General features: G+C 37.5%; 1 protein-coding gene across 1 annotated transcript; it reads right to left on the reverse strand.

The window, feature by feature from the left end:
* Positions 1-8,029: 8,029 nt before the first annotated feature.
* Positions 8,030-94,462, reverse strand: LOC135701665 (hormone receptor 4-like). The gene is made up of 8 exons (XM_065222523.1): positions 92,389-94,462; positions 49,267-51,845; positions 31,893-32,045; positions 31,566-31,821; positions 30,793-31,496; positions 30,537-30,729; positions 30,345-30,460; positions 8,030-10,515 (listed from the first exon to the last, which is right to left on the reverse strand). Exons 1-8 carry the CDS (start codon positions 92,405-92,407, stop codon positions 10,435-10,437), a joined length of 4,101 nt encoding a protein of 1,366 aa, XP_065078595.1. The 5' UTR covers positions 92,408-94,462; the 3' UTR covers positions 8,030-10,434.
* Positions 94,463-144,179: the final 49,717 nt, after the last annotated feature.

A 144,179-nucleotide genomic window follows, 5' to 3' on the forward strand; every position in this document is an offset into this window, starting at 1 on the left:
CCCATTTCAAGATCGCATGCTTCCGAAGATTTTGCTTACAATAAGCCCCGCTCCGGTACAGTATCGATGCTGATAATGTACTGAAAAACTTTCTATAAAACAGTAGCGTAAAATTTGATTGACGCGTATTTAATGATTTAAAAAAATATTTACGATAGAATTACCACAAAAATTAAGGAACGAGCTCACCAAATTAGTATCCAGAAAAGAACGGCACGGCTTAACAGGGTTTAATCAATGGGAATCTTTTCTTTCCATGCTGATTTCACGGTCTAAATCACTAACACTGGCACAACACGGTTACTGAATACGTAAAAACTGAACTGGACTATACATTTGGAAATAATTCAAACGAAAATTCTTCCGGATGGCGTAGCGCCACCAGCCAAAACGCTGACAGAAGATTATCGCAAAAAATCCCGACAATAGCAAATTTAATATCTGTCAAATTTAAGTTAAAAAATCACCAAATGAAACACAACCACAGAGATTGAATCCAACATGCGTTCGATTTTGACGTTCTGGTTCTATGGGTATTTCAAGCAGAACTATACATATCGACGTATCTTATTTTGTAAACAATCACTTCAATCGACGAATTGTGGCAACTGCAAGCTCACTCACAGAAACTAACAACACCAGCTAGTAGGGGAAAGATTTATCTACCTGATGATGGTCTTTGTTTGCGTGGGTGAGTTAGCAGTTAAGAAAAATCGTCGATTGAAGAGATTGTTTACAAAAGCATTTTTCGTCGATTTGAATAGTTATGCTTTATTTGCCCGCTGCCATACTGAGAGCGAAGAGGCACGTGAAGCGTGAAGTCGAATGTAAGGAATGATATCAATAATAGGAATTATTTTGTATAACGCTAAGCTATAGCTATAGGCTGACTTGAAATCAGCACTCATACATTTAGTTTTCACTGAAAATCCTATGTATAAGTGCTCATTGCAAGACAGCCTATATTACATTATATAATACATAGTCTGTACGGGGTATTAGAGTCCTATGCTGAATCAATGGTAAAATTAACAGGTTGCTTAGATGTTCCATGTTGGTTTCAATCAGCGATGACATGTATACTGATTTTTGTACATGATAAAAGTTGGGATGGCTTTAAGACTGTAAAGCTGCATTTTTTTTATTCAAATCAGCTGGACTAGATCATTTCCAAGTATCAAACATGAATCGTGAAGGCTAGTTTGATGCATTTTTCAGAAGTACAAAGAGAAGATGAATTGAATTGATAACGACCACAAGTTGTGAACAATATCAATTGAACCTTCGCAAATCATGAATTTTGTGATAGCGCACATTTTATTAAAACGTTTGATAAAAACTCATTGTCCTCCAATGTTAAGAAAAGTAATCATTGTTCTCCTTAATCACCAAACGTCAAATGAAATGTCCTCCTTTTCAAGTTTTTGATATGGTAACCCTATACTTAGCCGACCACCCGCCGACAAAAGGATGCTACTGTGCCGATACGACTAAAGCAGCGACAACATTGATGGTACCGTGAGTTAATAAAACGCATGCAAATCTCCAAACACACACATGAGCTCGAAGACAAATAACAGGCTAGCAATCGCTAGAACTAGTTCAGAAAATCGCACACACGATTAGGGAGAGCTAGTGCTAGTGCTCAAATAAACAAACGAATGGGAAAGGAACAAGTAGGGTGGGTGAGCCAGTAGTGTAGGTACTAAGCCAATTTATTAATTAAACAATAAATATACGATGTAAACACAATTGTTGTACGTCAATCTATAGCTTTCAACCTCTATTTTGATAGAAAAATATTACACTGTTATAAAATTGCACACAATTTGAGAAAACTCATCCTCCATTAATAGGAACACTGTTCCAGTAGTTGTAGTACCTAGCTGCTAACTTTGGTTCCTATAATAGTGGAATGCGTTGGTTTCTTATGGGTTCCACTATTATAGGAACACTACCGCAACTATAGCTGCAAAGTAGTGAAAATCTTAAGGAAAATGAATGATTTTCCGTAATTTTTGGGCTAATTTTAAGTTTGAAATATGCAAACATGCTTTATTTTAGGACAGCTACCGATGAAAAATAATCTTATCCGGGTCCTCCTCACTATTCCGGCACAACCTCCATACCGCAATTATAGATACACCACTATTACTGGAACACCCACCCTACTATGAATAAAACTTAGGTAAAGAACACTAATAAATCATATAATGATTTCCGTTAATTGCCGTTTTTGTAAAAAAAAACAAAAGCTTTCCCCGAAATGCTAATTTTGGTTGGTTAGATTCTACACATTTCGGCGTCGTTCTATTTTGCGTTTATTTTTTATTATTTTTTTTTGTTTTAGTTGAATTTACTCCAGGTTGGACTGCCTGGGAAAACAGTCTCCGCACTCACGTGTCAGGATCGGTGGAGGAAATCAGAAAGGGAAAGTTCCTCCAGTTATGATAAATGTGAGTGGGGTTGTTGTGCGTCGGTAGAACGACTGTTAGCACCAACTTTCTCTTAGGACCGTTTGAAGCGGCCTCTGTTTGTGAGGATCTCAATCCCTAATGGGATTTCAGTCTGCTGAATCGTCCTCAAACTAAATTTTGATCTCTTCCATACATAAACCCTCCCTGAGGTTGGGTTTCTTGTCGGGAAAATCAAACCTTGACGAGTGATCCTCTTCGGAGGTGGCACTTAAGCAACTTGTTCTTGAGACAGGAAGCGTATTCAGTGGGGGAAATCTCGCAGGAAACCCGATAACGAACTTTTTCAAAGGATCAGGTAAGCTATAAGGAATATCAATATAAATACTTGCACTTATCATTATGTTGAGTTCCATGTGATTCGAGGTATCGCACGATGCATTCGGCGCATGTCAGAATCTGTCCACTTCCCGGAGGTACCCGGTACATCTGAAAGAAGCCATTGTGATCATTGGGTAGTAAAATTCAAATGTGATTTGAGGTCCTTGATTTGTTTTCCGTCGATCTTGTTTTCCGTGCTGAGCACCAACGCTACCGACGCCAAGGAGGCAGCTCCCACACCTGGACCCTACCTATCGACTCATCAAACTCATGAACCGGGGACCAACGGCTTTACTTCCCTTCCGAAGGAAGACGTGATCAGAGATGTGATGATGATGATGGTCCCACCTCTTACCCCTACAAAAGTTTGAGCTGGACGATTTATCTTTAAGATAATTGAATATGACATTTTAACCAGGTTGGCAAACAAAATCGAACTGGTTTCAGTTACAGATATAAATTCCCTCTAAAGTTTACAGTTGCTTCACAGCGATATAAATGTGGAAAAGCTCTTAGTTCGCCTTTTTGTCCACCTAAAATATTCATAAGTATTACAAGCAATCAAGAGTTAATGAACAATCAACAAAGCATCCTATTACACTAGCAACCCCGCAATCTGATGCTATCATAATTTTCAGCAATGTCAGGAATGCTCACGAACCCCCAACATTTGCCAGAAAACTTACTACTAACTCAAGGTATCTTTCAAATAAGCTTCAAAATTGCATTTTTTTTTTATCAAATGTTAAATTCAGTCCTCTATTTATATCCGTAATACGCGCGCGAGGCTCAAACCTACTTTTTTTTTTAATCTACTATAAAATCAAATATTAATCAAATATTAAAAATCCATCATCACCCTTGTGGCGAACAGAAATAGTTTTTGCAGTGCTACAATAATTATTAAAAAGTCGTTATGACAGCTATCCATATAAAATAATCCGTTAGAGATAACTTCGTCAAGATACATAATTTGTCAATTCATAAAAAAATCACTGGATAACTGTTCAAAAGACAGTTTTAACGTGTGAAATGCAATGTCTTTTACATTCTGTAAGTGTTGCTGAACGTTTGATATGTCTAGGCATCGAACTGAAAACATTTATTCCTTTATAATATAATGAATTTTGTGAAGCACAAGTCAAGAAATGTGGTGTTCTTATTTCAACCGCGTTTCTAGTATTATATCTATGAAAGTCACTTCCTCTTTCAATTCGATCACACAAATATCGAGGCAGTAAACCGTTAACTACTTTAAAAATGAACACCATAGTCAAATATACAATTCTTTGCTTCACCGACAACCATTGTAAGGCGTCTAGCATCAAAGTTGAGGAAGTGAATCTATTACATCTCAAAATCAAACGCATTATTATATTCTGCAAGCGCTGTAATCTCGATATTTGTGTTGCATTGGCCAGAAATAAAATGGAAGGGCAAAAGTCAAGATGAGGAGAGATGATTGATTTGTATAGCTGTATTTTACTGGCAATAGTTAAATCGTTTTTCAGTCGACATAGAATTCCATACTTCTTGGCATTGTCAATGTCAGAGTTGAACTTAAGTGTGTCATCAAAAATCACGCCAAGATATTTAATCTCCCGAACGCGATCAATAGTCTCATCATCAATTACAACAGAGACGTTCTCATTTACTCGATTCCACGAAATTACCATGAATTTAGTTTAACTTGTATTCAATTTTAACTGCTTATACTTCAACCATCTACTTAGAGAACGCAAATCTTCATTCAAGTGTAAAACGCCATCATCTAAATCCTTAGCAGCAATGAAAAACACAGTATCATTTGCAAAAAGATTAATGTCGCAAAATCGTAAAACACGTCGCAAGTCATTAATATACATAATAAATAACAGGGGCCCTAATACACTTCCCTGGGGCACTCCAAGGGTATTCCCCACGGGACTGGAAACAGAATCATTAAAAACAGTCCGTTGAGTTCTGTCAGACAAATAGCTTTCAAACCATTTATATGCAGTACTCGTAATTCCAAAGCGCTTGATTGATCTTAACAATAATGGCCTAGAAATTGTTTCAAAAGCGCGTTTAAGATCCAAAAAAAAACAGCAACAATCGTATCTTTACACTCCAAGTTATTTTTCCACTTCGCTAATACCAAATTCAACGCAGTTTCACAAGAATGACCTTCCCGATATCCCGATTGTTCTGGTATCAACAAACTATTACTATTTAAATACTCCAACAGCTTCGAGCATGCATTACAAGTATGTGTTAAAAAGTGCAAGTTGGTCGCTATGATTTACAAATATTTTCTGCTATTCCCCATATAACTGTTCGTATTGCTACTGCGAAGATAGAAAAATAATAATGATGTGTAAAAGTTGGCGAAATATATAAATAACCTCAACTCGAACAAAAACGTCCTGCAAAGGCTTGAGCATTGTCACGGGGTACCAGATCTTTATTGCCAAACCATAAATATAGTTACTATAGGTTCAAGGTGTGGATGGCAATCGATGCTCGGTAGAATACATAAATACTCAACTGCTCAAGTTTAAAATAGGGTTGTTTACCGTTAATTTAGCTACTGTTCGTATTTTTTATTTTAAAATCAAATCTTAAAAAGTCTTAAGCATCCAAATGTGCTATGTCAATTGGATCTGTTTTGCTTCGAAATTAAGAAGCCCACGAACCCATTGCCGACCTGATTATCGGCATTCTACATTTGATTTTGAAATGAAAATAAGAATTGTAGCGCAATTACCGGTAACAAGTCTAGTTAAAAACGACGGAAAATTCTTCCAAAATTGTTGAAGTCAAATTTAAACGTTCCGCCAAATGAAATTCCGTGTAATCCGTTATTTTTCGAGCAATAAATGTAGGTCGTTGCTCTTTTTGAAATATGTGTTCCTTGTTTGTCCCAAAAGAGGGCTGTTTTCAAAACGGAGTAGAGCTTTGTGGATCTCTTGAGGTGCATTTCTTTCCTTTCCAACAATAGAACTCGTAACACAGTAGATACATTTCTGATTCTGCGTTTTTTTATTTCATTCATTTTTTTTCTTTTACACAATTTCTAACGGTTTTTTCCTTACTGTGGTTGTATGTATACTCTTAATAATTAATTAGGTAATTATAGTTTATACTTTTTTCAATTACTTGTTTTTTTTTCTTCATTATCATTAGGTCTTACAAATTACATTAATCATTTTTCATCTCCTCGTCATTTTACCTCCTATTGTGTTGTAACCTTCGCGGAGCGCGTGGTTATTTACTTGAGAAACGGCAGTGTTGTTGTTATAATGGTTGTTTTGGGCTAAATTTACACATTTTTATATTTTCTAGATAACACGTTTTCGCACGCTGCGTAATGAAATGGTTTCGGTGAAAATATGTATGTGGTTGTGTACGTATGCGCGTGAACGATGGGAACGCGAATAAGTGAAAGTTAAAAACAAACAAGAAAAAAAAAACGATGACGATGATGATGGCAACAATATTGTTTCAATGAAGATGATTGATTTTCCCACGTGCCTCTTTTTTTATTTGACGAAGAAAAAAGGATGATGGGGAAAAATGTAACTCATATGTTGTGAATCAAAAACAAAACAATAGCAGTCAACAAACTTAGAACTAGTGTTCGCGTTGCGGTTGAATCTTTTTCGCTTTTTTTTTCTGAGTGCAAGTGGCAGTTTGCGTTTTATTTGGTTTGCTTTTGTTTCTGTTTGTAGTACGGTATGTTCACTAACTATCGCCTTATTGTATTGTTGTAGTAATAGGAATAATACAGTGTGAGTGTTGTGTACTGTGTAAGTCCTGCTCGTCGAATGAGCGTGTAACGAAATGGGTTTTGTCGGTAAAGGTTATGCAGTGTTGATTACATTAGTTTAAAGGTAGTTGTCTGGCAGTTTGTGTTATGAATTCGACCGGGGTGTGCTAGTGAACTGAATACAAGTCTTTACTCATATGTGAGGTTCATGAGTGACGGACAATTCTGTGGGAGACGGTGGAACGGTGATACATTGTTTGCCTGAATGACACTGAAATCCTTCTACTTGGTCGCTAATGAGGAATCTAGTTAAAAAATTCTCAATGGTTATTTTTATGATCTTCTGGTAACTTTGAACCACCTCTGCTTTAGTAATATATAAAACTACCTATACTTATGAGTGTATTAAATCGTAGATTAATCTTACAAAGAAATTTTTTCGAGCTTAAATTTAATAGCTAAGTATGAAATTTTGAGTGTATCACCGTTAGGTCCCATGGAAGTTGCTGTTAGTAGGAATAGATTCGAAAGAAACAGTTCAATCATTCAACCTAATCACACGCATCTCCCCTTTCCTGTCAGCTCGCGGGGGACTACAAAAAAAAAGTAGTTCAATTTATGACAAATCTAGCAACAAAAGTGTTTGTAGCTCATTGAAAATGAAAAAAAAAAACGGATAAATCTTTTGACTACTACGCAAGAGAAGTATGTGCTTCACTATTTCACTGACACTTGTTCTGTTTTGCGATTGTTTTAACAACTGGTATACAATTAACGGCTATTTCGTTTGCTGTTGTGTTTCTGTTTTCCATTTATTTTTTTTTATTTTTTGTTGTTGCAATATTACATATGAATGGTTTATTTTCTTTTAACATGTATTTCCTTCTGTTTATTTGCTTAGCATGTGGCAGTGTTCGGTATTTTATATTAGCATGTTTCTTGAGGGTAACTTTTATTGTATGTTTTCAGTGTGTACATGTTTGTTGTATACTTTAGTCTTTTGTATTAGCTGTTTTTCGCTTGCTCTGAGTGCCAGTTTTCTGTGTTTGTGTGAGTGTGTGTGTGTATGTGTGTTGTGTTGTATGATGAAAGTTTCATTTTACGTTCTATCTTGTATGAATGCATAGCGGTTTCTAATCTATTATTTAACCTTCCTGGTTTTCGCAGTTCGCAGTTCCTTCGTGCTTTACACAATAATTAATAAGTAATATGGTTTCACTGGTAACAATGGTTTCCGTAATAAGGGGATTTTACTTTGATTTTCGATTTCCATTTACGAAATATTAAACGTTCAGACACATTTACAAAGGTTATTTTGATTCGTCAAATACACGTGACTATTGAATTCTGGTTGTTTTGTTCGTAGATAGTACAAATATTTCGGCTTCTTTTAGGGGTCTGTTTGAAAAAAATGTGGGTTGCATAGATGCGAAAATGTGTTAAGTGGTGCATGATGCGTACGTATGTGAGAGTATGTGTGTTGTTTTTCCTGTGTATTAGTGTGTAGTTTTTTTTTTGCATTTATTACAGAGAGAACAGATGGCGGATGGTTTATGGTGCGAAAAAAAAAGTTCTTCATCGTCCTGACATTGAGATGATGAGAATTTTTTGTTAGTCAGTTTCATATACAAATATAATATTAGCTTTCCTAAATTTTTGGTTTCATATCGTTCCGTAAACGCACGTACAAGCTAAAAAAATGTAGCTTCTGGCATTGGAAAAAAATCCACGTCGAAAAACAAAACATACTTTTTGCATAAATACTTATTAGAAATTTTAAGTTACTTTAATAAAAAACGAGTCTCATAAACATTTCAAAATGAGTAAATTTCTCGTACTTTGTGTTAATTTTTACTTTCCTTTTTGTCTACGATAAAAACGGTTTGGATAAATAATTCGCCTAAAAATAAAGGATTTTTCTCGTCTCCTACTAAAATACGATAGCTTTAATTTAAAACAAAAAAAAGGAGGATCATTGTATCAGTTTTGGTCATTTTTATTTTTATTTCTAACCTAGTAAACGTTACCTTAGTCGAAATAAAAACAAGTGTTCCATTTGTGATGTGTCGGATAAAAAGTACTTTTCTTTATACCGTCATGCTCGTCTAAATAGTACGTGTACTTGCTCCAATGGAGGAAAAATGAAAGAAACTACCGTCCTTCGTTTAACTCGTCTGGCATTCAACTAAGCATTATTACAAACTATCCAAAACATGCTATCACCTAACGGGCGCGGTTTTACATGGGAAATTATGTCCATCCTGGACGATCTTTTACAATCTGTGAAAAACAGTTTAAAAGCATCCAGTTTCTTAGACAACTAAAATATTTGTAATATGAGAAGAAAAAGAAGAAGATAAAAGCATAGCTGAGAAACTCTGATATTTACAGTAAGAGGTTGAATATTTTTCAGTGCGTCCTCTCGATGCGCGCGACAGTAGGTACAGTCGCGAACTTTTTCCTTTTTACAATCAAAAGTGTCTTCTCACTTCCTTTTGTTTTCAAAGGACTGAATGGTAAAATACATTTATACGCGTTACACTTTTTCCGCTCATATCTACGTTTTCCACTTTTTTTCTTGTAAAATTAGCTAATAAAAATATTAATAAGAAGAACAACAATGAATCGATCAATTAAATGTATAAAAATATATATGTTATATACGTTTATTTTATGCACGACATTTTTCGGGTCAATTTTGTGTTGCTCAATACGAATATTTGTTGCGGTTGTTTTTCTTTTCAAATATAATTCTGAAATGGGAAATTCACTTACTTTTCCATTGTTTTACTCTTATGAATTACACCTATGATCGCTTGTTTTTTTTTCTCTATTTATAATATAGAAGGCATTTAATTTCAGACTTCCTAGTAGTGGAAAATAAAAATTTTCCTCGAATGTGAATCCATGCTATTGTGTGTTGTATTCGATTTGTTGTTTTGCAGCAATCATCGCGCAAGCATTTAGGCTCACGGCACCCGCAAGCAAATTCGAATTTAGAATAATCATTTTCTTTTTTTTTATCGCCAGGGCATCGATGCACAATGCATTCAGGTTTGGAGTGAAACTTTTTTGTTTATTACATAGGTATTTCCATTTACATATCAGTGACATAGATTTCTTCTGTGTATATGAGTGTGTGGGTGTATATGCAAAAATGTTCACTTTCTCTCTTTCTCTATTTACTTCAGCTTTGTATGTGTATATAATGCATTATAACTACTCTGTTAAAAATTGTTCACCTCTTTATTTTACGACACTTTCAACGCTCAACGAGAAATCGTAAAATAAGACAAAGAGTTAAGGGTAAAACAGTTCATATATAAAAAATGAAAACAAAACGAGAATCGACTCGATTTTGAAACAAATTAAAAACAAATAAAAATCTACTTTCATTATAAAAAAAAGGAAAAACAATCATTCCGATGCATCACTGGGGCTTATTAAAATAGTAGGCGGAAATCAGAATCACTCATCAGGTAACACTGTTTTGATGACGAAAATCGTCACAGAGCCACTGTTGCTGCGATTGGGAGAACTGGGCAGTGCATGCTGCGATTGCCGCGGTTGCAACTGAACAATTTGCTGTTGATGTTGTTGTTGTTGTTGCAAAGTCTGAATCGATTGTTGCGTTGCCATTGAAGACTGCGGCAACTGTTGCTGCGGGATGCGCCGCTGTTGTGCAGCAAACGGCGATGATAGCTGTACAACCTGCGTCAACGTTTGCTGCCGTTGCTGATTTGCGAAATCAATGTCGTGCTGCTGTTGCTGTTGTTGTTGTTGATGTTGTTGTTGTTCTTCTTCAGAAGTTAAATTCTGCTGCTGCTGCTGCTGCTGCTGCAGCTGTTGTTCGTACTGGAAAGGTTTGATCATCCCTTGCTCGATCATCTGCTACCTAATGTTGGCCGAGTTCAGAACAAACGGTACGTAGAACATTTTGCTTTCCAAAAGTAAGCTTGCAGCAGTTTGGATCTGGAAAAAGAGATTGAATTACATCATTTATTAGTCGACGTTATGATGGAGATGATTCGTTGAATGTGATGCTGATGGAAAACAGGTATCATGGAGCAAAATGCATACTCGGTCGTTTTGTTCATTAGTTGACCAATGATTTAACGTTCAGAATAAGAAGGGCTTAGCAGCGATGATTGATTCTCTTCATAGATTTTCTCTTTGCAGTATTACAGCTACTACAGCTTTTTTGGGTTTATATTACGTTCCCACTGGGACTTTAAGCAGGCTCTCAACTTAGCACTCTTTGAGCACTGCGAGCACTTGCTCAGTTGTTAATTGAGAGCTTTCTAAACCTGTACCATTTTTGCATTAGTATCCCAAGTAACATTTTAAGTTTTATGAAATACTACAAAGCAACTATAAAACAACATTAATAAAACTCTGGTCAAGGCTATTTTGTCATTAATGCATCCACCAAAACCTCATTAAGACTAGAATATGTCTAGTTGGTCCATCCTGGAGAAGGTTCTGAAGGGTGTATTCTCGAAGCTCTTCAAGATTGATTTACTGCAAAAAGTTGTATGACGAACGCATTGCGAACCATTTGAAAGCTACAACAAAAGCTATTTAGCAATAATAAAAACCCTTTCCAAGCCATTTCCCCTAGCTACTTGCTAAATCCACTAGTAAAGCATCAATCAAGATAGGAAAGGATTTATGAATCCGATCTTATCAAAATAATTAAAATAGAAACTGATGGTATAAAAATCTTGTTAAATATCCAACTTTATTACAACAGTTCTCATTAAGTGGCCTAGTTTTAAGTGCCTTATTAATTATGTTATGTGAAATCTACGTGAAAACATCGAAAAAAATAAGTCCGCCCTCGTAAAACGTTGATTTGACTAATTATTTTACATTAAAAAAAAGTTATTTTCAGATCGAGCTAGGCCGAGATTGTTTTTTTTTTATGATTTTCGCATTTAAATGTTTGCTTATTGTGAAAAAATTGTTTTGTTTTCAAAAAATCCTTAACAAATTCATAAGGTTTTAAAATGGCTTTTATGAAGAAAACTTGCAGGCTGAATTGTATTTATCTATAGCCATTTTGCTTGATCCTAACCCGTTCAGATTTATGGCAGCATTTATGGAGGCAAAGTTGCCTGCAAAAAGTTAAACGTCAAAGTTTGTTTATCTTTCGATATTTAGTTGCGCTGTGGGATCCAGTGTTCTTCCAGGCGGTTTTCTCCCGATGGATTGGGAGCAGTTACTCAGATTGTTTGTTTTGCAACATTTCGGATTTCGAACAGCTGGAAGCGCAATCGTTCCCGAAAAAGATCCCCTTCTTCCGGATGGTTACAGAAGTGCACCATCCAACGATGCAGGGATGTACGCTTGAATGCAATTTGCGAAGAGTTGATTCTTTCGCCGAATAAAATCGCTGCTATGGATCGGAAACCAGCTATTCTCCGGTAACTAACAGTTTCAGTGTTTTGCTGTCGGTTGTTATTTCGATTGTCATCTATACGCAAGATCTGGAGAAGACTTGTATATTTTTCAACTTTCGACAATGTTTTGTGAATTCGAGGGCCCGCTCACTTTACTCTTATCCGCCAGATGGTCAGTCGTTGATGGTGTGCTGGTTCTTCTAAAGAAGTAAATTTTGCTGAAATCGACTTGAATTATTCATCCTACTTCGTCTATCCTTCGAGATTTTCTTGTCATAAATTTGGCTTTTATTAACTATGAGGAACCATATTTTAAGCTCAAGTTGTAAACAAAGTTATTGGGAAGTTTATGATGCCCTTTAAAAAGCCTAAAAAGCAACAATAAATGCTTTTTGCTCTAATGCTAAACCTAATGATTCCTTTATAATGATAGAACACGTTTATAAACTATTTTATCAAGACACTAATAAACAATTGCTAATGACGTTTATGCAGAGCAGTTTGAAGGAGGAATTGAGAACTGCTTTAAATTTATTTTTAAAAAAGACAGTTTATGACTTTCTTGCCAGACTATAAAAGGTTTTTAAAACAGCAAAAAGCTGAATTACTATTCTGGAATGTTTTACACTTTGAAATGCTGTATTTATACTAAATGGATTGTTCATTGTCGTTATAAAACCATCATAAATCAGAGTGGATGCCAAATGGTTACTGAATTGTTACTCGGGATGTATTGTGTGGCAACTCAATTCTCATACTCTGTGCCCAGGTACGTCAAGAAACTTTGTAACCCGGAAAATTACTACAGTTAAGAGAACCAAAATTTCTCCCTGCCCTTTGGTTCAGTAAGGGTGTGGGCGCGTTCTGCCAATTTGGTCGAGGCAGATTTCAAGAATTTTCCGGTGACGAATGGTTGTTATGTGGAAACTCACTCTAAATGAATGATCTATACTTTGATCTTTTGTGTGAAAAGGTGCGTTCCATATTTCATCATATGGAAGTTCAAAAGCGCCTGAATGAAATATGACGCTTGCGCTGATCACTTGAAAATGTGGTATGACGGAACATTCTTACTGATAAAATGGTAATCAATGTTGTTCTTGATATTGGTTTTTGTAGAAAATGCGCGACAATTGCTCCTTGTCGCGTTAAATTGAGATTTTCCCTCATTCCACATCCGTTGAACCATACTGAATGGCCATTCCGTTGTGTTTTTATCACAATAAAGCTAACGGCGGAGTCATCGAAGAAAAGGCGCCAAGAAACAGTGCAGTAGCAAAATGGAACACATGCGATACGACAGTGGAGTGATCCTACAAAATTTATGGAAGATTGCTTCTGAAACGCTTGTCCGTCCAAGTCGGTCCTCTACCCGGTTACCAAATGGCTTTTCAGCAAAAAAGTGCTTCGGATCAAGTATTTGTGCTTCGTCGAATATTGGATGAACGATGGAGAAAAGGGAAGCAAACCATCCTGGTTTCACTTGATTTGAAACAGACATTTGATAAACTGAACATATCAAAAGCAGCCACCATTCTCGCCGAAATGGGTGTTTCAAAATCGTTAATCAACTAGATTATATCCGCATGCCTGCACGAGAAAACATCGCTCCAATGGTTTGGGTAGAGGACGGGTTCGATCAAAAAATGAGAGGGGCAAAGCAAGGATATCCTCTGAGCCCACAGCTGTTCATCCTGATGTTGCATCATGTCTTACAATCGGTCAACGAATTCATCCCGGAAATCAAATTTGCTCATGGATCGAGAATCGAATTACCGTGCATACTTGGATACGCGGATGATCTTATGTTCATTTGCGAAGAGGTTGAGGATGTGGAAAGGCTGATCGGTGTATTAGAGCCGCTATTGAATTCAATAGGACTGGAGATCAACACTGAGAAAACAAAGGTGTTATTCCGAGACCCCAGAGACACAAAAAACATAAGCCCAGAAACAACTGCCAAGTTCGGCAAGTATCAACTCCCGGTGGTTACTATTATGATATACTTGGGAGCATACTTGACCAGTAGTCTAACGAGAGGAGCTACATCTTCAGAACGTATAAAAAAGGCGTACAAAGCATATCATCATCTGTGTTCTTTCCTCAAGCAACACCCTCTTAAATGGAGCGTAGTAAGAAAACTTTGCCATTGTCTAATTACCCCAGTGGTGACGTACTACATGGAGGTTAGCACAATATTGAAGAGAAATCGTAACTCACTGCGGAGAATGGAACAAGAGATGCTACTGACTCTTCATAATTTGTGTCATGATGACACAGAAGTGCCTACGAGGAATGATACTGAGAATAAGCAGTCTAGCGATTCAGCAAACGACAACAATCATCATGAAGAGCGTCCACAAGAGAGTAGTAGAACTGTCCACATTGCCCCCGAGTGGCTGGGTGGATACACATAAACAACAAAATAAGAAAGCAAGGCTTAACTACTACGGGCATATCCTCAGGAGCGATCCAGGAGGAATTTCGAAAACGGCAATTAAGTACAGAATACCAGAACCCAAAAAATTGGAAAACCGCCATATACCTGGAAAACCTGTATTCGACAGGACGTGGAGAGGAGCGAAATTCCCATTGAAGTATGGCAGGATATCGCACAAGAAAGGAGCAAGTTCAAACAAACCACTAAAAACCTGTATAGTAGCATGGTGGAGTCGAAATTTGAGACAAGCAGCGACTCGGACTGGGAGAGTGATTCAGAAGACCTAGTTCCATCAGACTTCCTCGGATTTAGTGATGAGGACCCCATCATGAGAGGAACCGATTCTGATGACGAGGTCGGTCCGAGGCAACGACAATGACAACCCACGAAGCATCCCCAGTCAACAGATGATTCATCAATAACAACCCACGAAGCATCCCCAGTCGACCGATGATGATTCAGCAACACAAGTAAGCCCAGAATTCATAGGTAAGTTCACACAATCGTTATATTAACATGCTTTCCCAACATGTTCGAGTAGTGGCTTTATTGGATAGAGTAGTCTAAAAAAAAGTTAAGTGAACCAAAATTGGCAACTGGCAACTCTTACATTTTCTCATACAACCGGTATGAGACAGACACATGCCGCTCAAAGGTAAATGCTCCTATAGAATTGGATAGCAAAGATTCCATCCTCAGAAGAAAGGTTTGTGTATTTGCACATTTTTCTATGCGTTGCTTCCACCTTCACTCGAGCGCAGCGCTATGGTGTCTGTCACTTGGATTCAGGCAAAGTTTCGTGTCAGTCTGCTTGATATGTTGTCTTCGGTAAAAGCGAAGACATTACATCAAGATGACTGGCAACTTTGCCAGACTTCAAACGACAGACACAGTAGTGCTGCACTTGGGTGAAGGTGGAAACAACGCATAGAACATTAGCAAATACACAAACCTTTAATTTGAGGTTGTGATGTTTGATAACAAATTTGTTCAAAGCATTTACCTTTTAGCGAAATTTTGTTTTGCTGGATCTCAGTGAAAAACTTGCCGAGGTTCAGCTAACAAACGGGAATTTTGGCGATATCCCAGTAAAAATAAATGCCGAGCTGTTCGGCGGTGCCAATCTCGGCCACAATTGTAAGTGAAGTTTAACCCTAGCTGAATCAGGATATAGTCAGATCGAAAAAGAGTCTCTGGTGTACGCTGTCACCATGTTTCATCGGATGACCCTAATAAAAAATAACCATAAACGAACGATAACCCAAATCATTGAACTATTCCACAAATGGTTTAGATGATACCCAGAACACGTCGTTAAGCAAATTAAACATACAATTTTTATTAGGGGATCTATGAAAGAAATGTAGTAGCCTGACTCGATCTGAAGCGGTGTTACTGAAAACACCAGTTCATAGTATAGGTGGTAAAACAAGAAATACCGATTCGTTAAGATGAGAGAGGATGAGAGATTAAAGCGAGAGGGAACATGAGAAAAAAGGGAGATTAGAAGTGTAAAGCGAACAGGGAAATACATGACGAAACAGAATTGTTTGAAATACGAACCAACTAAGTCTATTTATTTGAGTCCTTGATAACGTCTAAAAAAGGTATATTACTAAGCTATTTCAGAAATTGCGTTCAACAAACCATAAGACTCTAATTGCAATGTTTGGTTCGAAACGAGGCATTCCCGCATACACGGCAAATCGGTTGTAAAGATGGGCTTTTGGCCATGCTCCTGTACGATTTCAAGATCGAACACACCGTAACAGTTTTGAGCACGCTGATATTGTGTAACCTACCTAATGCATTAGAAAAAAAAATTACACAGTGTTTACAGGCCAAAATTGACCCCAATGCACTAGGAAGGTTAATCAACTTCCATCTTAAGTGTAGTCCTCCGTTGTAGCGTCAATAGAACTCGAAATAGTAGTCTGCAACATCATTCATCAGTCGAATGGGCTACCGGCTACTTACAAGCTGACTGCTGTGAAGACCAAAAAGATAAACGTGCCCTGGTTAGGACGGCATCGCTCCTTATAGCATCGTTTATTCTTTTTAATATAGAATACGTTAAGTTCAATTCACATTTTTGTTAATATATTTAAAAATAGATAAATTTGGGACACTGCCCGAGCAAAGTCTGACATCAAATTGAAATTTAAATTTGATGTTGTGATTTCGCTGATAATGATAACTCAGGTTGCTGTCGTTTTGGTCGTTTTAACGCTTAAAATATCAAAATTGAGAGCAAAAAAATCTTCCTGTGACATCACATTGGAAACTATTTCTGCTATCAGTGAGAGCAAACTGAAAACTAAATTTGATATCCATTTTTCCTGTTGATAACAAAACAAGTATTCATTTTGATGTTATGCTAAGGCAATGAAAACAAATCCACAACAACATATTTCTGAAGAGCAAATGTACAGCAATATGATTCTAGTCAAAATTCTAGTACTACACTATGTTTGTTTTGATTCGCTATGAAAGTTTGACATATAAAATGAGGGGTTAGTGGATTTTCCTATGTTTCGAGGGGTGAATCGATTAGCTTGGGACCGAAGATAGTACCAGAGCTGAGCCAAAAAGTTGAGCACGTTTCTTTGGGACAAACTAGTCTTAAAGTTACCTCTATGGTATAACCAAAGAAGAATACCGTATAACCATAGAGGTAACTCTAAGACTAGAAGGTCCCAAAATAACGTGCTCAACTTTTTGGCTCATCTCTGGTACTCTCTTCGGTCCCAAGCTTATCGATTCACCCCTCGAAACATAGGAAAATCCACTAACCCCTCATTTTATCTGTCAAACTTTCATAGTGAATCAAAACAAACATTGCGTAGCACTAGAATTTCGACTAGAATGGGGTACGTTAATCGTTTGCTTGGGACCAATAGGCTAGTCAAGTAGTGAGCCAATTTAAAATCGTATGTTTCGTATTGATTGTTGGTATAACTGGCATAGTTGGACATCGATATGTCAAAATAAAATTTTCGTTATATCAGCACTGAGCGTTCATAAAGACCAATGTCGAATGGCTTATTTCGTAAATGTCTCGTGTCATATGTCAAAGTCGGATAGGAGGACTCTTTCTCTACACAATCATGTTGTTGGTTTTCTTGAGTGAGTTTTAATTTTCGTGAAATTCACGCAAAAAGTAATTGTTTACGTTTGCAGCATTGGCCCTTACGAAAGTAAGCATTGACGTTAAGGGCGACTCTGCAGCTCTTAACTCCTGGTAAAATCCCATAAGCATATGACAATATGTGCATGAAATCTAGCGGACTTTGTCTTATCTCTTCATTCCTTAAGCTAGCCGCCGTTTCTTCACGAAAAAATTGACAGAATCATATGGGATTATCATTGAGTGAAAGGGTAAGGAAATGGTCACTAAGTTTCACGAAGAGACTGATGTTTGCTTATTGGATTTTACCATAGGATTGAAGAGTTACAGAGGGACCGAAGAGGCGAACTCTCAATAGTCACGGTAATGCGTAATGATATGTAAACAGGTGAGGCCCAGATAATTGGTTGCCTCTTTTGTTCCTTCACTTTTTAAATGCTTGACGGAGTTTGACGTGTGGGCATTCTTTTTTCGACTAGCTCGACAGGGGGCTTTTTCAAAGGATGTTTTTAAACTAGTATTTTCAGAAGCCAAGCAAGAGCGTTCTTATTCAGTAATATCAACAATCAATACGAAACTAACGATTTTAAATTGGCTCACTACTTGACTAGCCTATTGGTCCCAAGCTAATCGATTAACATAGCCCATTCTAGTCGAAAGTCTAGTACTACACTATGTTTGTTTTAATTCGCTATGACAGTTTGACAGGGGGTTCGTGGATTTTCCTATGTTTCGAGGGGCGAATCAATTAGCTTGGGACCGAAGATAGTACCAGAGATGAGCCAAAAAGTTGAGCACGTTTATTCGGGACCTTCTAGTCTTAGAGTTACCTCTATGGTAATATTGCCTATTTACAGATGCAATATTTCTTCGTCTCTTCAATCTTATTAGTTTGCATTGGATTCATTACGGAAATTATGTTAATTGAATGTAATTTAATGCAAACAATTCGAAAATTTGTTGATTACGTTGATAACTATCATTTTGTCTGTGGTATGTTGAAATATTTTAACTGTGCTTTTAGTGAGTCAACTTATGATTACATCACGAACTATCCAGTTGATGCATATTAACGATAATTTTTTTTAGTAAATGGGGCTTAACTTTGATACAGCTAGCTGGGAGTCCCACCCTAGGACCTACACGGGAAAAAATCTGATCTCCGAAATGAGAAAAATTACTCATGATTTCATGAACACAGCGTATTTTCATGTTATGAAAATACACCATGAATAATATTCATGATATCATGATCAACTTTTGCGTAACGCAGCAAACATTCCCAAAATCATGAATTGTTGATCAGAGTTGAAATCATGAGCTAAATTCATGGGTTTAACTGTTAACAAAAAATGTAAAAAGGATAAAATAAAGCATCAAACTGGATTCGAACCAAGAACCTTGAGATCACTAAACCCATACTTTGACCACTAGACTATCAGTACTTGTATAAGATGGAAGGCAAAAAGCGTACAAGAGATACCTTTGTAGTGCGGTTTATGAACACGGTTTGCCAAGTACGTGTAACGTTTGTAGCGGCCTTGATTCCTCTGCATTATGAAATCATGAATTTCCATCCCGAAATCATGAATTATTGTTACGATTTCATGGGATAGCAAGTTTTTGGATATCATGATTTTTTATTCATGAAAATGCAATCGGATTTGTTTCCGTGTAGTCATAGTGGTAGAAAAAAAGTTTTTATGATTTTGTGTAGCTCCTCCTTTTATTTTGGAAAAACAAGGATCAAACTTACCACGTTTTTTGTTACAAAGTAATTGGAGTAGTTCTTTGTGTTGGGATTTTTGAAACAATTTTCAATTGACGGCAATTGAGAAACATAGGGAGGGTTGAAATCTTGGATATTGCAGGTAAGCGCTCGATTTCATTTATCGTCCTACTTGCAAAATTCTTGCGAATGGAACGATGCAAAGTCAGCTCAAAATACTGCATATTTTTCAAATGGTACTTCTGACTCTTGTTCCAAATTTTGCTGCTTCTTTTTGGACTTCAAAATGTAAGCACTTAATTCCAAATTTACGCGGTCGTGTTTTTCCTCCTACGAAACCTAATGCAATCAAAGTTTGATGCAATTGGTTCCAAAAAATTAGAAAATGTCCAAAGAAGGAAATGTCATACACATGTTTCTTCTAAGTTTAGCACAGTTTTGCTGTGTGAATCAAGGTGGTGAATTTGTTAAAGTTAGCTATATAATTATAAATAAAGCACATAAATGGTTAAGGAAATAGTCAGACATGAGTTCAGGAGTGCTAAGAACACATAGAATTATAAACCACGGTAGAATTATTTAAAAGAATTGACAAGCCCCGTGATCCCTTTTCTCATTTTACAGCTGGTATAATTAATTTGACAGATCGATGTCCTTCTATACCACTTGAAATCACTGAAATGGGGTCGATTTTTGATGATCGAGTTCCACATAAGTTATGTGCTACTATGCTCGATAGGTAGACGTTTGACAGTTCAATACGTAGATTTTGGTTTCAGTCTGCGTAACTCTTCTATTATCAACTGTGGGTAGCCACACTCCGTGCCAGGGTGCGCTCCCGGGTGGCTCTATGGTGCGAACATTATGAAGTTTTATTGAGAGAATACTAGCTTTAATATATCTACTTTAAGATGGATTAACTTAAAAGTCAATCGGGCTCAACGTTAGTTTTCTGTATCAAAAATAATGAACGCTGCGTCAAAGAGCGCCTGCATCCTGGCATCAAAATAACGCGATCATTGGACAGGAATTACGTCTAGTGGCCGGGTATAGATGAGCACATTAGCATGCTAGTCCGCAGTCCGCATCGTGCTCTCTTGCCGTGCGGATCTATTTGCTTTTTGCTTAAGGAAGTGTTACTACTACCTAAAGCTACAACAAATTTAAACAGCACTTTTCAGTGCTCAACCTGTAAAATTTTTTTCTACCTTGTTCAATTCTTATGCCTCTTCGATCCTTGTTCGGACCCTACCCCTGGTAATCCTTCTTGGATATCGATTTGGAAAATTCCTCTTCGATCCTTCAGATTCTTATAGTAATCTGCTAGGAAGTCGATTTGGATAAAAATTTTTACTGCCGCCATGGCGCCTAAACGCAAAAGAAAGGGGTAATCTCTTGATCCCCCTTCTGATGAAATTAATTTAAGTAATCAATTTGATTTGCTCACGGATGATGAGAATGATCCATCATCCAAGAAAAAATCTAGTAAACTTTCCCGGCTTAATGCCAAGAAGGAAAAGATTCCCCCTATTGTAATAACCACTTCCGATTTTCATGCTCTTCGCATGGAACTTTTGAACTTCGTGAAAGTTAAATTTTCACTACAAATTGGACGTCGGGGTGAATGCCGTGTATTGGCTGAAACCTTGGACGGATTTAAATGTCTTCTCAAGTATCTTACTGAGAAGCAGCACACATTTTTTACTTACGACACCAAAACTGAACGTGTGTTCAAGGTTGTCATGAAAGGCTTCCCAGTGGTGAATCCCTGGATCAGATCAAAGATGAACTGGCAAAATTACTTGGAGTTGTGCCACTCCAAGTAATCAAAATGAAAATGAAATCCCGTCCTGGCGATTCGCGCAACGGGATTTCTAATATATTTTTTTTTTTTTTTTAGTTCACTTCAAGTCGGTGAACTAAACAACCTTAAGGCCTTAGAAAAAGCTAGCCTTATGCTCCATGTCCGAGTGAAGTGGGAACACTTCAGGAAGACTGGAGGAAATTTCCAAACCCTCACCCAATGTCGTAAGTGCCAGGGATGGGGTCACGGAACTAAAAATTGCTACATGCCAGCTAAATGCATGAATTGTGGTGATTCCTCTCACGCAAAGGACGACTGTCCTGTGAAGGAAGATCCTAAGAAATTTAAATGTTCAAATTGTGGTGAAAACCACAAATACAATTTTTGGGAATGTAAGACTCGCAGAGCGATCCTACTATCTCGTTCTAAGCGACAGGTAGGAAACGCTTCACGTTTCCGTCCAGGTACAAATTACTCTGCTGTTAACAACGGTCAGTGAGGAACAAATTCTACATTCGTACCCGTAGGTACAAATATCATCCCTGCTTCAAATTTTTCATCTATACCTACTCCCCTCGCTGCTAACAATGTTCAGCGAGTTAATGGAGCTACCTATGCTGCTATTGCACCGGGTAGAAATCAAAATACTAACCAACGTAATTCTAACGGAACTTTTGAAAATTTTGACTTAGGAAGCATTACTGCCCCTAAAATGAAATTTTTACAGAAATCATTAATTGACATGATTTCTGATATGCTTAAATCTTACTCCATGCTTGATGCTATTCATTCAAATTAGCAAACAATATTGTCATGACTTTAAAATTCAGTAATGGATTTTAAATCATTAAATATTTTAAATTGGAATGCTCGATCTCTTAAAGATACTGAAGATGAGCTATTTAACTTTTTGAAAGTTCATAACGTACATATTGCCGTTATAACCGAAACGTTCCTTAAACCTGACCATAAGGTTAAGAAGGACGCACATTATTTCATTTATAGAAACGATCGTCTTGATGGACCCTGTGGTGGCGTTGCCATCATTGTTCATAGACGAATCAAACATAAAATTCTTTCTTCATTTGAAACCAAGATTTTTAAAACTTTGGGTGTTTCTGTTGAAACAAAATTTGGTCAACTTACGTTTATAGCTGCATATTTGCCATTCCAATGCGTAGGCCAACAAAAGAATTTCTCAAGGGTGATCTTCAGAAACTTACCCGTCATAGGTCTAAATTCTTCATTATTGGTGATTTTAATGCAAAACACCGCTCATGGAATAATGCTCAAAGCAATTCCAATGGTAATATTCTGTTTGATGATTGTTCTGCAGGTTATTACACTATTCAATATCCAAACAGTCCAACATGCTTTTCTTCTGCAAGAAATCCCTCAACTATTGATTTGGTCTTAACTGATTCATGTCAACTTTGTAGCCAATTGGTTACCCATGCTGACTTCGGTTCTGATCACCTTCCAGTAACTTTTGAAATATCTCAAGAAATAATTTCTAATCCCAACAGCTCTACTTTCAGTTACCATAGAGCTGATTGGGAGCAATATCGAACATATTTATCGATACAAACATTCTATTGCAAACCAAAGATGAAATTAATTATGCTCTTGAATCTCTGACTACTTCTATAGTTGAAGTAAGAGCTGCCTCAGTACCAAAATGCGAGGTTAAATTCGATTCAATTATAATAGAGAACAACCTTCAGCTCTTGATCCGTCTTAAAAATGTCCGTAGGAGACAATATCAAAGAACACGCGATCCTGCCATGAAAGTTATCTGGCGTGATTTGCAAAAACAAATTAAAAAGCGATTCTCTGCCCTGAGGAACAAAACTTTTGAAAATAATGTTTCGAAATTAGACCCGAGTTCCAAACCCTTTTGGAAACTCATAAAATTTTTGAAAAAACCTCAAAAGCCTATTCAAGCGCTTAAAGAAGGTGGTAAAATTTTGATCACAAATTTGGAAAAAGGTCAGAAACTTGCTAAGCAATTCGAGAGTTCCCATAATTTTAGTTTGGGTCTTACTAGTCCTACTGAGAATCAGGTTGCTCGGGATTATCTGAATATTTTCTCTCGGGAAAATATTTTTGATGATTCCTGGGGGACTGATTTGGACGAAGTAAGGTCTATAACTAAAAAGTTTCAAAATATGAAAGCTCCAGGTGATGATGGAATTTTCTATATCCTCATCAAAAAACTCCCAGAGGTAAAATTGTTTAACAGATGTTTCCATTTGGCATACTTTCCTGATAAATGGAAAAATGCAAAAGTTGTTCCAATTTTGAAGCCGGATGGAAATCCAGCTGAAGCTTCTAGCTACCGTCCAATAAGTTTGCTTTCTTCAATAAGTAAACTTTTTGAAAAGATAATTTTAAATATAATGATGCTTCACATCAATACGAACTAAATTTTTGCAGATGAGCAGTTTAGATTTCGCCATGGGCATTCAACTACTCATCAACTCTTAAGAGTTACCAATTTAATTCGTTCAAACAAATCGGAAGGCCACTCAACTGGAGTTGCTCTTCTAGACATAGAAAAAGCATTCGACAGTGTTTGGCATGAAGGTTTGATGGCTAAATTGAAAAAGTTTAATTTTCCACTTTATATTATGAAATTAGTTCAAAATTATTTAACTGACAAAACTCTGCAGGTAAATTATCAAAATTCCAAATCTAATCGACTACCTGTTAGAGCAGGAGTTCCTCAGGGTAGCATTCTTGGGCCTATATTGTATAACATTTTCACTTCGGACCTCCCTGATTTGCCTCAGGGTTGCAACAAATCTTTGTTCGCTGATGACACAGGCATTTCCGCTAAAGGAAGAAGTCTTCGTGTTATTTGCAGCAGACTGCAGAAAAGTTTAGATATTTTCTCTTCTTATTTACGAAAATGGAAGATATCTCCCAACGCTTCCAAAACTCAACTTATAATATTTCCACATAAGCCTAGAGCTTCGTTTTTGAAACCTAGTAGTAGTCACATAGTCACTATGAACGGAGTTCCAATTTCCTGGTCAAACCAAGTGAAATATCTTGGATTAATACTTGACCAAAAATTAACTTTTAAAGATCACATTGAGGGCATTCAAGCCAAATGTAACACATATATAAAATGTTTGTATCCTCTTATAAACAGGAAATCCAAACTTTGCCTGACGAATAAACTTCTAATATTTAAGCAAGTTTTTAGACCGGCCATGCTTTACGCTGTCCCAATATGGTCTAATTGTTGCACTAATATGAAAAAAGCACTTCAAAGGATTCCTTGGTACAGTACTACGAAAGTACATAGAATTTCGAATGTTGAGACTTTAGAACAAATGTCCAACAAAATAATTAATAATTTCAGGCAAAAATTAATTCCCTTTATACCTAGATAAGATTTAGTTTTAGTTTTTAGTTTTAAGATTTCAATTGGTATACTGACATGCACGTTTAAAAAAACCTGTTTAAAATACTGAATTGCCAAGGCAGGAACAATGTAAAAACACTTAGATATATATCATAACAATTAAGGATGGTAAGTTACTGTAGTAACTGGAGCACCTAGGTTAAAATGAAATGTAATTTATTTTGAATTTGGAACAAATAAAGAGTTTAAATAAAAGTAAATAAAAAAAGGTGGTGAATTTGTTAAAATTAGCTATATAATTATAAATAAAGCACATAAATGGTTAAGGAAATAGTCAGACATGAGTTCAGGAGTGCTAAGAACACATAGAATTATAAACCACGGTAGAATTATTTAAAAGAATTGACAAGCCCCTTGATCCCTTTTCTCATTTTACAGCTGGTATAATCAATTTGACAGATCGATGTCCTTCTATACTGCCGTTCTACGCATAACTGTCCCATGTTCTATGCCATCCTTATGCAACATGGGAATCTTATGCGTATAACGGCAGTATACCACTTGAAATCACTAAAATGGGGTCGATTTTTGATGATCGAGTTCCACATAAGTTATGTGCTACTATGCTCGATAGGTAGACGGTTTGACAGTTCAATACGTAGATTTTGGTTTCAGTCTGCGTAACTCTTCTATTATCAACTGTGGGTAGCGCCAGGGTGCACTCCCGGGTGCATCTTCTATGAAAACATGTGGCACCTTCAATGAAAACAGTGTGGCTCTATGGTGCGAACATTATGAAGTTTTATTGATATAATACTAGCTTTAATAGGGTAGAGAACTACTTCGGCCTAATCGCCCATTTTGGGCCTATCGAGCAGAAAACTTCAAATAAATCCATGATTTCAGAGTTAACAAGTCAATTATGCGTTTGGTACGATACTTTAGTTAATAAGCTACCGAATGAAGTCAATGAGAACGTGTGGTATGAAGGTTTGCACCCATTATTCCCAAAAACAAAAGAAGCGTTCCGACCGAATCATTTTTTATCTTCATTCGATAGGCCGAAGTGAATTCATTGGCGTTTCAATTGCGTTTCAATTCGTTAGGCCGAGTTTAAAATCCATAGCCCGAGTTTGGTGTTAAGAAGCAGTGTTGGACTTTTGACAATATTTCAACGATTGGTTTCTCGTTTTCAAATCTTACGGTACGTACGGAAAGGTTAATAAATTTGGAAGCCATCAGTAATAATAACATTCCGTTTGGTGCTAAACTGAACTAGATTAGGAAAGACTAAGTGCGGGTTATGCTTAATAGGCCGGAAATGGGGTAGTTAACCCTATATCTACTTTAAGATGGATTAACTTAAAAGTCAATCGGACTCAACGTTAGTTTTCTATATTAAAAAAAAATAGTGAACGCTGCATCAAAGAGCGCCTGCATCCTGGCATCAAAATAACGCGATCATTGGCCAGGAATTACGTCTAGTGGCCGGGTATACATGAGCACATTAGCATGCTAGTCCGTGCCTAACGGGAGTGTTCATGGTCGAGGTCGACGCACTCTTAAAGTGACCGGAAGTAATAGCTACGAAACGCAGCACAACGGTTGCGACTATAGAGATTCTTCGAATGATATTCTGTAGGTTTGGAATGCCAGAAGTATTAGTGTCAGATAACGGCACTCAATTTACTAGCGAACATTAGACTGATGCAAAATTTGAATTTTTCGTTCCACAGTGCTCAAACGGTTTCAAATCAGTTCCTGATTAGCCTTCCAAAATTTAAACTCATTTGGTAAGAAACTGACTTGGCACAAACTATTCGAAGTTTATATATATTTTTTATATTTTTTTCATTGGCTTCTACTCATTTTCCATATTAAAAAAAAATCTATAACTATTCTTACGGGAAATTTTCTAAGCTACAACTTTGCGCAATATAAATGTCAAATTAAAATGATATTAATTGTTTAAGAGATTGATAATCTTATGGCATGATTAAGCAGCTGTTCTGTGGGCAACACTGCATTCTGCAGTGTGACATAGTAGCCATGATATTTGTGCTCTATTCTTCGCACCAGAAACACCAATGTTGCCTGCTGAATTTACTACAATCACTGCTATCATTTTTAAAAGGATAGTGATGCGGTATATATAAACTTGAAATGGTTTGTGCCAAGTCAGTTTCTTACTAAAGTAGTTCAAATTTTTGGAGGCTAAGCAGGACCCAATTTGGAACCGTTTAAGCACTGTGGAGCGAAAATTTCAAATTTTGCATCAGTCTAGCGAACATGTTGCAGGAAGTTTCGAGAGTTCGGCTCTTTTACATCCTCAGAGCAATGGACAGGTTGAAATGATCGTCGAAAGAAGGGAGGAAATGGACTAAGTAATGGAAGGATCGTCGAGACGACGAGATGCCATAGCAACCAACTATGACACAATTTTGAAGACAATCCCGAGTAAGTATCAATAGACCTGCTCCTGGATACCTGGGGTTTAAATCCAGCTACGATGTCGGATGAGTTCGATGGTGTTCCTCCTGGACCTGATGATGAAAGACTCGCTGACCTGACGTGAGTTTCTATTTACGAAGCTCGCACTTCAAGCCTCAGCCCCATTCGGCAACGTTCGCAAGCCAAGAACAAAGGTAACATACAGACTCAACCACCTTTCCAATGGAGGCAAGTGTTGGGAAGCGATCCGACCCTATAGTTATGGACATTACAACCTGGAGGTATCTATCAACCAACAACAGTGCCAACCGTCACTGATAGTTGACGTCATAAACAGAGTGCGGCGGAGTAACTTTCAATTTGACCCCAAAAGCAAACCCCACTAGCGCCGCCTGGTGAGTGAATTATGTGCTGAACTTTTTATCTTAGGGTAGGTATTGTCCATCTGAACAACTTTGCCCAAGACGGATACCTTCTATCTAGTCCATATGTTAAGTTAGGGCAAACAGTTAAAAAATATTGTCACAGTAGCACATCCTGGTAAATTAATTATAAACTGAACTCTACAATAGATACAGACAACGTAAATATTTTAATAAAAGACTTCAAATAGGAGAAATGGATGTCGGACTAAATGCCCCTAATTTGGGCCCATACATAAATTCAGCAATTGACTAAATTTTCAATAGCGACCAAAAATATCCATTAGTACCGTCCCAATGACGCGTTCATCTACATAGCAGATTTTTAGCGATGGGCCCAATCTTAGATCCATAGGCCAATATTAGAGCCACTTCCCCTATGTTTTCAAGGTTTTTGGAGCAAATTTCATCTAATATGTATTACAGAACTCCGGTATATGCATGTCATGAAAGAATTAGTAAAATGCATCGACAAATAAATTGACCCCAAGGCACAGATACACACTAAGAAATAACTAATTTTACACGAGACGGAATTCGTCTTTGACATAAAAAATGAGACATAGTTGAAGATGCTAATTTCAAATAACAGACTGTAGTGGTAATTTTTATACGATAGATGGAGTAGATGACAGCATAGAGTTGATAGTTCCGTTAGAGTACGGCAGTGTGAAGATTGTATATAGATATTAGAATAGCGAACTAGGACAACTTTTAAGGAAGGTACAAATCGGTTTTTTCATCTCTCTTTACCAAACTCCCCCTTTGGAGAGGGATGGTGAGGGGTGTCCCCCCCCCCGCCACCACTGCCAAAAAGAGATGAAGACCGACCCGTTCAAGTACCAACTGTGTGTTTGAAACAGTTCTACCGATTTTTTCCGCACTTCAATTGTTATTTGAAGGAATTCCATCCAGTCGTAGGTTTGGAAATTGCAACTATTGTTTACCCCTACCACGATATGTGCTCCTGTCATCGTCGACTTGACGATCTCGAGGGGACACGGGTGGGGTAGGTGTTGCTACTGTACCTTTCGACCATTGACAGTAATTGATAAAAATGAGACGTAAACAAATATGTCATGTAATATTAAGTGCTTCGAGACTGAAAAGTTCGTTGCTTCACGAAAAGTACGTTTGATTGAGCTATATTTCAGTCTGTTATGACACAACTTTAGGTAAAAATTGACGCTCGTATATGCCACTCTCAGAGCACCTAAATTTATATGATTTTTTCTAAGTGTGTATCTCTTAAAAACCTGATCGAGATGGGAAAATATCTGTGTGAACATGCGCGTGAATGTTAGCAGAGGATTAGCCTGACTTGAGTACAAGATTTTTTTGTTAGATTGTCGTGATGAACTAGCCTTCGACTAAAAAACACATTAATAATGGAAACGTGATACAAAAAAAAAAAACTTGAACCAAATCGACTTCGATTAAACATGCGGACCTTAAAAGTTGTACATATACATAATCAAAAAAAGATATTGCGCTGTTTGCCTCCAATTTCACAGCAAAAAATTTTTTTAAACTTGCTTCGAAGTGGATGCACTATAACCACGTCGAAAATATTGTGCAATTTTCATTGTCACAAAAGTAAAAAAAAAATAAAAAAATACACAAACTGATCTCAAACATATCTGCCACAAATGTAACATTACCTTCTGTCTAGACGATACTTTGTAAAAAATTACCTGAAAAAAAGTCTGCTCAGGATTTCGAGAAACCAAGGAGGGATTTAAGCCTCCCCGAGGATCAAGTCTATTCAGCCTTTCCTATCGCTGAAATACCCTCTCAATGAAAACTGAAGGTCTTTCATTTGCATTGGCGTATCTAATGGGGGTGCCAAGGGGGCCAGGTCCCTCCCAGAACTTTTTTTTACTCGCCGGTATTTTGTCAAGCTTGTCAAGTTCGACGTTATTTAACAGCGATTAATAAAATTGAAACACAAATAACGATTATTTTAAGTCCTTTAACTTTTGCGTGCCTAATGTCTAAATGTCCATAGATTTCAGATTTTAATAAGCTCTAAAAACATAATTTCCCAATCTTTTTCTTTACAACAAGCTGCATTTTGTCGGGAATCTATTGAAGTTTTTGAATCCATCTGAAAACATTTGGATCAATACATGGTTCCAGAGTTATTCCGGTTCCCGCTGGGGTCACTTTTGGTCGGCATTCGGCTTTACGGTTCTATTATAAGTATACACACGATGAACATCATGTTTTTTTTTCTCGCAAATGATGTAATTGGACCAATGGCTATATAGCTATACCATCTAGAGCCATTGAAACATTAGAAAAAAAAAGTTTCTTGTGCCAATTCGTTCCTAAGAGTTAAGCCCTCATTTTGGTGTGCCTAAGAGTTGGTACTTTCTGGAGCCTGATGCTCGTATGCTTCCTTTAGTTTCTAAAGCAATAAGAAAGTTCTGTCGGAACTTTATTTGAGTTTTATGGCACTTGAAAGTGAGTTTTATCGTGACATACTGAGCTTTTGGTGGCTTGGGTCAGTAACTGAGCCAAATTTGACGCAACATTGCAGAAAGTGGGGTTACTCAGTGGATGAGTAAAATTTTTCTCGCTATTCCAGAAAAAATGCTTGAATATGAGGAAAATCGAGGAAAATTTTACTTACTCTTTGAGGAACCCCACATTTTGCAATTTTGAGTTATTTGCCGTAATATAGCCGGTAATGTAAACGGAGCATTGCTCGGTGTGTAACTGTATATTTATTAGAGCTGGTGAATTTTCAGTAGACAGGCGTTTTTTTTTAAATCATAAGGATCATATTTCCAACACATGGTTATGTTCTGGGTGCCCTTGTGGTGGGCAAAATCTGACAAAATATTACAATGGCCAACCGTGTCACAAGCTCGATGTTCGTGAAGGCGGATGCCAGCTATATCTACCCATAGGTCTAGCTTCCCTCTGGTGGCTGCGAACCAGAGAAGAAACTACCAGAAAGACACTTATCACCGATAGGTTAATTAATCTGTGTTTTTTTTTTAACTTGAACAGATACAAATAGACATAGATAAAGTAAATATACTAACCTCAGGTATATGGGATAACAGATCCGCCAATCGGTTTGGACTGTGCGGAACGGTATGCTGCAGATAAGTCCTAAGTACTTGAACATACCGTTCCTGTATGCTTTCCAGTTCGACTTCTAGAAAACAGAAAACAGTCATACGTTAATCAAGACCTTTACCTTTTGCCTAATCTAACTATTGGTCGCAACAAACCTTTGTTCAACAGAATGTAAACCTTAAGACAGACGTATTCCTCCATCTTGAGTTTACTTCGTCGAAACATTATCGTAATTTGGGTCATTTTCTCTACCATTTGACCGACGTCAATTTTTAGCTGCTCGATCGAAATCGGATGACCCATGAGGGTTGTTAGGCAGGATTGTAACGTGTGTAGATGGGCTGTAATCTGTGTGGAAAAGAAGGGATTTTTGTTTGTTAAAAATGGAATCGTATGCATTACTTTTTGTACCTCCTCGGCAAACTCCGGATCTTGTTTGTCTGGTGCGAGAACGGTCCCACCTCCAGGTCCATTTCCGGCGGTTGAAGATTGCAGCTGGTTGCTTATGCTTTTATTACCATGCAGCGCCTGATAGGCGGCGGTTGTCAGCACCAGTATCTCGTGCCACTTGTCTGTTAGCAGCTTCGTATGGATCTCCACTGGGATATCCATGTAGAAGGGTAACTTTCGAGTCCACGAAACGAGTTTATGGACAATCGAATCACCTATATTACAGAGTTTGTCGCCAATTTCCGACTTGTCGGCGAGGAATTCACTAAAATGCGGTAGGGTCGCTATGTCCTCCATAGCATCACAGTCTATAAGGGTATGTATCATGTTCAAGGCTTGCTCGTACGAGATCGACCGATCCTTGGACGAGCTGACGGCGTTGTCCAGTCTATGGCGTAAATGCACGATTTCGCTTGGATTGGTCAGGGCGGTTTTCAAAATTGTTCCGTTGACCAGGTGCGATGGCAGGCTAATACTTTCTGACTTGATCGGCGGCGTCGTCGACGACGTCAAGTACATCGACTTTGGATTGTCACCGGGCAAGCCGAGTTTTTGGTGGTTGTTTCCTTTCTGGTTGTTTTTCTTGTGTTTCTTATATTTTACTTTGTACAGGTTGTAAACTGCGCCACTATTTCGCCCACCAGGCATACGATCTTCTCGAACAGCTGGGAATTGCACAATAGTGGCTTAATGATAACAGAAAAAAAAAATGAATATTAGAAGAAAAAACCTACCTTGAAGCACCATGCCTTGCTCGATACACTTCTTAAACCTACAATACTGGCAGCGGTTGCGTTGGGCTTTAGTAATTTCACAGGTACCGTCCGCGACGCACGTGTAAACCCTCCGGTTTTGCACGGTTCGCTTGAAGAAGCCCTTGCAACCTTCGCAAGTGATGATACCATAGTGCAGTCCGGTAGCTTTGTCCTCACAAATCATGCAAACTAAAGGTTGTTCGTCCTCATCTGGAGGCATGTCGTCAAGCAATTCCTTCACAAAGATGAAGAGTGTTTCAATATAGAGAGCTGAGGGTTGTACTTTGCTTTGAGCGATTGAATTACCTTTTTTGGACCCGGTGGCATATTCCACGGCTGTTGCGAGGTGAGATTGAGTGCATGCATTTGATGTCCGGTGGGGAACTGACTGTAATCGCCTGCCCACAACCGTTCCATGTTCAATGGTAACCCGGTCCGGTTGGGAGTCCATGGTTGAGCCTCGAGGAATAAAGAGAAAAAAGATTAAAGTGATATTAAGAGAGCTATTAGGGTATGCATTTGTGGATAGAGTCAAACCTGTATTTGCCAAGTTAGATTTAACTGTGTCAACTTCATTCTAAATTAGCTAATTATTGTATAAGTGAATAAATAAAGCTACTTTACAAATACCATCATATATGTATGAAAACGTCCCAAAAGATCATTAAAAATTTGAAACACTAAACGAATGGACACTTGCTCGCAGTTAGCAATTCCAAATAGCAATTTATAAGGGTTCTGTAAACCATGATTTAGACTCGCAATGTTGCTTGTGATTATATTAAGCTTGTACGATCAGTAAAATAGATTTTGTTGCCAAATTGTACTATTCGAATATATGATAGAATTAAATACGAAAACAAATCACATTAACGTATTTATTGTTAAATTCAAAATATTGTGAATTTGCTTTGTAAGCAAATGCCTTTAATATAAAAAATGAAACGGAAAATGTACGTCATTGACCATATCTACAACGATTTTCATTTTTAGTTTGTGGGGAATCATATATTTTGGAAAACAAATTTAAGCTACGTAGACTTTGTCGAAGCCCCCTCCCTCTCCCACCTCGTAGACTAGCTTAGACTAGAAGATGGCAGGAGGTTAGATGGCGAATGAACCACGAAATGCACGAGCTGCTACCCATCGTCCACATCGCAACAATAGGGCAACTATACAGTGAGGTGGGAACGTCGAGTTGGACAACATCCCGTTGATAATGGTTCTCGAATACGATCCGACTGGAACTAGACGAAAAGACGCACAGCACGTAAGGTAGATTGACCTTTGGAGCCTCCGTAGACAGCGTGGCATGCAACCATGGATTGAGTGGTATGGAAACGACTTCTACGGCCGCGGCGTAGTGGTTAACATCCATACCTCGCACGCCAAAGTGGCGAGTTTAATTTTAACCCCAGACAAGTCACGAAGGACCCAAGAGTGCCTATAATAAAAAAAATATGCTGGTACGGTAAGTATGTGATTACAACAAAGCCTGACGTGGTGTGGATCATCAACGATGTCTCTCTCTTCTATGGCTTTATTACATCCCTACTGGAACTTTACGCCAGCTCTCAACATTATGTTATTTGAGCACTTCTTCAGTTTCTATTTGAGAGCTTTTTATTCCACACATGTAACCAAGAAATTTAATTTTTAATTTTAGTATGTCATCGGCAGCAAATGCTACTTAAAACCCACTTTTGGCTAAATATACAGCTGCTTTACTGCTAGACCACACATGGACCTACTGTTAGAAATTTGACAACCATTGGTAGAACTGTATGCTGACTATACGGCATTATTATTATTATTATTAATAAAATTAATTATACCAGCATGCAAAGTATAATTAATTTTATTAATAATAATTAAAAAACAAACAGTTAATGTTATTATAACATAAGTTTATGTTATTATCTCGATATTATCGAAGCATTGGCAATGCTGATTTGCGACTATTGTGCATTTTAATTGCTAATTTACAACAGATATGCACTTAAAATGCTTATATACAGCAAGAAGCATTTCCAATGCAAATATGAGGTTGATATATGTACTGCAAATTCTAATGCCTAATGGTTACCTGGGCAGTACCATTTTTGCATTAGTATTATTGTGTGGCAAGTACAATAATACTCTTTGCGCATGGAAGTCGAGAAATTCTTCGACCCGAAAAGTTCCTAGTCCGAACCGAGAATCGAACCCAGCCATCTCCAGCAAAACTCATTGAAGGCGGTGTTACTCATAAGGCGGTGTTAGGAGATGCAGCACGTCGTTTGTGGGTGTCGAATTCCATTCCACATGGGTTCCCCCATAGGCCATTCATAAAAAAATTACATCAATACAATCATGCTACCTGTTCGCCATTATATGATTTGTACAGACATACCGAGTAGTACCATTGATCTCATTTAATGTAGTACCCTAACCGACATACTAGATTAAATTAGTACAACAGTACTACTCGGTATGTCTGTTAAAATATATATATTTACCAATGATTTTACCAATTTAAAAGAGACCAAGGATTATTTTTTTAAAGAACATATGAACAAAGTTTCAAACGTTAATTTTCCAAAACTCTTAACCTACGCAAGCTTACACCACCATCAGGTAAGGTGAAGTTCCCCATTTTAATTTGCGTGGACGAGCTTAGAGTTTAAAGAAATTGACGGTTGAATCTTTTTTTTTTATTTTTCATCCTTAAGATTTTCTTAAACTCAGGGGCCGATTTTTTCACACACGCAAAAAAAATAGCATGAACATAAAACGTACGTGGGGAATTCTTACACTCTCTGGACATAATCACAACTACACAATTCAAAGAATTTGAGCATGTGTGGGCGAAAGTGCAAGTTGCAGGCGAAACAAATAATCTTTGTTTCGGTGTACCTTCCGCCAAACAATGCCTGTGAACACATATATGTGATGAGTTAGCCGAAGATATTATGTCTAGTTCGCCCCCTGAAGTACAAAAATTTATAGCGGAAATAGATGTGATGTCGGCCTAACTGCCCCTAATTTGAGCCCATAAATAAATTCAGCAATCGACTAAATTTTCAATAGCAACCAAAAATATCCATTAGAACCGTCCCAATGCCGCGTTCATTAGATGAAATTGATAGAGCCATTTCCTCGATTTGGAGACTTAGACCTTTTTCACTTCAGATAATAAAGCATCATTGGGGAAAATGAAACACTGCATTTCATATTTGACAAAATTGCACATTTATGATAAATTAAGCATTTCACACAGCAATCGTATATTCTCTGTTAAAACATGATTATGAAATGGCCGTTAACTGTTAATTTGAAGAAATTCTTGATTATCAGCTAATTTTTGTGACATCAGAAATAAACACAACAAATTATTAATTGCCAAACAGTGATGAGGAATAAGGGAAATGTTGAAAGTGCAACTGATGAATATTGCAATATATTATTTAAAATAATACGCGAAGAAGTAACAGTAAAAGACGAAGACATTCAAAATATTCAGTTTGGTTTAGCAGCCAAATAAAAACCTGAAACATCGTTAGTATAAAGCAGATAAAGTTTACAAGAAGCAAAATAGTCCCGAATATATGGAAACTATTTAAATATTTACGATCAACTTAATTTGGCTAGAAATATCGCATTTGACCAGCTCCAAGCCAAATAGGATAAAAAATAAATATATGACTCGACCTTTTCCGATTTGCATGAATCTTTGCATAATTATGTGTTATGGACAATCATTCACATTTTTGCAAAAATTCAGCCATTTTGGATCTTGGCGTCTTTGACATTTTTAAATAAATTGAAGCACTAAAACGTCACTTCTGATATAAATGACGTCTGAGACAAAGTTATTTAGAACAGTAAAGCAATTCTGGGAAAGACGTACACGCTAATTTTGTTTTAGTAATTTTGAGTAAAAGTCCAAAAAAGTGTTAGCTACTCAAAAGAATATCTTCAATATTTAGGCATTTTTTAATAAAGCTCATGATAAATGCAAACTTTAGGATTATTCAAAACCATGGACACTTGAAAATTGACAAATATCGCAGAACATCATGTTTTGGTCATATTTTCAAACTTCTTGTTAATTTTTTTTTATTATAGTCACCACTTTAACACTCTTGGGTCATTCGTGACTTGTCCGGGGGTGAGATTTGAACTCGTGACTTTGGCGTGAGAGGTAAGGATGTTAACCACTACGCCGGGGTCGCCCCCTTCTTGTTAATTAGCTTTTTTAGGTAATTTTTGAACTGATAACGATTTTGAATGTCTCAAATAATGTTTCCTGTGCAGAAGATACATAAAAAAGTGCACGGTCTTAAGTATTTCAAAAGATTGAATTTTTATGAGCACTTTTTAAACATACTTTTTTAGATATTTGAATTTTACGAGAGACGTATTCATGCTAAAATTTATGGAAAAATTACTAAGAGGCCATTTTGAAAATAAAATACAACGTATGAACAATGGCCGATTTTTTTAAAACGTGAACACACAATTATACATTTTTTTTTCTGTAGTATTGGATTTGAGTAAGTAAAAACAAGAAGCATAGGGTAAGTGTAACAACCAGTGATACATTTTAAGCATTTTGAGCCAATTTGTGCTTGGTGGAGATAAACAAAGTGATATAGAAAGGTAAGATGACGAAGGCATCCTGAGGTGACCATACCATATCAACTTGAGCTGTGAGGGACCATACCAGGTGGCTTATTGCATAGATGAAAGTTAGATTTGAACTGTTGCATAGTTGAAGGCTCTCGCTGAAGAAACATCTGGTGTTAATTTGTTTAAAAAAAAAAATATGGTTTACAAAAAATGCACAAATTATATCGCAAAATAATTTAAAAAAATACGCCTAAATGTAGGCAATTAATATAAATTGTCACATATAGTCATTTTTATGCTTCTAAATCGTTCACGACGAATTCTGATTTCAGATTCGGATTCAGTGACCTAAAATTAAGTGAAATCAATAATTTCACCGAACACAGCACCATAATAAATGCTGATGATGATCGGATTTTGTGCGTCAGTGGTGTAGTGGTAAGCGTGATTGCCTCTCACCCCAGCAGGCCTGGGGTCAATCCCAGTCGGCGCCGCCGGCATTTTATGAGGCACGCCTGTTTCTTGTGAGATTTTTTGCGCTTCAGTAAAAATACTAAATCCTCTCCTTCACATGGTAGCATAGGTGATCCACAACTTTTGGATCATCATTGTCAACTATATTTATTTTTGAGAATTCAACTGAGCAACTATTGAAAAACAAATAGAATATTATTGATTTTGATAAAAAAATATGGATTCGATAATTTTAGACTGTATAGAACATCTTTTATTTTAGCACTTTTTTTTCAAAAACACATTTTAACATTTCAAAACAACGAAAAACCTTCTGGACAGGAAAGGGTTAAAGTCTGAGAGATGCCGCAAATTAAAAAAAATCTCAGGATTTCTTAGAATTGCTGGAGTTTCAGAAGATCCCAGAGTTCTGGGAGCTCTAGAAATTCTTAATTTTCCTAAAGTCGTAGCCATTTTTAAATCGTTCCATGTATCGAAATTTAAGAAGTCACTGGTGTCCTGAGAATTGAGTTCCTAATTTTCCGAGAGTTCTGTTGCATGAGGTTCGGAAATCTTGTAGTATCAGAATTTGTTTAAGGAGCTCAAAAGTTTGTTAGAGTTGCAGAGATCTCAGGAGTTCTATAGTTTGTATAGTAGTAGAGTACCGTAAAACGGGTGAAGTTGAAGTTTTCCACCGTTCAATTTTCGTTTCTCAAAAATCCTTTTTCATAATATTGCTAAGAGACATTTTTTTTTTTTTTTAATTCTTTATTTAAGAGATTTTTAGCCTTAGGCTAGTTCATCTCTAAACGCTTAGAGACAGGATTTCATTGAGAATTTTTAAATAGTACTTTTCTCTAATATACGATACATTCTATCGCTCGAAATGTACAATTTTGTGGAAGTGTTAAAATACGCAACTTTTAACTATTTCTCAAAATCCGATCATTTTTGTTTCTTTGATTTGTTTTCCGTCGATCCTGTTTTCCGTACTAAGTACCAATGCTACCTACGCCAGGAAGGCAGCTCCCACACCTGGACCCTACCTATCGACCCATCAACTCATGAACCGGGGACCAACGGCTTTACTTCCCTTCCGAAGAAAGGCGTGATCAGAGATGTTATGCCTCAGAACATCCCGGCGGCGCCGACTTAGATTGAACCCAGGCCTTTTGGGATGAGAGGCAATTACGCTTACCACTATACCACCAGCGCCGAGATCGTGGAAAAAAATATTTCTTAACATATTTTCTACGCTCAAGATTTTCAAATTTATCGATGTTCCAGAGTCTTAACATTCTTATAATTGTAACTAAGTTTGGAATATTTTTTATGATCTTCAAAAAATTTTAAAGCCGTAGAACGATAAGAATATTTTTAAGCCCCAACATATGCAATCAAGGGTCAGATTCTTGAAAAATTATTTTTTTTCTGCAAAGTCCCTTTTCTTGAGACTTGAAACATAATCAATAAAAACAGTCCGTTGAGTTCTGTCAGATAAATAGCTTTCAAACCATTTATATGCAGTATTCGTAATTCCAAAGCGCTTGATTGTACTTAACAATAAGGGTCTAAAAATTGTTTCAAAAGCGCATTTCAAATTTAAAAAACAGTAACAGTCGTATCTTTACGCTCTAAGTTGTGATTCCACTGCTACCAGCGCAGTTTCACAAGAATGAGCATCCCGATATTCTGATTGTTCTTCAATAAGTTCTAAAATTTTCCCTAATGTTGACGGGACGAAACTCTTCGGCTTTAATCGTTCCAGCAACTTTTTGAATAGGAACCACTAAGGATTCCTTCCAAATTGGTGGCACATTTCCAGTCTGCAATGATTCATTAATAACGGCCAATAAGATGTGGTCAATGAAATGAAAGCTATCTTGAATAACTCTAGCATTAACATTGTCTACTCCAGCCGATTTTCCCAATGAAAAACAAATAACTCTAAATTCATCTAGTGTAATTGGGTGAAAACCTTCAAATCTAAAACTACTATTAACTGGCTGCTTTATTTCGTCAGGTTCATCGACCAATTCAAACCGCGGTGTGCAATTATTAGGTTTTAATAAAGATTTAAAACATTTAATAACTCTTTGCTGTTATTTTGATGCTGATAAATCTTCCTCTGGACATATTCACAACGAGTTTTTTTTTATCGATTGTTAATATTTATTACGAGCGATTGTGTACCTATTTCAATGATTGTCACTAATTGATCTACAAAACTTGTTTCCATTTGTCCCTTTTCCGTTGACGCATAAGATCCTAATTGTATCAGCTGTTCGAGTTTTCCAAAGAAACAACATTTTGCTCAACTAATTGATTGGTACACGTTTTCAAAACGTTAGTAATTAACAGCTGTGGATTCATCCAAATTACCGGTTGCGAATGGAAAATTAAGCTTTTCTCAACAAGATTTGAAACAGCCTGTTTCGAATATTTCCTCCAGCACTTCAATTTTACTAAATCATTGTTATTATTGATTATATTTAATACATTAATCACTAAGGTCTCATGATCGGTTATTTTCAAATCAGTTTCCATAACTGAACAAATGGAATCAAAATTGGAATAAACGTGGTCAATTAAAGTTCTACTGTGCCTTGGAAATACACGGATATTCATCTACCGTTTGTTTTAAATTAAAAAAAAAATCAGCTTATCACTTCAAATGATTCGAATTATAGTTGTAACGCCTATTAATATTACAATCACCAGCTTATATATTTAATTTACTAGGATCACACTGTAATGCCCAAGAACCAGTAACCATCAATAACTCCGTTGATACGAAGGTCGAATTGAATTGATTCTTTGACATAAATAGCAACACCGCCAGTAGGTCTAGAATGAGATAAACAAGCAGCTACAATATATCCTGGAATACTAGGGGAAATGGCTCTAATGTTGGCCTATGGATCTAAGATTGAGCCCATCGATAAAATTCTGCTATTTATCAATTTCATCTACTATAGATGAATGCGTCATTGGGACGGTACTAATGGATATTTTTGGTCCCTATTAAAAATTTAGTCGATTGCTGAATTTATGCATGGGCCCAAATTAAGGGCATTTAGGCCGACATTACATCCATTACATCAAAAGCTTCACTTTCTACAATATGAGTTTAAGCTAATAAAACTAAAAGTGGGCGTTTTTCCTCAACAATCTGACGTAATGCTACGAAATTGATGAACATTCCTGGAACTTGGCTGTTATTTATTGAAACGCAAACTGCTTTTATTCTGTTCAAAAAGTCTTGTGTGGCAAGTAAATACAATCAAGCTATCTGCCCTCAGAAGTCGAGACATTTTCAACCCGAAACATCCTAGTCTAGGCCGAGAATTGATTCCAGTCGCCTTCAGCATGGTATTGCTTTATAGCTGCGCCTTTACCGACTGAGCTAAGGGAGGCACCCAAATTGGCAAATTAGCTTAAAATTGCGCAAATAGCAAAAACAATGGTACAACACGAAAAGAATATTCTTAAAATTAAAATCCAATGTATCAAATGTATCGCAGATCTTAGAACGCCAACATGAGCATAACAAAATCTTCAAATTACTTTGAAAACACCTTAATGATCTCAAAAAGGCTGAGGTAAATTCTGTTTTAATTTATGTCACTCACCACGCTTCAAAAATTACAAATTTAACCTCGTTTTTCGCTCTGCGCTTTATCTTAAAACTAAAGAAATATTTTTTTTTATTTATTTATTTAACCCTTGTTATTTATTTGTTGCCTTGACCTAATTGAGTGATGTCGGACATCAAATGAAAAAAAAATATTTTCATCAGCGAGATAAAAAAAAATGACTTAGAATCGCCAAAAATTACCTATAATCGTCAAAATGAATTCAAAACGCGAAGAAATGGCCTAAAATATCATAAAATCACTCAAATTTAAAGAAGCCAAAAATGGTCTTACAAACTTTAAAATGGATTAGCATGGTTGATTTTAGCAACAATTTCGAATGCAGAAAACCGCAAAATCTTGATTTTCACAAAATTAGAACCTTCTTCGAATAAAATATTTGGTAAACTTACAAGCTAAATGGCCTACCAAATATTTTTTTAATGTTTTCACTTGTAAAATGGACATTTTTGCAAAAAATTGAAATCTTCACAATTTTTTAATATTTTTCCCCGCATAGAAAGGTGGCGCCATGCTGTCAGTAGTTGTGAGATAAAAACTGACAGCTTACGGTAATCCACTACCTAAGAGCACCAAAACTGATGAGAAACAACAAACTATCATTGAAAACGTGAATATTGTTCAATATAAAAAATAATGCAACAAACACCAAACATGGCTTTAGAAACAGACAGAATAGACAGAATAGTTTTGAATATAACAAACTGATCTTGAAAAAATGGTCTAATAAACGTTACAAGACCACAACCACCAAAATGTTTCTATAGTGCCAAAAATGGCATTAGAAAATCTGAAATGACCTAGACATCGAAGATGGATTTAAAAACGGAAAAATTACCATAAAATTACCAAAATGTTAAAAAATTACAGGAATGGCTCTTAAAAATTCAAAAATAGCTGTACCACTAATTGATAACATAGTCTTAAAAAAAAAAGAATCTTAGAAACAGCAAAACAGGCTGAGAATCGCAGAAAATTCCATTACAATTCTGAACATATTTTGAAACTCTAAATATTCAGAGGAAATAATAATAAATTTCTGAACAACCACCAAACGCCTTTCAAGATATAATGCATGTTTTATCGAGGTTTTAAAGCATTCTACAAGTGTAAATCATGGTCTACAGGACCCTCATAAACCAGCAATGTTACTTGGGCTGCGGATAGCCCGTGACCCATCCATAGATATAAAAACGCTGCCATACACCATTCGGGTAGGATTTTATATAATTCTGAAGCATTATGGGGGTTATGAAAAGTATTCAAAAATGCTGAAAAAAAGAATTAGGAATTCTGAGCAAAAGTCTTATAAATCTAAAAAGATTTCAAAGGAAATCCCTAGGGGTGAGACAGCTTTTGATAATGAGTAATATTGGAGTAAATTTTGAGTAACTCTGAGTAACTCGAGTTGCTCAATATTCAATGCACGGTTACATAGCAACCTGTTAGTTTTGACTGCATTCCACGATTGTCAAGCAAAGACGTTTGACGAGGAAAATCTACGTTCATCATTCAACAACATTACATACCGGATTGCCATCCACAAAATCTGTGTATGCTTATAATTGATTTACGATGATAATAATGGGATTTTCAAGTGAATATGGAGTTGACATAATTTAAAGTACAGGCCGGACTCGATTATCCGGAGGCTCGATTAACCGGAGGCTCGATTATCCGGGGCTCGATTATCCGGAGAAAATGGCTCGATTATCCGGAGTCATATTTTTTTTACCTATCTTGCAAATTATTTTGCATAAACCGCTTGGAAAACCGACTTTCGATCCGAGGACGAGTAACGTACATCGTTCGACTCAGTCTGACAAGATCGGGAAATGACTATATTTAAGTGTTTGTTTGCCTTTGTTACAAAATCCGGCGTTAAGGGGTTTTGGATTAACTTTGACCTGAAAGGAATCAAACATATCATGTGCCACAACAACATACAAAAACTGAATCCCATGATGGTCCGTTCCCTAATTACGTCAAATTTCAGAGGGATGGGCGGGGAATGGCAACTGAACAAAATTTTTGAAGATTCGTAAAAAAAATGTACCAAGGGGCCTTTAACCCTCCGTTGCTCGCGCTGTTGTACTTTGTACAACACACATGAGTTTTTCATTGCGATTTTGTTGCTGAGTTACCAATCGATCTGAAACCAACGAGTATTCCCCAAAAAACTTATTTTGATCTAAACAAGCTAAACTTTGATTACAGTAAACACCTACAAAATGCGGATAATAGGGAAAATGTAAATGAAAACCGCGAAAACTGTGACCATACTACGTGGGATTTGACTTAATTGATTACAACATGGAATATATCAAGATTCTGACAAGATAGAAAGTTACTGTCTCTGACAAAGTTGTTCAGGAGATCATAGCCTTGTCACTGGCGGACAGTAGTTCAAAATTTTCTCACTACGTAGTGCTAGTATACATGTGAAATTCTCGCATGTGATATATCTTGAGATCCTCGCATTTTTGTGGGTTAACTGTGATAAAATTTTAGCTTGCTTAGTTAAAAACAAGTTTTTTAATGAATACCCGTTGGTTTCATATCGATTGGTAGCTCGGCTGCAAAATGGCAATGGTAAACTAACACTGTTGTACAAAGTACAACGCGCGAGTACTCGTGTTATAAAAGTTGGCGCGAGTAACGGAGGGTTAAAGGGGGGTTTCATGAGAATTGGTCTTTTGGTGGCTTCATACCTGATAATTTATATCAATTTTCTTATCTTATTTTGTAGTTCAATTCATTTATTCATCATTTCAGTAAAAACAGTAGTTCATCAATAAAGTGATTCAGTAAAAACAAAGAGAATTGCAAATTTGATCATAAATCAATCCTTATTGACTATTTTATCAAGAATATTTCCCCTGATTTCACGAAGTAAAAACTGCCGTTCCAACGGCAATTGGTTTTCCTCAGCCCATGTGATGATAGTGTCAATACTGTTCAGCGCTGATTGATCTGGAACTGGTTCGTACTCCTCATCTTGGTTGTCATCTGCTGTAGAAATGTTTGCAGTTTCATCCAGAGTGGTGTTCGTCACGCTTTCTCCTTCATAAAAATGTGAATCATGGTTAAGAACAGCATTGACTATGTCAACATCGAATTCCGCATTCTCGTCTTCATTTTCGCCTGCAGCCGCTTTATCAGCAACCATCATTTGAATTGTTACACTATCATCCCTAGAGCACCGGAACTCATATTTGCAATGTTAATATTTCAAAAATATTAATGGAAAATGGTCGAAATTGATCGAGTACGTCAAGTTAGGAACCTCGTCAAATATGGTGCCTTCACGGTAGCCGTGATTTTTAGTCAAGCTTAACTTTGTCTCTACACACTCGTGAGAGTCGCGAGACTACGATTTTTCTCAAGTTGAGGGGTCCCATGGGCTACACGTTCGCTTCTCAAGCGGATGGTCCATGGGTTCAATTCCATTGATCTTCTTATCGAATTTTGATGTATTTTAATGTGCCTCATGATAGGTTATTATCCAAGTTCGATTCTGGTCACTTTTCCGGGGCACTTGGAACTTGTCCGGAAGTGACAAATGGTCCAAGGTACTTATTTTTTTCCACCATTGATCTGGTTATCGAATTTTGATATAATCTGATGTGTCGCATGATAGGTTATTATTCAAGTCTGGTTCTGGCCACTTTTCCGGAGGCATCCGGAACTTGCCCAGAAGTGGCCAATATGGTCCAAGGTACTTAATTTTTTCCACCATTGATCTGGTTATCGAATTTTGATATAATCTGATGTGTCGCTTAATGGGTTTTGTTCCTTGTCAAATTTAGCCTCATGGCCCATAAACGCCGGAACTTGTTCCGGCCATATCTACAAAACCAGAGGTCCGATTCCATAATCCTTCAATAGCGTTCAATGGGACCACTAAAAACATTAAATGAGACCACATAAGACAAAAAAATTTTTTTTTTGATGACTCGATTATCCGGAGGGCTCGATTATCCGGAGTGAAATTTTTTTCAAGACTCCGGATAATCGAGTCCGCCCTGTATTGATGATGCACATTTTGGCAGAGGTTTCAAAGACTACGGCTTTATGATTCCAGGACTGTATTGCTCACGAATGAAAACTGAAGTTTTTGATGGTAGTTTTTCTCTTCCTTTGCATCGCGTTTCACTTGCGACTTTGGAGAGAAATAATCATTGAGAAGTTACAGTTTTCACAAAGTTTAAACCGAGATCATTGACTAGTCAAATATATAAATTTACTGCTCTATCAGAACAATTCAAACTAGAATTCGCAACTCGTGTCAACTTATTTATATAAGATGCTGAAATTAAATCATACATTTGAAGCGGTTAAGATTCTAATCCTCACCGATTTTGCTTGATTGGTCAAATCTAGAACAGACTTAAAACTAAAAATAGGTCTAATCAGCACTTTCCAATGCATGATAATTATAAGAGTCAATGCCAAAACTGCTAATAGAATGCTAAATTAACCATCGAAAGAACACACCCTTGGCAATTCGTAATAAAGCACGCCAAATAACGAGTTCATTTCTCCGGATCATATCGGAAATATCTTTTCCTGATTTGTCAACTTTATTGCCCACGATAGTAGAGACCACGCATATAAGAGTAATTCATACTGAAAAGAAGAACACACGGATTAATGAGTATTTGATGCAAGAATACAAAAAATAAAATACGGATAGGATTACCCTGACACTCTGACAGATGATGAATGTTTATACTGATTTAATTTTTAATTTCTTGACGAATGTGAGACTACTTTGATCACTTTTGAGTAAATATGAGTTACTCAAATTTGCTCACTGTGAAAATATTAACTCTGAGTACAGCCGTCTTGCCCCTAGGGAAATCCTGTCGATAGTTTCAAAAGTTGGTAGAGCAGTTCAAGGCTATTATTAGAGAATACTTAGGAAATGCTGAGGAGAACTCTAGAGTGAAATTTCAAGCGGATTCTGGGATGAATTCGGTGGGGGCATACTTAAATGGCGTAGCAAATGTTTGACCAATTTTTCACTCTACCCTTGCAAAGTCCCTTGCGCTGAACTGGTCGGTTGGACGTATTGCAAGGACTCAGTATGGGATCCTACTTGTCGAGACCTGAAGCTAAGAGCTAGTTCCACAGTGACAATATCACACCATTTATTGTATTAACTCATTCATTAATTGACAGCATGATTTAAAAATGGGTTGGGTAGTACTCAAATGAATATCATTAAAATTTAACTTGAACTTATATATTTTTCAAAAACTTATTCTAAATTTCGGGGCAGCAAGGTTCACTAGTCTAGATATCGACATAAGGTTCGTTTAGCAACATATAAGCATGCATGAGCACTATTGCCCGTTCGACTGAAGTCCGATGCAAAGTTTTGGCTGGAAACGCTTTTTATCTTACTTTCCAAGTGTAATCGCGCATCGGAGCACACTCGCGATTTCGGATTGGTGGTGCAAGGGAAATGCTTAAAAATAAATGTTAAAAAAAAAAGTTTGGGCAAAACTTGGCAATGCACTTCATATTCAATGAAATTTTATTGGAAATTTAAGGAAAAATAGTTCATCAGTTCACTGAGAATTCAAACAACGTAAACAAACAAACTCGTTACGTAGATAACGATAAAGTTACGCACATAGCTGGAACATTTTGCCCCGCGGCAAGTGTTGGCAGTTAAACAAAACAAATCACGTTGCCAAATCTACAGATAATATTTCCGCGTGTGTGTAGGATTAGTTGTTTCTACCTACACTAATTGCTGTAGCGCAGCCGGTGGTGTAGTGGTAAGCGTGATTACCTCTCACCCCAGCAGGCCTGGGTTCAATCCCAGTCGGCGCCGCCGGGATGTTCTGAGGCAGGCATAACATCTCTGATCACGCCATTCGGAAGGGAAGTAAAGCCGTTGGTCCCCGGTCCCCGGTCCCCGCTCCAGGAGTGGGAGCTGCCTCCCTGGCGTCCTTAGCATTGGTGCTCAGCACGGAAAACAAGATCGCCGGAAAACAAATCAAGGAAAAAAACACTAATTGCTATATCAATGTACGTATTTCGATTCGAACATCCATTATGGTATGATGATGATGTAGTGGTATGATTGATGACATCCCATTAGTCATCAATACGTTAGCCACACGGACGTTTTCCATACGGATAAGTACCAGAATGGACGTTAGCCATACTGCTATTTTCGTATTTTGACGTTGGCCATAGTGTACGATAACCATAAGGGACATTTGCCATAATTCTTATAATCGAATTTACTAACATAATTCAAATACATGTTTGCTGTTGGATGTATGGTTGCCATAATTAATTGTTAATTCACATTTTATAATTGGTGATTGTGAAAAATGAAATATTAAAAAAAAAACTATATTAAAGAAATTCTGCAGGATGAAACAAACTTGATAAACCGTTGTTTTTCGCAACATATTTGACTTTTGGGTGTAGAAAGCGTCAATTCCAAGTGAGAGGAGTGGTTCTAGAGTATTTTAGAAAAATCTCAATAGTATTGATCAGTCAAAGAACAGTTCATGATATATAGAAGGAATAAACTCCAAGAGAAAAATAATTTGTGAATATGTTTCAAATTGAATGTTTCATAAAAAACAGCTTATGCTGTAAAGAAGCAGTCAACTCCAAGAGAGATGTTACTTTTGAGCATTTTCAATTGGAGTTTTCAAACTATTTTCGCTGTCAAAGAACAGCTCATGCTGCAAAGAAGGAGTCAACTCCAAGAGAAAAATAATTTGTAATTATTTCAAAAGAATTTTTAAAACTAATTTATTTAAAAACTGCTCATCGTATAAAGAAGAAGTCAACTTAAAGAAGAAAAAATAATTTGCGTATATTTTAATTGAATTTTCTATACAAGAAAAATTTCAATTAACAGGTCATGCAGTAAAAAAGTAGTCAACTCGAAAAAAAAATTGTGAATATTTCAATTGAATTTTTTTAAACTATTTTATTTTTCCAAAGAACTGTTCATCATATTAAGAAGGAATCAACTTGCTTAATTTGTGAATATTTTAATTGAATTTTTCATAAATAAAAATTGCCAAAAAATAGCTCATGCTGAAAGAAGAAGACAAATCCAAGAAAAATGTTACTTTTGAGAATTTCCAGTAGTAGAAAGAAGGAGTCAACTCAAAGCAAGAAATGATTTGTGCATTTCCATTGCATTTTTCTAAAAAGAAAAATTATTTTTGAGTACAGTATCCGTTCGACTTTGGTATGGTTCGCTTTTGGCAACAAAACTACAAAGACGTTCAATTTTGGGACGGTGTTCTGTTAAACGGATTTTGAAGATTATGTATTTCCACTCCATGCGATCACAATTTTTAATAAAATTAAAATTATTAAAATCATCGGAACCATAAAAGAAATTTTAAAAATAAAATCGTTTGGTTTTGGCAACACTACATTTTGGGGCCTGTTAACAGATTATAAAGTAATTGATAGGAAGTCCGCTATACTCGTTTAAAACAAATTTCCGGAGCGCAATCGAATCATAGTTTTAAGGCACAAAATTAAAATTACATTCAGGATTGCAATTGCTCATTACAGCTAAAATGCTATTTTTCGGTATTATGAAACAATGGGATATTATAATGATAGTTTTTATTTGTAAGATGCAAGAAGAGGTGGTTAAGTTTGTATATGACACATAAAATTTGTCAATTTTGCTTTCAGAAGGTCACATTTGCAAGCTTGATTACATTATTGTGGAACGACTTTCGTTTTCGGAAGAAGAAACACATGTAAAACTGTAAAATTATCTCTAGAAAACTAAAGTGTTACTGTTACGTAGAATAAAGCAATACACAATGTATAAATGACAATTAAAAGACGAATTTTATATTATAGCATGAATTTTCTTTGTTTAATTTTAATTGTTTGCTGCACATATTGTCAGAAATCTTTAACTAACTTCCAATTAAAATAAGAACGAATCGGAAATCGAACCTACCGCCTCCGGCTTGGTAATACATATCATAACTTTGCTGACAAGGCTAGAAGATAAACTACTTTCATGCTAAAAAGAGTAATTATGTCTTAGGTAATTTTTAATTAATAAAAACGCATGAAAGTTCAGACTTGATATGTTCAAAAAATATATCTTTAAAATGACAGAAGAAAGAAAACGCCTTTTTGAATTTTTGATATGTTATGTAAAAAAGTATGAGCATAAAAAATATATATATATATAAAACACTGGAATTACTTTGGTCTCGGTACTGTGGAATCCATAACAATAAAAAAAATGGTTTAGTATATTAAAACTAATATTAGACTGATGCAAAATTTGAAATTTTCGCTCCACAGTGCTTAAACGGTTCCAACTTGGGTCCTGCTTAGCCTCCCAAAATTTGAACTTCTTTAGTAAGAAACTGACTTGGCACAAACCATTTCAAGTTTATATGGGAATCGCATATCAGTCCCATATGGATAGGAAATCAAGCAAAGATGGGACTGATATGCGATTATGGGTAGTATATATATATATATGCAAAAGTGTCAATTTTTTGGACCACGTTAAGGGCGAAATAACAAAATACGGGTCTAAAATTTGTCAATAAGTAACAAATATACAAGGTTTGAGCGAAATCGGAGCAAATTATTTTTTTCGGTGGTACTTTTTTCATGGAATTGCTGATAACAATCACTTTAAAACGTCAATGGACATTTGTCACTTGTTCAGGATTAGATTTTGTGAGCTTCAGCGTGAGAGACATGAATGCTAATCACTACGCCAGATCAGAATTTTTTTTTGATAACCTTCATTACCAGGCGGGTTCTTCCTCGTTATTGGTCTTAGCTTCAAACTAGTTAAAGCCTCTATCTAATTTAAGGCCCTTTTCCGGAGCACTTAAAAGAAATAGTATCAAGTTTATCCGACCCATCCAAAAATATTATTTATTAGTGCCCAGTGTCCCCAACCCATCGAAAAAGTTTACCTCGTTTTGCCTTACGGTTTGTCCTAAGCTTAGAAGTAGATGCGCCGCTTCCTCGTTGTTGTTCGTACTACTACTACTGCTGCTGCTGTTGCTGTTTTGGTGATGGTGGTTACCAGGTGAAGGAGGAATGGCACCCATCCCGAGCGAAGATCCTGGACCAAGTTGGCCCTGCGATGCAACCGCCAACGCGCTTGCCGACGAGAGCTGTGGAATTGGTGGTGTGGTGGTTTGTACTTGCGGTGGAGAGTCATAGCTCCAGACCATAGTCCTTACACCGCACGACTCGCCCATGATGACCGTCGGAGTGTTACGAGGTGGCGTTTGCGAGGCGATAGGACTGGGACTTTGATGATGCTGCGGGGACTGCTGTGGTGACATTTGGCTTCGTAGTGGTGGTAGAGGACCACCGATCACTTCTGGCTTAACTCCGTTGATACGCTGTTGACCGCCAGGCCAAACGGAAATCCTATGCCCCATACCGGGGGGTTGCTGTTGCATGAGATTTGGTACTTGTGCTTCATTTTTTACTCGAAATAATATGGCAGCGTCCCTCATGGGATGACGTATCTGCATAGCAGGATTCTGCGGAGATGTGGTAGGACTGACTTGAATAGGACTTGGTAACCGTTGGTTGTTTGGTGATAGTTGCATAGCTTGATTGGCCATGGTTTGACTGGGTTGTTGGCGTTCACGTTTGATGATGATGTGCGGAGATTGGCCCATATTCGTGGAACCCACATGAACTGGACTTTGCTGTCTGTTTTGATGCTGTTGACTTGGAGACATTGGTGGTTGCATCGGTGACGTGCTATTACAGACTTGAACAGGACTGGTGGGTGGTTGCCTTTGGTGATTAGCGGGGCCAGCCATCGAAACTGGTGGCATGTTAACAATTGTGTGACTCTGACCAGGTAGCGGTCGCTCACGTTTCACATATAGCTGTTGTTGCGGGTTAGGAATCATATGAATGTTTTGTTGCCGTAATTGACCACCCGGTAATAGTGACATGTTGGCATTTTGATTCACTATCGTGTATTGGGGCATGCGTTCCTTTTTTATTCGGATTTGCTGCTGCATAGCTTGTAGCATCTGCTGCTGAGCGAGATGTTGCTGCTGCTGGTGGATGTTTGAATTGTTTGATGAAGATTGACTAGATGAAAATTTGGACATGCCACCCGACGGAGGCTGTTGAAACATCTGAAGTTGAACGGGATGCTGGTTTGCTTGACTTGGCGATGCACTTGATATTGATGACGAATTCGACGATGAAGTTGAATATGACGACGATGATGAAGGTGACGACGACGTTGAACTCTGCGGTGTCGATGTAAGTCTATTAGGCTCTTCGTTCTTATTACTACTGTTACAGTTATTATTACTATTCGTGCTACTACTGTTGGTGTTGCTGCTGCTGTTGTTGTTGGTATTTGCTAGATTAATTGACGGTGGAGCTTGTTTTCGCATCCCTAGCGTTACCAACGTCGTCGGATGATCTGGTTTCATTCGAGATGGGGTGACTAGTACAGTCACATGCTGCTGCTGCTGTTGCTGCTGCTGTTGTTGCTGCTGCTGTTGCTGCTGTTGCTGCAGCTGCTGCTGTTGCTGCTGCTGCTGCTGTTGTTGTTGTTGTTGTTGTTGTTGCTGCTGTTGCTGTTGTTGTTGCTGTTGCTGCTGTTGCTGCTGTTGCTGTTGTTGTTGTTGTTGTTGTTGTTGTTGTTGTTGTTGATGTTGTTGTTGTTGTTGTTGTTGTTGTGGTTGTTGTTGTTGTTGTTGTTGTTGTTGTTGTTGTTGATGTTGTTGATGATGATGCTGATGATGGCCTGCTCCACTATGGCCACCTCCGATGGAACTGCCACTAGTGCTGCTGGTCGCACTGTAGTGTTGCTGCAGCAGTTGAATGGAATTCATTAGCGCTAAGTTATGGCTGTTTGGCGGACTTGAAGACCGGGGACGCTCATCCGCCACCGAACGTATCACACTAGCGCCCCCACCGCAATTGGAGGAATTGGGAAGCATACCCGGCGTACTACCGCCGGGATCCGAAGGTTTCAGTCTCGAAGGTGGACGTTCATCAATCAGCAAACCTGGCGAATCAGGTGATGCCCTTTCACTGTCGCCATCATCGTCCTTCAGCACGCTACCATCGTGCACTAACTTTGGTGACGTCAAACAGTCATTATTGTTATTATTGTTGCTTGTTAACGTGTTGTTGTTTTCCACATTATTGCTAAGGTGATGGTGATGATGATGATGATGCTGGTGCTGTTGCTGATGGTGGTGGTGGCTTGAAGGATGCTGGAGATGGTGGTGGTGATGATTTGCAGCAGCCGTCGGAGCTGGTGAGGCATCCTCTAGTTCGGCGTGGTCCTCCAGCTCCAGCTGGCCGGCCGACTGCTGCTGATCGCACATCTTGGGAGACAGGGGCTGCAAAAGGTCAGGTGATGAAGTGCTGGTGTCCGCTATAGACTCCCCATCGCTGCTACATCTTGAGTCAACTTTTCTTCGTTTCAGCTTCAAATCTTGGAAAAGGCTCATTTTATCGAGCTCGCTGTAGGGTCCACGGCTCAGTGTCATAATTCCTGAAAATGAAAAGAGAGAAAAGAACCCTGTTAGCTACGTGGTTTCAATGAAAAATTAACTTATAAATCGTTAAATGAACGATACCTTCCGTCAAGAAAAGCGGAAGTTCAATACTCGACAGAACGTTTCTCGTTAATTGACATTTGATAAGACGTGAGCGATTATCCTCAATGCCAAGCATAGTTTAAGTTTACCCGCGCAATGCAACGTTTTGCATTGTTATTTACAGTACATATTGCGATTAGTGGGGCCCATGCGATAGATTACAAGTCCGTTGAATGTGCGCAATGTGCAAGCGTTGATGGGTTAATCTGTGCCGACTGTCTATATGGTGTGAACACAACCATTAATGAATACCGTCACCAGTTAGTAAGCTAAACTTTGTGCTCGAGGGGATTCCGGTTACTACCGGTACTTGGACATGAGTGGTGCAATTTAGGGTACATCATCGGGTTGACAGTGGACCTGTTCAGGGATTCAGTGACACTTTAAGTGGGTGTATTCCTTTTATTGCTCGAGTGATCTTGGACAGCTCAAGCATCACCCGTAGGTTTATTGCTACAACCCACTAAGGTAAGGGTTGAGTATTATACTGGGAATCTGTAGATATTGGTTCATATTCACCGTTTCAAATGAACTTATCTAGCAGAACAGTGCTTTTTTCATATCGATCAGCGAGTTGTTTCATTATTAGGGGACGATTGAGGCACGCTTGGAAATCACGGGTTCATTGAGGAAAACATTGGATAATGTTGAATGAAATAATAGTAGGTATTACTTCCGATGAATCAGTTTTTGTAAACAATGCATTTGATTGTCGGTTTGGCGTAATTGGTAGCTCGCTCACGCATACTAACGCCACTATCAGGTAGGGGAAAATTTCCCCTATCTGACGGTAGTGTTAGCATGCGTGGGCAAGCTACCAGTTACACCAAAACGACGATCAAATGCATTGTTTACAAAAACTGATACGTCCCTTCGAAAAAGTAATAACTCCGAGAATTGATGAATGCATTTTCTTGGTTCAAATGTGGTGGGCGAATACAATCTATAACGCAACGCATTAAACGCACTGACCGTATTACATTTTCCAAGGATTCAATACTTTTCCAAGCCCTATTCCGGATTTTCGCCCATAATCCCTTGCATATTTATCGTAAGCCCAGATTTGTTATAACAGTGTTGCTCGATAGCAGCGCATGCCGAAGTTGACCATCTGGTAACTTGGACTTGTTGTCACTTTGTTCTCTTATGATCAATTGAGCTGAAATCTTCGCAACAGATCTACAAATATGTCAATTTTACGCCTATCAAATACCAAATATTTTGAAGCACCTGTCGGAAAGTGACAAGGTAAAGTTGATCGAAATGATAGCAGTTTCAAAAATTTAAATTTCAGATCAATTTTGGGTTATGACCCCATAGTTACATAATGACATAGTAAAACTGCTATAAGTTTAGATAATGTTATCTATCTTCAAAATTTCCGGCAGGTGGTTCAAAACAAGGTTGCAAATACTCATTTCAGCTAAAATAATGTTTTTCGGAATAATAAAACCAAAAGATGGTATGATGACATGTTTTACTTGTAACTTACAAGAAGAGGTTACAAAGTATGCGTTTGAAACATAAAACCTTTAAATTTTGCTTTCTATGAGTCACAATCAGCGATTTGTTGATCGCTGAGTGAGTGAGTAAGTGAGTGAGTGAGTGCGTGAAAAATCGCTGATTGTGACTCTCATGAAGTGAAATAAATAGGTTTAATATGTCAAACACATTCTTTGCAACCTCTTCCTGGATCTTACCAATTCAAAATATGATCATAGCATCTAATTATTTCATAAGTAAAAAAAAACCTTGTTTTAGCTGAAATTGAGTATTTGATAATCATTCTAAATACGTATATATTGAAGATTCCTCTTAAAATCTTTAATATTCCTTCAAGCTCTTTCTTCTTTCGGAATTTCTTACTTACAGGATACGAAAAATTAAGCTTGATTTCTAAACAAAAATTAACAATGTCTCAGAGTCTAGAATTTTGATTTTTTCTAATAATTTTAGAACCTTAAAAACTTAACACGTTATCAAATTTTAATATTTCTCTATTTCTGGGATGTTGAACGTCTAGAGAGGCTTTTTCTCACATACCTTTCTGTTAATTCTTATCTGAGAATTCTAGCACCAAAATTATGGACAGTTTTCTTAGATCAGAATATTGAATTTTGTTCTCACTCGAAATCACAGAATCTTAAGAACTCTTGTTATTCCTGGATGTTGTATTTATTTAAATTTCATAAATTGTTGCTTAGGAATTAATCTTTGGAAATATTTGCAAATTATTCTTGGATTTGCTTAGGACCGATCCAGCCTTCAGAGATACTTTTAATTTCAGGATTTGCCTGATTTATTCCTATAAGTTTTCTAGATACTGTTTGCAGAACTCTTCCTCACAGAAAATTCTTAAAATTCACTTTTAATTCACTGTCGTATTCTTCATAATTCTCGCACGAATTTGTTCAACTGATATAATACCGAACCTACAATATGTGTGTTGAGCTGTGACACAACACGCCTGTCCCGTTACCGAGCAGCGAACTTCATCGCAGCATCCGCACGCATTTTGCAGGTTTGATATTATGCCTGTTAATTTCTCTCCGTAATTTTCATTGGATTTCGATCGGAATATTGGTATGCCATTTAGAATTGAGAAATGTATTCTCTCAAAATTTCCTTGCAGTTCACCTAATGTTATGACCTTTAGAAGCACATGAAAATTTCTAATGAACTATCAAATTCTCTTGTAGAAATATTCATAGTTTCTTTGGAAATATGCTCAATATTTCTTGCCAAATCCATCCGAAAACTCCTTGAAATTCTCTAAAAATTCTTATAAATTCTCTTGAAATTATGTTCAAACTAGCCTGAAATTCTGAAGGGAATTTTTGATATATTTTAAGAATAAGATTTCTCTTTGATGGATTGATTAATCACCATTTAAGAGATTTTGATTCATAGGTGATCATTGGGTGTAGCTTTAGGATTGTAGTAATTAAGTTAAGTTTGGGTTAACTCACTTTGAAGGAAAGTTGACTCTGAATTACCTTATTTATTTATTCATTTATGACTAAACATCAATGACGCCGTCATTGGCCCCAATGATGTAACCTAAACTAAAAATGAAAAGTACTAAAACTAAACATCAATAAGAACATAGATAGATAGCGGCACCGATGGTGTAGTGGTAAGCGTGATAGCCTCTCACGCCATTAGGCCTGGGTTCAATCCCAGTCGGCACCGCCGGTATGTTCTGAGGCATAACATCTCTCATCAAGGGAAGTAAAGCCGTTGGTCCCCGGTTCATGAGTTGTGATGGGTCGATAAGTAGGGTCCAGGTGTGGGAGCTGCCTCCATGGCGTCGGTAGCATTGGTGCTTGGCACGGAAAACAAAATCAACGGAAAACAAATCAAGGGAAAAAAAACTACATAGATAGTCATCTCGTAAAAAAGGAACATAACTAGACAAACTAAACTTATTTTCAAAAATTTCGAACTGAACCTCCGGCGAAGCAGCTGGTGAGTCAGGTCAAAGTCAAACAGTGCGGAGACCCTATTGAAAAGTCTCTGTAAACCATCGATGCTATAATAAGTTTGCTCTATGGGCAGACGCAGCATTGAATTATTCCGCAGGGCTTGGGGTTGAACATTGATGTCAACTTGCTCAAGAAGAACAGGGCAATCGGTGCGTCCTTGCAAAATAACCGCAATCAGCAATGCCCTTGCTGTATCTCTTCGAACCGACACTGGCTCCAGATGGATCAGTTGCAAACGACTTTCGTAGCTAGGCAATCGGAAGAGTCCGTCCACGGCAGTTTACGTAGCGCGTATCTCACCAACCGTCGCTGAACAGACTCAACTCTTTCGCCATCGTTGTTGTAGTGAGGAGTCCAGACAAGCAGTATTCTAATAGGGAGCGAGACAAGGAGCAGTACAACGATTTAAGGCAGTAGAGATCCGTGAAGTCTTTGGCAATCCTGAAGATAAACCCTAGAATTATGGAAGCTTTGTCGACGGCATACGAGTTGTGCTGCTTGAAAGAGAGTTGTGTATCCAGAATCACACCTCCCAAGTAACATTTAACGTTTTATGAAGTACTACAAGGCTTCTATAAAACAACATTCATAAAACCCTGGTCAAGATAGCTTTGCCTTTATTACATCTACCAAAACCTAATTAAGACTAGAATCTGTCTAGTTGGTCCACCCTGAAGAAGGTTCTAAAGAGTGCATTATCGAGACATTTCAAGAATGACTTGCTGTTAAACGGTCATTTGACGAATGCATTGAGAATCATTTGAAATCCTTATAAAAGGCATTTAGCACCAATACTTTGCCATTTGCCTTTGACACTTGCTAAGCGCACTGAAAATAAAGCAATCAAGATAAAAAGGGATACATAAATATCGTCCGATCTTGCCAAATTCATTGTTCAAAAATGCATCTGTCAAAAATCCTAATAAATTTCCTCATCATTAAAGTGAAAGAATTACTAAAATTATCGAAACTTACATTGTGGTCTATTTTTAGGTGACAGATTAAATCTAATGTGAAATATGCTTCGGAAAATCGAAAAAAATTAGCCCACCTTAGGACTTATTATTTTTAATTTAGGAAAAAAAATAAAGTTATATGTTAAGTTAATCATTGCTCACAGCCGAGACAATTCGATGATTTTCGTAATTTCTATTACTGCGCATTGATGAATTGATGAGAATAAAGTTATTTAAACGAAAAACCTCTTGAAAAACGAAGATTGTAAAAAAGCAAATGGAATAATAACAATATGGCGATGGCATAAACATTAATTTTCCATAAGCCATTTCTGAAAAAGCTGTTTTGCTTTCATGAAATCGCTAACAAATGCAAGACATTTTAATGCGGCTTTTATGAAGATAATTTGCAGACTGGATTGTTTTTATCTGAAGCCATTTGGCTTGATCCTATTCCGTTTAGTTTTATGAGGGCATTAATGGTGGCAAAGTTGCCTGAAAAAAGTTAAACGTCAAAAATTTGTTTATCTTTCGATAGTTTTGTTGTGCGATCATTGCAACGATGTTCTACTCCAGCGTTGGATCAACAAGTTGCGTGACATCCTTAATAAGGGCAATTCATCTATTGGAAGCAGCTACTCAGGAAGTGAGTCTACGTAAGTTGGAACAGGTGGAAGCTCAATCGTTTCCGTAAAGTTTTTCTTCTTCCGGATGAGTTTCCTGTCAGCAGTTTTCCGCAGTCCCAGTTTGGCACTGATGCTATTCGGATCATTATAGCAACGTTATTTCTGGAGAAGGCTGCCATTGACAATATACTGTGTATTCCCATCAATTTTAAGCGTCTAATTTGACGGCTTCCAGTGCTTCGTAAACCGTATTCACTTCGCTCCTCTCAGTCGGCTGCTCTGTTGTTGTTGACCGAATTTGTCGGAGCTGCCCTCCCAGAAAGTTCTGGAATTGGATTCCTTTTCTCTTTCATCGACAGCATTGCTTGAATCATTACTCGATAATCCTTTGGCATTTCCTTGTGACTCTGCGTTTGAAAGCCCCACTCGATTATGTTTTTCTCTGTCTCTAGGCGGATCCATCTTTTTAGTTTTATTTGTAAACAGTAGGAGGTTTTGTGATACACTTCATTGACACCAAAACGCATCAATGTATGCTTTTTGATCCCGTTTGAACCCGAACGGTTTCATAATTACTTTTATGATGATAAAACATCCTTATGAAGAATTTTGTCGTGACATCAATAAAATAAATACAACTTGATTTACTGAACAGTTTTATAAAGAGATAGAGTGCTGTATTAAATTTATTTTTAAAAACCGAAACTTTTTGATTTTCTCGTCAGACTTTAAAAGGTTTTTAAAACAGCATACAGTTGAACTACTAATCAAGAATGTTTTGCACTGTTAAATGCTGTATTTAAACTAAAAAGATTGCTTATTGCCGTTATAAAACCACAATAAATCAGAGTGAAAACCAAAAGGCTGTTAAATTGTTACTTGGGCTAGGTCCTTAATTTGGCTGACACGCTCAATTTCAGTGCCTAACAAAACATACTTGAACATAATAGTCTCTTTCTTGCTCAAAAAAGAGATAACCGAGCATTTGGATGGGTTAACCTCCATACGATTCAGAATACACCAATCAGCAAAAGCATTCAGTTTACGTTGAAGGAAGCAACAGTCTTTAATTGAGTGAATTCGAAGGAAGAGTTTAAGGTCATCTGCGTAAGGTAATCGTGGTCCCTCAATTACCAGATTCACGTCGTTGAAGTAAATCAAGAAAATCAACGGTCCCAGGTATGCCGGACGTGGCAGCGAACATACGGGACTGGTGATCACCAATGACAACAGTTAGATAGCGATCGATGACTGAACGACTGAAACCAGACTGCTTTCTGAAATTCCTTTCGACTTGCTCTACAGTTTCCTAGAATTATAAAGTCTGGAACGCGCAAAAATTGGTCAACTTCAAATTGGTGTATTTCTATTAAAAATGCATAAAAAAAAACCTGAAATGCTGCATTTGGAAGTTGAGTGTATATACAATGGTTGCTATTATGAGTTTTTACCGTTTGCTCTATAGTTTTCAAAATGACGTCCAAGCAAGAGGAGCAGCGTGTCAAAATATGCAGCAAGAGAATCCGTCGTTCTCACATGAAACTTATGTGAAGGCGAATTTCAAGCAGCTTCCGGGACAGGAGTTTTATACCGCATCAGGAAAATGGAAGGTGGCTGAAATTTTTAAAAACCATCAAACTATCGAAGTTCCCGAAAAAATATCTCGTTTGGCAGGCCATATGCACGTGTGGTCTAAAAAGCGGCATTTTCATTACTACGGGAACCATCAATCAAGAGATCTACATCCAGGAGTGCCTGGAAAAGCGGCTGCTACCATTCCTATAGCAACATAATAGACCTGTGCTGTTTTGGCCGGACTTGGCGAGCTGCCACTATGGGAAGGCAATCGAGTGGAACGGTGCGAACAACGTGGTTGTGGTACCCAAAGATCACAACCCTCCCAACAGCCCAGAACTCCGCCCTATCGAACGGTATTGGGCCTTGGTCAAACGGAATCTCAAAAACAAAACTTATAAATCCATGGAAAACGAGTAGCAGTTTAAATCTAACTGGCGTTCGGCGGCGAATAAGGTCGATGAGACCACTATGTAAAATTTAATGGAAGGGGTTAAGCGGAAGGCACGGCACTTCGGGTTTGGCAAACCAAAAGAATAACCGAACATTTTTTACTTTAAATATATGAATTGAACTACCAAAAGAAAAATAAGAACATTTTTGTGATATGAATTTTGACTAAAAGAAACGATTTTTTGTGGACCAATTTTTACGCGATCCAGTCTGTAATCATAATCCTCATAATTACAATTTTCATAAGATTATTCTCAAAATTTCCTGAAATTTTCCTGAAGTTAAATTGGAATTATCCCCAGATTTGCCGTATAAAAATCCCTAGATTTCCTCTACAACTATCCTCAAAACTAATTAAACATTCTCAGCATAATAATTTCAATGTGCCTAGTTAATTTATAACAAGGTAGGTCTATTGTACAGGCACAGAACAGAAGGGGAAGTGCAAACAAATCGGTGAATCAAAAAGTGGTTCGTTTCTCTGTTCATCAAGCAATGCGTTGTGGTAGCGTTCCACACGGACTTCTATGCGCATTCGCACAATCATAGCATGCTGCCTATCTTAATGGTAGTGTTCTAAGATAAATATGGAAAAACTAATCGAATATCATGTTGAATACCTTTATGTTCTATTATTGCAATTATTCTATTGAAATTCTTTACGACAATTCGGTATCACTCTGTATGAACACAACAGTTCTAGATAGAGCTGGAATAAGGGCGAATGTCACAAACGTAAACAAACGTAATGCATCACTTTATACTACTATTAAAATACTACCAAACGATATTATACAAAATTGGAAAAATAATGTACATCCTTCAAAAAACGCAAAAAACAACATAAGGGCGAAACCAACTTTTTGTTTACAAATTGATTTGTCTCTTGCGCCTGCCTACTCACGTAAATGGGTCAATATTCCTTACAATGACCGGTTGGTAATCAAAAGAAAACATTGTTAACCTGATCGAAATGCATGAAAAAGAAGCGAAAATACCTCAATCCATGAATTTATCGGGAATCCAACAAACTGCATAAGGTCGATAATAAAAAAAAACCGTCCGGGAATGAACGTAAACGTTGAGCCGAAACAGACAATATCAAAAATAAGCTTCTGTGAACGCAGCCGGGCGAATAACCTCAGGACGATACAAGATGCTATACATCAAAAGGGCGCATGAAACATTTTAATCTTTTGACGTAGAACTACGTCTTCGATTTCTATATGGGGGTACACTTTGTGAAAACCGAAAATGGAGCATGTAACAAATTATGAAAGATTTTGAACGTTAATAACTCAACTGCCCCTGGTTCAATTTCAATAATTGTATCACCAACCGATCAGAAATATGGCTACGCATCGATAACAATGCTTCCGAATGTTGATTTTCAACAAGAAACTATTGAAAAACTGGTAAAAATCCAGCATTGTACAAAAGCGTCGAATTAACTAACAAATCCACCAATTACCTACATGCATATGCTGCTTCCCCAGCACAGTCGTCAGAGAGTAGTAAGTAGACGAAACAAGTCGAAGTGGCATTCGCCTCCGATCCTCAGGCGCGTGCGAATAGGGAGGATGGAATTGGGTAATATTTTGCACACTCATCGCCATACTCAGAAACACACGCTCCCAACGACCACACCACTGTGTAGTGGTGTTGGGTCGTCGAAATTAGTAGCAGCAGTAGCAGTGCTTTCGGCGTGTGGCGTTGAAAATTGTTCTCCAGTAACAACGAAAGGCTGCCTGCAAGCAGCGAGCTGCAGAGCCCACATAAGAAACCATCAAAGGAGGAAGAAGCTGCACCGCTATGCTATGGATCGGAATCAGTAGCTCTTCGTGAGTCGCTGCGGGTCAGTCATCTATGCCAAGTGTGTCACCCTCGCTCTAAACGACATACAGCTCGACAGCCTCATCCGTGTTGAACACCCATCTCAGAATTACTCAACCATCACTACAAAACGGTCCTTTTCAGGGCCACCAAAAATTTGTTAAAGAGTATTATTTAGACGTTGGTCAAGGTCATCAGTTCCCGCAAGCAGCTAGCTATCAAGGCTCAACCTGTCTATAGAAGGTGTGGAATTGTAGGCCTGAATATATTGGTGCAATTAGTTTTTCTTCGGCTTTCATTCCGCACGATTCGTTTCTTTCGTTTAATCAATCACCCTTGTAGTGACGTCGAAAAGATTGTTTCAATCGGGGCTCACATTAGAAATTTAATGTGGATTATAGAATTTTTTGTATGTTACCAAAATTTATGAATGGTTTGCCACTAAATGTTGTGATAATTTATTGATTATTGAATTATCACACTGTATACCATGAAAAAGCAGCCTGTTTGTGAGTTTTTGCCTGTTTTCAAGTAAGGAGTTATCATAAAAAACAAATCGCCAGCTGGTATTTCCTGGCGACTTTACAAATAAATAAAATCAAACAAAATCATCATACAGAATTAGCTAGGATTTGTTTTACTTCATATTTCACAAAATTGCTTTCGAGTGTTAAGACATCGTCTCCCGCAAAGTTTACATTTTTCCCTCTACCAACACATACATCAGGGCTAGATAGATCTCCACAGGATCTATAGAATCCACGCAATTTCAAAAAACCAAAATGCACAGCATTACGAAAAGGTTTCGACCAATAGCAGATAGATTTTAATTCTAAACAAGCCAAACGATTGGAAAATTATCTACCAATCTGCTAAAATGAACACTTAGTTAATTTTCAATAGGTCACTATTGAAAAATACCAAATGTCCAACTGTTGCAATGGTGATCAAAATTATCACCGAATGTCTGAAAACAGCGCATTCTCTAACAACATTCAATCACCGTAAGTGGTGGTGTCCAGTCCAGCAGCAGCAGCAGCAGCAGCAGCAGCAGCAGCAGGAGTGCTTTCAACAACAACAACAACAACGAAAGGCTGCCTGCAAGCAGCGAGCTGCAGAGCTCATATGAGCAACCATAGAGAAGAAGGAAGAAGTCCCACCGCTAGGCTAGAATCGGAATCAGTAGCTCGTCGTGCTCAGCTCAGCATTACTCAACCATCACTACGAAACGGTCCTTTTCAGGACCACTATAAATTTGTTAAAAGTATTATTTGGACATTTGTCAAGATCATCAGTTCCCGCAAGCAGCTAGCTATCAAGGCTCAACCTGGTCTCTATATAAGGTGTGGAATTGTAGGCCCGAATGTATTGGTGAGATTAATCATCGTCCGACCATTTTCCAGAACACGCTGGTAGGAAGTGTTAAAAATCCATATAGAATTTGAGAAAAGTGGGAATAATTCGCTTAGGGTGTACATATATTCAGTCCCCAGAAAGCTAATAAAATCAAATTTGTGAGAAAATTAGCTCTCACGAGTTCAATCTCTCGAAGTCCCTCCTTTTTTACATATTTTGCACAAACGATACTTTCCGCCCCGCCCCATTCATATAATTCGGAATTGAATACACTTTAATACTAAAATGCACAAAACTTAAAAATTCATAAATAACAAAAAAATCAAAATACACCTTTTAAAGTCGGGTAGATGAATCGAAAATACTCAAGTTGACAGTCCCTTGGATTCTCTTCATCAACTTTCTCTTTGAAATAAATACTACAAATTTGATACGCTTACAAATAAAAAAACGGAAAGAGTTAAGATAATTGATGATTGATCAATAAAAGAACTAAATGTTCACATTTGTTCGGTCCACTAGCGGTTCTACGTCAAGTTTCCGTTCGTGCCCCTAGGCACAGACCCTTCTACTTTTTCGAGCTGTAAATAAAAATAATAGTATCTTTTTTTATTTCAAAATAATGATAACCAATAATTTAATAATTAAAAATATTCCAGTTTTTTAAATGGCTCAATAGATTATTTTATATATGAAAATTTCAGGTTATTTTTGCTTAGTTTAAGCCCATTGCGACATTGACCCTTTTTCCAGCTCTATCTAGGTTGATCTGCTCTGACAGCTTGACTTGACAATTTGATGGCTCGCAATTCGTGTTACAGCGAAAGAGTAAGGGACAGTCTGCATTTTTTTCACGCATATAATGACGATTGCTTACAGGATTTTCTATAGGAGTAAAGAGCAGTAGTAACACCGTGAGTAACAATAATTTTGACAGCTCATTGCTAGGATTTTGCTTCTTGCTTGCAAACGGTCTGCAAAGTTCTTGAAATTCGCGTTTCGTCAAACATTTGCAATATAAAGAAAAGTTAGAAGATAGGTACTGAGAAGCAAAGCACACATGATCGGAAGGACACATAGGTATGAGAAAATTTACGAAAAAAGTCTACGGCAACCGCTGGTAGGTTGAACCCACAATTCTCATTCAGTGCATTGGTGCACTTCCAACAGGCTTTTTGGATCTCGTGATGAAATTTGTTCAACTCGTTCCTTTTAGTATTATGTCGCTCTCATGATCATACTATATGATCTACATATGTGCTCATAGTCATTATCGCATAAAATTTGTTTTCCTGCAATAAAGGGTGTCCACGATGAAATTGCCACACTATGAAATTGCTCTAACTTTTTAACCGTTGGGTAGAATTTAATGAAAATTTGGGTGGATTTAGTTCATAGTGCATTATTTACATCCTGCAAGTTTTATAGTCCTGTGATCAAAACTCGCGGAAATGGAGTCGAAAGAACAGCTCGTGCGTGATAAAATCTTGCGCATTCATCACGAGAACAAGGATCTCATCTCTCGCATCGTTCCATCGCTAAAACGTTGGGAATCGCGAATTCCACGGTGTCGCGAGTGATTAAGCGGTTCGAGGAACGGTTGACCACCGATCGGAAGCCCAGAAGTGAAGGAAAAAGTATTCCGTACAACACCAAAAATCACAACCGCGTAGTTGGGACCTTCAACCGAAATCCGAACGCCTCCGTTAGGGATGTGGCTAAGAAGCTGCACCTAAGCCGAAGTTTTGTCCAGAAGGCCAAAACTAAGGCTGGGCTTCGAACGTTCAAGGTACAAAAGGCCCCTAATCGCGACGAGAAGCAGAACAAGTCCACCAAAACCCGTGCCAGGAAGTTGTACCTCAACATGCTGACGAAAGTTGAATGCTGCATCATGGACGACGAAACATATGTGAAGGCCGACTTCAAACAAATCCCCGGCAACCTGTTTTTCACGGCCAAGGATAAGTTCAGCGTTCCGGAGCATGTCCGCACTCAGAAGATGTCCAAATTTGCGAAGAAATTCCTGGTTTGGCAAGCCATCTGCACGTGCGGGAAGCGGAGTGCACCTTTCGTGACCCAGGACACGATGAACGGACAGGTGTACATAAAAGAGTGCCTCCAGAAGCGGCTGCTTCCTCTCCTGAAGGCCCACAACGTCCCAACAATCTTCTGGCCGGATTTGGCCTCATGCCACTACTCCAAGGACGTGCTGAAGTGGTATGCGGACAATAAGGTCAATTTCTTGCCGAAAATGTTCAACCCTCCCAACACTCCGGAGCTCCGCCCCATCGAGAAGTACTGGGCGATTATGAAGCAGCACCTTCTTAAACGACCTAAGGTAGTGAAGACAGTCGAGGAACTGAAGAAAGTATGGGTTTACATGCAAAAAACGGTTGATTCACCGGTTGTGCAGAATCTTATGGCCGGGGTTAAGGCCAAGGTGCGGGCATTTGCGTATGGACTGTAAATAAAATACGAGTAAAATGGTAAAATGAAGTTTAATAGTCATTTCTCAATCCCTGAAAATTTGATGGCAATCGGATGAAAACTCGAATTTTGCGAATCAATTTTGTGTGTGGCAATTTCATCGTGGACACCCTTTATATTTATCATCTTTTGATATGATGCTTCTCGTTATCAATATTAAGATCAAACTCATTGAAATTGTCAGCTTTTTTAAAGTCCATTAGTGTCTAATTAATCACCTAAATTTCAACGTTAGAAAATATTAGAAACATCAAATTTTCAGCATTGATATATTTTAATCGCCAGATTATGTTACTAGGGGTCCCAAACTTTGATAGTACGGAATAAAATTTTAGGTACATTTACATTTAAAAAAAAATCTCCTTTAAACATAGCGTGCGTCAGTCAGTTAGTAGCTGCTTCTGGCCTACGACCGATGAAAAACACTGCAAGCTTTGAAGACTGATAACACCCAATCCTACCCCAACAAGAATTTCTCGCACAACCGGGAGAAGGTCATGCAAATGGGATTTGCTTCGCAAACACTACCGAGACGAGTGCAGCTGATAGGCGAGGTGCGTTGTGTTGTAATACATTTTGTACTACTAGGTTGCCGCGTATCGGTTAGAAGTAGGTAGCTACACTGTATGTGTAAGTATTTGCACTTCTGTCTGCGGACTAGCGGTTTCCTTTCTCAGCGCTGACTTTTTTTTGTGCACTACATGTGCGATAGTAGCCGAGCAGTTTTAAACGATCTGTTTGCTCAAAATTACTAACCTACCACAAAATTCAACCTATATAGACATAAGTGTGTCTGGTGTTTGTTTATAGCCCGTCGGGAAAAAGAGAGACGTCTACGTTGCTGCTCTGTGGTCGAGAATGTGTTTATTTTTAAATTTTTGCACTCTTTGCACTGACTGGCTGCCGTTGTTGAACGTGGTGCACACTGACAGTGTGCGAAATGAATGGCTCGATGGTAGTGATGATGTTTTCGTTCTGACGCGTGGATTACGTGTTTCAAGTGTACTGGCGCGATACACAAATTACGAAAAGTAAAAATCCGGATTTTGGACCCCCTTCTCTCCTTCTTCAATAGTAACGCTTGATAAGACATCCCCTAAAATTAAGTAACGCTAACTCACTTTCCTCTCAACCCGTTTTACAATAGTTGTTTCATTTACACACAGTTCATTTACAAATACTACAAACATCAATGACGCTTGAGGGCGCGTGGAGAGCAGCAAATCATTTTTTTTTACTTTGGTCATTCTGTTACGTAGCATTCCCCATTAACATCCCTCCCTCCTATGTAACAAAAAGCTACGCAATACCTCCCCCTTCTCCATGCATTACGTAATTTGTGCACGAATCCCTATAGTAAATGCAAACAAGAATGAACCAGGAAGATTGTGATAGGTACACATGGCAGAAAATTAATTTCTACACCCAACCGGGAAAAGTAAGGTTTTTTTTAACAAAATCTTAAATGAGACATCGCATTGTGTACATAGGGGAATTTACGTATTCTCGGCAACCTAAGCAGCGACCTTCTTTCTATAGCCTTTTTCTCTATGGAACGCACACATATGCAGTATTGGTTTGTTTACAATCTTTTGCTGCCAGCTGCTCTAACAATTTCAGTCGAAAGAATTATCAAAAACTGTTTTGAAACGCTTTTACAAAGCTCCAATCTTCTCTAGTGAGAGCGAGTATTGTCGGCAACCAGTTTTTCTTCGGCAACCGTTCCATTTGAACTGCATGTAAATCTGTTGTTCTATTATCGGCAACTCGAAATCAGCTACAATTTGTAGAGCGTGTGTTTCATTTCAAGAAAACCCTGCTAGATTGCTTTTTCTCAGTGGTAAAAATATAGTCAAATTGAAGCTGAAAGCATTTCGTAAGAAAATCCAGTGAAAATAGTGTTTCAATTTGGGTTGCCGAAAATAGTCTGTCATGCCGAAGCCGTCATTTCCCCTATATGTAAACTGGTCGTCGGAAGAGTTTTCAAAGAAATTTATAAAATTTGTTGTAGCTCATTTTATGAATTAAGGTGATGTTCACCAATCCATTGAACACACAAATATTTTTGTTTGTAGGAAAACATAGATTCTGAAAAAAAAAAGTTGCTTGCTCCATGTCGTCCAAGAGACACATGCATAGAACGTAAGAACCGCCTAATTACGTTTGATGTATTTGTCGCTCGGTTTGCGCGTAGTAGTTGTACAACCCTTATTGAGTTTGTTGATGACCACGATGATGATGATAGCTCGCCACTTATGATAGAGCTGTTTGTTTTGCTAAACCGTAACTAACACATACAGTTCAAACAATTGCTGCCCGGCGAGGGGGTTAGTTTTACTGAGCTAAAATTGAGGTTGGTCATTACCGGAAGGTTGAAATTTGATCGCGTCTCGACAGCGCTTTTCCTGCATATTTTATGAGTAGCGTGGTGTGGTCATATGTATATTTAGTTGCTTGGTCTTTCTCTAGTTTTGGCTGAGAGACTGATAGGAGGATGGAATTTGGATGGCGAGCAACTGTTATTTCTACCGTTGTCGGTAGAGAGAAACTGCTTTTGTTGTATCTTATTGGATTTTTTTTTTTACTTAAATTGTGGGGGGATTCGAATGTGATGGGTTATGTTCTTGGGCTCTGCGGTCTTATGTAGTGAAAATAAATCACCAATATGTTTTCTCTATCCTTATTGGACCTTTTTCAAAAACACAAGCGCCAAGAACATTTGTATTCAATCTATAATTTTGCATTTTCACCATTAAATTAATACTTGAAATGCAACAATATCTCACAATCAACTTTCAGAAAAAGGAAACTATTTTCAGACTCATTGGGATGAGAAAGCAGTCCCGCTTACCATTCAACCACCTCAAATCTTCTATTAGTCAATAAAAAAGCTTTCTTTTAAATTACTTCATTTTTACAAACCACCCCAGATAGGAATCCTGGCTGCGCTACTGTCGCCTATTGATTTTAATATCATAAGTTTGTCAAATTTCTGTTATGTAAGAATTAATTTCCATATTTACGTTTTATGTGATCAATTGCCCCCCGAAGTACGCTATTCTATTTAGAGTTACAGTGTATTCTCTTTGCTTTAATGCTACACAAAATCAATACAAATCAGTAAAAATAATTGGCAACATGCTCAATGCTTCATAATCAATCTTCATAAAAAAATTACTTTCGATGTTCAGCAAACAAAACGAAATCAGTCATCCATCAGTTACCGATGTCCTCAATGGTCTTAATGTGCAATTAATCAAAGCTAATTTGCTAAAAGATCTTTTATCTTTTAGCGAATGAAAATTAAATCAGAACTTTAGAACATCAGAACTAAATGTTATAGTTGAACGTAAAATTATTTGCTTTAGCAGATAAAATAACTAATATTTGCTCAGCTTTCACGAGGCAATTTCCCTCCATTGCCCCCTTAAATCCGGCCCTGGGTACATAAGCCATTTTTGTATTTTTTTTTTAAAATCAGATTGCAAGGAATTATTAGAATAATAACAAAAATTTTAAATTGGGTAACTTAAACACTATTTAATATTTGGTATATATCACAATGGTCATTTCGTTGCGAGATAAATATGTGTATGTGCCATTCTAATAATTCAAAACACTACAATATGAAGGTTATAAATCGATGTTCGAAGTTTTGTTTGATTTCACATTAATTCGAAATTCATTCATCATGCGGCTACTAACACACTTGAACTTCCTGTATAAGCTATAACCTGAACTTCCTGACCACCTAGAAAGTTATTGACGTCGGGAAAGTTGTTGAGGTGACCAAGTCCTTCCCGAAAGTGAAATTAGTTCAGAGCTCACTCAGTACGCGGCGCTAGTGTGTATGTGGAGTTCCTTTTAAAGCTATATCTTCATATTCTGAGCACCTAGTAAGTTCCCGAGCAGGAACGATTATCTCGATACCATAAATTGGTATGGATGAGCCTGACATAAGAGGTAAAATACCAAAAAATAATACCAAAAAAATGTTCCCAAAATACAATTCCAATACCAAATTATGATAATGAAATACCAAAACAATACCACACAGGTATTATTTTGGTATCCAAATATCAATTTTTTTTATTTACAAAATATTTTGCATGTAATTGTTTGGTATTTTGCCTCTTATGTCATGCTGGTCAATACCAAATTTTGGTATAAGGTCAGAATGAGGTATTCGTTAGTTATTTTCTCCTGCTCGGGTTACTGTATTTTTAAAAGTTTTATATGTGACCAAAGCCATCCCGATGGTGAGCTGATTAGTTTAGAATTCTTTCACTAAGCGGTGTCAGTGTTCATACGAATTTTCTGTATGTGCTATTCCATGTGCTGGCCATCTAGGAAGATGCTGTCTTGGGAAAAGTTCTTCAGGAAGTCAATATGGGTATTTCCGGAATGGATGCTTTTGGAAGAGGAACCACGTGAAAGAATCAGAAAAATATGGCTGACGTCCTTTTGAAGTTCAAGATGGCGACTTCCTGTTTTAAAATAAGTATATTTTCCGAACGAAGAAGTCGTGTAGAGGCTTACAATAGATTTCTGGCGCTATTTTGGAATCCAAGATATGGCGATTTCCGATTTGTGAATAACGCATAACACCTTACAATATATATTTGGAATTATGGCAACTTGTAGAAGGTTTACGAAATAACGTTATGTAACTTACAATATGGGTATTTTCAGAATGGAGTAAACGCTAGAAGCCAGACATTAATATACAGGTACTTTCAATGAAATACGGCTACTTTCGGAAGGTGACCATAAATGAATATCTGACGCCATTTTGGCATGGATATTGTGACTTTCGGTCAGAGGCTGCTATTTTCAAAACCAAGAAGGCATTATGCTATTTTGAACTACAATATGCTTCCGGTTTGAGGAAAAACGCATAACCTTACAATATTGGAATTTTTTTAATGAGGTCTATGTGTAGAAGCCAGAAATTCATGCGAAATAACATTATAAACCTTACAATATGGGTACTTTTGGAAGAGGGACGACGTGTGTTGATCACAAATAGATATTTATACCGCCATCACAAATAGATCTATGAATAGCTTCCGGTTTGCAAGATAACAATCAGAGATTAGAGGCTATCTGCAAAACGAAAAAGGCATGTAGAGGGTTACCCGAGCAAAGTCGGTTAACAAAATGAAAGCAAATCGATATTGAAGTGTGCAGTTCCTATCATAATGAAAACTCATTTTGATTTCAGATGTTGCGACATAAGTCTGATATCATATTGTGCTTTCATTATGCAGTCAAGACTTTTTAAATGAAAGCAACTTAACTTGAAGTTTTGCTGTTTACGTCTTGTTTAAAATTTAATTGAAATTCATCTGACGTTGAACTAATGATTATTGTTTATTTGATTTGTTTAACACATATTAGGTCATTCGTGACTTGCCCGGGATGAGATTGGAGCCCAAGTCTTTCAGCTTGAGAAACATGAATGGTAACCATTTACTCCAGGCCCGTATTCAGTTAAACATTATTAATGCAAAATCAGTAATCAAATTGATTTCATTGAAAGCAGGATTAGTTTTCCGTTTGCTTCAACAGTGTAAAATTTTGCTCTCATTTTTGCTGTGTTAACCGTTTAGTCAACCAAAATGAGATCAACTGGAGTATTCAAAATAAGTTACATCATAACAGCAAATTTTGATTTCAATTTGATCTTCAGCTTTGCTCGGGTAGGCTTACATGCAGGCGCTTTAACTGTAGGAGAATATATGGCGTTTAAAAAAACACACTGTAAAAAAACGGTTCAAAACTTAAATAGAAATTTTCTTTTCAAACTTATTTTGTAGAAAAAAAAATTAAAAAATCCGTTTAAAACTGCAACAGAAAACCGTAAGTGGGGGTGACATTATGCAAAAAAATCAATAGAATTTCGTTCCCTACCGTATAACATTCACATTTTAGCAAGGTAAACAATTTAATGCATCTGAATATATTGATCAATAATATATTTACGACTGGAAATTGTTGGTTGAAATTGAGATATAATTTTACTAAAATAAAATAACAAACAGACGAATGTAAAACCTTAGGGGGGTGACATTGGGCCAAAACATAAATTTGATTAAAATATCTTAAAATATGTATGGCTAAAGATCGCGTGTAGCCCACGTCTATCTTCACACAAGTGTGTTTAAACTTTTGTTGGCCTGTGCGATTTTTTTAAAAACGTGTTTTTGCTACTATTTATGATACTTAACTTTACAGCACTATTCAAATAAAACGACTGGTTAATGTTGTCTACACTTAACTTCAACAGTTCAAGAAACATATTCTAGTCACCATGTTCTGTATATTCAAGATATTTGCATCAATAAACATTTTTTTTAATTTTGACCCAATGTCAGCCCGTCTTACGGCATTTGAAAGCTTATCAAAAATGCTAACTTCTGTGATATTGGACACAATGAACATTTTCAAAATGACAAAAGTCGTAGAAAATCAACTTTTAGTAATATGTTTGAACTTTTTTCGCACATAGTTTTTTTTGCACAAAAAAAAACAATTGTTCAAAACATATTTTTCCATGCACAAATTAAAAAATCTTCCTGCGAAAAAAAAAATATTGTTTTAAATAAAATTCGCCATGTTTTAAGGTCTCTGATCTTTTTTCAAATGCCGTGAGGCGCCATCTTGTACTCCAAAATGGTGTCAAACATCTATTTCTTCCTTAAATACCCGTACTGACATTCTGAAGCACTTTCGTGAAGACAGCAACTTCCTAGATGGCCAGAACTTGGTCACCTGAACAATTTTCCCGAAAAGAGTAACTTTCTAGGTGGTTAGGATTTCGAGTTATAGCTTATACAATAAATTTAAATGCATGTGAACTTGTCTGTTCATCATTCGGTAGGCCTTGATCATCTGAGCAACTTTGTCTAACATTGAAAACTGAATTGCCAGGATCTTAAGATATAGCACATACTGGATGTTTAGATGTACACTAGCGCCGTGAAGTGAGTGAATTCTGAACTTATCTGTCAACCATCCGGAAAGTCTTGATCAGTCTAATAACATGGTTAAAGACGGCAAGTTCCTAGGCAAGATCAGGCTTTACTTATCAAAAGTAAATACGCACAGTAGCGCCGTATAATGAGATGGTTCAGAACTAAATAGTCTAGCACTTGAAAGGCCTTGGTCACCTGAACCACTTTTCCGAAGAAACTTCTTTAACGGTCAGGATATAAATATATTGCATATACACGAAGTTCATATCGACACTAGCGATGCGTACACACTAAGATTATTTTACAGATTTCTGTAAAATTTTACCGAAATCTCAACAGCTGAACGTTCGGTAAACCATTTTACAGTTTTCCTGTAATTATTTACAGATATCTGTGAAAAATTCACAGATATTTGTGAAAAAAAACAGGAAATTTGCGAAACTGTTTACCGAACGTTCAGCTGTTGAGATTTCGGTAAAATTTTACAGATTTCTGTAAAAATTTCTAAGTGTGTAGTGAGATAATGATGATCTAATTTGTCCAACATCTGCAAGGCCTTGGTCACCTGAATAATAGGGTGCTTCATTTTGAAAAAAAAAAAATTAAATTTCTTTTAGGCCATCTCCAGTTCGATTCCTAATCCCAAAGTATGAGCCTGTGCGAAAATAGTAAAGATTGATGAAGGTTTAGATGTCACGCAAAAGGTTTGAAGTTTGTATGGGAATTACTATGGAAGAATATTAAAAATCACTTATATCGCCCTAACTTTGGAAAGGGTCCAAATGTTGAACAAAAAATAATATGTTGTTGCTATGACAATGATCAAAATGTTTTTGTTACGATCAGTTTTACATTATATCAAGAAATATAGGAATGCGAAAAAATGACGAAATAGAATATATTGATAAACGAAAATGTGCAAAACAATAACATAAATTTCATGAATCATAATTGTCATGAAAAACACACATCAAATTTTTTCATCGTTTGGACATCTACAACCAAAGTTACAGCAAAGTAAGGGAAACTCGATTTCCTATAGTAATTCACTGAAATTTCCATACATACTTAAATCCATTGGCGCTACCTCTAAACCTTCATCAGTCATAGTTTGCATAGATTCATATTTTGGGGTATTGAATGGAACTAGAACGTGGCCTATAAGAAATTTATCACTTTTTCAAAATAAAGCACCTTCCTGAACAACTTTGCCGAAGGTGGTAAGCATCTATATGGCCAGGCTCACGAGATATCCCGTGCTGGAAGTATCGTAAAAATATACCACCTTAACTTTCAGCGCACACTACCATTTTTTTACAGTATGCTCATCAGGTATACTAAATTTCGAGTTTCTCTAAGGAAATTTAATTATTTTTTGAGCAATCACAGTTAATCACCTTCCTTGCTTTGGTGATTTGGAAATTTGGTGAACAGAATTAATTATTCAAGTATTTCGAAGAATAGAGTCTTCTGTAAAATTTACTCAAGTATATAAGTACCACTGTATCGCGCAACGGTTCATATATGTAGTGGGAAGACATATTTATATCCATGTACATATACATTTCTAGTCAGAATACTTTGTTTGGCACGAAATTTCGATTTCACTATCACTAAAAAAGTGTCATCTGTTGTAATATAACACTTTGGCTCATGTCCTATTGGAGGCGGTTGGGTGGAATAATGTCCTAATGTGAAATCAATGACAGTTACTCCGAATCACCTTGTACTTTCTCAAAAGTTCGTTTTTTTTTCTAAAGGATGTCTAAAAATGCATTTAATAAAAAATTGGGGTAAACTTTATCCTCGTTAACGACATGCATTATTCAGTTACTTTTGAGTTATTTTTCAGGTAATTTTTTTTGAATTCGCTAGAGCTTCTGACATGATATAAACATTCCGAAGAGGAGGTTTTTTTTCTGAAATTCGTCTGGAATAACAGTTTTGAGAATTAGTTGGCCGAATGAGTAAAAAGTCTTGTGTCGTTTTCGTTTTTGCGGTGTAGCACTGGTGTAGTGTAAGCAGGAATAAGTGCGAGTCTTTGACAGCTCAACATCATTTGTTTGTAAACAAAGGTGCATCTGATATCTACACCCTAAAATATTTCGGCGTACGGCAGTGTAGCACCGGTGTAGCTACACCGCAAAAACGAAAACGACATTAGTGATCAGGTTTCCCGAAGCAGATTTTGATTTTTTTTCACTCTCATATCTAGTGTGTTTACCGGCGCCGGTGGTGTAGTGGTAAGCATGATTGCCTCTCACCCCAGCAGGCTTGGGTTCAATCCCAGTCAGCGCCGCCGGGATGTTCTGAGGCATAAAATCTCTGATCACGCCTTCCAGGGAAGTAAAGCCGTTGGTCCCCGGTTCATGAGTTGATGGGTCGATAGGTAGGGCCCAGGTGTGGGAGCTGCCTCCCTGGCGTCTGTAGCATTGGTGTTCAGCAAGAAAAACAAGATCAACGGAAAACAAATCAAGAAAAAAAAAAATCTAGTGTGTCTAATCCTAGGGGGATCAAGTCACTTCTCAACGAGTTTTCAACTTCAAATCAAAATGAACAAAACATCAACACAAACAGCACCAATTTAAAAATTATAAATAATTCTACCTATTCAAAACTTTCAGCCGCAAAAAAATTGGAACGTTTTGATTACATACCCAACAAGTTATTAAGAGTTCTCTTGATAAAAATAACAACTGTTTTCAAAAACATGCACGTTCCAAAATCTGACGCAAATGTCACCATACACAGCAAAAAATTAATTTTAATATCACATCAATCGTGACAAAAATATGGTGTAATATTACTTGCCAAAAAGGACAAAATTATCATGAATACAGTGCATGAACTGACATTACGTTGCTTTTACTGCTTTTGTTTATTTGTGAGGCCATAAAAATTACATGAGATTTTCGACATGATTGAAGTGCATCCTCTTGGATGTAATATTAAAATTTATTTTTTGCTGTGTAACATTACATTCCGTCTAGACGAAACTTTGTGAAAACTTACCTGATTAATTTTTTTTATTGATTTCGATAAGGATAAGGGGAGGATCAAGTGTGTCCAGGTTCCCCTACAACTTACAAAAAATATGCTATGGTTCTAGTAGGATCGTTATATGCGAGATGATCCTCCAAGGATGATTTGTTTGCCTAAAAGGTACTGCGTTTTTTTTTAAAGCTGTAACATCTCTTGCTCTGATCTGTAGTCTACACGAGTCTTGATTCAAGCAATATTGGTTGGGGAGCTATTCATTGCCGATTCTATTCTCATACAGTGCGGTGGGAATATTGATGATTTTTTAAGGCGACTGATGCCCGTAGGGTAGCACATTGTGCCGTTGTTATGACGGCGGCGACGCTGTGTAGTAATACTAATAAAAACTTATACCCACTTAACTATTTCAAGGCAACTGTCGATTGGGAAATAGATGCGGTGCATATGAATGCACCAACACCGCTCACTGTGAGAGGAGTTTGAACGACGACACTCGTGGAACGTGAATACACTCACTTTTAGGCCGATTTAGATGTTTTACCCTTTTTGTTTCGTGTGTACATAGTGTTCGCCGGATTAATTCGGATTGGTGACGGATGTGCCGTGATTATGAATTTATCGTGCTGAGACTAGACGTGGATATTTACTTTTTTTTCGGTGTCTTTATTCGATAATAGTTTTGCATGAAAACTTCATCACTAATCCTTTGGTGCTGTGAAATCGCTTTGTTCCAGCTGCACAGCGTTTCAATTCTCTTTGTGAAAAAATGACTCCAGTTGACAATCTTAGATTTATGAGCCTCTGTAAGCCCGAATTATACTCGTAGTTCAAAGTCAATGACCCATTCAGTGTTGGATGTAATTCTAAATTATCTACGGCGTCAGTGCAGCAGCTTAACTGAATAGCCGCACGCCACGAAAAAAAAAAAAACAAACGCCAAACAGAAATCATCTCGGTCATTGACTTCGGTGCGAATCGGTTACATCACCGTGAGGAGCCCCGCTTAAATTCAACCATAAACTTCGCAAAACACGGCCGCGATTTCACCTTTTTCGGTTACGTAACGCTTACATTCACCTCACGCCAGAAACCAACCACCAGGCAGACATTTTGCCAGTTTCACACGTTTTTCCACACCCCGCTCGCTATTCAAGCCAGAGCTGAAGTAGTAGAGTCGATGGACGGGGCTGCAGCAGCATGGCGTCAATTGAATGCACGCGAGAGGATGTGTGGAAAAAGTTTTCCATAAACAGACATGCACACCACACACATAAGCGATAGAAAAGTCTGCTGGTTTACGAAAAAATCCTCCCACTACATTTTTCCGAACTTCAAATTCGATGCTTTGATGTTTTCAGTTCGATCGCTACCACCACCTTGGCCACCCAGCGATCTTTCTACTGGCTACAGAAATGCTGCACACTGAGTTGTTGTGGTTGAAACTAGGAAATGCTCATATGGAAAGCGATTGCCCCACTCTACTGAGCAGCGGCTGTGTATATTGGATCGAATGCAAGCAAGCGGCGTTCAACTACTTCCTGATTTGAGCAATGAGTTAGTTGTGTGGTACACTAAAGCTGGTATACGAGAAAGAGCAACTTTCCGTGCTATTCTCCATCAATTGGCAACAAAGTTAAATTTGCGATAATAGGAGGATTGTGTTTGGAGACAGTGCTTAAAGCTGAGGAGAATCCCGGAGGAACTTCACTAGAAGTTCCAGGTAGTTCTGAGAAGTATTTAAAAAAAGGAGAACTAAAGGAAAATTATAAAGAAGTTCTTCAAAGACTATTGGGATTATGACTAGAATTCCTGGGAATTATGTAGTCAATCGGAAGGAACTTGAGAGGATCAATTAAAATGTAGAAGTAATTTTTAGATGATATACACACTAATCGAGTCAGTACGGTTTTACTGAGTTTTTGAATTGCGGAACTGTTCGGTAAAAGTTTAAAAATCTGTGGAAAATTTATTAATGAGAAAATTTGTTCTGAACTTGTACATACTTAGTTCTGTTAACCCCATTTAATGATAGAAAATAAAATTGGTCGATTTCATTGATTCCTTACGGATAACGGTCATTTGAATTTTTACCGACTTTTTCAGTAATTCGAAAACCCAGTAAAAAAATACTGACTCCTGCAAAAAAATCTTAGTGTGTAGCATCGTGACACTATCCCTAATGATCACCTACGACTGAAATGTTAAATAATCAACCAAGGAGAATTCCGAAAAGGAGCTCCAAACAGATATACAGAATAATTATAAGGGAATATAATTCTGAATTGTAATAAAAAGCCATGTTGCACACAATTCTTTGCATAACTTTAAGCTATTGAGCAATTCCATACGTATTCGCAAATCGGGTTATTTTTGTATTTTTTGATTTGGTTGAAAATTTGCAGAAACGTTCCTTATGACCGACAATGCCATTTTGCATCTTCATATATTTTTTCTATATGCCCTTTTCAAAAATAAGGCTGGATTCAAAGCAGGGCATATAGAAAAATATCAAGCTTATCTTCAGATAATTTTTACTCGAAAACTGTTTGTCCAATCGGTTTGGTGTCTTGGGAAATACTGCAGGTAATAGATTAGACTATTTGAAAAAAAATTTGGAAAAATTTACCCAACTTTTTTTTTTAAATTTCAAATAAAGTCTTTAAAACAATTTTTCTCAAAAAAGGATTTTTTGTATTTTTTATTTGTTGATATGTTTTAGGGAACAAAAATCTATTGCACTATAGTTCAAAATGGAGAAATGATGGACAAAAAAGTTATGATTAAAAAAAAAACTCACCAAATTTACAATAAAAAGTTCTCAAGTAAATTTTTGCTAAGTCGCAGCACCGTCTCGAAATGTAGCGATTTGAAAGCAGATATTTTAAAAATGTTGGTAGGTTTTATCCAATTTTTAAATATATTTCTCTGTTTTCCAGTTCCGAAAATATTTTTTTCGGTAAGATCAGAAAATTTTACAATGAAAATGCTCTTGGTGGCTCATAGATATGATTATCCGGGATGTGTATGTTTTAAAACAATTTATTTTCTTGCAAATACATATTTCGCTCGTTAGCATATGCAAGGAACTTATAATTGCGATTTTTCAAGAATGATTTAATTTATTTTTACGTTGTTAGATTGATATACCTAGTTGTAATAGAAATCCACACTTAAATTCTTAGTAATATCAACAATTTTCAAAGTGTCTAACTTCTATTTGTCTTTCAGCTCGTGCTCATTATTCGTTGAGCTCGTGATTATGAGTTTCATATTCTTCAGTACTTGCATACCAAAAGAAAATTTGAGTCAGCTGATCGTTTCGCTTCTGAGCACAATCGTATAGTTCCCTTGCATTTTTATCGGATGTTCACGTTCTCTATTTTTTTTCAAAACTGTTGAACCAAATATTTACATTTTGTATTGAAAAATATTGATTTAATTTGTTTTTTTTATGGTTTTCATGGTTTGTATACAGAAGGCGCAATACGTTTTTATATTTTCCCACATGGAAATTGTCTTCTCAATGATAAAATAAAAAAATACGGGTATAATATTTAGCAATAAGGAACAAAACTACCAATTTTTACGAAATTCTGAGAACCACTATAAAGGGTGTCCACGATGAAATTGCCACACTATGAAATTGCCACACTATGAAATTGCTCTAACTTTTTAACCGTTGGGTAGAATTTAATGAAAATTTGGGTGGATTTAGTTCATAGTGCATTATTTACATCCTGCAAGTTTTAAAGTCCTGTGAAAACTCACGGAAATGGAGTCGAAAGAACAGCTCGTGCGTGATAAAATCTTGCGCATTCATCACGAGAACAAGGATCTCTCGCATCGTTCCATCGCTAAAACGTTGGGAATCGCGAATTCCACGGTGTCGCGAGTGATTAAGCGGTTCGAGGAACGGTTGACCACCGATCGGAAGCCCAGAAGTGAAGGAAAAAGTATTCCGTACAACACCAAAAATCACAACCGCGTAGTTGGGACCTTCAACCGAAATCCGAACGCCTCCGTTAGGGATGTGGCTAAGAAGCTGCACCTAAGCCGAAGTTTTGTCCAGAAGGCCAAAACTAAGGCTGGGCTTCGAACGTTCAAGGTACAAAAGGCCCCTAATCGCGACGAGAAGCAGAACAAGTCCACCAAAACCCGTGCCAGGAAGTTGTACCTCAACATGCTGACGAAAGTTGAATGCTGCATCATGGACGACGAAACATATGTGAAGGCCGACTTCAAACAAATCCCCGGCAACCTGTTTTTCACGGCCAAGGATAAGTTCAGCGTTCCGGAGCATGTCCGCACTCAGAAGATGTCCAAATTTGCGAAGAAATTCCTGGTTTGGCAAGCCATCTGCACGTGCGGGAAGCGGAGTGCACCTTTCGTGACCCAGGACACGATGAACGGACAGGTGTACATAAAAGAGTGCCTCCAGAAGCGGCTGCTTCCTCTCCTGAAGGCCCACAACGTCCCAACAATCTTCTGGCCGGATTTGGCCTCATGCCACTACTCCAAGGACGTGCTGAAGTGGTATGCGGACAATAAGGTCAATTTCGTGCCGAAAATGTTCAACCCTCCCAACACTCCGGAGCTCCGCCCCATCGAGAAGTACTGGGCGATTATGAAGCAGCACCTTCTTAAACGACCTAAGGTAGTGAAGACAGTCGAGGAACTGAAGAAAGTATGGGTTTACATGCAAAAAACGGTTGATTCACCGGTTGTGCAGAATCTTATGGCCGGGGTTAAGGCCAAGGTGCGGGCATTTGCGTATGGACTGTAAATAAAATACGAGTAAAATGGTAAAATGAAGTTTAATAGTTATTTCTAAATCCCTGAAAATTTGATGGCAATCGGATGAAAACTCGAATTTTGCGAATCAATTTTGTGTGTGGCAATTTCATCGTGGACACCCTTTATCATTTTGCTATGGAATGGCTGACCACATAAATTTTTTTCAGCGTTTGGACTGCTAGAACCACACTTAGAGCGATATAAGTGAAATTTAAAATTTAAGTCTTTTAAGTAGTAATTCCCATACAAATTTCGCGCAACCTCTATACCTTCATTTTTGCATAGACTCATATTTTGGGGATATGAGTTAAACTGGAGGGTGTCCTATAAGAAGTCTAACACTTTTTTTTCAAAATGAAGCAGCCTAGGCGGTGGCCATAAATTTCGTAACGCTTATAGGGGGAGCAGGGAATTGTTACATAGGAGAAAGGGAATAAATCTTTGTGTTACGTAACAAATAAAAAAAAAAAAAAAAAAAAAAAAAACGATTTTTTTGTTCGTTACGCAAAGTTTGAAAATACAGGTAAAAAATGTCATCCATAATCTTGTTGGTAAAATGGATGTGTTTAAATTTACTATCTTGATTTTCTTGCTTTTGGTAAACTTTTGGAAAGCAGGTACTCGATGATCTTTTGTTTATGTTTTCAATATGTTTAATTTCCTTGAAATAAATAAGTTATAAACAAATCAAAAATTTATTGGAAAATCTGAATTTCATGAAATGAGAAGGGGGTGCTTTAAGAGCGTAAAAAATAATGTTATAAATATAGGAGGTTACTTTCCGCGTTACTTTTTGTTTCAAAGGGGAGAAAGGGGTCAAACATTTCGATTTTTAGCGTTATGTAATTAAGGGACGCTGTCCTGTTCCACATTCACATGGAATTTTAACCATATTTTCATTGAATTTCCAAGCAGCGTTTTAAGAAATGTTGAAGAAATTTCCCCGAGAATGCAAAGAAGAGTTTCAAGAGACTTCCAAAGAGAATTCCAATTAGAACCCCAAGATATTTTCTTAAGGGCATATTCAGAAGAATTTCAGGGGAATTCCCATGAAAGAAAAGAGAATTTCGGGAGAATATTTTCTGAATTTTAAAGGGCAATGCAAAAGATGTATGAGAAATATTCCAAGCGAATTTTAAAGCAAATTATAAAGACAGATTGAAGCACCACGTCTTCAATATTTTGAGACTTCGATTGTGATCAAATTTCATGGTCCTGGTCGAAGAAAACGTTTCAAGATTAAGGGACTAGAAATATAATAATAAGAAAATATCCCAGATATGGAGAAATGTTTCTAGATTCTGTTTTATAAAAAGTTTTCGTGGTTCTAAAATTTACAAAAATGCTAATTTATTCAAAATGAACATCGGACATCGGCCATCGAACAACTTTTGAGAATGTGAAGTTAACATAAAATATGTGTCGGAGGCTCGGATTTTCGAAACAATTAGGAAAATTGTTATTATCTTGGACTTGGAAAATTTGCGAAACTCTGAGACACTGGAAAGTTAAGAGTTCCGTACTAAGGAAAAGTTAAGAATTCTAAGTTTGTAGAAATATTCAGGATAAAGGAATATAGGCATGGGTACTGAAGTTCGTGAGCTCCTGGATTCTAAGCAAAATAGATCCAATTGCAATGTGATACTATATTTATCACTCTCACACACTTTAAATAACATTTGAATACTTTAACTTTTTTTTTTGTATTACTTCTGCGTGAAGTGAACGATTTAACACAGTTGAAGATGCTAAGTTTCAAATAACAGACTTAAAGTGGTAATTTTATACGATAGATGAGGAGATGAAAGTATAGTGTTGATAGTTCCGTTGAAGTACGGCAGTGTGAAAATCGTATATAGAGAGTAGAAAGCGTACAAGGACAATTTTGAGGAAGGTACGAATCGGGTTGATAATCTATCTTTACCAAACTCCCCAGCACCATCCCTCTCTAAGCGGCGCCGGTGGTGTAGTGGTAAGCGTGATTATCTCTCACCCCAGCAGGCTTGGGTTCAATCCCAGTCGGCGCCGCCGGGATGTTCTGAGGCATAACATCTCTGAAGGGAAGTAAAGCCGTTGGTCCCCGGTTCAGGAGTTGATGGGTCGATAGGTAGGGTCTAGGTGTGGGAGCTGCCTTCCTGGCGTCGGTAGCATTGGTGCTCAACAGGGAAACCAAGATCGATGGAAAACAAATCGAAGAAAAAAAAAAACATCTCTCTCCAACTGGGGAGTTTGGTAAAGCCGAAAAGTTGACGTTTGAAGTATTGTTTAAAAGCAGTTTCGGCTATTGATAATAAATCTATTCTTAAAATAATTTGTCTTCAAGTTGCAAACTCATTTTCCTAATTATACATTCCCTATCACCCGGAAATGCTCTAGATACTCTTGGGGAATTGATATTGAGAGTCTAACATTGAAAACATTAATTCATGCTCCAGATGCCCCTGTGATGGGCACCATAATGAAATGAAGTAAAAATCTTGCCTTGTTCAGATGAGAGAGTTATAACATGTAGCCTTATAACATGTTTCATCTGTTCAGTCATAGCAAAATATTACACGAGAAAGGCACTTATAGGTGGGGGGGCGACCCCGGCGTAGTGGTTAACATCCCTACCTCTCACGCCAAAGTCACGAGTTCAAATCTCACCCCCGGACAAGTCACGAATGACCCAAGAGTGTTAAAGTGACTATAATTAAAAAAAAAAAAAACTTATAGGTGGTATTAATCAGGTTTTATACAGTTCTCTTTTGAAAGAAATTTGATTGAGACTAAATATGATTAAATCAATTTAGTATTGAAAAATAATTGGCTTTTTTTTTCAAATCGTAGTCCACATTTTTTTTTCAAAAAAGAGCACCGAATACCAGATAGTATTTTTATCCTGACATTTAATTTATAATTCAAAATTACATCCACTTGGCTAACTAATAATTATGTTCGATGATCATGGTTGACACTATTGGACCATCATAAAATTTTACGTGGTACATGGATCATATTACATCTTGATAAACAACTTTTAAAAGTGTCCGCATTACGATACGCAAAGTTGCTTAAGCAGATAAAATATTTTCATCCACTAAGTTTCATTTGAATCTGAGAGGGTACTGACAACCCTATACCAGCTTTGACATAAAATACGTCTTCCTTACAGCTAAAAAGGCCTACGCTTTGGAAACTCGAAAATGCTACAAATGGCATCAAAACATCTACATTGAATTTATTAAAGATTGTGCTTGAAACAATGCAACATTTTCATTTGCGTATATTTTTTTTTGATGAAATTTTGAGTAAAACTAGTTTAGAATGTAATGATAACATGTGCAAAATCTCGTCACAATCAATCTCGATAACCAGATGGCTTCCAAGCAAGAAGTGCTTCGACAAAAAAATATGGGAGCTGTCGTGGAAAATCCCGGCCAGTCCCACACGTGGATCGCAAAACAGTTTGGAATCGACAATTCGACCGTTCCCATGTGGTAAAATCGTTCAAGGAGACCCAGACGACCCAGAGGCGACCTGGCAGCGGAAGAAAAGCGAATACCTTTCAATTCAGAACGTGGCCAAGAAGGTTAATTCTTCCGTCTAGTTCGCCCAGCAGACAATGAAGCGGATTGGACTTCATGTATTCAAGGTAAGGAAGACGCCTAACCGAACCGATAAACAGAATACGGTGGTCAGATCCCACGCCAGGAAGCTGTACCACGAGTGGTTGGTGCAGTCGAAATGCATTGTAATGGACGACGAGACGTACATTAAAGCGGACGGTGTTCAGATCCCCAGCCTGGAGTTTTTCGTCGGCAAGTCCCGCCTGGATGTTCCCGAAGAAGAAGGTTGACACATTTGCCAAGAAGTACTTAGTGGGGGTACGGCAAATTCAGGAAGCTGTGCATAACGACGGATACTATCAACGGTCAATATATATAAAGAGGAATGCCTCCAGAAGCGCCTGCTGTCCTTCCTCTGGTCCCACGAAGGTGACGCTCTGTTTTGGCTGGATCTGGCATCGCGAAACCGGTGATAGAGTGGCACGAAGCCAACGATTTTGTTTTTGTGCAGAAGGAGGCAAATCCGCCAAACTCACCAGAACTTCGTCCAATAGAAAAATTTTGGGCGATTATGAAAGGCAAGCTTCGGAAACCGCGAAGGTTTTCAAAAACGACAAGAAAGAATAAATCAGAGTGTGTAAGAAAGATGGTGCAAGTGTTGCACAAGATTTGATGGGTGGCGTTAAGTCCAAGGTGCGAGAATTTAGCCTAGGAGAGGAGATTGAATAAACCAACGTTGCAAAAACATAGCTAATATGTCTTTATTTATTCCCTGAGAGTTTAAAAAATATCCGACTTTAAATGAATTGTTGGTGATCATTTTTGTCTGTTGCATTTTTTCCGAGTACAGCCTTTACTCTTATATCGCCTAAAAACAACGAAACAGGATAAAATAACACTAAATTTCCGCCAAGAAGACCTCAAAAACGAAAATAGCACATTCAGATCACAAAACGCCCTGAAAATCGCTATAATCGCCTTAAACACTAAAATCGATCTGAAAATTTTAAAACGGATTAAAAAAAAATGCCTAAACGGGCAGCGATTTTTTTAGATAGGGAAGTGAAAATCAAGTAACTGAGGTTTCAGTTAGTTTTAGAATTCTCACTGGAATCATTTAGAACAAATTTCAAGATCTTGTAAATACTAAGATTATGAAAACTATTAAAAATTGCAAACTTTTTTAGATCTCAGACTATTGTGCCTCGTTGAGAATCTGGAGTCTCTGGAGTTTCAAATTCTTAATAATCGTACAGAGATGAACTAGCCTACGGCTAAAAATCTCCTAAATAAAGCAAAAAAAAAAAAAATCTTAATAATCGAAGCGACATGTATTATAGCTGTCAGCTTACCTCATTTTATTTAGGTGCTATTTGCTGGGACGGACAAGTTTATATTTAGTTATTTTGGAACATTTTGAGAAACCTCCAAAACAAGTTTGTGGCACAAATCTCCCATCTGTAGGAGAATGTGCCACCTAAGCAAACGATCTGATAGGCCAACCACAAACAATAAATTGTCAACTGCAACAACTTTTAAGAAATCTCTTAGGATAGAAGCCTTTCAAGTTATCAGGAAGCTAAGATGAAAAAATTCATGAACAATCTAAGATTTTCATTTATGTTCCGATTTTTTTAGGCTGGTTACGAATCATTTCAATGGTTTATAAGACTTTGTTAAAGCACTGGGAACTTGAAATGCTCTGAAAATTAATTTGATGATTTCATCAACACTTTGCCAGTTTTGATTCCTTTCCGTAATTCAGAATAGATTGGAAGCTCAAGCATATTGCATTTTGTTTTCCAGATATCTTGAAAGTTTGGCAGAATGCTTAAAAGGTGTTTTGATTTATGTTTAAATTTTGTTTCTATATCCCTTGCTTTTTTTCCGTTGAACTTGTTTTCCGTACTGAGTACCAATGCTACCGACGCCAGGGAGGCAGTTCCCACACCTGGACCCTACCTATCGACCTATCTACTTATGGACCGGGGACCAACGGCTTAATTTTTTACCTCAGAAAATCCCAACGGCGCTGACTGGGATTGAACCCAGGCCTTATGGAGTGAAAGGCAGTCATGCTTACCACTACTCCACCGGCGCCGCTATTTATATTTTGTTCATCCATTTATTTTATGTTTGAAATCTCGGATCATTATTTGTATCCCAAAAGATTTTTTGTTTTACTAATTCTCGTCTACTCTGGTTGGACTTGTGCTTTAGTAAAACATAGAAAATATACTAATTCAGAACATCAGTGGTCTAGAATTCAGAAGAAAATAAATTTTGTTAGAAGCGTTTAGGATAATTCACAAGTCCTTTGATCATACCGAACACTGTTGAGCAAAACGTTCCAATTGTAATATGCTATAAAACTTCTAATATTTTCAGTTTAGACAAAGTTTTCAATTGTTTGTGGATGTTGTTCAAGGAAATAAGCGAGAATAGTTGAAAATTTACTTTGTCATAAAACTTGTTCCTAGAGATCTTCAAAGTGCCAAACAAAAGGACGACTGTGATATGTTATTGTATTGCTATATGTTATATAAATAATTTCCCATCGGCTGTTGGAATCGGCATTGATACAAAAAGGTTACAGAAAAATAATCAAAAATATACAAGTGTAATCGTTACTAAGTTATACAAGTTCAATCATCAGCAAGTCTCAACAAGTGCCGAAAATAACGAACAATAAAAACATGGAGTGCAATGACCAAGTTCACTCCACTTGATTATGCAATCGATGCCCAGCCGCTGTGTTTCGTCGTCGTTTGGTGCAATCTTCTTTCCAGTAGGTACTTCATGTTCCCACCGTTTGCTCGTTTGCACACATTCATCATCGACTCCTCTACATCGGCTTGCGAGGCTCATTCCAACCCCCGGGCCGGAGTAGACTCTTCCGCACAACTTTTATTTATGTGGCATCGTGCTTTTCTCATTCACAGACAATTTTCAACCCCCTCATTCGAAGCTGCCCATATTGTGCTGGTGTGAGAGCAATGGTGAATAGCAATAGCGACAGAAAAGCTTGAATGGAGGAACCGAGTCAGTTGCGACGACGACGACGACGACGACAATGATTACGACAACAGACGAACGATCGAACGTACAGAGCTAGCTATCCGAGAGTTCAATGAACTCTAATGCTGTCAAGTTTCAACTCACGTGCTTTTGGGGGTGGGGGTTGATGTAAATAAAGAGCATAAAAGCTTCGGCAATGCCACCGACGACGGCACTACTGCCGAGCAGCTGATTTGACATGCGGCGGCGCCTTACAGCGAGGGAATGCGAGAGAGAGAGCGCGAGAGAAAATGCGAGTGCGAGCCGAATAGTGATCGTGGCAGCTTCGTGGTAGCGAAGCTTGGAAATACGAATCGGAGGAAACGAACGCGAAGGAGTGAAAGCTTTTCTCGTTCGTTCATTTGTTGAATGGTTGTCTTCGTCTCGCGGGAGAGGTGCACATCATTGTGCAATCAACAAGATAATTGAGATGGGGCAATTTTGAACCGGAAAAAGGATGACATTTTGCATGAGTTGAGATTCCTATTTTTTCATTTGATATGCTTCTGTAAGTGCACATTGAGCTAAAGAGATAAGGTTAATGATGTTTTCCGGGATTTTTCGATTGCATGTGTTTTGGGATATAAGTACATCAAATGAAAGTAGTGTAAAATGGAGTAAGATCTTTCCGGAGCAAAATGACTTGTTGGTGTTTTAAATACCTCTTTCGTGCGAATCTTTTAAGGAGCATTACTAGTTTAACGTCTGTATACGAAAATATATTGAAAATATATTCATATATTGCCCAGGGCAAAATGCAACCCTATCTTACCCTGCAGGTTTCTAACAGACTGATTTTATAGGTTTTCAGTCAAAAAGATGCATCTTATTCACCTAGAAGATTTTCATAATTTTTACAGAAAATTGTAAGTTTCTTGGCGGGATCGACTGTTACGAACTATGCTGGAGGTTATGTGGCTTTCAGTCTTTTGATGCTCAAAAACGGGGTTTTATGTTTTCATCTGATGTTTCGGTCACATTTATTGTGCCTTTTTCAAAGAATTAACTAAATTCCGTTTTAGTGTTAAGAGCTCACAGCATAGGCACAATTGTCACGATGTTCGATATCGTATGTTGACCACTCCAGTTTTGCGGTAGTGGCGGGAAATTCAAAATGAACCAGCTAGCAGGACTTGGGTGCAGTTTCTCGTTCCGTTAAAATGGCGCCAAAACGAGAAACAACAATCAAAGATGTAGAAATCGTAAATTTATACTAAGGATTTATTTCGAATTAATAATATCGGATCAATATCAAGGTTGTCAATTACAAAAAAAAACTAGTTGCAATCTTAATAATAGAGTATTTTGCATTAAAATATCTGACTACTTTTCGAGACTATGGCGTGTTATGTGTTATGTGATTTTTTTTATGGCTTTCTCAGTCTAGGGTAATCCAAACGGACCGTTTGGATTACCCTTGACTGAGAAAGCCATAACAAGTATAATCATGACATCAAAACAACGTTATAGAGGCTTAAACGAACTCTTAGGAGAAAAAAACACTGAGACAAAAAGTTACTACAAATCCATGTTAAAAAATAAATAAAAGTTGATTTTTTAGCAGAACATACACTTCGATTTATTTTTTTTATTTTCTGGCCAAATTGGATGCAACACCCACCAAATGAAAGGTACCATGACCCTATAGAATATTTTTGGAATCGGTCCTCTTGTTCCAGAGATAGGACCGTAAAATGTTCCGGTGTATATGGATCGTGAGTATAATCGGCCTGACTCATGTTAAACCCATCATGTGATATCAAATCAAGGTAAAATTCAAAAAGAAGACCAATGAGCGGGTAGGACTGAATTGGACACATCTGGACATGTTCCATATACCCCAGGGGAAGGGTCAATTTCTGACTTGGGCCGAAATTCATCATTCGACACCTCAAATCACATGAGAATCAGGAAACAAGTACAATGGTGGTTATATCAAGTGCCCAGCATCACACTAGACAGAAGGGATCAGGTTCAGGTTTTATGTTTTATCGAGACATTTTAAGATAGTTAAAATTATTTTAAAATTGTCTCAAAAATTACTGCCTTTGCAATGTTTATCACATTGAGAATTTTGTATCTCATTTGTGATGAATTCACTTAGAAATGATATGCAATTTTTATTTTACATGTAAGTGTAGATAGATTAATGGTCGTTTCAGCAAGGTTGTAGAAACAATCACTACAAGCTACTTTGCAGAACACATCATTTTTACAAGATATAGGACGTTTGTTGTGAAACGACACCCTAAAATCAGCTTGCCTTTTACAATTTTGGCTGGTTATTTTTGGAAATTTTTCGATATTGTAAAAAGTTACTAACTTTAATAAAATACATCATTCCTTCCAAGACGACAAAATAAATTTCCGAAGTTATTTGAGATTTTGTAATACGAATTTTATATTTTCCTTTGATTATTTTGTATTGTATATGTATTTTTCTAACCAATCCTAATGGATTCCCAAAAACTTCTTCTTAGACACTACTTTAATACACCCAACTGTAACGATTTTCTTTATCACTTCTTTTACCTATTAATCACCCAAGAAACAATTTTGGTTTTATCATAGTCTTGAAGACCACGATTTGGTCTTGAAGAATGCTTTGAAACCTTGATAAAACTTGCAACGTTACTTGGGTAGTAAACCCAGGTCAGTCAGTTTTGCGTGTTAACCAAACGAAGCATGGTATTTTTCCAATCAAACTAACTGGAAAAAGTCTTTAAAAAAGCCAGAATTGATTAAAAATTGCATTCTAAAAGTTTAGGTCAACAATGACGCTGTACTTTAAATTACCTTTTCAAAGCTCACAACGATGTTAGTGCAAATTTGGCTGCTTTTGCATCGTACAAGTACGCTCTGAGTGATCGTTTTGCTTTTGTTTTCGTTACTCTGTTTGGTGTTGGGATATTTACAGCACTTAGCAGAAAATGGATAGCTATTAAGCCATTGATTCTACGTGATATTTGCAGCTTGTCAAAATACGTTATGTAAGTGTTTTTGCAACTATCATTTCATGATAAGAAAGTTGACTGATTTAGTGTGATTTGACGATTCCTTTTATATATAATCAATGGCAATCAATCCCAAGTATCAATTGTGGATTTATGAGGGTAGACCATGATTTACAGTTGTAGAATGCTTTAAAACCTCTATAAAACTTACTATGTTACTTGGAATGTGTAAAGAAGATTATAGCGAGTAAATCAGTTGCGTAGAAAGTGAATCAGATTGAAGCTAAAACACTAAGAATGGCTGTTCTTATGATTTTATGGCCTTACCACTTCGAAATTTTGATCGACAAAAACTATTAAGAATTCGTTTGCGAAATCATAATCACACTTTTGCTACACGTCAGCATACGTGTGATTACAATTTCCTCTACAAAATAGTTATAGTGTCTAAGATTCGTGCCATCAAAAATTAGAAGTGGCGATGCAAATCTGCCATTATAACGGCCATTTGTGAATTCTATAAACCTTCACCATGTTGTGGGGCAAAAATTCAGTAAAATTTTATGTATTATTTTTTTTTTTGCCGGAATTAGTTATCAGCTGCGAAAGCCGTCATTTACCCCAATTAAAATTATCGCATCTTTATTAACTCTTAGTTTGGATACTAACAGGATACAATTGAAATTCGATCAATATTTGGAATACAGCCGGTTGGGAGATGCTTGAATGTTTGTTTGTACCAATAAACAACAAGCTCAAAAGTCAATGTCTTCATAGTTACACTGAAAAAGATAAGCTTTAATCGTCGGCCATTGCCTAACATCTTTTTTGTACAATCTTGGCCTAAACTACCGTTGTATCCATAAGAATTACATAGCACATGGGATAGTTATGCGTACAGCGGCAGAAACATTACTTGCTTGATTTATGCTTAACCCAATCTTGAAATATAAAACTATTTTACAGACCTGTGATTTGAAATAAATTACTGCATGTAGAGAATGAAAACAATTTATTCTTTCCCTTGATTTGTTTTCCGTACTGAGTACCAATGCTACTGAAAACAGGAAGGCAGCTCCCACACCTGGACCCTACCTATGGATCCATCAACTCATAGACCGGGGACCAACGGCTTTACTTCCCGTGATCAGAGATGTTATGCCTCAGAAAATCCCTACAGCGCCGACTGGGATTGAGCCTTCTTTGTTAAATTACTTCTGGTTGTCTGATTATTATGCGTACTGCGATACGAATCCGGCATAAGCGCCCATTTCCGTTATATCGAACAGGAACATTAAATATATCAATTATTTCGATCAATCATGCTTCGATACGGTAGTTTAGTTCCAAAGCTACATAGCAAAGTCTTTAAAAATACATATTATGAATATGTACAGTAATGTCCTGAAATAATTTCACATAACCGGAATTCCAAATCTTCATCTTCATCTTCAAGATGGATGTTCAAGGTATGCTTGAATGCAACAAGATCACTGAAAATGCGGATGGAGTTCGTAGAACATTACAAGATATTTTCAAAAAGGGAGCTGACAAAATCGGGGCATTACTGTATTTACATCGATCCTTCTCTAAAACAAAAGAAGTGCCCCTTGCGTATCAATTTTTCTCTCCCTTCATTCGTATGCCGAAATGAATTCAATGGCATTTCACTGTGTTGTGATGGATTTGGAGTCTAGAAGCGGTGTTAGATTTTTATTAATATCCCAACAGTTTGTTACTCTTTATCAAAGCTAACGGTATGCATGGAAAGGTTAATAAATGTTGAAGTCATCTTTGATAGAAACATATCATTATTTGTTCAAACTCGATCGTAAGATAAAGGTGTAAAGTGGGGGTTGTGCTTAGTATGAAGGAAATCAGATCTTAACCCTGCAAGAAAATTAGTTTTCTGATCGTTAGGATTTTTTGGAATTCATCTCCACGGACGATGAGACCGACTCAATTTAGCAAAAAGATAATTTGCTCACAAAGTGAGTAAAGTTTTCCTCGGTTTTCAGAAAAAAAAACTTCTCGGATATAGAGAGATGTCACTCAGCCTATTACGTCAGGATCCTGTGTCGTTTAATATGCTAAACATCATGTCAACATCACCCCATCTGCCATAATTTTAAACGTGCGCGGTGATCAAAAAAAAAAAAATTAGTTGTTTACTGATATCACTTTTTACCGGATATTACTTTATACCGGATTATTTAAGCGATATTTTGATTTTAATCTGAATAACCGAGACATACAATACCATTTTCAAACATGTTTGATCATTACGGATAGAATTTTTATTTCTCTGGTGTAATTTTATGTTAATTTTTTACTCTATGCAATTTTTTTTAAAACATTAATTTGACATAAAAATCGAATCGAAAAATATAATCAATATATATTATTTGTAACCATGTGAGAGCACTTGCAAAAATCAAACAGATTCCAAGCGTAAAGTTTCATCAACGTGACATGGTGATGTTAGTTTTCGTGGGCGAGCTATAAGTTTCGAAAAATTGACGTTTGCATCATTCTTCAGAAAACCATTTAAAGCTATTCGACAATTTGTTCCAGAATTTAATAAAAAAGTTGGAACACCCTGATTGAATTTTTCATTATCTTTTTGGAGGTCATAAATTTTTCAGTGATCTGTATTTTTGATAAAGATAACATGTTTTAATTTATAATTTCCATAACAGTGTTCCTAGTTTATTTTCTAATAAATCAAATAGAATTTTCGTAAAATGTTCGTTGATATTTAAAGCAGATGTAACTAAATGATAAGTAATGATAGATATTTTCATATATTTTTCCGTTAAAAGCGTTAGTAGAATTGGATTGAAATAGAGCTCCAAGCAACCTACTTATCCAACAGATGTCTACTATAACACAATAATCACTCGATTACAATCCTATTCTCACTTATACGATATATTAGAATAATCATAATAATATAAATTACCACTTACATGTTAGCCCTTCTGTGCACTCAACTAGTTTCTACCCGTACGTTTAACATATTCGTAGCTAATAAACTTGGACTCGTTTAAACTTCCAACTTAGTTCGTTTTCCGTCCAAACTATTATTAGTACGAGTCCAAAACAATGATTATTATTACAAGTTTTTTTTTGTGAGAAAACCAGACCCATCAACCGGAATTAATCATAACACAAAGAATAACAAAAAATATAATGAAAATTTGAAGAGAAGAAAGAAGCTATGCCAAAAGAGTAGAAGCCAATTAGAAATACAGAAATAATTCTATGTACAGAAAAATAAAGGAGCAACATAGGAATGTAAACGAAAGGAAAGGAAAATTTGAAATTTGGTGTTACCTAGAGACGTCATTTTCATAAGGAGTTCTGGATTTCTAACGCGATTCGGAACAAAGAATAAACGTGTTACACTGGCCGATCGAACGTACGTTCGACGTGTTCTGCGGAATTGCTCCGCTTGTTCCTGGTTGAGAGTTGAGAGGTCTGCTTCTTGACTTTTATCTTAATGCACCGTTCAAACAGGTCACACACTCGTTAATACATTGTTCTCCGTAGTTTTATCAGGTTCAAACAGTTGCTGTTGCGATAACGTCATTTTTACGATCATATCAAGAGCACAAAGAGTAAGCGGTATTATACTGTAGCACTGTACCGCCCCGTGACAGGTTGGTTGTTGTAAATCTATGTAGGCAGAATGGATGTACTCCACTCGGTCGTTGGGCCACCTTCAATTGATTCATTCACATTTCTCTGCTCCGAGTAAGGTTAATTGGCTCTTCTCGTTACATTTTCTCTTCTGTATCAGGAAGCAGATTTTCCTCGCATTCGCAGTCACTTTGTAAATATTTTGATAAACTTGAAAGTGGAATCACTTATCGCGGATGCATTCTCACCCGAGTTCTATCACTTTTTATTCTTCCCAGGGCACACAATTGATACTGCGATGGAAAGGTCACTCTCTCTAATAAATACTACTATGCTGGAACATGGACAGTTTGATTACTACACTATTATATGTACTGCGGTATACTAGCTACGTTGCATCTCGCTGCTCCTTTCAAGGTTCAACAACTGATAAAAATACATCTGTGAGCTGCACACTATCTTCGAACACTTTTTCTTCTTCTTGTGGCGAAGAAATCTAAGTAGTTGATGAATCACTTTCTGTGGTATCCTTAGTAAGAAAAATGCATAACATAAGAGCTAGCGAATCCCTTGAGCTCTCGTTGAAGATCCGCTGCAGTCGGGGTTTTATACGAAGATGATATTTGCGCTGGCAGTGTTGATTACTAAAAATGAACGACGGACGGTTCTTCAGGACAAGAACAAGACACTTTGATTTTCTTTTGTTTTACTTTGATCACATTGGATAGCTGGCAGTGATTGTAACTATTTAATATTATATGAGTTTGATGCACTTTTGACTCCGTATCACAACAGGATTCAGTCTTCTTGGTGAGATCTGTTAGACTTTCGTTCGGCTTTACATTGTAACGGTGATGTTGATCTGCTCACGACGGTCGCCAGCAAAACACTGGTCGACGACAAGTTTCCGGCATCGTGTTTAATTTTCCCACTTGCTACACGTTAATCCATATTTTGATTTTTTTTTCCGTCAGCCGAACTGGCACTTTAACGATCCACCTTCACTTGCGTGACACTTTTATTCGATGCCGTACATCACATCTTGTTTTCCTCTCTTCCAAGGATAGTCCTTTGATGCACTCAACTGTACACTCACGGTAAATAATGTTGTTTTTGTAAACTCACTCTTTATAAAGGGAAGAATATTTTTCTGTTTACATCCCACACTTGCGAATATACTACGAAGCACAATAACACTAAATACGAGACTGATGGTTTAAGGTCAATGCCGATCAAAACCACGAAGATGAGTCGCTTGAAGATACGATGGTTCTTCAAGGATAACTGCTTTCTGCAACAAGTTTCCCGTTATTAGCATATTTGCTGATACTTCCGGCTCGCCTCTTGCGACATTAGACAGCATACTTTAGATTGAATTCCTGTTCAATCTCACTCATATATCACTCCCATGTAACCAAGTCGTTGAACCTCGAGTTCATTAATCCATCACTTAAAAACATATTGCTTAACACTATCGTGAATATATATAGGAAGCACGGAAACTAGGATACGAAACGATGAAGATAGAGAACAACGAAAAGTTTGTGTTTTCATCTCGTGGGATTAAATCGAATCCAGGGACCGAGTGATCCCGGAAGGAACACCGCGAGTATCCACACGGGTTGGGAACAAGAAAAAGTGCGCGCGGAATTGCAAAGTTCGTAGCGGGTCGGAAAAAACGTGTACTAATCGAAGCAAAGTAGGTTACCAACTGAACGAAGCTGAGTCAACCGGGGCCCGAACGAGGGTCCAATAACAACATTCGCCGATCGTGTCTGAAAGCGTTGTGTAGACGAAGCGCTATGCTTCTATGCTCGTCGCTGTCCCTATCGTCGTCATCGTCGACGTCGTCGTCTCTGTTGGTCGTGGCTTGGTTTGTTGACGTCGCGCGAGAAAGAGAGTGCAATCGGTGAGAGCGTGAGCTTTCGAGAGAGTTTTTCCCGTAGTGAGGAAATTTCTTCACCCACTAGTGGCTTGAAGCACATGATGCAGCCACCCAGGTATGTATGCTGCTGCACGTGTGCCTGTGTTGGTGCATGAGAGGAGCCGGCCTGGGTTAGCTCGAGAGTGAGGAAAATCAGGAAGCGAAATTGGATGGGAAAGAGAGAAATGTTCTATATATCGAGTGCTTTCTTCTTTTTCCTCTTGTTTAGAGCGATGCGAATGAATTCAGTGAGTTTGTGTTGTCACGATGAGGCGACGTTGGTTCGTCAGGAAAAGTGGGAAAGCTTGCATACCACCTTGGTGGGAGTTGAAATGGAAATCAAGCAAAAACACATGTTATCGAAATAGGCAAAATTGGGACGGGATTGGAATTTTCCTTTGTTTGCTATAGAAATGTTATTGAATTTTTCTTAAAGAATAAGGTGCTAACGCAACTTATTGATAGTTTTTTTTATCAATATTCTATAACCAACATTTCATACTTTCACATTTGCAACAAATGTCTCAAATCAGGCAAAATTTTCATTGCCTCGAAAAAAGACCCTGTGCAAAATTTAGACTCAATCGGATATGATTTAAAAGTGGAACAATATCGACAAAATTTGATTTTTTTTTGAAATATTCGGAAAATCATCCAATGAAATTTAGGTTTTTAAATTTTATTTGTTTATGTAAAATTACTTAAAAATGCATGAAACGTCCAGATCTGATGTTTCCATTAGATACTTTATGTGCATTTATCACTAGAATAAATGGGGCTTCCCTTAGCTCAGACGGTAAAGGCGCAGCTACAAAGTAAGACCATGCTGGAGGTGGCTGAGTTCGATTCCCGGTTCGGTCTAGGAATTTTTCGGGTTCGAAAATATATCAACTTCAGTATGATTGTATTTGCCAAACACTTATACGAAAGCAAAAATGGTACAGGCATTGAAAGCTCTCAATTATAATAACTGTAGAACTGCATCTAGAACACTAAGCAAATATGCGATATGCAATAAGCTTGAAATGCGTGGAAGAAGATGAAGAAGTAAATCGAGTGAAGGTTAGTTGCCTCTTAAGATAAGGTTATCTCCAGGACGCTAGAAAAAAGCAGAAGAAAAAAAGAAATCATATGATTGATCGCGAATATCTCGCGATTGGAAAATTTTAGCAAAAAATTAGATCTTCTTACTACCAGATGGAATTCGATTTTGAAATCTGTGTTAGGGTAAGCGCTTTTTGGCATTTGTGTAATTTTCAAAAGTGACCCATTGAAAATTGATAAAGTGATCTTTTAGCATTTTTTTTGGTAGAAAAATTTCCAATCGACTGGCTTTCTTAGAATTGAAATCCATCTGCTATAGGCAGTGGTTATAAGTGGTCAAAACCTGAACACTTTTCGTAACGCGGAGATTAGTAACAAGAATAGTTTTCATTATAATGTATAATGTATAACATAAATCAAAATACACTGTAGAAGGTGTTTCCGCGGTTTTCCCCACTTTTTACGCGGTAAGTTTTTAACGATTTCTCGAGAACGGTATAACTTAACGGCTTAATTCCAATAATATGATTACGTTTTAAGCCAAAAGTTATCAAATGACGGGTTCAAAAAAAAAAAAATCAAATCCGTGATAAAAAAATATATCAGGAAACAATCTAAAATATCGACCTTTGATCAATTGTATAGATCTTGGACTTCATATAATGTTTTAAGATGCCAAATTTCGAAAAAAAAATAATAATAATAAGATATTTAATATAAGGGAGAATGGAGCGAAATTAGTGCCAAACGCTTACTTACAGTAGCGTGCACAAGTGGAATCGATTTTTTGAGATTTAAAAAAAAAACATATATTTCATACATAACATATTTGGGATTACAGCGGCAGCCAATTTTAATTCTTTCTGTTCCTAAAATTCCCACTGTCTCTGAACGCAGGTTCTTCCGAATTTCTCCAGAAGTTTCCTTTGATCTAACTCAGGTGGTTTCTTCCAATTTCCGCTTTCTTCTGGAAACTTTTCAAACTTCCACAGTATGTTTCTTTCGACCTCTCCCAGACTTTTTACCGACTTCTTCTGGACTCCTCCAGACTAATGCTACAAGTTTTTGCAAACATCTGATATAGGGGAAATGGCTCTAATGTTAGCCTATGGATCTAAGATTGGGCCCATCGCTAAAAATCTGCTATTTATCAATTTTATTTAGATGAACGCGTCATTGGGACGGTACTAATGGATATTTTTGTCGCTATTGAAAATTTAGTCGATTGCTGATTTTATGAATGGACCCAAATTAGGGATATTTAGGCCGACATTACATCCATTTCCCCTACATGTAAATAGATCGCAAATGATGCACATAGAGTCAATGAATATGAACCGTAGCTATCATCATCATCATCATCATCATATGGTTAGACATGTGTCGTTACTTGGGACACTTTCAATTTGTGGTTGATTTAGTAGACCATCTGATCTAAACTCCAGAACGATCTAGGGAACATAGAAAACCTGATATAAATGGAGATAGATCGAAAATGTTGCGCATAGATTCTTGTAATATGTTTGGACATGTTGTCTCAAATATGTTTGGACATGTTGTTTGTTATTATTGTCATAGTTGATTTATTAGATCATTTCGTCTAAACGATTTCTTTTATTTGTTGAAAGCATTAGGGTGGCCCTGAAAATAATTGATATTAATAGACTAACTTTTAAATTTTTAACGTTTTTTTTATTTTATTGAAGCGTTTATTTAAGCCGAAAGCAAGTTCATCACAAAAATATATGTATGTTGTTCAGTTAATTTGTGGCTGAGTTATTTGCATACAACTTTGTTGAAGAAACATTACAGATGATGTTTTATATTTGAAAAATATGCGTCATAAAAGCATAAAAAGTCTGACATTCTCTAGAAATTTGAAATACAAAAGTGAGTACTCAAAAACTTTTTTTTTCAGGAACACCCTGATTAAATTCATTTACTCTAAGATTAAATTATTTAAGAGAGTTGATTTTTGAATATCAACTAGTTTGTGGACCACTCTATTGTTTACTACCACCCAAAGAAGGGACTTTTTAAGCACAACAACTTTACCGAAGACATCAAATGTCTAAATACTATAACAGACAATTGACCAGAGGTGTACAGACTGAACACTTAACACTTAATTGAAAGGGCGTATTTTATAAAGAAAATGCTATGAAACTTATGCGCTTTTCCAGTATTCTTTTGCATCAAAGCATACTTTAAATATCCATCTTAATGGTAAATGAGAAAGATTTGATGTGAAATTATGGAAAGTAAGAGTGGCTGAAAAATTCGGGGCATTACTGTTTATCAATTTACTATATTCGGGAAAAATGCGTATTTTAACAAGTCCTAAACTTTCTTGCAGAGAACTTTCACGATAAATTAGAAAAAAAAAGATTTCAAGCTAAAACTCAACTTTACAGGTAAACTCTAATTAAATTCTGAAAAATTGCTCTAATTGTTGATTTTACGATTCGTGAGCGCTCACTCTGAGTGAAAGTGAAATTGACAGGTTTTATGTTACAAAAACATACTTTACAGCTTCTTCATGTAACTTACAAGTACAACGTATCATTTTAACGTCTAATGATTTCATAATTCTGAAAAACAATGTTTTAAAGCAAGTGATTGGAAGCAACCCTGCGCTACTATATCTAATGATCCTGAACATATGTAAGGTTCCCGTCTTCGTCAAAGTTGCACAGTGGAGTGAACCCTATCAACACACTTTAGAATCGGTGTCTTGTTTTATCATTTACCATCACACGTAATGACTAGTGCTTTGACAGATGTAGATGAACTGCGTTCGCTTTGAAAATCTTCGCTGTCAGGTACAAGTGAAATTAACAAATAATTTCATTACCCATCGACGAATACGCGTTTGTTGATATTCATCAACGATTATGACAACATTGTCAAAATAAAAAGTGATCCGCAAAAAAAAAAACAAATTAATTTTTGAAGAGCTTTGAGTGGGTTGGTTTATTTCCTCTAAATTCCGTTATAATTGCTTATCTTTTGACAGATACGGGTATTTCGTCTACTTCTTGCAGACTTCATCAGTACCAAGTACTCAACACCACTCCAAATTAATTTTGGAAAAAAAATATGACTTTTTTTTTCCTTGATTTGTTTTCCGTCGATCTTGTTTTCCGTACTGAGCACTAATGCTACCGACGCCAGGAAGGCAGCTCTCACACCTGAACCCTACCTATCGACCCGTCAACTCATGAACCAGGGACCAACGCTTAGAGAAAAAAAAATTAAAAAAAGAAAATATATTACTTTGAATATTATCGCCTAAAACCTCAATACAATAATTCGGCAGTAGGCAATAATTTTCCATTAATCCGAGTGTGTAAAGCGACATCACACGTTCTATAACGTCATATTTGTGTAAAATGAAAAATATATATATATATTTTGTATTTGATACTCAAAATACTGTCCTGACTATTAATTATTATTGATATGACAACAATACAGGCGATAATGAACATGCATGCACGAATGAACAAAAACAAATGTTGACTTCGAAACTCAGCGGTTGCCTTTATCGGGAGAATGTTGTTATGTTAACATTCAAAAAATGCATGCAGGTAGTTGGTTTACATTTTAGGTTGCCTCGATTTTCAGCTAATTTGAGTGTAGAATATGTTATTTTTATCAGCACTGGGGTCTCCCTTAGCTCAGTCGGTAAAGGCGCAGCTACAAAGCAAGACCATGCTGGAGGTGGCTGGGTTCGATTCCCGGGCCAGTCTAGGAATTTTTCGGGTTGGAAAATTCCTCGACTTCCCTGGGCATAAAGTATGATTGTACTTGCCACACAATTATACTAATGTAAAAATGGTACAGCCATCGAAAGCTCTCAATTAATAACTGTGGAAGTGCATCTAGAACACTAAGTTGAGGGCACGCAATAAGCTAATATGCGATAAGCAATTAGCTTGAAATGCGAGGAAGAAGAAGAAGACTACTATAGTCCAAATGGGCTGTAGAAAAAATGTTTTTCTTAGACTTCTGGATAGTTGTCTGGTTTCGATGTGAATTTGTTGAAAGCTAAGACAAAAGCGAACGCTACTATATTTGATTTCTCATATTTAAATATTTTATAGGAAAACATACAAATACAACTAATAACTATGAATTAATCATCGAAAGTAACCAACCTAGGCAAAGGTCACATCATCATCATCATGAGTTGCAAGCCCTGGAGTCACATTTCTATGTTATGACTCCATTTTCGCTTACACTGTGATGCGGAAGTGTGATTTTGTTTCACTCAGTCGAGAGTTCCACTTCGTCAACTTCCTGCTTGAACGCGCGCCAACAGCAAACACTTTGCAGGCAATCCTCAAGCAAAGAGCGAAACAAAATGGTTTAAACACAAATGATAATAACAATAATATTAACAATGAAAAAATGCACTGCCCGAGAAAGAAAGTCGACTACCACTGCGACGCATATGAGTAATGTTGACTTGCGCACTCGGAAAATTCCACACTTGGTGGCAGCGAGCGGAGGGTTGGTCATGCGCGAATTCGGAATGACGATGATGATGATCATATAAAAATCGCACAAATCGTCAAAAATGCGGAACGGCACTCGGGTGATCAATCTCACAGTCACCGAAGTAATGTCCATCGACCGAGCACCGAGCAGTACGGTGGTAGATCACCTACGAACAGTCGTTGGTGCTGAATTTATGATTACCGAAAATTGGAAACCATTGACCTTACTCTCTTTTTCATTTTCATGAACTTCACCAAAAAACCAAAGACAATGCGAGTAAAAGTGATGCTCGGAAGTGTGTGGTCATAAATCCGAGCGCGTTGTTTCCACCCATGTGTACATAGGTACGAGGTAAACAGAGGTAACAAAAGCTGGTGCTTAAAAAAAAGGAAAAATAAACAATGAATTAGTGAAAATTTATGCATAAGTGAAATTTTGGTGAATGTTTTGCTTTTGCTTCGTTGAGTGATAGTATTGAATGAGAGGGAGGAATTTGCAGTTTGGCTAAATGGAATTATAATTCAGCTGATTGAAAGTTGATATTTTCGAACTTTTGAAGGGCAATGAACTCATGACGAATCAATTTAATTAAATATTAAATATTCAACATTAATTAGATTTTTCTAAAAAAGCCACATACATACGCTTTATTATGGAAAACAAAGATGAACTTCGATTAAAAAAAATAGATTGACTAATTTCCAAAGGAAATGCTAATGATTTCCATTCAGTACTGATGATTTTCTTAACACATTTTCTAGTTGTCCCATTCACACGTTTTAGCCAGCACAACTTCATTTATTTATGGAAGAAAACGGAACAGTTTATGGTGCTCTACTTTAACGCTAACAACAACAGCTATCACCCCTCAGCCCTTCTTCATCCGAAGCCTTGCCCTTAGTGATCTACACATATCTAACACACGTACCTCCTGCCATTTGCTACGCCGAGAATGTGTACATGGAAGTGCATATACCACCATCTTCATTCTGCATACCGTACACTCCTACAACAGTCCAACGTTAAAATTCTCTCGTTCAGTCAGGATTTGTACTAGGTATATGTACTCTGTCTAGTCGCACAGATCGGGCAGCCAACGACGGGCGGGTGTGGGTGGTAGCAATAGGACAAAAGCGAAAAAAGAAATACACACGCATATTCATCGAAATAAACAGACCCGGGCCTTTTCTGGGTCACCACGAACGAACGAAAACGAAAACGCATCAGGCGTGTGCTCGTCGTCATCATCGTTAACCATCATCGAACATGTGCTAACGAATGGCAAAAGCTACAGCGATCGTGTGGTGTGCTGGCAGACGATGAAACCGCCAGCCAGGAAAACAATATACTGTTCTGATTCTTCTACCGAATAGTTTCAGATTTTAGACGGTGAATTTTGAACAATATGGATTTCTTTATATAAACTCCTTATCACCCTAACTTATGGAGCTCGAATAAGAACGCTTAAAGCCAATAAACAACAACACAAATTTTTATGCCTGTCTTCCATTTGGTGTTCCTCGAGTTAATCCACAGTAAGCTTGTGTTGTTGCTGCTCTCGTATTTGATGTGGAAGGCTGTGGTGTTGGATCATAATTTACCGACTCTGACTCCTGTGCTTTGAAAATAGCCGACTCCAAATCCACCTTTTTGCCTCCGACTCTGATTAAATCATTGTAATTTAAAAATTTACTTTGATGAACTAAATTTTATTAAATGTAATATACTATAACAAGCATTAATTGATTTCATACATGTTAAAATAATAACATATCTCTATTTTGTTGATAGTTTATAGAATAATATACGTGCAAATACCGTCAAAAGATATTTTTTATGTTGCATGTTTTTTTAAAGATAAATATCAATAACTCTTGAACGGCAAAGGACAAGTTCTGCACGGAAAAAATTGCGTTTTCAAAAGTTCTAAAAGCTATCTGAAGATAACTTTTCTGACAAATTTGATAAAAAAGTAGAGCAAAAAAACTGTTTTTTTCTTCAGAGAAAAACTACGACAATTCAATAAAATTGCTCTAAATCGGTCAATTGAAAATATACAGGAAAGATTTTTATTCAAAGGTGCTTGAAATAATCTGAGCTACAAGTTTGCTGTGAAATTTTTACCTTTATTTCTGCAAATAATAAAGTTAAATTTTTGTTTTCAATGAAAATAAGAACCGCCCTACTATTAATTGACACCAAAATGAGTGCTTACTACTCTACTTTGTAGAAGACACTTTCTTCTGACGTTTAAATTTCAGGCTCTAAATGTATCTTTCCTGCTAAATTCCCATACTGGACCACTGTGTAATGGTTCCAAAGCAGAATTTATAAAGACAAACATGTTTGTGTCTAAACCGTCAGCTATTTTTATACAATTTTTAGCTAGTAATTTGATGTGAGTGAAATTAGAGTGGTCCCTATGGTTAGTGAGATCTACATATTTTTTGTTGTCGTCACAGTGTTCTACAAAGATGTAGATCAATTTATTTGAAGTATCTCTGTCAATTTTCTATCTCAAATGTTTTAAGGTTTATACTTGTTTTTACCAAGTAAATTATGGTGGCCCTTAAAATTCCCAGTTTTGAAATACTTGTCCAAAATCACAAAAAAATAAATTGAAGTGTTAATAACTCTAATTATCATAGTCTTATCAATTTCTCTTAAAGAAAACTTCAAAACAGTAAAATTTAAAGTTGTGGTTTCAAATATGATGGAAAATGATTGTGTTCCTGAATAAGCCATGTTGTTTAATCCGATTTCGTTAAAGAAATCTAATTTTTTGTAACGTAAATGTGATGTCACGTTAGAGCTTAGTCCGTCTCCCCCATATGTCACAAATTGTCACGTTTCTTTGAATTCCCTCCCCCACAAAATGCATGACGTAATTAATCGATGACCTCATAGAGAACTTCGAGGTCAAACATAAAAATAAATTGCGATTCTTCCTTTCCCTTTTTCCTTTTCCTTGGACGAAACTCTGCAAAATTGTTTGTTATGGGCAATTATTAACATTTGTGCTAAATTTCGGCTATTTTGGTTTTTTTAATTGGCGTATTTGGCTTCTTATAATAAATTGTGGCTTAAAACGTCACTTCTATCGAAATGACGTCTGAAACAAAGTTGTAGAGAAAAATAAAGTTTTTCTTGGAAAAATATGCACGGTAGCTTTTTCAGTAATTTTTAGTAAACATTCATAAAAAGTTATAGAATAAAAATCATTTAATGGTGTATATTTTTCCTCGAAAGACTTTATGTTTCCCTACAACTTTGTCTTAGACTTCATTTCGATTAGAAGTGGCATTTATGGAAGAATTTGAAATACGTTATTTTGAGAAAAAGTACAAGATTAATCTGAATAATTGCCCATAGCAAACAATCATGCAAATCGGAGAAGGTCGAGTTTTATCGATTCGTCATTTGGCGTGGAACGGTTCAATACACACATTGAAGCATTGGTTGGCATAGAAAGCTATATGACTGGGGGTGCATCAGAGAAAACTAAGTTTAGAACAGCCGAAAGCTCGAGTAAGAACATCAATTCCAGAAAGTAGAAAAAGATGGTATCCAGCCTTCGAAGTAAAGGGACTTTATAATATTTTGAATGGTTGTTAGGTAATTAAGTCAAATACCACTAGGTTGAATGCGATAACGTCGAATGGGTTGCTAGGTCATCAAGCCGATACTTTGACAATTTTTCATCACACGATAACAATATTGTTCTCATAAAAATAATAAAGCACAGTAGGGATAGTGGACAAACTTGATCCCCTGCTTTACCTGATGCGGTTTTTGCACAGGCTCACAGGGAAATATCTTATGTAAGTTTATGAATACTCGAATACGAATTTTGAAGAATTAGGGAAGACTTCATCCCCCTTTGCCTTTTTTTAGGGAAACTCGACTCAGGGACCTTTCATATGATTTGTTTAATACTCTTGAGCCTCTGACATGATAAATACATTCCTAAAAGTATCTTTGTTCTGAAATTTTCCAGGAAACGCAGTTGTAAAAATTTTCAATGGCCCTGAGTTTATCTTACTTGTTTTCTTTTCCAAATGTTGGAATCGTAAAATACAATTAATCGTTCACTTATTTTTTTCTTTTTCTTAAAAAATTATCAAAGTCTTTTCATGTCCCATAACTTTAAATTTTATTATTTATTTTGTATGTAATCTTCATCTGACTAACAGTCTTGTAATACCCCGTAACGTGGGTAAATCACCTTTTCGTGGTACGTTACGGGGTGTAAGATCTACCACCGATTCCTAGTCCTGACTACTTCAAACTAGGGGAACAGGATGTAATCCAAGGAACACATCTTAGTCTTGTTTACTTTTTATGCCTTATTAATAGTGATAAGACTCGGCTTTGTGCACCGAGCATGATCTTGAAACAAGGAAAAAATGAGTTAGTTAGTCTTTATCTATGTGATTCCTAATCTTCTATTCGTTGTTCCATAGTTTGAAGTGGTTAAGACTATGGTTCTGATGCATGGTCATTATCGGTGTCACTCCTTAATTTTGTTGCTAAGGAATCCAATTTTGTCTGACAAAGGGGCACGCCTTTGGAGGGTGTTTCAACACTCCGAAGGGTATAAATAGCGGGACCTTTCTATTAGAATCGATTCCTTGTGATGAAGGCAAGAATGACAACTGTATCAAAACCGAATACTTCATCATTTCTCAATAGTGCAACATGCTCTAAACTAAGGACACGGGATATACTACAATAGATCAAATTACTGGTCGCAGTGGTGTTAGGTCCCGAACAGAGGAAAAAACAGTCTTAATGAAGTTGGAGATGGGGAAAAGGCTGTTAACATATTTTGACCACACGCATAAGTCCCATAACATTTCACATAAATGGTATATAAATGGATATAAAGCGAAGCATACAAAAAACAAAACTCCCAAGGAAGTGAAAAAAATTTCTTTTAAATTAAAATTCAGCAAACAATATTTTTATTTCAATAATTTGTTTGCAAACCTAATAACCGGTGGTAATAGCCTACTTTGATCATAACCTACTTTGATACCACGCTTGTCATTGCGTTGAACCGATTTGTGCAGTTTATCAGACTTGATAAAAAAACACATAATTTGTCGGTAGTGATTTCGTAAAAGTTTATTAAAATTTCCGTTTAGACCTAAAAGCGACTAAATTTGATGCATTTTATTGTAATTTAAGGAAAATTTCCAAAATTCTTATCTGTTCAATTTTATCGATCTGAAATATGGTGAAAAAGCCTTCAAACATTTTTAATTTTGTTTTTGGATGTAATGTACCTACAGTTAAAAATAAAATAAAAGCAATAATTGAATCTTTAAACAGGAGATAAACACATCAATGGAATTTGGGCAGCACTTTTCTGTTGAAATTCTACCAAAAATACATTTATCTACCTATCATGATTTTTTGAAAAATTAATTCTAGGAATTTTGCTTTGAGATCTTTATACATCCTATGTAAAGGGAGATATTAAATGTTTAAAAATAGAAATATACTTTTCTCAGCATAGTTGTTCATTCATATTGTTTACCTTGATATGTTTTCCGTCAATTTTGTTTTCCGTATTTATTTATTTGCCGTCAATCAGTGTGTAGACCGTTTTACAATAGTGCTGTTGCCTTACATGCTATTTTAAAACATACGTTTTATTTGAAATTGTCAGTAACTGTAGAATGCATATACAAACATCTAAAAAATAAAAATTGTTTTAAACTTAACGAGATGAAATCCTAGCAGTTAGTGTTCTCCTTACTGTATCTTTAGACATCGTTAGATCTATATGCTCACAATAATTATTATACGCTCTCATCATTCTATTAATTGGTCCATTTTTACCATAATTCGTTCTGTGAGGTGACAGTTGAAATACATTTCGAGTTCTTAACATGCGTGATGGTACGTAAAAATTTAATCTTGCTAATATTTTTTTCTGAATTTACGCGTTGTGAGATAATATCATTAACAAAGGAAATCATGGAAATTTCTCTTCGTTTCTTAAGTGTTTCAATGTTTATCAACATGCAACGGGACTCATAAGAAGGAAGGGGAAAAGAGGTCCAGCCTAGTTTCCTAAGAGCAAATAACAAAAACTGTTTTTGAACTGATTCTATACGATTTATATAAGTTTCATGGTATGGAGCCCAAACCACACTGCAATATTTGAGAATTGATCTCACGTAAGCTATATAAAGTGTTTTGATGGTATATGGGTCTTTAAAATGATAACTAAATCTTTTTATGAATCCCAACATATTATTTGCTTTGTTTTGTTTTTTTTTTTTTTTCCTTTATTTACAAGGCTTTCAGCCATTGGCTGGTTCGCCTTGGGGATATTTGCTTTGTGAATTGTGGTATTCACATGATCTACAAATGTCAACTTCGAGTCAAGAATTACTCCTAAGTCCCTAATTTTATCGCACCTTACAACCAGCTGGTTTCCTAGAGTACATGTAAAATCTAGAGTAGTGTGTTTTCTGGAATATGATATAATATAGCATTTTTTAACATTAATATCCAGCAGACTTTTAACGCACCAATTGTAGAAAACATCAATTTCATTTTTAAAATGTAGCAAATCATTAATTGTTAAAAATTTCCATGTACAGTTTCATATCGTCAGCATATATGAGCACATTTAAGCGATTCAACACAAACTTCACGTCATCCACAAATAAAATAAACAATAAAAGACCTAAATGAGATGCCTGTGGAACTCCCGAGGTAACATTATTTAGCACCAATGTTACCGACGCCCACACCTGGACCCTACCTATCTACCCATCAACTCATGGACCGGGACCAACGGCTTTACATCCCTTCAAAAATTCCGGGATAAGTTTCTCTAATATTTTTTTGATCCTCAATAAATGTGTAAAAAATGATATAGGGTTTGGTGTCACTAAATTTCAATGCATTAGATGTATCGTCTACGGAAATGGCTATGAAAATAAAACTTCTTCTCATACCTATTACCTACATATTTAAATTATGTTACAAAGAGTTTCCGCCAAATCAAAGTTTTTTGTAACACCCTTCGCTACCAAAAGGAGGATGAGTCTCCAGTTATTATGGCAAAGCGTTATTTTGGACTATCTAAAACGGGCATTACCTTAAGTAAAAATTTTAAATAATAGGATCTAATATTCCAACGGAATAAAAATTTAGGTACATTATCTTTTTGCAAAAGTCGTCTTTAAACATATCGTTCACGGGGATAGGGGGTATAAAGCATCTTTAAAGCGAATGACCCATGTCTGATTTATTTTATATTTCAGGATCTCAATATTTTTAAGATCAGTATCTTGTAAAATAACGACTAGGTTATCCGCTTTGGGTATCTTTTGTCTAGAAAAGTACTACATTATGGAATAAAACGAATAAAACACATTTGAAAACTAAAGAATGATGCATATATTTCAGTTCATAAGAATTTATCCATCTTTAAATTACAATGAAATATTTAAAGGTGCTATAATGTCTCAATGCCATGAGATGGTGTTTAACATCTGGTTTATAGTATTTTACACTTCCTGATAGTGTCATAGCTACACAACTATTAACCTTTTTTTTTACATTTCCATCGATCATCTCAAATGTGCCACTTCCGATCAATACGGAAACGAGCTGCATACGGATGTCGTACATAAAATGCATTGACAGTTTCCTCTTTCTTGCATCCTATAGCGGAAATTCCATTTTCATCTCGATGATCAAAGATAGTAGGGCTGCAGACACGGTCCATGCATTGCGTTACATAATCACCGTAATCTTGTTACCTATTTCCTCATTTGATTCATTGTGGCATTTAAGACTAGATAATCAACGAGTTTTTTTTTCCTCTGTACACTTTTTTTTTGCCGCCGTCCCCTGTCGAACCCCGCTTGATGTCCAACATCATCCACTAATGCAATCCAACCATGCCAAACCAAGCCGAACCAAGCCAAGTCTGTTGGTGCATTCGTCTCAACAAAATAAAGAAGACCATGCTGCATAATAATTGCATTAATGCAGTTAATGCAACCGTGTCAGTATAATAAACAGATGGAGAAGAAAAAAAATGGCAAACCTGATAATCGCCTCTTTACCTGCTCCTATACTTCGCCTCTCGACAGTTGAGGCAATAGAAAGAGAAAAGCTCACTTTCCATTTCAAAATAATCCACAACCGACTGCAAGCTGCATGGCTGCTTCCTTGTTTGCCAGTTCGAGCCGTTTTAGTAGATGATGCCTAGTTTCTTTTTCTGCTTCGCTAGCCACTAACGACTTCCTTCTTGTCTCGATCCGATCTTCAACCAGATTGAAGAGCATTAGAGCAGCGGGTCTGTTGGTTAAAATGGTTATCATGGACTCTTTCACTCTCGAAACTCGTTGCACCACTACTGCATTAGCGGACGTTGCATAACAACTGCCTACCGATTTCTGCATTGTGCATCGCGCAATGCAATTCGGTGGACTGGAGAACTGTCGATGCTTATGAGAGGGGAACTTGCAATGATCAATGTCTCATTAAAATAGCAACGTGGTATGAACTTTGTTTGCTGAATACTTGCAAACATCTCTGACCATGTCTGGATACACTAGAATTGGTGGAGAGTATGCGTATTTAATTATTTATATTATTTTATTATATTTTAGAAAGAAAATGTTTTTAAGGTATACACAAACCAATGGGCATTCTCCTCTGTATACCGTTCCTATAACGAAGATCATTCCAAGATCGATCTCACAATTTATTACTTCCTTGTTCATGACTCTCGCTCTCGAAGTTCAGCCAAATCGGGTTGTAACATTTTCAAACCCACCACGATTCAGCGTGAAAGTTCATCGCCTCCTCCCCGTTCACTGCGACTTGGAATAAACCAAAAAAGTCACAGTCATGTACAACTCGAACGTACTCTACTCTTGCCCCGCAAAGAGCGGCTCAAACTCTTGAAGTAAGAGGAGAAATGCTAGCCGTGCTCTTGGCCCGTCCTGTATTACCTACGAGTTCGATTGCACAAGTTATAACATTACATTAGCCATCTATCTATCCGGCTCGATATCGACTGGCCGTAGTAGGAGCGAAGACCTCTGAGTACCATTACGTAAAAGTTTGAGACTGCAAGCGACTTTTGCTCTTTTTGTAATGTTGCAAATAATTGCGTTTTGCCATAGCGGGTTCGACATCTTCCTTCACGACTGTGGCCCCAGAGTTTAGTTTCTGCCAAGACCGCAAAAACTACAGAAAAGGGCTTTCGATTGAGTAACGAGAAAATTAAAAATGAGATAGCATCAATTAGATAGGCTTGCGATGCGGCTGGTGAGACCGTGGCTATGAGTGATGCATTGCAGTTCAAAGCCACAATTTTGTCGTTGTCCGTAATAGAGGACAGTTCCTCGTATCTGATTACGACCATAAAATTATGCTACTATATCACTTCCATAGTTTTGTATTAATTAAATTGAATCACTTCCTTGTTATGACTGGAATGTCACAGAGCAGGTCGACTAAGCGTTTATGCAGCGGTTGATACTGACTTACTAACTCACTGACACTTGATTTAAATGTTATGCTGGTTTGTACATAGTAAGAGCGGAAAGAGGTTACTGTGCACCAGAAATTATGTAATACTTTAAAGACCCGGCAGCAATGTTTTAAGTAATAGACACATTCCAGGTGATGTGACGCGCAGATTTTCGGCCCATGATTACTCTATTCGTGTAAACGTTAATTGCGCGACGAATTACATTTGAATAACACGGTGTAGAAAAAAGCAAAACAAAAATCTCGCAACAAAAATTTAATGTGCACCAATGAAAGAAGACATGATTTACTTTGTTTCTAATAAATATTGTCACTAATAAATGCTGCTAGAAGTACTATAATACACTGCGTGACGAAACAACGCGTCCTGAAGATAGCATTTTGACGACTTTAACTATTTAACTATTTAATTATACATAAATTGAAAACAACAGCAGAAAAAGTTAACTTTCATTTAAATCCGTTTTAAATACGTGTATTTCAACTACAATGTGAACTATAGACTTATTAAAATCTAACTAAGAGGGATAGATTTTGAAAATCCTTTCTATTCATCCCCTAGGTAAAAATGTCAAGATCACAGGTATAAAAATGAAACTACAAATTGCAAAATTGGAACCGACTCCATTTTTTTTATTACAGTCACTTTAATGCTCTTGTGTCATCCGTGACTTATCCGGGGTTTGAACTCGTGACTTTGGCGTGAGAGGTATGGATGCTTACCACTACGCCAGGGTCGCCCCCAAAACACCAAAATTAATTAAGTGGAATTAAATGGAAGATAACCTTCTTTGCTGCTTTATTGAAGAATTCTGCTATGTCATTACTACATCATGAAATTTTACGGTAAATCAAAATCTTTCGATATTAGTCAGATAATTTCAAACATGGTTTTCAAGCTTTGTCGAAAGTGGTCCTCATTTTAAGGTAATAGGAACTTAATAAATAAGAAATGTAGTTGAAAGATCACGGTGAAGAACATCATAGAATGCGTCAATATCTACTTATCAATATCAGGAATACGACAAGAACTTTTGGAGGCACACTTAAATCACTTATCTGCATCGGAATATTTTCGACACCAATTGAATGATAACGTACCTGGAAAGATGAGAAAGAAAATAAATTGTTAGATAAATACATACATGCGCTTTTCAAATGATATGATACTCCGCAGTTTGACCGAATGGACGATTTGCGAATAGACATAGGCAAATGAACATTAGACTGATAACATTCGAAATTTTCGCTCCGCAGTGCTCAATCGGTTCCAAATCGGGTCCTGATTAACTTCCCAAAATGTAAGCTCATTTGGTTAGAAACTGACTTGGCACAAACCATTTGAAGTTTATATGGAGATTACTAAGGAAAAACCAAACTTTGTGTTCATTGCCTTCTAGCCTTATTCCACATTGAACTGTCAAAAAGTTCTACAAATTTTCTTGTGGGAAATTTTCACAGCTACAATTTTGCACAAGATCGTGTTCCAGCCAAACTTCAAATTAAATAGTTATTAATTGTTTAAGAGATTGATGATCTTATGGCTTGATCAAGCAGCTGTTTTGTGTGCAACACTGTATTGGAAAGTATGACATAGTAGCCATGATGTGCTCTAATTGTGCTCTATTCTACGCTACAGAAACACCAATGTTGCCTGCTGAACAGTTCATTGAGCATAATCATAATACATCAGTGACTTGAATCATGAATATTTTTGGTTCCTTACATTTGATCGGAAAGTGGTATTCGACAAAGTTGTAGCTGAGAAAATTTTCTACAAGAAAAGCTATCATTTTTAAAAGCAGAGTTACATTGTGCATTAGAGTGATGCAAAATTTGAAATTTTCGCTCCTCAATACTTAAACGATTCCAAATCGGATCCTGACTAACCTCTCAAAATTTGAACCAATTTGGTGAGAAACTGAGATGGCACAAACCATTTGAAGTTTGTATGAGAGTTACTATGGTAAAACCAAGATTTTTGTTCATGTCTATCTAATAATTCACCATATCGGTCCGCTTCAAAAGTTTTCAACTGAAATTTTCCCAGCTACAACTTTGTTGAATATCACTTTTTAATTAAATGCAAGGATCGAAAGTTATCAATGGTTCAATGCGCTGATGTCTTATGATCATGCTCAATCAACTGCTCAGCAGGCAACATTGGTGTTTCTGGGGCGTTGAATAGGACACACAAATCATGGCTACTATGTCACACTGCAAAATACAGTGTTGCCTACAGAGCAGCTGCTGGATCATGTCATAAGTTTACCAATCTCTTAAATAATTAATAACTTTTTCCTGTCTCATTTTACATAGAAACAATCTTCAGCAAAGTTGTAGCTGAGAAAATTTTCTATAAGAATGGTTTTCGAACTGTTTCGCAGCTCAATATGGAAAAAGACTAGAAGGCAATGAACAAAAAGATGAGATTTCCCATAGTAATTTACATGTAAACTTCAAATGGCTTGTGCGAATTCTGTTTCTAACCAAATGAGTTGTAACTTTGGGAGGCTAATCAGGACCCGATTTGAAGCCATTTAAGCACTGTGGAGCGAAAAAGTCAAATTTTGCATCAGTCTATTGTGCATTTTTAGAGAGAGTTGAACAAACCATTTGGTTTTCCCATAGTATTTTTCATATAAACTTCGTAAGGTTTGTGCAAAATCAGTTTCCTAATAAACTAGTTAAAATTTTGGTAGGCTAATCAGCACCTTGGAGCGAAATAATGAACCTTTTGCCATACCTGGATTTGGCATGAATAAATGTAATGCAATGATATCACAAAGTTGTAAACACAAATTTGGATGATATGTGATGCATACATTCATCCTAAATCTATAAAACTTATTTATGAGCTATAAATAACAAGTGTAGCGTACGTTTGATATAGGTACCGTATTCTGGGGGCAAATTTATCACTTAATAATACAAATATAGAAATACATTTCTACATCCCACGAAATTGAGAAAATAATGCTATTTACTAAAATTAGTAGCTATAAGGTCTCTGTTGTTCTGCATGATAACTTATCATATTGAGTGTCTTGCTTATTTTTATGACATTTTTTAAACATAAAATTTGAAAATATCGATGTGGAATGAAATTGATCAACCCCTAAAATGACTTTCGAGTAAATTTCTAGTAACTGCTGCTAAATGAAGGCATTAAACCATTGATTTTTCAGTACAGAAAACATTTCACTGTGTTTTTGAAAATCAATTAAGATTAATTGAAACTTAGTTTAATGAAAAATACCACTTTCAAGATAATTACAACATTCCACAGTGGTCCAGAAGCCGTATTTAGGTGAATAAATTGTTGGTGCCTAAATCTATACCTTTTAGGTACCGTAAGACGGCGTTACATTCGGCTTAGACAGGGGCCAATGTTAAAACAAAATTTTTATTGATGCAAATATCTTGAATATACAGAAAATGATGACTAGAATATGTTTCTTGAGCTCTTGAAGTAAAGTGTTGATAATATTAACCAGTGATTTTATTTAAATAGTGCTGTAAAGTTGTGGAACCTTTCCTTGCTCAGTCGGTAAAGGCGCAGCTACAAAGCAAGACCATGCTGGAGGGACTGGGTTCGATTCCCGATCCGGTATGCGATAAACAATAAGCATGAAATGTGCAGCAAAAATACGTTTTTAAAAATGTCCACAAACAAACAAAAGTTTGAACACTTTTTATGTTGACAGACGAGGGTTATACGCGATCTTTAGCCATACATTCGTGTGATCATAACCAAGTTTTTTTTTTTTAATTTCAGTAAAATGAGATTTCAATTTCATTGAACCATTTCCATGACAGTCGTAAATATATCATGGATGAATATATTCGCATACTTAAAATTGAATAATTAAATGTTTTTATTGCTAAACTGACAATGTTGTAAGATAGGGAACAATTTTTTTGAAATTTTTACCCAACGTCACCTCCACTTACAGTGTCTTCGGAAAATTGTTTTTTATTCATGTTGGACAATCATTAGACATTAAAATGGTTCATACAGTTGATGAGCTCTAACCAGCCTCAAGGTTGTACAACAAGTTATTTGAAACAACTTCAATGAAGGAAGTAATTTTTCATTTCAAATGGATCACGATTTGTATTGATTTTTAATAAGTAACTAAGGGTGGCCCCTTAACCTTCCTAGTGCATTAGGGCCTTTTTTGACCCGGTGTCACTTAAAAAAAAAACAGTAACTTTGTTACGAAATATGACCGGATAGAGACCTGAAACGAACATCTTGCATTCCAAAGAAGCTTTCAGCGGCCTCTAGGAGTGGTCCCACAAAAAAAAAATGACACAACTAGCAACTAGCTCCTAAAAATCCTTTTTTGTACCGATTCTTGATCTATTGCCCTCAAAAGAAAGATAAAGGTACCTAGAATGACAGTATTTAAAGGATTTTTTCAATTTGGCCATTTAGGATACCTAGCACTGGTTCCGATAGGGCACAAATCCAGAAGTAAATATAAATCATGCCACTTACCAAAATGTGGATCTGGACACATCTGGATACCTGGAACTGGTTCCGAGAGGGCTCCAAAAAGAAAACTTCCAAAACTTCATTAACCATTCGACGGCCCAATATTTATGATGTTTCATCCAGAAGCGAATAGATATCATGCCACAAAGAAACAGATGGATCTGGCCACATTCGGATATCCAGAACCGATTTCGGTAGTACTCCAAAAATGACACTTCCAAAACCTCATGTACTGGTACCGTCCAACGGCTCAAAATTTATGATTTTTCATCGAGAAGTAAATAAACATCATGCCATGGACCATCAGTTGGATCTGGTCACATCTGGATACCCAGAACCAGTTCCAGCAGGGCCAAAAAAAAAAACACTTCCAAAAACTCATGTACTCAAAATTTATGATTTTTCATCCAGAAGTAAATATACTTCTTCTTCTTCGCATTTCAAGCTTATTGCTTATCGCATATTAGCTTATGGCGTACTCTCAACTTAGTGTTCTAGATGCACTTCCATAGCGGCGCCGGTGGTGTAGTGGTAAGCGTGATTACCTCTCACCCCAGCAGGCCTGGGTTCAATCCCAGTCGGCGCCACCGGGATGTTCTGAGGCATAACATCTCTGATCACGCGTTCCTTCGGAAGGGAAGTAAAGCCGTTGGTTCATGAGTTGATGGGTCGATAGGTAGGGTCCAGGTGTGGGAGTTGCCTCCCTGGCGTCGGTAGCATTGGTGCTCAGCACGGAAAACAAGATCGACGGAAAACAAATCAAGAAAAAAAAAAAAGATGCACTTCCACAGATATTAATTGAGAGCTTTCGATGCCTGTGCCATTTTTGCATTAGTATAATTGTGTGGCAAGTACAATCATACTCTATGCCCAGGGAAGTCGTGAAATTTTCCAACCCGAAAAATTCCTAGACCAGACCGGGAATCGAACCCAGCCACCTTCAGCATGGTCTTGCTTTGAAGCTCCGCCTTTACCGACTGAGCTAAGGGAGGCCCCTTAGAAGTTAATAGGCATCATGCCATGAATAAACAGGTGGATCTGACTACATCCGTATACCCGGAACCGGTTCCGAAAGGTTTCAAAAAGGGCACTTCGTAAACCGCATGTACTGGTACGCCTCAATATTTATGATTTATCATCCAGAAGTAAATAGACATCATGCCGTGGATCAACAGGTGGATATAACCATATCCCAAGGATCCCAAAAAGGACACTTCCAAAACTTCATGTAATGGTACCGTTCGACGGCTCAAAATTTATGATTTTGTATCCAGAAGTAAATATACATCATGCCATGGACCAACAGGTGGATCTGTTCACATCCGGATACTCTGAACAAGTTCTGGTAGGGCTCAAATGAAAAAACTTTCCCGAAGACACTGTATACCTAAAACTAATAATTTAGTCACACACAATTTATTCCAGCTAAATACGAATTCTGGACCACTGTGCATTCGTTCCAACTCTACGACCGATTGTTTAAATGCTGATATTGAAGGCTATTGAACGTCAGTTAAATAAAGTTGATATTTATGCAGAAAAATGTACTTTTTTGTTATGAGAAACTCATCATAGCAATCATTTGAGTCTAATCATGAAATGTTGTCGAGATTTCTCTTGGCATCTATCACCGAATATTTTTACATGATAACTAAAAACGCAACCCATAATGATCAATTTTATCTCGAAGTTCAATTTGCCCCCGGATTACGGTATATTCTAAAAATTATTTATAAGTCAAAATCAGAATGTCCACTGGATTTAAGATATGAATTTTCCTGTTTTTCCAGGATTTTTTCGATTTCATATAAACAGCAAAATATGCTGTCGCTGAAAAAAAAACACTTCCGGAAAGGCAGAAAAAAGGAAAATCAGGTCAATTCAATAAAAATCAGAATTTTGAAAATTTGTAAGCCTCCAAGACAACAGATTGTAAAGCTTGTTTCATAATTTAGATAGTTTTTGGAAGTCTGAAATTTGAAATATTGTAGAGTCTCAGTTACATGTCAATTTTCCGAAAGGCACTAGGCCGAACAACTGGGCTGAGTGGGTCATTGTACCGAATGTGATGAAGTGATGGAAGAAATTTATGAAGATTACATGAGAAAATTTTATTCTCACCTTCTTAAGAAGATGCTGGATAAACTTTTCCTCCCTTCTCCAGCGATTGTATGGATATGGCCAGGTGTATAATGCAATGCTTGTTTTGTTTATTTTATTTTTGTGTGGGGAAAACCATTAATCCCAAGTGTTTTTTCTGCGTCAACACACGATATTTTCTGCAAAACGTATTAGTTGACCATTATATAGCCACCTACGATTTGTACAGTCGCATATGCTATGCTATTACATGAGAAAATTTTAATCTAGGCTAGTTTTCTTACATTCTTGTGAAATTTTAGAAGATTTTGAAGATTTCAGACTTTAAAAAAAAAATGAAATTTGAAGAACTTTTATGAGAATGCCAAATGAGTTTAGAGGATAATGATAGTTGTGGGACGGAAGTGACGAGAAAGTAATAACGCGACGGAATTAATCAATAAAATCCAACTTTATTCCTCTTCACGTGGTTTACACTTTTTGATTCAGTTCGCAACTGACAGCTCCCTCACAGGGTAGCCAGATGATAGGGTGACTGATTAATTAGCGCCACCACATATGCCCCTCCAGTTACACTAGGAAACGAACCCTGTGTCCTGATTGTGTAACTACAGTTTTCTTATCGTCCTGGGGGTGATTGGAGAAGCTGCTATCACATAAGAAAGCAGGTTTAATACGGTCGATTGATATGGTGCGCTGTTTTCCTCCAATTGAGATTTCAAAAAATTTGTCAGTTTTTTTTAAAACCTGGTAGGGTCCCTCGTAAGGTTGCTGGAACGGTTTCTTGACTGAGTCCACCCGAATGAAGACATGACTGCAATCCTTCAATTTTTGATGCACAAACGGCCTTTCCTTTGCATGGTGAGTCGGAGTAGGCGCATTTAGTTCGCTGAATGTTTTGTGCAGAAAACTGGATAGTTCAGTACGATCGACGTTTGCTGTAGGAGGATCATAAAATTCTCCCGGAATCCTGAGTGCTTGACCATATACTAGTTCTGCAGATGAACACTTTAAGTCCTCTCGATAAGCCGATCGAAGTCCTAGCAGAACCAAAGGAAGGCGGTCGTGCCAATCACGCCCACCTGCACACATAAGAGATGCTTTTAGTGTACGGTGAAATCGTTCGATGATTCCGTTTGACTGCGGATGATATGCAGTGGTGTGAATATGGTGTACGCCAAGCAAACGCGTGAGTTCCTTGAATACCTCCGACTCAAACTGCCGCCCTTGGTCGGATGTGATTGTCTCTGGAGTCCCAAAACGAGATATCCAACCCGCGTATAAAGCCTTGGCGACGGTTGGCGCAGTCATTTCGCTCAGTGGAATTGCTTCAGCCCATCGTGAAAAACGATCAATGATCGTCAGCAAGTAACGATGTCCACAAGAAGGCGTAAGTGGTCCAACGAGGTCTATGTGGATGTTCCGGAAGCGTGCCTTAGGTATGTCGAAGCTTGAGAATGGTGCTACGGTATGTCTAGTTATCTTTGAACGTTGACACTGCTGGCATGTCCTGACAAATTGACAGATATCCTTATTCATGCAGGGCCAAACAAACCGATCTACGATCAATCGCCTTGTAGCACGTGCACCGGGATGAGCTAACCCATGAAGTTGTGACATTATGCTGGCCCGGTGGTTCTCTGGAACGTAAGGACGAATATTGTTGTTAGTGGATACATCAACAATTAACGGTGAACGCAAATGAGGGAATGTCCGAGATTCGAGCTTCAAGGAAGTATCTTTGGACGACAAAAGTTTCTTCAGTTGCTGATCATTTTGTTGGTCCTTGGCGATCACATCAAAATCAATCCCGGCTGTTACAGCATCAACTCTTGAAAGAGCGTCTGCAACGATATTATCCTTTCCACTTATGTGGCGAATATCACTCGTGAATTCTGCTATAAATGCCAGATACCGTTCTTCGTGGGGAAGCCGACTGCTCGGATTCGTGGTTAAGGCATAAGTGAGTGGAAAGTGGTCAGTGAAAATTGTGAATTGTCGCCCTTCGACAAGATGTCGAAAGTATTTCACCGCTTCTTTTGCAGCTGTAAGTTCTCTTCCGAAGGTTGAGTACTTCTGTTGGCTCGAAGAAAATTTTTGAGAAAAGAATCCGATGGGTTTCCAGCTTCCACTATCGAATTGCTGCAAAACGGCACCCGCTGCGCAGTTAGACGCGTCTACCATAAGTCCAAGAGGCTTTGAGGCGTCAGGATAGTGAAGCAATGTTGCCTCAGCTAGTGACTGCTTACAACGTTCGAAACAACGAGATGCTTCTTCGTCCCATGAAATTTTTCTGCTATCGTTTTTTCGATTGTCAGGAATAAGCTTTCGTAATCGTTCCTGAATTTCCACAGCGTGAGGTACGAATCGTTTGTAGACGTTAATCAATGCCAGAAAACGACGCAAATCTTTCACCATTGTTGGTATTTTGTATTCCAGGACAGCACGAACTCGAGATGTAATTGGACGTATTCCATCCTTGTCAATTGTATACCCAAGAAACTCTACTTGCGGTTGTGAAAAAACGCACTTTTCAGCATTGATCACTAGACCATTTGCTTTGAGACGTTCAAGGACTAATTTGACGTGTTCCATATGCTCCGCCGCGTTCACTGACGCTATGCAGATGTCGTCGATAAAAACTATCACGAAGTCCAAATCTCCGAAAAGCTTGTTCATAAAGCGCTGAAAAGTCTGACTTGCATTGCAGAGGCCAAAGGGCATGCGCATAAACTCATACAGACCGAAAGGCGTGATGACGGCTGTTTTCGGAATGTCTGCGATTTCGACAGGAATGTTGTAGTACGCTCTAACTAGATCCAATGTAGTGAAAATGGTCTTACCTTGGAATCTGTTGACAAGGTCGTGGACGTGAGGTACTGGGTACCGATCAGGGACAGTAGCTTTGTTCAGGCGGCGATAGTCGCCCACGAACCTCCACTCACCATTTTTCTTGGGAACACAGTGAAGGGGGCTTGCCCAGCTACTGCTCGAAGGCCGACAAATGCCCATTTCGCACATCGTTTGGAACTCGTCTCTTGCTGCTTGAAGTTTCTCCGGGTGCATACGACGTGGCTTCGAAGCCACCGGTGGTCCGCGCGTAACAATATGATGTGTGACATCGTGCTTTACTTCCTGTTGAACAGATGGTGGAACTAATATCTCTCGATACGACGCAAGCATGTCTCGAAACGGGTGATGGAGATCTATTGCAGTTATTCCATGTAGAGGCACTTCCGATAAACAGCCAGTTGTTCGTAGTTTTGTTGTTTCGTCAATCAAGTGCCGGCTTTTCAGATTCACCAGCAATCCAAAATGTGCTAGCAAATCCGCGCCGATTATGGCGACGCTCACATCCGCCACAAGAAAGCGCCACTTGAAGCATCGTCGCAGCCCAAGATCCACAGAAATAAATTTACTCCCATACGTACGTATCCTTGTTCCATTTGCTGCATGTAAGGAAAATGGAACAGTTCCTCCTGCTTTTTCGCGCCGTGTCGCTGGAATGATAGACACGTCCGAGCCGGTATCAATAAGGAAGCGAAGCTGACTTGTTTTGTCGAAAATTACGAGTCGGCGGCTTTCGAAACCAGTACCCACCTGCGCCGTTTCAGATGGGCAACCGACTAGTTTTTTTGCTGGCCGAATGCGCATGGCTCTCTGCAACGATCCGCTCGATTTCCGTACTTCCGATGGTACCAGCAAATGTCGTCACCACGGGATCTCGGTTTCGATGAAGATCTGCTACGATTTCGTGTTGGCTCAGTTTTCAAGCGTCGAATCTCAGCTGTCAGAACTTCTATTTCCTCCTTCAAACTGGCGTAATCAGCATTTTGTCCAGTGGATGAAGCCGGAACATGAACAGCTGCGGCGGTGGCCGGAGATGAATCGATCATTTTGTCAGCCATCTCAGCCAATTTCTGCAAACTTCCATCACTTATGCTCAGAACTGCTCGGACACTTGGCGGCAACCTTTGAAGGAACAGCATCTTCATCAATGCATCGTCGACATTCAATCCCGTGGAGCTCTCCTGCATCTTGGCTAGTAGATGCGTGGGTCGAAGGTCACCCAAGTCGCAGGAGCCAAGCAATTGTTCGAGTCGCGCCTGTGGCGAAAGAGCGAAACGGGCGATCAATCGTTCTTTTACTGCTCCATATTTATTCTCGGCCGGAGGGTTGGAAACCAAGTCCGATACGTGACATATCACGGACTGGTCGATTTTGGCGACGATGTGCCAAAATTTTGTCTCATCTCTCGTCACCTGTGCCAGACAGAACTGGGCCTCCGCCTGCGCGAACCACATGTGCGGATCGTTCTTCCAGAACTCTGGCAACTTAACCGCCACTGCTGCGATATTCTGCTGTGCTGGAGCTGGGTTCGCCATCTTGTTTGCGTACCGCGGAGAAATGCGTATTTTCCCGATATTCGAATCAACTGCGGCGTTTTTCGACCGGAACCCGTTTCAATCACGTCGGGGTCACCAAATGTGGGACGGAAGTGACGAGAAAGTAATAACGCGACGGAATTAATCAATAAAATCCAACTTTATTCCTCTTCACGTGGTTTACACTTTTTGATTCAGTTCGCAACTGACAGCTCCCTCACAGGGTAGCCAGATGATAGGGTGACTGATTAATTAGCGCCACCACATAGTCCTCTACAAGCCACTATTTTTAGGAATTCTGAGGACAATTCTAAAGGAATTTTACTAGAAGCATTTCAAGAAAATCTAGGAGAACTAAAGGTGAATTCCAAGGTAGATCTCAAGATACTATAATCGGGATTATGTGTAGCATTCCAGGGAATTCGAAAGCAACTATGAGACATAATGATGATATGGAGACAATTCTGACACTACCCTTACACACACACCAACAGCTAAAACAATCTTAAAAGTTAATCAATCAATCAGATAATTCTGAGGAGAGTTACAATTGGAAATCGGTAACAATTCCAAAAGTACTTAATTCTGAATATAATTAAAAAAAAAATCTATTTGCAGAATTTCTAGCTAGTTTGAAGATAGTTTGAAGAAATTTCCGGCGAGGTTCCTAGATGAAATTTTGAACATTATTTCTAAAGAAACAAAAATTGGCAATTTTAAGGAGAGTCTCATGAGAATTCCAGATTTCTGATGAATATTTCAAGGGAACTTTTTTAAAAGCTATGTAAATAAATTAAAGCAAATAAAGAAGACGGAGATAAATGTAGAGTGCATTTCCAGAGTATTCTGAAGGGAATTCCTAAATTATTCTGAACAGAATTCTGAATATGTTATGAGAATCATAAAATAATTGAGAGGAATCCTGAAAGTAACTCTCATGTATTTTGTTTTCCTTGATTTGTTTTCCGTCGATCTTATTTTTCATACTGAGTACCAATGCTACTGACGCCAGGGAGGCACACCTTGACCCTACCTATCGACCCATTAACTCATGGACCGGGCACCAATGGCTTTACTTCCCTTCCGTGATCAGAGATTTTATGCCTCAGAAAATACCGAAGGCACCGCCGACTGGGATTGAACCCAGGTCCTTTGGAGTGAGAGGCAGTCACGCTTACCACTACTCCACCGATGACGCTGTACTATCATGAGTTCAAAACTTATTCCGGATAAGTCACAAATTACCTTAAATGTATTAAAGTGACACCTAAAACCTAAAATCTTTGAAGACAATTTGATATTATTTTAAGGAAATCATTAAGAAATTTCCACACATATCCTGAGATAAGTTTGAAAGAAATCATTTAGTTAACTTAGATATTGAAAATTGTACAAGATTCCGAACACAGAAATTAAGGTCCATGATAAAGAATTTTGTTTCATCATTCTGAGGCTTTGATTGGTAACACATTTGAAGATCTTGGTATAAGAAAACTGTTCAAGATTATGGGACCAGACATTTTTAAAAAGTTTCACAGTGAGCAGTCGTACATCTCGGAGATCTCAGCCTCGAAAAAACGAGTTGCCGATAATAGAACAGCAGATTTACATGCAGTTCAAATGGAACGGTTGCCGAAGAAAAACTGGTTGCCGACAATACTCGCTCTCACTAGAGAAGATTGGAGCTTTGTAAAAGCGTTTCAAAACAGTTTTTGACAATTCTTTCGAATGAAATTGATAGAGCAGCTGGCAGCAAAAGATTGTAAACAAACCAATACTGAATATGTGTGCGTTCCATATAGAAAAAGGTTATAGAAATAAGGTCGCTGCTTAGGTTGCCGAGAATACGTAAATTCCCCTAGATAAATTTTCTAGATTTTCATTAAAATTTTCAAAGTTTTAAAATAAACAAAAACATCCAATAATATTCCAATTTTCACTGAAATCATTTAAGACATTAAGAACGATCTAGGATTTGACAAAGTTCTGAAGCTCTGGGACATTGCAGTTTATTTAAAATCTTAGTCTTAATTTTTGGTACCCGTACTGAATGTTCAAAATTTCGAGATCATGAAAAATAAACTGGTCCATATTTACATGGTAGAAATTTAAAATCAATTTTTTCTAAGCACCAACCCGCAGATTAGTTCCATTAGGTGAAAAAACCACTCTCAGAAAATTTCAGTTCATTCGGAAGTGAAATGAGCTGGCATTTTTGTATTAAAGTTTATATGGAGATTTTGGTTGAAATATATGGAGACATAACGTTCCATCACTCCCGGTTGTTTTCGATTCCCGGTTAATGCTCGGTTTATCTGGCTCAGTGGCTACCCTACGTAAGGCTAGCTTACTTTCACAACTTAAAATAAACAAAGCACCTTCTATTACTACTTTTAAATAATTTCAAATACCTGAATAAATAAAGTGTTTTTTAAATTCGCCTGCTTCTTCTTCTTTTATTTAACGTCGGTCTCTGTTCCGCAATCTAGTGCCAATCACCGACGGACATCGATTGCCATCCATTGACGGCAATCGAATGTGCAGGAAGGCAGCTTCCACATATGCGTAGGATATCGCACCCATTCAACACACATGGGCCGGGACCAACGGCTTTACTTCCCTTCCGAAGGAAGACGTGACCAGAGATTTTTATGCCTCAGAAAAATCCCACCGACCTCGACTGGGATTGAACCCAGACCCATTGAGGTGCTTCCACCGGCGCCGGCAAAAAAAAAAAGTTCTAATTCGCCTGCATCTGATTCTTAAAAGATTACAATTTTTCCTTAGGTTCTTTATGGCATGTAACTTCTTCCGGTGTGAATCACAAGAACATAAATCAATATTGTCAGCAGCACTGACAAATGTGATCGGATGATTGACGAATGGTGAGTCCAACTGCCAGCTCCACTACAGGCTTTGAATAATTAATATTAATAAAATGCCAAATAACAGTAAAGTCATCGTGCAAAGCGCCATTTGTTTGTCGCATAGACTAGAGCTGTTTGTGCGCAGACTACTAGCTGTTGACTGCAACAAGTGACAAGTCCAAGGATAAATTGTAATAGTGCCTCTCGCATTATACTACGACAACGACGACGCACTCATCGGCTGCATTAGTTCCTGTTAGCTAATATGGTGTGCCGGCAGTGGAGTGACATATTTGCGTGCTTTCTGTGCAATAGTGATACGACTAACGGCGCAAACAACTATGTAAGCCGACTATTGAAATCAACCATTTATGAACGAACGATCGCATTCAGAAAAGGTTCTAGCACAACAGACGGTCGATAACTAAACAGCTGCTTTATGTTCAATAGTAGCAGGAGAAGTCGATGATCAGTAGGAAAAATCGAGTTTGTATTTGCAGCTTGTTTTCCGACCAAGCAATCTTAAATTTTGTTTTTACTACAGTGCTTTCCCATTTTTGGCAACATATGATTTTTGTATTCTTTATTTTCTAGAAAACCCATCGAACGCTTAATTCCATTTCTGATATTACTAGACCCCTCTTAAGGATCCTATCTACTTGGAATTTCATGATAAACAGCAAGCGCTAGCAAAAATTCTAAGAAAGAATTAGTTGATGAAGTCGTGTTGCCAAAAACGGGAAGGCACTGTATTCTGTTGATTTTTATCGTCTACAAGTACGAGCTACTATAGTTCAGCTACCTATTGCTTTCTTGAAATCAGCGTTGGTGATTGCTTTTGAGACTGGATAAACAGCATTAAAAACGTGGTAGTGCAAACGACGGACGTAGAACCAAGGTTCAAGCTGTGAAATGCAGTGCTAAGGTTTTTCATTCGGTTACTGGTAAATGGTTACTATCACGTCAGCTGCATGTGCATGGCAAACATAATTCAAAACGTGTTGCTAATAGTCGATATGGATTCCGTGCCTGTATATTCGACCAGTACAATAATAGCGGTAACATTGATCCTGGTGATATTGCAGCTTGAATTTTCCTCGACGGTGTTTCAATATCATGAGTCAGATCTTCCTCGTTTACAGCTAGTTGCATATTTTTTATGCTTTTCTTTAGTAGTATGCTGCCAGGTGTATGGTTTTGTAGATTTAAAGCGCAACTATTCAAATCGACGTATCTGATTTTGTAAGAAATCACTTAAACCGACGATTTGTGGCAACTGCTAGCTCACTCACAGAAACTAACAATACCAGCTAGTAGGGGAAAGATTTCCCTACCCGTGTGTTACCACCCACGTAAAGGTGAGTTTGCAGTTAAGACAAATCGTCGATTAAAGTGATTGTTTACAAAAGCAGATACGTCGATTTGAATAGTTACGCTTGATTTTATGTGTATAGCAGTGGCGCGATATTTATCTAGAACTGCAAATATTGCTTTTTATTCTTTGCGGGTAGCTGAATGTAGACAAAACATTGTGCAAAATTCAAATTTGCTGATAATATTTTACTGATTTACTCAAAGTAACTGTCACTTTAAAAAACAATCATAACTAGAGAGGGTCTAGTATAAGAGAGGAGCAGATTCAAAACAAACAGCCTTGGCCACCAATAGGGAGCTGCACCGTCGGGGTAACCTCAATTTTTTGACATCTCGCTGTAAACAAACAAACCACATGAACTTAAAAAGAAAAGTTTAAAAAATTTATAAATTTTTTTTAGATTTATTGGAGAGGAATTTTTTTCAAACAAACATAGTCGTATATCATATATTTTAATTCTTTTTATTTAAAACCTCAAATCCACTTGAATTGACTAAACAAGCAAAGGTAAACAAACCACCCCTGAATGTCAAACTGATGAATTCGGGTTCATCGCGTTCATTCGTGACGTCAGCGTGCAGCATCCTATTAAGATAGGCGCTGCTAGATTGGCTCTGGTTTTGACAGTTCGTGTGGCTCAAAACCAGCCAGTCCGCTCCTCTCTTATACTAGACCTTCTCTAGTCATAAAGATTGAACGCTTGCATACATTTTTTATATCAATATATTTCAGATATATTGAATACATAACCTTCAACTTAGCATACTATAAAGCAAATTTAAATCACTCTTCCTTATTGATATTGAATGGATTTTCTAAGCATGGTTCCTTTGTACCTCTATAATGCTTAAATAGACGTGTTGAAAGCAAAAGTTGTTAAAAACGAAAGAAAAACACGCAGCAAAAGAGCAATACGTCAGTTTTAAAGCGCAGCCTACTTCGATTATTTCTGCTCCTTTACATGATGATTAGGAGTAACTGTCATCGATTAAAGGTACACGGTAAGAAAAAATACTCAAAATTAAGTTAAAAAAAAAACTCAACGTTGGGTTCTATCATTTGAGGTCCGCCGTTGAGTGAATCAGAAAAGCGGCGTTGGTTAAAATTTACTCAACTATTGAGTAATAATAAATTAACTCAAATATAAGTTTATTTTTATTGAGGTAGCTCTTATGCGTCTTTAACCATTTCATTTTCACAAGCGTTGATAGACGAATGGTCAACACACGGGTCCCGTAATCTCAACGTCCATGGTTCGGTTCCAGTCTGCTCCGTTTTATTATTTTACTACTTCGATTATTTCTGCTCCTTTACATGATGATTAGGAGTAACTGTCATCGATTAAAGGTATGAAATTCTCAATGGGTAAAATTAATAGTATTTTTGTTTTAAAGTGTGTGCAAATGTCAGCTTCTATTGATAGTAGGATTAGAAATTTCATTCGTTTTTAATTTCAAGCAGCCATGGACGTAAAAATTGAGGATGTTATAAATCTGTATAAATTAGTGAGTTATCTTTTTAGAAGCTGAAATCTCTTCAAGTGAATGAAACAATTTTTTTATCAAAATTATTTAGATCAACACAAAAACAACAGTGACCAAAAGAGCACCATATAGTCTAGGAACGTTTATGTGCTGATCTTAAAATAGAGGCTCATAGAAGAAAATTTTACCAATAAAAGGGGTTCAGTGTAGAGTTTTAGTAAGTATATGCTGCCACTGTGAACAATACCAAAAAAAGATCATTCTTCTTATTCTCCATTCTTTTATTTGACGTCGGTCTCTGTTCCGCAATCTAGAGTCGGTGTATAATGAGTCACGCCAAGAGAAAAACAGTTGTTCTCGCATCATGGTTTTAGAAAGATTCCTTTTCTTTTAACTTGGCAACAGAGGACTTCTACATCAACTTCAAATGACTTCTAGCGAGAAAAAATAATAGCAGCTGTAGTAAATCATTATATCAGTGATTTTGTCAAATTATCTTAACAAAAATAGTAGAAATTCTCATTACTGATCATTACCAAACGTATCCCATGACAATTGAATGCTCACTGCGTGTTTATTATCATTTCTTCGATTATATTTTATATTTTATTGCAATACCTTTCGTGGACCTTTCATAGCATCGTAATGTTTGTTTACTTTGCACGATAGGTAGCTGGTTTGACAGTTCAATAGGTAGACTTGGCTTCACTCTTGGCGTGACTCATTATACACTGACTCTACCGCAATATAGTGCCAATCACCGACGGACATCGATTGCCATCCATTGACAGCAATCGAATGTGCAGCAAGGCAGCTTCCACACCTGCGTAGAATATCGGACCCATTTAACACGCATGGACCGGGACCAACGGCTTTATTTCCCTTCCGAAGGAAGACGTGACCAGAGATTTTTATGCCTCAGAAAAATCCCACCGACCTTGGCTGGGATTGAACCCAAACCCATTGGGGTAAATAAAGATCCAAGTTGCGGTTTTTAGCAGTTTGACATTTCAATTTTCGCATATATTTTTCAAACAAAGCTCAATTAATTCTCTTCAACGCATAATTTCGATCAACGGCTCTTAGATATAGATTTTTAGAAAAATGTATATGTGTAAATACAAACGACATTTTAAAGGATTAACCTTGAGTCTAAATGGTCTTTTAACCTGAGAAAATACATGATTGAAAAGTTTCATCCAAATCGGAGAGGGTCAAACTGGGTCCTTTGCTTATTTGCCTTGGACTGAAATTCAATTCTTTTCCCCTGGATTTTCGAGGATTCACAAATGAACTAGTTTATAATTAGAAGTACTAATGACGCTTTCAAAATTATGTATTTTTAAAAATCACTAAATTTTGAGAGCTACGTAACTGCGTAATTGAAGCCCGAAGAAATCAGAATTGTAATATGATGTACTTGCACAACAATTAACCTACTTCACTCGAAACGGAAAACCTGTGCAGTACATCGTAAAATGCAGATACTCAGACGCTGTAACGAAATCAGAAATATGCTTTCGAGAGGGGTGTTGGTTGTTATATTGAATTTTCGTTATGGAGACGGATGATTACATTATTGCATAGGAAAATTACATCTCAGGGGGGTTTACTCAACCCTCCTCCCTACTCCCAACCTAGTTGCGTCTCTGATTAGGCACTTAGTTGGAGCATGGTTTACCCACGAGACTGTCAGCCAACTGTGAGAAAACATGTAGGCAAATAGGTTAATTGAACACATTCTCCTTTTTCGACAGTCGTGGATAGGATTTCCTGCTGAGAGTAGTAGCTAGCAGTCTACAAGCAAACATGAGAAGTAAACAGACTTCTTGTGAGTAACCAGGCTAAAAATATTACTTTTCTCTGAAGTTAGAATCAGCTAGAAGCTAATCTTTCTTATAATTTTCCACATTCTTAGTTTTACGATTTCCCCGTAGACAATGTGAGCTCTACAAATCCTCTTGAACTTTAACGACGCTCATTTCACCTTTCAAATGCATAATAATAAACAGTCAGTAGTGAGTGTCTCCTTGAATAACTTGATTGCCATGATAATAACCTAACCTCCTGATGACTTGCCACTCTCTATCTATTTATGTGCGTGTGTGTGTTTGCTGTCTGGCCACCACCGTAGTACGTAAGTCTATGGTTTGCAAGTCCGTTAGACAGAAACTGTCGTCATCATCGGTATGAAAATCGAACCGCCTTTTCCTCAATAGAATGCCTAGGTCAACTTCTCATGCTTCAACCCGTTATAACCGTTCTAGTAAGTAATGTAAACATTCTAACAGTGTTCACTCACACGACTTTGGTCGACGACGCTGCCGTCGCCGCCATCGCGCGATGTGCTTCCTAGAACAACAAATGAGTCGCGATCGCGAGTGGTTTGTGTTTGTTCTGAATCTATTACCGAAAGTCCTTGACTACATAGTGCAATCGAGATTAATCTAATCGCCGGTTCTGTTGCTGCTGCAATTCTTGACGCTCTCCATCGAGATCTGGATGATCGTTGAACTGGAGGCGTTGTAGCGTAGGGATGCTCAAATAAAGTTTCAACAAGAACTCACAACCGGTGCGAGAAGCTCTGATGGCACATCCCTCCAGTCACCAGCCTCAACTTGCGGTTTGAGGAAGCGCAAAGCTCGGTGTGTCAGTCTGGTGAATGAAAACTTGCGCTGACAAATTGTTCTGAGCTTTTTGTCGCTACTTATTTAGCGCTAGTAAATATGAGAATGCTGCATCGAAGCCTTGCCTGACGGAGACCGCTTTGTACTTGAACTTTAACTGAGCGATTGTTGGAGGGAAAAAGTACACCCGGTGCGCCAGTTACTGTGTGCTGTTCAGCTAATTGAGTACCGATAGTTTACGATGCACATTTTTTTACCATTCGTTGCAGAAATGCATAACAGTAGTAAAATATTGATGATGGGCGTGATCTTGAACGTAACGCTATAATATTTATCTTCCAGTTAACAAAGGATCTATGCAAAATCTATTTGATATAAGATAATAGTAAGTGAGCCGTCGGTGGGTAGTATAATCATATGAATGCTTGCCCTTAGCTGCTAAAGTGGTTCTGCGCTTTATCGAACTATTTTTTTTCCTGCTACGGTGCATATTTAGAAACTAGATATTACTGAAGAGAAAAACAATACTCAGGCAGTTTTCTCGTCGTTTTGAGATGTAAAAATGTGTTTTATAAAAAAGTGCTAGAGCAAAAGTTGTAAATGATTTTGATTGGATAATAATACTAAAGAAAGACAAATTTACTCAACATTTAAATTCAAAAAATGTTTTCATTTTTCAAAGTATTATGATCATGGTTGGACCTAAAAATTAATAATGGTTGAACCCATTTTATGAAAGACAATTCTTTTTAAAGTGAACGTGCAAATTCTGTTAATTGTGGCATTTCACACTTAATTAAGGAGGACCATTATCCAACATCGGTGAAAATAACCACATTGCGATGTTCCGTCATGGGCGGGCGTTTTAGATTAGTGAGCCTCCGTCTCTGATGAACCATATGGCTTGACAGAACCAAAGTTCTAGGCGCTATTATATATTTCATTTGATAGCCATGTCGCAGCATGTTTATGTCAAGGCACTGACTTTGGGTTTGGGTGTGGTACTAGCGGGATAGGCCGCAAGTCGCTCTTATTTTATTTATATACATATAGGGGAATTGGCTCTAATGTTGGCCTATGGATCTAAGATTGGGCCCATCGCTAAAGATCTGCTATTTATCAATTTTATCTAGTTGAACGTGTTATTGGGACAGGACTAATGGATATTTATGGTCGCTATTGAAAATTTAGTCGATTGCTGAATTTATGTATGGGCCCAAGTTAGGGGTATTGAGGCCTACATTACATCCATTTCCCCTAGTTTGATTTAGTTTTGAAAGGGAAATATACTCTTCGAAACTAATCCAGAGAAGGCTTTTTTTTATCTTAAATGAATAATCTGGGGAGGAAAGTTAATCTTACTGAGATTCTATATTCACATATCGGTTCAATTTTAATTTTGAGGTGACTCCTTTAGTAGGTAGTATTTCACTGAGTTTTTTATTCTATTTTATCAAGTGCATTTTGAACTTTTTGCGGCTGTCGGGACTCAACGCAATCTACGAAGCTTTAGGAATGCGCAATTCGGTAGAGCTTACCAAACTGTAGTTTATGTAGTTTTTGTAATTTAATCAGTACGGTAGTATACTATTTAGGGAGCAAACCAAAATTAATCAACTTGCCAACACAGGCTATCACAATAATTTTGGTGGCTAATTAGCTGTTTTTTGTCTGCTGTTTCGCACGGCGTTCAGATATGTGGGTTCTTTTTAGATATTCTATACTTAAACATATTTACTGATTCAATCGGAGTACTACGCGGGCGTATCATTTGACTCGTTTGTACGTTTATTCTATTTTATCAAGTGCATTTTTAACTTTTCTTGGCTGTCGGATTTAACGTTGTCTACGGAGCGTACGGGATTCACAGTACTCAGTCAATCGGATTACTAACTATCTTGAAACAATACACAAGAACCAGTGATCGAAAGATAGAAGTAAAATTTACTCACATGGGTCAAGTTTTGAAAACTAACCTGTCACGCAGCTTCAGATTGATACCATTAAAAAAATATATCTGGAAAATCCATTCCACTTATAACTTCAAGATATTGCGCTTTGCTCTAAAATCATATAGCACGAGCTAAATGCATGAACGATTATGCAATTACTCTATGTTTTGGAAGATCTGGATCATCCACAAAAATGTCCACTTTACGAAATAGAACTGAAAGTGACGGATGTTTGGATCCCTAATTCTCGTTTATGTAAATTAAGGCTCGTGATCTGGTTATTGATCTTGGATTGCCACTACCTGGTCTTCCGGAAGATCTGTAAAATTGAATTAAGAATTACCGTCTCTTATCAATTTATGAAAATAAATAATAACATTTTTTTTATTATTTTTATGTTATGAGCTACAGCCTAGTTCATGACATAATAGTCATGCTAGTAAAAAAAAACAAAAAAAAATTTTATTTTTTCTTTTATTCTCTGTTTAGATTTATATTACTTAAATGCATAAAACTTAACATATTTTGCAAGGTGGGTTTTGGTGCTGTACGGACTTCGGTCCCGCATGGTTAGCTGTGAGTTATTTATTTAACAATTCTCTTTTGGAGATTTTTGTCCAATATATCAATTTCTAAGACATTTTTTTAATTGAACTACTGAGCTTCCGATGTTGAAATTACACTTCAAGCTGAACATTGCATTAGGTCCTAAGTAACATTGACAGATTCTCTTCGACGACTTTCTCTTTGTATCCTCACGGCCATGTTGATCCATGTTAGGTCCAACCCTATTACATTAAAAAGGTTTTGTTTATAATCAGTAGTATTTTCATTGCTTTTCAATAGTTACTCGTTTGAATTCTCGGAATACATGAGCACACGGAGAAGGTTAAATAAGTACTAACTATTGAATGGTAGATTGACAAACATGAGACGGACCGAAAAGTTGTGGATTACCTTTGCTGCCATGGGAAGGAGAGGGTTATAATATAATGCCTTCACGTTTTTGGTAACACGTGCTTTTAAGAATACCTATCCAACGCTTAACTCATATTTTGATATCACTATACTATTCTTTGGGGTCCTCTCTACATGGTATTTCACGAACAATTGTCCAGATACACTAGCACAAATTTAAGATACAATTCAGTTCGGATTGCCAAAACCGGGAAAGCACTGTATTATTATTTATAATATTAGCCCAATTTTTCGATGCAATCGGTGTAAACATTTAAATTATTTGACAAATCTCAGGTAATTATGACAGTAGTAGGTCTCCCTTCTTCATTCAAATTGTTTTCAATAATCAAACGGCATGATTACCTGGGTTTTGTCAAATAAGGTAAATATTTCCATTGCTTACACCAAAGAATCTCTGTGTGTGTAACGCAACTAGACAACCAGATGCAGAAAGGACGACCACAGATCACATACCTTGAGGTGGTTCAAGTGGAAAACTTTAAATGGTGTGAAAAATGTTGAGCGACATAAAAAATGTCGCACGATATGAAAAAATGTTACGTGGCATGGAAAACTAGCTACAGCGGACTGCACGGCGACCACAAACCAACTAGTAATCTAATCACTAAACATATGACTGTCTAAGCACCTGGGACCTTAGATAGCCTAAACGACTAATACTTCAAGAAAAAAACATAGAAGAACACCTTTAAGAACAAATTTAGAAACATGTGTTATTTATCGATGGCTTTTGGTGCGTCCGTCATCAAAATTGTGAACCTTTCGTAAGTCACCACACATACAGATTCTGGTGACAAATCAATAGGAGTGCAAACCTTAGTAACAGTTTTGGTTTGATTAAACCCAGGTAACCATCAAGCATTAAAATTTGCAGTATATTTGTCAAAACTGTGAATTTCAACCAGATTTAAAAGTTTCTTGAAAACGAATTTCATGAGAAATTTGAATCAATTGATTTAGAGCTATAAACTACATTTTTTAGGCACACCCTAATCCAATTCTGAAAAATTGCTCTCAAATGCGAACGTTAACACAATCACTTCGGAGATGAACTAGCCCGTGGCTAAAAATCTCAAAAATAAAGAAAATATCTCTGCCTTTATTTTAAATAATAAAAAAAAATTGTTTGAATATATTTTAATTAAGAACCACCCTAATGTTGACAAGCAATAATACCCACGGAAGAGCAGCTTGGCGCAGCTTCTCTTGAAGATGGCTGGAGGGATATCCGTTCTGCCATAGGTAGTACTTCTGCAGCGGCACTAGGTACTGCAATCCCGGACCGAAGAAATGACTAGTTTGACGGCGAATGCAAACTGTTAGTAGAGGAGAAGAATGCAGCACGGGCGAGAATGCTGCAACACCGCACGAGATTGAATGTGGAGCGATACAGACAAAACTCGGTATTCCGAAGAAAGAAGCGTCAGCAGGAAGACCGAGATCGCAAGGCGATGTAAAATCTGTACCGCGTAAACGACACGCGGAAGTTCTACGAGAAGCTAAATAGTTCGCGCAAAGGCTGCCGATATGTGTAAGGACTTGGACGGTAACTTTCTCACGAACAAGTGTGAGGTGATTGAGAGGTGGAAGCAGAAAGCACTTCAACGGTGAAGTAGCAGAAAACGAAGGTGGCACGGCAACAGACCTTGGAGCACGCGCAGAAGACGACAGGCTACCGGCCCCTGATCTTCAAGAAATTGAGGAGGAGATCGGTCGGCTGAAGAACAAAAAAGCAACTGGTGTAGATCAACTACCAAGTGAGCTATTAAAATACGGTGGTGAAGCATTGCCAAGATTTGGGAGGAGGAGATATTATCGGAGGATTGGATGGAAGGTGTCGTATGCCCAATCTACAAAAAGGGCGACAAGTTGGATTGCTGCAACTACCGCGTGATCACACTGCTGAGCGCCGCCTACAAGGTACTCTCCCAAATTCAATGCCGCCGCCTGTCACCATTTGCAAGAGAGTTCGTGGGGCAATACCAGGCGGGATTCATGGGTGCCCGCGCTACCACGGACCAAATTTTCGCGATTCGGCAGGTTCTGCAGAAATGCCGCGAATACAACCACACATTATTTGTTCATCGATTTCAAATCCGCATACGACACAATCGATCGAGATCAGCTATGGCAGATTATGTACGAGTACGTATTTCCGGATAAACTGACGCGATTGGTCAAGGCGACGATGGATCGAGTGATGTGCGTTGTTCGAGTATCGGGGACACTCTCGAGTCCCTTTGAATCTCGAAGAGGGCTAAGGCAAGGTGATGGACTTTAGTGTCTGCTATTCAACATCGCGTTAGAAGCTGTGATCAGAAGAGCTGGGATAGAAACGAGTGGCACGATCTTCAGGAAGTCCATCCAGTTCTTGGCTTCGCCGATGACATTGACATCATTACACGGAACTTTGAGACGATGGCGGAAACGTACATCAGACTGAAGGCTGAAGCTAGGCGGATTGAACTTGCCATCAACGCATCAAAGACAAAATACATGAAAGGAAGAGGTTCTAGGGAAGACAATGTTAGCCACCCACCCGAGTTCAGATTGACGGTGACGAAATCGAGGTGGTCGATGAGTTCATGTATCTGGGCTCACTGGTGACCGCCGAATCGTGCCTTCTTTGGACTCCGGAGGACACTCCGGTCGAATAAAATTGGCCACCGCACGAAGTTGACTGTCTACAAGACGCTGATTAGACCGGTGGTCCTCTACGGCCACGAAACCTGGACTATGCTCGTGGAGGACCTTGGTGTTTTCGAACGGAAGGTGTTGCGTACCATCTACGGTGATGACGGAACGTGGAGGAGGCGAAAGAACCACGAATTGCACCAGCTGCTGGGAGAACCATCCATCGTCCACATTGCAAAAATTGGGCGAGTACGGTGGGCTGGGCACGTCGTAAGAATGCCGCACGACGAACCACTGAAAATGGTTCTAGAAAGCGACCTAACAGGAACAAGAAGAGGCGCGCAGTGGGCAAGGTGGATCGACCAAGTAGAAGGCGACCTGCGGACCCTTCGCAGACTACGAGGCGACTTCTTCGTTACATTACCTGAATTGAGGTCTGATGATATTTTGGCCATTTTTTAATTATATTTCACATTTTTTACATGTCTGAGATCTTAAGATGTGTTTAGATTGTTGATCCAAATGTTAGTCATCGTGGTACATGAACATTAGAGTGGGTCACCGTTATATGGAAACACGAAAACTTTACCTCACCAAGCGAGAACGACCCTTTTTTAGTTCCATTTGGGGTCCCAAACAACTGTGCAAAATTTGGTGACGATTGGACGGCTTTCCGCATTGCGTTTGAAATTTGAATGGAAAATTGTATAGGAAAACCTACTCTTATGCATTTTTTATCACTAGAGACCACAATTTTGCTTGAACCATGCAATTAACCTTGTACAAATATAGTCCAGGAAATGAATAACAACTTTGGCAATGGAAGTACAGTGCTAGAAAGTCTCTAAAAAGTTACAACTGTTCAAATATGTACGGTTTGAATTAAATGAGAAAAATCACTTTTTCCGCTAACCGGCAGGGTGTACCAATGGGAGTCAGATTCCAAACTAAGATAATTTCGTCGTTTCTTATCTTATCGATTTGGTATGTTCAGATGAATTATTTAAAAACAATTGCTCTATCTCATATGTGTAGGTGGAGACCGCAGCCGTCAAACCGAGAACGCGGAAGATACATGATAGTCTGCTGTGTGGAAAATTGGCGTGTGTTTTCATGGACGATGTAAATTTGACTACAAGACACTTCCGGGAGACCAATACTACACAGTCTGTGATGGTCAGGAAGTTGACGATGTCGTTAAGTCAATTTTTACCGATTTTTTTTTTCAAGAAAGCCATGATTTGGCAAGCAATCACTAAGTTGTCAAAGCCATTTCTGGCGATCGAGACGATGAGCACTAAAATTTACGTTCGGGAGTGTTTGAATCGGCATATGTGACCCATGATTCGTTAAAATGATGGCCCAGTACTATTTTGCACGATTTGCCGTCGTTGCACTACTCGAAAGACACGGTAGCGTGGTACAAAGCAAACAATGTCCAATACGTGTCAAAAGAGATTAATCCTCCGAATTGTCCGCAGGCCCGACCAATCGAAACTTTTTGTGTCTTTTCCAAGGGATATCTGCGGAAACACTTTAAGGCAGCGAATTCAATCGAAGCAATTTAAAAAGACTGGATAAAAGTGGCCAACAATATCTGCTGAAGCTCATGGGCAGCGGATCAAAAGTTCGTTCCTTGGCATACGATTAAAGGTACTACGGGTCATTTTTATCCAATTGAAAGAGAATACTATAGAGCACATATATATGACATAAAAATTTGAGTTCATTAACATAACATTGTTTTATTCCAATAATAAACTGTGCTTATACTTTCTATGACACCCTATACCATCCACCCACCGCTGTTTCTCAGCTGTCCAACCAACTGATCATTGTCATGAAAACCACATACTTTTTTTTCAACCTCTGGACAACTTCAACAAAAGTTAGAGTAATGTAAGGGAAAATCAATAATTTTTCATACTAATTCACTGAAATCTCCATACAAACTTCAAATTATTTTCGCGGCCTCTAAACTTTCATCAATCTTTACCATTTGTTGTATAAGGTTCATATTTTAGAGTTATGAATCGAACTGGAGGGCTGCCTATCAGAAATTCAACACTTTTTTCAAAATGAAGCAAACTAATATAGGTGTTACTGTACGTTTTTTGAAACATAGGGCCAATGAAATTATATACACCCTTTAAAAATATGATGCTTGAGCTAAAATGCCCTAAATAGCTATGGAAGATTCATATTCCCTCCTGTCGATCATTTTCAGCTAGTTATGAAAAATTACTACAGTATCCAGTATTTTGCGCTCGGTAATGGCGGTCATTAGTGCCCTTATTTGGCATTCGGTACGGAGAAAATATTTAGAAAAATCACCTCAAGTCAACTGTGAAGTGATAAAACCGTTGTCATATTTTTTCATCCACCACTCATTAGGAATGAAAAAAATTGCTTGTACATACCTGTTAACCTGAGTGGTGCGGAGTCGATCATTTTAAATTTTCAAAATATTTTGCTTGAAAATTTTTCATTTGCTTGCCTTTTTTTACATCCTCTCAACAGCACTTACAATTTGACGGCTTTTTTTTCCAGAGCAAAAATTAGAACTCGATCGTGACTTTTTCATTGTTTGATTTGCAATTGCTTGAATATAGACAACGTTTCATTTAATTCGGGAACGTTGGCGTCTGATTTCAGCTTTTTTAGGAAGATTTCGCATGGAACTGCTCTATAAAGAAATAAGTCAACCTACTCAAAAGCTCTTCATAAGGGATTCCGTTAAACGGTTCGACCAAATTATGAGAAAAGTTGGTACAATTTTAAAACACTTTTTATTCAATTTTTGCCGATGAAATATTTCCAAACCCTTTGAAACTTGTTTCTGTTTGTCTTCTTGTTCATGCCAACTGTTCGAGAATATTCGTGTTTCATTTCCCCGTGCGATACTACAATCATGATTGTCGTAGATATTGATGGCTTAGAGGACAATAAGAGGCAAGACCAAAGAACTTTAGAGGCAAGACCAAAGTTAATTTACAAAAGCCAGACTGGATTTAACATGGATATCCTTGATGTTCTGCTGATGTCCATCAATAAGCGTTTTTGATTTTAGCGTTTCAATGTTTTTCATGCATTTTTTAACCTGTTTGTCGTTTGAACCATTTTGACTTTGTCTTACGATTTTACATTTCCGGGAGCTTTTAACGTTTAAGTCATATTAGCGGTTCAAATATTTTTTTGAGTTTTGAAGCTTTTTTGACAAGACATTTAAACGTACTAAGGCTTTTTAGTGTTGTAAGATTATTTTTAACATTTAGGCCGTTTACACCGTTTATGTAACTTAAAGGTTTTTTTTATTACGATTAAATCATGTAAGTACCATGAACATTTTTAAGCTTCACATACTTTTTTGGACTTCCAAGATATGCGTTTTAAACCCATTTAAGGGGCCAACCCAAGTAAGAATGTTGGGTTTATCACTGTGATTTTACTTTTAAGTATATTATAAAACCTCGATAAGGAAGCTTCAACAAGGTCAATTCGATAACAAAATCTCAAGCTCCTCATTTAGTTTTTAAATGCACAAATAATTGCAATTTTAGTATCTAAGAACAAATTTGTATAAAATACATCTGTTGGAGAAAAAAGTTATATTTTCGGTTTTCTATAGATAGCGCCGTAGCTGTTTTATTCTTTTGGTGTGAAAAATAAAGATACGGTACTACTTTTACTTATTATACCTATGTACAATCACTAATAATCAATTTATCAAAAATTAGCTATGAACAATTATATTCAGCTCTCAATCGCGAAAACTCAAAACATCTTTCCAGAAAAATCAGCAAAATCTAGCTCGCAACGTTCGTAAACAACTCAAACCAAAGGAAAGGGAAATGAAAAAGAAATGTCGCTCGAATGGGGAAGCAACAGTTGCGTGAGTTGCACCCCCAAACAAAGAAAATAAAAGAAAAGCATGCAGCCAAAAGGAAGGAGATGAAAAAGCTGTGCCCCTGCCGTCGTCATCGTCGTCTCGGTGCAGCGTGGTCGTGGACTCTTGAAAGCAAAAACAAATCGTTACGTAAAGCATGGTTTGAACTTTGCTGATTCTCTTTCAACCTGTGCTTTGGATTTGCTGTCATTTGTCGGTTTTTTTGTACCGATGAGGCAATTAATGAGAGGAAAGAGGTGTATTAAAAAGTATAATTACCACTCGGTGGGGTGTAATGTATGCGATGCATGTTGGTGACGTCGCCCCAATACGATGGGGGGGCATGTGGCTGGACAAACAACTGTGCATTAATTATGCGGTTCATTAGACTCGAGGTGGAACTGTAATAATAGATTTGCTTCGAATTTTGCAATAAGGAGTTCCACAACTTTGCATACCGTTGCACAATTGCGGAAGTTTGGATGAACATGATTTGGTTAGTCACTTCTAGAGAAAGTTGTGACTCTGATATTGTCGCCTATCAGCAAGTAAAATAATGCTCAACATGAAGCTCACGGCAACGACTGCAATTATTTCAGCACCGCAGGGTTATGCCGAAGAAAGCGATTTGGACTCACTCTCTGTAATGAACGAACATGAATTCGTGACCGAGATCTTGGTGCCCATAACATTGTCCCTTTCGCACCCGCTTTGTCCGTTAAACTGTAGCACAGTCCCATATGCACCATGCCATGCCGTAGTACCCCAACCAAAGAAATGGTGAATATTGCTCTTTGGGTAAAAGTGATACCTACAATAGAACCATTCAACTTTCGCTTCTCGCTTTATGTGGGTGCTGAAATGTGCTAGATGTAACAGTTTGATTACGATTACCATACACACAATTTACTTTTACCACTTGTTATACATTTCTCTCCTCCCAGTTGTCGGCGACACAGCAGATTGGCTTGGTGATGACCATTGAAAAAAAAATAACAGTTGTTTTCCCACTTTTAATTCGCCTCATTTAAATATTAGCTAATCTCGGCACCAAACCACAGCGAACCAGTTGGTTGGATGGAAATTGAACGAGTTTGTCTACTCGTTGGCATGTCGAGATGGCGGTAGTGGTGACGGTTTTAATGTGTCTAGTGCATCGAGCAAAACAACCACCACCAGTAAGCTAGGCTAGTTAGTCAGCGAACAGAAACTGCATAATGGTTGTTAATAGTTCATTGAACTCTCCTTCGTTTGGTACCATTCGATGTTTCATTTTGGTGTATTACAAACCGCACTGGGGAATTCGGTTGGGAAATCCCTTTGGGATATAATTGTAGTAAATTAACGAAGCTGACGCACACAATATTCCACTGCTTTCAGGATATAGAATATGAGTGCTGATGATCATAATAATAGAACTAATTTGTTCGAGTTTATCTAAAGCATTATCAATGAAGTAATTTTTATGTTTTTTTTTCTGATTGGAAATGAAAGCATTGATTATTCTTTGAAATTGTTATCAAATAACGGGAAGGTTAATTTTGCCGCAACCTGATGAAGTCAGCATACATAGGTTAGCTATCGATTACGATAAATTGACGTTTGCAGCCATTTTACATTGAGCTGGCTGTGAAGTTTTGACGTCTTCAGAAGAATTATTTATTTTATCAAGATAAATAACTTTGCCTAAGCCACCATGTCTTCAAAACGCTATTTCAATGCATTAATAAAAGTTATAGAAAAAAAACATGTTCCACTAAAATGAAGAAATCTCAAAACCACCGTAATATACCAATAGGGTAAACGCTCCTATAGTTGCGGTACGTTAGAAGCGTTAGGTTCCTAAAGTTGTGTACGGAGTCTCCATGCACAACTATAGGAACAAGTACAACCAGTAGGCTGTAGAAATTACGCCTTCAAAATAGTTGTTTATTTTGTCAAGATAAACAAATTAGCCGAGTACATCAAGTCTCCAAAACGTCACAGAAAGAATCAAGATTGTGGCGCCATCTTTGCGGAAGAGTTTTGAATTATTTGTTTATGTCAATTATGATGAAAAACTTTGGAGAAACAAGTCTCGAAATGCATAGTTTCGGAGTTATTCAATTTTGCTCCTCTAGATTGCATTCCTGTCCCAGTGTACATTGTTGGTGTAGTGGTAAGCGTGATTGACTCTCACTCCAAAAGGCATGGGTTCAATCTCAGTCGGCGCCGTTGGGATTTTTTTTGGCAAAAAATGTTTGATCACGCCTTCCAAGGTAAGTAAAGCCGTTGGTCCCCGGTCCATAAGTTGATGGGTCGATTGGTGGTAGCCCAAGCAGCACACTTTGATCGAAATAAGCTGCTGCAACTTGATTGTGACTGGAATAAGTAGCACACAAGTAACCACAATTGTTCAGAGACATGTGTGCTGCTAGGGAGGGTCCAGGTGTGATAGCTGCCTCTCTGGCGTCGGTAGCATTGATACTCAGTACAGAAAAGAAGATCGACGGAAAACAAATCAAGGAAAAAAAAAGTCTTGAACACTTGAACAATCAGTAGCCAAGATCTTAGAAAATTTCATGTACATCCGGTAAGTTTAAGCTCTTTGATTGATTGATTGATTTCTGTTTTTACTACTATTATTATTCTATGGAAAGAAACAAAATTTACGAGATGGTATACTTTTGTCCGTTACTGTATATCAACCTAACATCGCAAAAAGGGCAATGGATTACCAGCAATAGATGTCACTAGTAAAAAAAAGTTACGGCGATTTATTTAGAATGCAGAAAATCGGGAAATTAGAAACTTTTTCGAAAAAATATTTGGTACACTAAAGGTGAAAGTGACATAGCGAGAAAATAAAAATTTCAAAGGTGGTTTTCTCTGAGACACCACTTCAGATTGCAAAAAGCTCCCGACAATGTTTTGATTTTATTATTTCGCACAAAACGAATGGAGAAAACCATTTTAAAACTTTTTTTTACTCACTAGGTCACTCTCACCTTAATAGTTTTAATTTGTACCTAATAATTTTACTGTTTCCGCTTCTGAAAGGATATTTTAGAAATAATGTTGAAATATTCATACGTTATTCTTTCGAATAACTTTTTCCCCAGTCAGTAGTCGTGAGATCAAGACTGAATTATTGCGAATTTGTGGGTTACTTGGGATATGCTAGATTCCCGGTCATAAGTTTGGGATCACCCCACTAAAAATATGTAAATGTCATTTTTCTTCCAATTATAGTTCTCTTTAGGGCTTTTGAAAAGTATTGAACCATACTACTACTTTCATTTCAAAATGTGGCCGACCCACTTTTGAGAAAATCAGTCCTCACCACGACATTTGGTCATGCGCGCCAGGATGCCAAATCCACGCCATAGAAGAAATCAAGCTGAACAATCCATTAGGTCCTAAGTAACATTGATCGATTGTATTAATCGATTTTCTCTGTCGTTAATAACTTGGGTACAGACCCGTTTCTTGCTTTGTTTGCAGCAGTGCTGCAAAATTTCGACAATACACGGTGATATTGACAATCCTGCTTTGGTCACTCATTTGAGCTAACAGTCACAGTCAAGGCAAACCATGTCAATTGTCAATGACAATGTTGTCAGTGACGAACATGAGTAGATTTTTATATTAACTAATTTTTTAACAAAATTAAATGACTTGAGCAACACAATTACATGGAGCCGTTAACGTGAACAAGCATCTACGTCCTGAAATGCTTGGATAACATTAATGTGACTCAGAATGTGCGATATTACACTTTCTGTTACCAGGTGAATCTTTGTCATTGACGAAAAAATGAATGAGATTTTGACGAAGGTTTTTTGTAGGATCAAGTCTGTCAGTGACTATGTGACGAACAATTTTGTCAATATCGTGCGAAAGTCTGTCAATGACAATGAAAAATCTCAGCACTGGTTTGCAGTATTAAAGGGTGTCCACGATGAAATTGCCACACACAAAATTGATTCGCAAAATTCGAGTTTTCATCCGATTGCCATCAAATTTTCAGGGATTGAGAAATAACTATTAAACTTCATTTTACCATTTTACTCGTATTTTATTTACAGTCCATACGCAAATGCCCGCACCTTGGCCTTAACCCCGGCCATAAGATTCTGCACAACCTGTGAATCAACCGTTTTTTGCATGTAAACCCATACTTTCTTCAGTTCCTCGACTGTCTTCACTACCTTAGGTCGTTTAAGAAGGTGCTGCTTCATAATCGCCCAGTACTTCTCGATGGGGCGGAGCTCCGGAGTGTTGGGAGGGTTGAACATTTTCGGCACGAAATTGACCTTATTGTCCGCATACCACTTCAGCACGTCCTTGGAGTAGTGGCATGAGGCCAAATCCGACCAGAAGATTGTTGGCACGTTGTGGGCCTTCAGGAGAGGAAGCAGCCGCTTCTGGAGGCACTCTTTTATGTACACCTGTCCGTTCATCGTGTCCTGGGTCACGAAAGGTGCACTCCGCTTCCCGCACGTGCAGATGGCTTGCCAAACCAGGAATTTCTTCGCAAATTTGGACATCTTCTGAGTGCGGACATGCTCCGGAACGCTGAACTTATCCTTGGCTGTGAAAAACAGGTTGCCGGGGATCTGTTTGAAGTCGGCCTTCACATATGTTTCGTCGTCCATGATGCAGCATTCAACTTTCGTCAGCATGTTGAGGTACAACTTCCTGGCACGGGTTTTGGCGGACTTGTTCTGCTTCTCGTCGCGATTAGGGGCCTTTTGTACCTTGAACGTTCGAAGCCCAGCCTTAGTTTTGGCCTTCTCTGGTTTCTTTCATCGATCTGTGTGCTTAAAATAGCTGGGAATGTCTTAAAATGGCCGTGAGGATGCAAAGACAAAGCATTAGCACGAGTATGAGCATGATTAACCGTCCACGGTTGCTACTCTGTTCTTGCCAGATCAGCAGTAATTACATAGAGAACCAATAGACGGTGCTTGGGACAATCTGTAAAAACTGGTGATCTAAAACTAGGCAATACCAGCGCCAGCCGCGCCCGAGCGCAGGTCAAGAAAGGAATGTGTAGGAATATGTTGACGTGACACTCGCTTTGATGGAAGCCGAGAACACCTCTGCATTTCTACGAGGAATCACTGGAATATTAGGTAAGAGGGTTGGGATTGCAACAGGTTTCGTTTTGGTAAACGATAAACCGAATTGATGCCCTAACGATCATATAACGCGAAGGAGCTTGGGATTGAACCCACGATATTCTGCTCAGTAAGCAAATACGTTTGCCACTAGGTAAACGAGCTCCTTTTATTACAACACAGCAATGATCGATTTGTCGTTATTGCAATGTATTCACATTAACAAATAAAGCGAATAACGAATCTTGAATGTGGAGGGGCTTGAGATTAAACTCGTGATGTACTCAGTAAGCAAAAATGGTTACTCTAAGGCCCCCAGTCCCACATATAACATCATACAAGCTATGCAATGCAATGCACATAGCAAAAACCTAACAATAGATCAGTGCGGTCGAGTCACACCGGCAACAAAGGGAAACGAGAGCACACCAGGTACCTAAGCAACAGAGGGAGGGGGAATATCAGCACAATCCATTCCAAATCAAATTATTGCACCCGGGACACAAAACTAATCAAACGCGAGAACCGAAAAAAAATTAAAAATAAAGCCCGCAGTGGAGCAAAAACACACAATCGCCCTATAACG

Source organism: Ochlerotatus camptorhynchus, unplaced genomic scaffold (assembly GCF_037179485.1).
Source record: "Ochlerotatus camptorhynchus isolate MF236.1 unplaced genomic scaffold, CSIRO-AGI_Acam_v1.1 ptg000171l, whole genome shotgun sequence".
Lineage (NCBI taxonomy): Eukaryota > Metazoa > Arthropoda > Insecta > Diptera > Culicidae > Ochlerotatus > Ochlerotatus camptorhynchus.

Coding starts and splice junctions, on each gene's coding strand:
- LOC135701665 (XM_065222523.1), bottom strand. Junction 32,046..49,266: donor AAACCGTAAGGCAAAACGAG/GTAAACTTTTTC, acceptor TTATTCCTCGAG/GCTCAACCATGGACTCCCAA. Junction 31,497..31,565: donor GCAAGGCATGGTGCTTCAAG/GTAGGTTTTTTC, acceptor TGCAATTCCCAG/CTGTTCGAGAAGATCGTATG.